Source organism: Nicotiana attenuata, unplaced genomic scaffold, assembly GCF_001879085.1.
Source record: "Nicotiana attenuata strain UT unplaced genomic scaffold, NIATTr2, whole genome shotgun sequence".
NCBI classification, from domain to species: domain Eukaryota; kingdom Viridiplantae; phylum Streptophyta; class Magnoliopsida; order Solanales; family Solanaceae; genus Nicotiana; species Nicotiana attenuata.
Window position 1 is genome coordinate 72,595 of NW_017670746.1, and position 114,651 is coordinate 187,245.

A 114,651-nucleotide genomic window follows, 5' to 3' on the forward strand; every position below is an offset into this window, starting at 1 on the left:
ATCTTGCATATAATTTTGACCATAACCATAATGGTATGACTTTCTCTTTAAAAGAGATATTCACCATATGGATGTTGATGAATATGTGGTAGTACAAAATTAATTGAGAGCTCTAGAAGAGCTAATTAATTATACTTAGTTTGGAAGTAAAATTAATTATCAATAAGACGTTGTGTTGTAGCAAGTCTACAATAGTAAACTTATTGTAGTTTACTAAAGTATTCGACGAAAGTCGGTTGGTTATACTGAGATTATAAATAAAGGAAAGATTTAATATCTTCTATTACTACAACTTGTAGCGGGGTAATATGTATGTGAAAAGCTACTCGCTTTATTCTCCAGTTTGTACTACACAAACAAAAGAATGCCACAATAAAGAGAAGTTTATTGATATAAAAACCCATATCATAATAAACTTGGAGTTTATTGATAATTGCACACGTCGTGGTGTAAATCTGAAGTTTATCAATATTGATAATTTATTCAGTTGGCATAATTGGTTTACCCATATCATTTAAGTATGATGTGCAAAAAATTAAAAGAGAATTCACATGGATAAATATTAAAGAACTAGAAAGTTATTTATGAATCCTTTTATATTACTTGTTCTCATTAATTCATATACCAACTAAAGTTGGGATTGAATCCCATGAATGCTAAAAATATCAAAGGTTAATATGAGCCCATTCACCTGCCATGTATACCACATAAGATGCATTTATGAGATGATTACATGTGCGATTATTAATAACCCGCAACATGGTGTTTTGCGAGGTAACTTGCTCAATAATTTAATTTCGAGCATAATTTCCAGATTTTCTATTCAAGAAGTTCATCTTGATAAGTTGGTTTACATCATAGTTGGTTTAGCAAAATGATTTATTAAGTGCCTCTACTTAGTAGCTAAACAATTGCTTATGAGAACAAAGTTATCTATATCAGTTTGATATACGTTATATACCAAAGTATATTATTTTCTCCCCTCACAAGTGGTTCAGGGTTAGGAACCAAATAATTCCATCTTATTATTATTGATGTGCGGTGTATATTTTGATTAACACCATAACGCACAAAGGTGGATTCTCAAAGTTGAGGTAACAAGTTAGTTTTTCTAACATGAGGGGGAGACATGATAAACAATTGAGAAAAAGTTATATGAAATGAATTGTCATTTATACATCTAGATCCTCGAATAAAATAATATGAACTTGAAGTTCATAAAAGGATAATTCATTTGCAATATATTGCAAAGCATGCCAGTCGCATTTGCTGACCCAAAGAAAGTAACTATATTCTCACTGCAAATGCTCCTATTAGAATAAGTACTAGAAGGACAAAGTCTATGGTACGCTTAAAGCGTATAAACAAATCGGTTCAAATAAATTTCTTGATAAAGAAGATGAGCAAATGATCAAAATTATCATAATAAAGGAGGCAAGTGATCTAGAAGATTACATGACATAATACTTCATAAAATCTCAGGAGAGGCTTAGGTACCTGAATATATGAATGAAGAGATCTCTATGTTATGTCTTTATGAAAAATAAGAAGGTTGGAACCGATATAAAATGTTTGTCGACGACATCTATGATAGCGCTAAATATATATGAGGACTTAAGTCTGGAGAAACAATTTCGGATAGAATTGGTTTCATATGAAAGACACGTAGTTCAAACACTTGAAAGTATAAAGCCAATGGTACGTGCAATCAGTTTTCGATATCTTATATGTCTAGCATGACATGAAAACTTGATATGCATCTAACGTCTATTATATGGCTTATATGACTTAACTTATATGACAATCCATGAAGGATTTAAGTTGCTTGAAGCATATACAATTCTTGATCTTGAAGTACCACTTTCTTAGTGTAATTTGTGCACATATGTATCTTGCTATAACTATAAGCATGATAATGTGATAGCGAAAATACCTCTATGGAGATATTGAAAAGGCCATTCCACGGCAGTTTATGAAGACATTACATCTTTATCAAGAATGATGATTTCAAGGTGCAATATATTCATTCAAGTTAATATGGCTGATTTGTTCATCAAATCTCTACCAACGATCTTTTGAAGATGGTGCACAAGATTGGAATGCAAATGCTTAAGGATGTGAATTGATACTCTCATCAGGGGGAGTTAATGCGTGTTGCACTCTTTTTTCCTTACAAGGTTTTGTCCCACTGGGTTTTCCTTGCAAGGTTTTTAACGAGGCCACCAAAAGGCGTATTGTTAGATATGTGTACTCTTTTTCCTTCTCTAGAATTTTTTCCCACTGGGTTTTATTTTAGTTAAGGATTTAACGAGGCACATTATCTGGTAGATAGACATTCAAGGGGGAGCGTTATAAATAGAATTGTATTTATGGTGAATGTCTATATTTAGAGAGATTCTAGGGTTCATTGCTTGGTGGCTAAGTCACTTTTCCCCTATAAATAGAAGGGTCCTATTCTATTGTAATTCATCCCATATCAATAAGAATTCTCTCTTCTTATCTTTCTTTGCAATATTCTTCTTTTATTATTTCATAACAAAAGTAAAATTTTAATTTCAGACCCTAATTGATGTACGATGAAGTTACAATTACTAATCAAGAACTCTTCTCACGATTCTATTGTTTCCCACAAAATAAAAAAAGAATTAAAACAAATAAAAAAGACTCGAAAATACCATTTGTCAGGTTAAAATGAGATATCAATTCAATAGAAGCAAAAATTAAAGAGTTTATGTTGTGTGTATTGACGATATATAATAGAGAGCCTAAGAATATGTTATTTTGGGTTCAATTTTAATTTCAAAAAGCAAATCTAATTATCCTCAAAGATGGAATAAAATGGAAAAATAAGGAGTATATTACTATACCATATTTGCTACTTGCTTGTGCCGTAAAACTGATGGTAAATCAGGAATTGAGTAATAACTGGAAATAAAAAGGAAACGGAAAATGAAAGAATAAAACAAAATAACTGCCTGAATAAGTGCCCCCAAATGATGCAATTCTTGGACAGAGCTAACAGTCAGTCAGCCATAAATAACGCAAAATGGGGGAATGCCAGGTTGAGTAAAGAATCCGTAGGGGTATTTTAGTCTTTACGTTAAGTAATTTTTATTATGTGGGGCCACCACACTAGCAATCCAAATTGGACGGCGTTTGTGAGGATTGAACTGGTTGGCACTCCAATGCATCAATGTTTAATGACAGACAAATCATACTTAAGAAGAATAAAGAGAACAAAAAGAAAAACAGAATTATGAGTTTAATAATATATTATTTTCAAGATTATAAATTTATGTTTAAGAAAATTTACCAGTAAATATTAGTTGAGTAACTTGAACGTGCAAAAACAATTACACTAATAGTATAACTTAAATTCCAAAATTGTTTATAGTTTTTCGTTAGTTAAGACTATTAATATTTTGAGGATATCGTTAGTTAATTGATTGATTTCCGATAAGAGGTAATATTTTTATATGTTTTCAATTAATATGGAATAATTACAAGTGGATTTCTTTCTCTTTTTACTTCAAATAAATCTACTTGTCACAACACTAAACATTTGTCTATTTCCTTTTACGAAGTATATTCTTGTAAAAATATATAAATAAGATTATTAGGCAAAGATATTAATCTTTTATTCCCGACATTTCCCAATTAGATGCTCTAGCCAACTCCATGATGGCCTTTGGTAATATTGTTAGTTACGTTCCTTAAAAATGAGATAATGATAAACTAATTTTTCATAAAATAGAACATTGAAAAAATTACATTTAATTGCATAAATAGACGTATAAATTCATCAAATACTAATAGATTCATCTACTTACGTAAGATTCGTAAACTATGTAATCCTATTATAGGACTAGAACAAAATAGTAAAATCGAAAATCTAGAAATTCTAATTGTGCAAGCAACATTTGATTTGTTTTTCTAATCATCATTTGGTATCCAAAACTTATTGATTAGATTAGTTCGAGTAAATTCAGAAAGAGGAGTAAAACGTTTTCTATTAAAAATAATAATAATTAATCTCGAATTCTAAAACCTATGGATGGAAGGTCCCGATAATTAGAAAGTTTGTTGGTTTCAAGTGGTACACACGACAAGAGTGTTATTTAGTTCATTCAAAATGAACTTATTTCTTTCTTGCACAATATATATAGTTAATTACCGTATATGTATGAAATAGTGATCCAGAGTCAGCCCAATAATTTTAAAAGATTTTCTCATTTGATTCCATTATTCCATACTCGACTATGATTTTGAAAAAGAAATAGAAAAAATAACATTGTATAGCCGCTGTAGAAATAATAGTCGAAAATATGTGTATTTTTTTGTATATATATATATATACATTCCGTATGTTATATACAAAAAGTATACACTTTTTCGGCTACCGAATATAAATAATTTATGGCGCGGGCTAATAGTAATAATACCCAAAAAAAAAAATACTCATTTAATTCAACGTTAACTCTCTCTCTCTCTCTCTTTTCTCTCTCCCCCTATTAAATTTTTTATAAGAATAATAGTGGCTATCATTAGAAAAGGAAAATATGAAATAAAATAAAAGTCAGAGAAAGTTTTTTTTTTTTTTTTTTGGAGGCACTAGTGGGGTAGTAATATTATATCATCGTCGAGGCAATAGGCAATAGGCAATAGCTGGTGAGGTGTGTTTACACTGCTGGAGTGTCCAGTATATAAAGGGAGTCTCAGGCCCAAGCCTTATACCTCACAATTTCTCTCTACAAAGAGAATCTCCAAAAAAAAAAAAAAACACAGAGGCAGAAATCATAAACCTCTGTTTGTTGCCCTTCCGCCGTTCCATTTTCCTTAACCCCCAAATCTCATTTTGGGGTTTTTGAAAAAAAATTCTGCCGTTCAATGATTTATACCGAGTGAAATCAATTAATCAATCGTTTTCTTTTGTTGTTTCGTTGTTGGTTTGATTTTTCCGTGGAGCAGAGATGGCAAAAGCTATCAGCCTCGAAGAGATCAAAAATGAGACTGTTGATCTGGTAAATCCAATTATTTTCTTCTACTGTTTTTGTTTATTTTTCATCTTTGCTATACTGGTTTTTGTGAATAAGTTTTTTATTCAATTTGGTTATAAATATTGCTCTAGCGATCTCAATTTTCCATGGAAAATGAAAAAAGGAAGTAAAATAAAGGGAACGAATTTGAGGAAATCCTAATTTTAATTATCTTGCTTTGACCTTTTTCTTAGTAATTTCGTTGGACTATGATTAGACTGATCTTTTGTTTGTCTCCTTTGAATTATTTTCCCTTTTTTTCTATAGAAAAAAAAAAAGTCAAATTAAATGAGATGAGGAATTAGATACTTTGCTTTCGAGTATAGCATGCTTTTGTTTACTTTTACTTTACAATCAAATAAGTGTTTAACTGAAGTAACTGAGAGTCAATTTAACTAAAATTTGAAGCTAAATTAAATTTGTTCAATTTAGTATTTTAAAATTAAAATTTCGATGTATACAAATTATACGAAAAGTATTATAAGTTACAATTTTTCTCATGTCAATATGATAACAAAATATATTTTATAATATTGGTCAAACTTCACGCAATTTGACTATCGATAAACGAAATGATCATCTAAATAAACGGAGGTAGTATTATATTGCCTTGCTAAAATTCTTAACTTTGTTTTACTCGAGAAAAAAAAAAACTCTTTATTCCACTGATTTTATTTCTTCTCTAAATTTTCAGTACATAGATGCATAGTAAGTGTCTGTCTTTTGTGTGTGAATGTATAGAATTTGTCATATGCGTAGACACACTTTCACATGTGTGTATATGGATCTGTGTGTGTATATATATAGATCATGTCTGTGTACATGTGCTTATGTAATACTGTATTTTAATAACGGTGGTGGTGGTCGAACCAAATAATGTTAATTATGGAATATTATGATTTATTTCAAACAAAGTTGGACTTCACAGACTAGAAGTTATAATTCTTGCTTTACTTATTTTTGAATATATTATTTGCATCTTGTTGTATATTGACAGAATTTTTTAATTATTTTATAAGATAAAATTTGTTTCGTTCTGAATTTTCCTGGATATATAGTTGAATTAAGAAGTCAAATTTGAAATTGAGGTAGCATAAATTATTTTATTTTGGTATATATGTAGGTTATACGAGATCCATGATCATCATTTTTTCTTAAGTTATGACATATATGTTCACATGCTCATACATATATAAAGTTAAAAGAAAAAGCCAAAAAAAGATTGTGTAAAATTTTAAGGCTATATGTGAAGATTGTTAAAGTTTTGCCTTTTTCCTTCTTTATTAATTATGTTCACAAAAAAAAAAAAAAAGATAACTTATTCCTTCAATCTTCTTTCACGTGTTTGTTAGTTAGCATGATCTGTCACAGCACGATAAATACAGAAATATAAACAAGAAATAATAAATTCAAATTACCTTTATATCCTCAATAATAGAAATCAGATTCGTTTTATGCCCACACAAAAAAGTGAAATAAATTTGAGCATCTGATTCTACGGCTCCGTTTTCCTCGCATTATCCTGACCAATCATTATCATTTCTGATAGTGGAACACTTTTGCAAGTAAGAGGAGAAAATGAAATTTAAAACCCTTTTCCCAATAAAAAAAATCCTCAATTCTTGACTCTGATGCTTAGATCAATTCACTGAAAGCATAAGAAGAGAACCACGAATAATACACCTCATTTTTTGCACTATAAGTATAATTGAAAAATATTATGTATTACAAAGGAATATTGTAATAAACCTGGTTAATAAAATTGAATAGACTGTGGGAGTTCACGGTGAAAATTCTAGTTGACACAAATAAAGTCTTAGATAATTTCTTTTATTTGTCTCAATAAGTTAGATGTGTATTCGATTTGTGCTACTAAAAAAAGTAATAAGTGCATGATGAATTAATTGATATGTGTACAAATATTTTAAGATACTATCACCTTTAAGAAAATAAGATACATATTGTTATTATTTCTAAATGTGGTTTATAGGTTAAACCATGTCTTTTAGTGAAAGTTTCTGTCTGATTTATATTCGAGGGAATTTTCTATTGTACTTTTTCCGTGGTACCCTGCACTTGGTGTGGATAGTTGTGATTTGGGAATTTCAACCTTATTAACGGCTCTGACTTATTCTGATTTCTTTTTCACATTTTTCCATTTTTTCTTCCACTTTTTCCTTAAATAATGGTTCTGACTATTGACTACTGACAGCTTTTCTTGGATTCCGCAATTATTTCTATTAAATAAAACAAACTTAATATGTTTACTCCTCAACTTGGCCTTAATTTCAAAGATGCCCCATTAGAGTAGGCGGAGACAATGGGCTGTGGGCCCAGATTCTAGCGCGTGAATCCCACGCGAAGGTGCCCCATGTGGAAAGCGCGTGGACCATTATCCCTTCATGTTGTGCTTCTGTGATTGGTTGGCAATCCAAGGCCATTGTCTGAGGGTTGGGAGCTCCACTTTTTGGGGTCCACTTAATTATGGGACCCACATAGTGGAAAGTCAACTTAAATGACTCACACATCCGTATGACCTTTTGAATTATTCATGTGAATTACAGGTATAGAAAGGGATACTTATCAATTAAAAATAAATAAAATAAGAATCAAGATAGTTAGGCAAAAAAAAAATAGAAAATAGCAATACATTGAAACCACTATAATAATATTATATCAGTACCTACTTAACTAATGACATAGTTGTTTTTTGGTATTAATTATGATATAGTGTTGCTTTATGTATTTAGGAGCAGGGACATATATCTATTGAAAGTGATTAGCCCTGGGACTTTTTGTTTCCCTTTTTCAGTTCTTTTTCCTACATGATAAAGATGGAACCTTGGACTTATTATTTTCTTATTTCATTTTGGAACATCAAATACTAAAATCTGGATGGAATAGGAATACACAAAATTTATTTAACTTCTGTGCAAAAGGAAATGTCAGTTTTTTCCTCTGTATGCTTTTTATGCTCTTAACTATCAAAATTGGGTAATATCACATCATCAGATGACCTAGTTTATGGAGTTGATCACTTCAAGTACATGAGTTTCAATAGTAATTTTCTTGGATGTGTTTTAGCCACTACACTTGGTTCAGCTTAAACTTTCAAAGCTAACCTACATATGAAATTATCTAGTTAAAGTTTGTACACAGTGAAATAGTTATAATATATGGCCTTTTTCAATTTATGGATTGAACAAGAAATGTGACTAGGTTTTTATTAATTGTGGTGTAAAAAACAATTTGAAGATGAACGAGTAGGCTAATTTTGCTAATCGGCTGATTTATCTTCTTGAAATTGCAGGAGAAAATCCCCATTGAAGAAGTGTTTGAACAGCTGAAATGTACCCGGGAGGGTCTGAGTGCCGACGAAGGAGCCAACAGGCTTCAAATCTTTGGACCCAACAAGTTGGAAGAGAAAAACGAAAGCAAATTACTCAAGTTCCTTGGGTTTATGTGGAATCCTCTTTCATGGGTCATGGAAGCTGCTGCTGTCATGGCAATTGCACTGGCTAATGGAAATGGAAAGCCCCCGGATTGGCAAGACTTTATTGGTATCATTTGTTTGCTGGTGATCAATTCAACTATCAGTTTTATTGAAGAAAACAATGCTGGAAATGCTGCTGCAGCTCTTATGGCTGGACTTGCTCCCAAAACGAAGGTATCATCAAACTATCAAATCTGATTGAATATGCACAGGCTTTTTAAAAAAGAAAATGAAATACTAATGCTTCCCATTCTAAATTATCTGTTTGACCACAGGTGCTTAGAGATGGGCGTTGGAGTGAACAGGAAGCCGCTATTCTGGTTCCAGGGGATATTATTAGTGTCAAATTGGGAGACATCATTCCTGCTGATGCTCGTCTTCTTGAAGGCGATCCTTTAAAGGTTGATCAATCTGCTCTTACTGGAGAATCTCTTCCTGTGACCAAGAATCCTGGGGATGAAGTTTTCTCTGGCTCAACTTGCAAACAAGGTGAACTTGAAGCTGTAGTTATTGCTACTGGAGTTCACACTTTCTTCGGGAAGGCAGCACATCTTGTTGACAGCACCAACAATGTTGGGCATTTCCAGAAAGTGCTAACTTCCATCGGAAACTTTTGTATCTGTTCGATTGCTGTTGGTATGCTCGTTGAGATTATAGTCATGTACCCAATTCAGCACAGGAAGTACAGGGATGGAATTGACAATCTGTTGGTGCTCTTGATTGGAGGCATTCCCATTGCCATGCCAACTGTGTTGTCAGTCACTATGGCTATTGGATCACATAGGCTCTCCCAGCAAGGTGCCATCACCAAGAGAATGACTGCAATTGAAGAGATGGCTGGAATGGATGTGCTGTGCAGTGACAAGACTGGTACCTTGACTCTTAACAAGTTGAGTGTCGACAAAAACTTGGTCGAGGTGTTTGCAAAGGGAGTAGATAAAGAGTACGTGCTCCTCCTTGCCGCAAGGGCCTCTAGAGTAGAAAATCAGGATGCAATTGATGCTTGCATGGTTGGAATGCTTGCAGATCCAAAAGAGGTACATCTCTTTTCCGTTTGCATTTTCTCATATATGTGGACTATTTTTAAAATGTAAATTTTCATGCTTAAATTAACTTTACAATGAAATTTCATACTTAACCTATTTTGATTTCTAGGCACGAGCTGGTATCAGGGAGGTGCATTTCTTGCCCTTCAATCCAGTGGACAAGAGAACTGCTTTAACATATATTGACAACAATAACAACTGGCATCGTGCCAGCAAGGGAGCTCCTGAGCAGGTAGGTTTTCAGTTTCAATTACATTTTCTTTTGGTTTCCTGTATAAGTTTGAGTAATACACTTGTTACTGATATTACAACTTTGTTCTATTGCATCAGATTTTGGACCTTTGTAACGCTAAGGAAGATGTCAGGAGAAAGGTTCACGCAATGATGGATAAATACGCCGAGCGTGGGTTGAGATCATTGGCTGTCGCTAGACAGGTTTGTACTACTACATTTGGATTATTTTGAGTTTGAGGTATAGGCCCGAATATATGCTCTCTCCCTGCAGCTGTCTTATCGTTGTTTAACTTGTTTGTTTGCAGGAAGTACCAGAGAAATCAAAAGAGAGCCCTGGTGGCCGATGGGAATTTGTAGGATTGCTACCCCTCTTTGATCCTCCCAGGCATGATAGTGCTGAGACCATCCGTAGAGCTCTCAACCTTGGTGTAAATGTTAAGATGATCACTGGTAATACACTCAGAATCACACTCTTCCTCCAAGGCAATACTAGTTCGTGTATATGTAACTTACGGTTTTTGATTTCTAGGGGATCAATTGGCTATTGCTAAGGAGACTGGCCGTAGGCTTGGAATGGGAACAAACATGTACCCATCAGCATCTTTACTTGGTCAAGACAAGGATTCAGCCATTGCTTCACTTCCAGTAGAAGAATTAATCGAGAAGGCAGATGGATTTGCTGGAGTATTTCCTGGTGAGTGATTTTCTTTTTCGATTTTATCTTCTGTTTAATGGAAGTATTTACAACTACCAAACCTTAAATATGGATGATGAAAAGAGACTGATCATTTTCTTTTCTTGTTGCACAGAGCACAAGTATGAAATTGTGAAAAAGTTGCAAGAGAGAAAGCACATTGTGGGAATGACTGGTGATGGTGTCAACGATGCTCCTGCTTTGAAGAAGGCAGATATCGGAATTGCTGTTGCAGATGCTACTGATGCAGCACGAGGCGCTTCCGACATCGTGCTCACTGAACCAGGTCTAAGTGTTATCATTAGTGCTGTGTTGACCAGTAGAGCTATTTTCCAGAGGATGAAGAATTACACAGTTAGTCAATCTTTTCTCCTTAATATTTTATTCCAGTTGACACGTCTTAATTTTTCTTATAAAAAGCCCCATTAATTTCGTTCAACTTTTGTTTTGGCAGATATATGCAGTTTCCATCACAATCCGTATTGTGGTATGTCCTAAGTTGAAATTAAATGTGATAAAGACATTAACTCATTGGTTTTTTGAGGTTTGAGTTTCTTTGCTCTTGTTTTTCCTGTGTGCAGTTTGGTTTCATGTTTATTGCTCTGATATGGAAGTACGACTTCTCTGCATTTATGGTTTTGATCATTGCCATCCTAAACGACGGTAATGTCATTTCTACAGAGATCCTTTTGTCAACAAAATCATGCATTCACGTTCTACCTCGTTTGCCAGGACTGACATACTTTTCTTGGTCCAGGAACCATTATGACAATCTCAAAGGATAGAGTGAAACCATCTCCAATGCCCGATAGCTGGAAATTGAAAGAAATCTTTGCAACTGGTGTTGTTCTTGGAGGTTACCAGGCACTGATGACTGTTGTTTTCTTTTGGGCCATGCATGACACTGATTTCTTCTCGGTAAGGACTAAACATATTATGATTCTTTTACTCCAAATATTTTGTAGTTCCTTTTCTAATAACCATTTCTACCGGTGTCTTCCATTTTTTGCCACAGGACAAATTTGGTGTTAAGTCACTTAGGAATAGTGATGAAGAAATGATGTCTGCTTTGTACCTGCAAGTGAGTATTATCAGCCAGGCTTTGATTTTTGTGACCCGTTCACGCAGCTGGTCCTTCCTTGAACGCCCGGGAATGCTGTTAGTTATTGCTTTCATGATTGCCCAGCTGGTAAGTGTTGGACTTCTTCGACTAATATTAAAATCTTCTGATATCTGTTTTCTAGTTCTTCCGGATGTATGAAGTTGTTTTCTCGTGAGGTCCGAAAGCTAGTAGTACTAAACTTATTTATGCTTCAGGTTGCCACTTTAATTGCTGTATATGCCAACTGGGCTTTTGCAAGAGTCAAAGGATGTGGCTGGGGATGGGCTGGTGTCATCTGGCTTTACAGCATTGTTTTCTACTTCCCACTTGACATAATGAAATTTGCCATCCGCTACATCTTAAGTGGAAAGGCTTGGAATAACTTGCTCGATAACAAGGTATACTTTACTCTTCGCATGACCAACTGACATCCTCTTTAAATTCAATCGTTTCCGTGACTTGATGATCACTAACCATTTCTGACATTCGGCCTAAAAACAGACTGCTTTCACCACCAAGAAAGACTATGGCAAAGAAGAGAGGGAAGCTCAATGGGCACTTGCTCAGAGAACACTACACGGGCTTCAACCACCAGAAGCCACAAATCTCTTCAATGAAAAGAACAGCTACAGGGAACTGTCTGAAATCGCTGAACAAGCAAAGAGGAGAGCAGAGATGGCCAGGTATTTACTAACTTGTTCATTCTACAAACTTTCTAGTCCGTCTGAGTTTGGTAAACAGAATTTAATGTAACATTCTCTGTGTTGTAGGCTTCGCGAGCTGCATACTCTCAAGGGTCACGTTGAGTCAGTGGTGAAGCTGAAAGGTCTGGATATCGAAACGATCCAGCAGCATTATACAGTTTGAGAAAGCTAATGAATCTTATACAAGAAAGGGAGAGGCAGGATGAGAAATCCAATGTTAATTAGAGAACAAAGAGAAGCTTTTGGCCTTGACCAGATAAAAACAAATTTGTCAAGATAAAGGGGGAAAAACTTTTATCTTCTGTGATCTTCCCCCCCTCTATTTTTACTTAACTTCGTTATGTATTTTGATTTTGAAGCGCGGCCCATTGAAAGGGATTGTGTCCAAGTTTTTTCCAACATTTTAATGGTGAAATGACATCTCCTTGTAACAACACTACTTCTCTTCCAATTTCACCTCCTCTTTCTTTTTTCATTTGATGAGAGTGTCTCTCTCAGCTTTTTGCACATTCACTGGTGTATGTTACCCTTCATGAAAATGATATGAGTGAATAATGGGATTTCTTTTCTTGTTAACGCATCCAACTCTCTTCTAACTTGTTGCTTGTTAAAAAGGCAAACCTGCTTGGAAATTTGTTTGAAACGACTATCATCAGGCTTAGAAAAGTTAAGATTTCACTCTACCCTAAATTTCAACCCTTTGTATCGTTATTTTATTTTATGTGATATTATTTTTTGATTAGTCTGTTTAAAAAAGAATGACACTTTTCTATATTTGAAATAATTCAACATTAAATTTTTTATTTACCTTTAATGACATAATTTTATCACCACAAGTTTCAATAAACCCTTTTCCTTATTAAACTTCATGCACATTTGACTTATACCATATAATTGAAAGGGAGGGAATAATATTCAATGGACTTGCAATTGGCTCTTGGAATTTGGAAAAATCACTCTTGGTCAGATTAGGTGTTGCCAACTTTCAAATACAAGAAATTAAGATTTCACCATCACAACTTTAGGCCTACAATGACATGAGCATTAACCAAATTGACTCCCAGATTTGTACAAAGAGGCAATTGCTTTTTAACCGTAAAATACCTGCACAAAACTTTATCAAACATAAATTAATTGTCTTTATATGCTTTAGAATGAAATCATAAACGAAGTAGATCAGAAAGAATCCAACAAAATAATTTAAATAATTCTAAAGTCTCTTTCCTATTAGTATTTATCTTTGTATGTTTGTCATATCAGTGTCAATCTATTCTAAGATCCCAAAAACCAGTGGAATTCTGCCAGCCTATTGAAAACTAATGAGTGCGTGCTTAATGATCAATGGAGTATCATCTTTAAGAAATTCTCATATTTCTTAAACTTCGATTACCTAAAAATACACGTCAGTATGATTATTGTTTCATTTTTATAAATTGACACTATATATCAAAATTATTTTGAAATTAGATAAACATCAAATAACAAATAGCTGGAAAACTTGGTACAATCGTAATATTCGCATGTAGTTATATATGATATTAAAAGTTTATAAGAATAATTAAGATTTCTCATAGGATCATTAAAAAAAAAAGTGATTATACTGGACATTTGATTAGAAATAAATGTAGTAACTATAACGTTTAGGTTCGAGCCGTGGAAACAACCTCTTGCAGAAATGCAAAGTAAGGCTGCATACAACAGACCCTTGTGGTCCGGCTCTTTCCCGAACCCGCACATAACGGGAGCTTAGTGCACCAAACTGCCCGTAGTAACTATAACTCTTAAAAGGCATCTAGAGCCATTAGTAACACCACAATCTTTCAAGACTAATAGAGGCATCATGATAGATGGGGATGATGACATTATGCAAAAACGTTGAAAACTTTAATACAACGTGCCAATACCACTAAATTAAAGCCAATGTTATTGTTGGTTTATTGCCAAGGCGTTGAAAGATATAATCCCTCTGATAACGATGGATGATTTTTATCATTTCAAAATGAAGACATAATAATATATATTAAAAGTTCTAGTAAGAGGTCACTTTCTCTTTTAGCATTTTCTTACTCTTATAAGGAGGAAGTATATAACCATAATTCTTATCTTTGAGCATAACAATGAGCGATGTGAATTGTTCTCAATTCTGATCTTCATGTTGATGGGATGGTCTAGCCTATTTGGCCAAGCTTCTATAATCAGCTTATTTTGAGAAGTGTTTTTCTCAAAAGTAATTTTAAAAAAAGTGTTTTTGGTGAGAAGCGGTTTGTGTTTGGCTAATTAATTTGAAAAGCACTTTTGAGCAGTAACTAGTGTTTAGCCAAGCTTTTGAAAACTGCTTCTAAGTGTATTTTTCTCAAAAGTGCTTCTCAGAAAAGTGCTTTTGGAGAGAAGATACTTTTTTTTGCTTCTCAAAAACTGCTTCTGCTTCTCCTCAAAAGCACTTTTTTTCCTTCCAAAAGCTTGGCCAAACACCTCAATTTTTTGCCAAAAGTGCTTTTGGCCGAAAAAAACCACTTTTGGCCCAAAAAAAACTTGGCCAAACAGGCTATTCGTCAAATATAGGAATTAGTGGTATATAAAGTCTTTCAGTGAAAGTCTCCTATCTTCATAATATCCATACATTAGGCGTGACTTCAGTTGTCGTTGCCCTTTCCCCTGCTATTGTCCCCAATGTTAGGGATATACTGAGGAAACCGATAAACCGCACCAAATCGATAATTTGGAAAAAAGAAATTTAATTATGATTGGTTTGATTTGGTTTGGTGTTGGAAAAAAAAAATTCGGCGATAATTGATTTGGTTTGGTTTTAACTAAAAAATCAAACCGAAACCAAACTAATCCGACATTACATGTATACAAGTTTTTAATATATTTAATACATAAAATATTTATTGCAGCTTTAGTTTAAAAATATTTTTTAAAAACTTTTTCATAGTTTTTAACGTATTATTTCAAGCTGAACTTATAATTTTTGAATGCTCCAATAAGTTTTGTAGTCCATAAATGTTAGTAACTCAAATAAATTCTAAACCAAAATCAAAACAATAGTAATGCTATTAAAAGACATTGGATATCTATTTTTTAGTTTTTCATGGTTCAAATAAAATGTATAACTTATTTTTGTAGTGTTTAGTTATGTAAATAATAGTACTTATTATGTCCATTTTTATTATGGCTTATTTATAAGATTAATTTTATGCGATTTTATTAACTTTATTGTTGAATATTCTGCCTTACTAGGATTAAATAAATATTTGGAGCACAAAACCCTATGTTTTGTGCTATGAAAATTTTATGAAGAAAAAAAAATCAAAAAAGCCCAAAAATCCGAAAAACTCGAGAAAAATGAGATTTAAAAACTCAACTTTTATTGATTTGGTTTGGTCTTTAGATTTACTAATCCAACATAATTAGTTTGGTTTGGTAATCGAAAAACCCGAACCAACCCGACCTGGTACACTCCTACCCTATCTATTTGAAAAATAAACTAATACTATAAGAATTATGCATCATTTTCACTTTTACTAAACAAGACTCTTAGATCAAATTTATATTAAATGCCTCCAAACCCATCAAATATAACGGGCAACTGCATATTCAATTGTTTTAGTGCATCTTCAATGGTGCACTATTTTTTGCATCAAATTTAAATTTGGTATAAAATTTGGTTCTTTTTTTTTTTGCTCCAATGCAACACCAAATTTAGCACCATTTTAGTGTGTGAATAGTGTCACAGTGTCACACCAAATTTGGTGTGACACCATTTATCAACACCAAATTTGATTTATTATTATTTTATTCATCTTTTTATTTTTTTTGGACTTTTAATTTATCATATATTGTGTATAATTAATTTTTATATTAAGATCTTTATAATTTTAATTTTATATCCTATTTTTTTGATATATTATTTTTTGTATATATTATATTTATATAATATTATAAGTTAATTAATTGTTAGTATAATTGCATAAAAGAAATATAACCATTATTTAAAAAAGAAAAATGCAAATGTAAGATATCTAATGTTGCTAATATTGAAAAGTGAAAACTAAAATTTAAAAAAAAAATTAACAATACATAGAATAAAAATATATTAAAATTAAAAGTACATCAAAGGAGGATACATTAAAATTGAAATTACATTAAAAACATAAAACATAAGTTTAGTAATCCGGTATGTCATTTCCAGGTGCACCAAAATTACTAAAAAACTGAGAGAACGGGGTAGAAGATTGTTGTGCTTGTGGTTGTTGAAATTGTTGACTTCTTTTATCGAGTATTTGTTTTTGTTCTTGTCGCAAAAATTCACGAAGATGCATGTGAATGTCCAACTCCTATGGTAGAAATGGCGGTAGATGAAGATCACTGATTTGAACAATTTTTAGCTCGACAAACAAAAATTAAGGATAAAGATGCGCATTTCGCACTTCGTAATGCATTAATCGAGCATTTATGGGAGAATAGACGCGAAAGTTAAATATTTATGTGGTACTTAAATTAAATTTGACTATGATGTAATATTTATTTAATTATCTTTTATCAATGATTTTACTTTTAGTTGATTTAACCTTTAAAATAATTTTATAATAAATGATTATATAAGTGGTGAATCATGAATGTGATGAATATGGAAAAAAGAAAAAAAGATAGAATTTGTTTGAAGGAAATAAAAAAAAAATTAAATAGAAGATAATAATATTATATAGAAGAGAGAGAAGAATATAAAAAGAAATAAATTTTTTTGGTGTAAAAAATGATATAATGGTTGAAGTAAATTTGATATTACACCATTTTGGTATGAAATTTGATGTTAGCTGCATCTTCAAATTTCAGATAGTTGGATATGAAGTTTGAACATCAAGAGCTCAAGGTCAACTTCGTGCCTTCAGTTCTAAAGTTGTCCTCTAACATAGAATAACTTGAGGCCCGACGGTCTAACTTTGAAGTATTCCGTGTTAACTTTAGGACTTCAAAATTCAGACCTTTGGGTATGAAGATTGTCTTTGGGAGATCCTAACTTTAGGCTCAATAATTTGAAGTTTTTCGTGTTAAATTTTTGTCCAAATTTTACTTATTATTAAATAGTGGCTGATTTTTTAAATAATTTTTGAAAAATCAGCTATATCAAAACGATTCCATCACAACGGACTACCTGGTGCCATTCTTCCAAAATATTAAGGGTGAACCACATTGGTTTTTCATGCAGGACATGGTTAGAAGGTGGATAAAAAAGTCTGTTTGATTTTTAATTATCATTCATTGATAATACCCCAAAGAAATTTGACTTTACTGTTTTGTTTTCGAAGTAACTCTCATCAACTAGCACTAGTTTGAGGTGAACTAGCACTAGTTTGATGTCAACCTTTAGGAGTAATTCATCAATTGGTTAAATTTAAAATAATAACATACTCTTTATTTAATACGATCCCACTATACATATCGATATACATAGAGATTCACCTTCAAGCATCCAGCGATCCTGATCTATTTGAAAAATTAAAATAAAATTGCTTTAATATTTTCTAAACGGAGAAGGGTCAAATATATCCCTGTACTATCGAAAAAAGTTTAAAGATACCCTCCGTTATACTATTTGGTCATATCAGCCCCTGCCGTTATACTATCATTCAAATATACCCCTCAATTGGGTGGACTGTCACGTGGCACCTCAGGATTAAAGAGACCCTTCCCAAATTAAAATACCCGGTTTAATACTAACCTGCCCCTAATTAGATCCGTAACCGACCACTTAAGAGATACCCCTATCCAATTAAACCCCTCATTTCACTATAATGATTTTCTGTAGCAACCAAACCAACAACCTTTTTTCATGAAATACTTTGAATAAGACACTAAGGGTGTGTTTGGTACGAAGGAAAATGCTTTTCGGAAAATGTTTTCCAATTTTCCCATGTTTGGTTGGCTTAAATGTTTTGGAAAATATTTTCCTTATCAATTCATTTTCCTCCAATTGGAGGAAAATGTTTTCCTTATCAAGAGAAGGGAAAACATTTTCCAAAGCTCCCTTCTCAACCTTCCCCACCCTCACCAACCCACCCCACACCCTCTTCAAAAAAAGGTTTTTTTTTTTTTAAATTTCAGTTTTTCCGTTACCAGTCACCCTACTACCCCGCAAAAAAATATTTTTTATCTTAATTTTATTTTTTGCAAATTTTAAATTTCTGTTTTTTTTCACTTTTCTGCACCCACCACCCACCCCACCCCCACCCCCCGCACAAAAAAAATTTACTTTTTCTTTGTAATTTAAATTTCTGTTTTTTTTTCGTTTTACTGCAGCCAAGCCCCCTCCCCCAAAAAAAATTTTAAATATATTTTTCAGTTTTAATTTTATTATTTATCAGTTTAAAGGCTCAAAATTTTTCAAGTTCCAAAATTATGAGTTTGGAGGTTTATGTGTTTGGAAGTTTACGAGTTTAGAAATTATAAAGTTTACGGGTTTGAAATTCCGCGGTTTTGAAAGTTTAGCTGTTCGAAAGTTTATGAAATTTGTGGGTCCGGAAGGTTGTTGGTTTGAAAGTTTATGGCTTCATGTTTATTATATCTAAATTATTTATGAATACTCTTGAGAAGTCATTTCCCTTAATTTGCGTACCAAACACCGAAAAATAAATAAGATTACTACTTGTTTTCCAAGAAAACATTTTCTTGAAAAATATTTTCCACGGAAAACATTTTCCGTTATACCAAACACACCCTAAGTTCATGTAAAAATAAGCATTAATCTTTGGCCCCGTTTGGCCATGAGTTTTGCCAAAATAAATTTGAGATTTATTTTCAAAACTCATGTTTGGCCATAAATTTTGCCCATATTTTGACCAAATCCCAAATCTCAAATCTCAAATCCCAAAATCAGCCATTGAGCTGATTTTGGGCCAAAATCAGCCATTGAGCTGATTTTGGACCAAAATCCCAAAACTTGGGAATTATGTACATGTTTTTCCAAAATAAAGTTGAAAAATATGTTTTGAAAACGTATGTCCAAACACATTTTCATCTTCAAACCAAACTTCACCCAAATCAGATTTTTCGAAATAAATTTGGGATTTATGGCCAAACGCTAGCTTTATATGTTTTCGATCCGATATCGACAGCTTCAACATAAACTTGTCTCTGTGTGTCTGTTTTTGGCACGTTGCATTTTTCTCTTTTTGAGTAATAGAGCCAGTGATAATTTTCAACTTCTATGCTGTCAAAGTTGGGTTTTGAGACAATTCACAAGTTATTTTGCATCCATGACATGGTTACCTTCTATTTGTCCGATAAAAATGTAGACCCGAGCCTTAAAATTCTGGAAATCGAACCGGAGTCCTCTTGTTCTTGGAAATTTATTTATGTTTAGTTCAAATTTTAGCTCAAGCTTCATGCCAAAAGAATGAGGTGTCAGAGAAGATAGGTGTCTTTTCTTCTTCGGTAAGACCATGATTTCAAAACCAAAACATTTTGCTCTCATTGGTTGTGGTTGATAGATATATGGATAGAAAAATTCTGATTCCATGTGAACCCAAAATCAATCTATGGGGCACAACTGTTTGTATTATAACAGGCAATGAGGAAGAAAAAATAAAAGAAACCAAAGTAAAACGAAATGGAAAAGAAAAGAGAAAATGGAAGTTGATTCCACTCGTTTAGGGGTTTTTTAAGAGAAGAGCTGACTTGGGTCGAGTTATGGGTAGAGGAAAATATGAATCGGGTAAAAAAAGGGGATGGGTCTCTTTAATCCTGATGTGCCACATGGAAGTCCGTTCAATTAAGAGGTATATTTGAATGATAGTATAACGGTAGGGGCTGATATGACCAAATAGTATAACAGAGGGTATCTTTAAATATTTTTCGATAGTACATGCATATATTTGACCCTTCTCTGTTTTCTAAAACTACTTGTTTATACCTTCTTAGAATTATTTACATGTAACTTATAATATTATATATGGACCCATTGCTTATAAATAGTTTCTGGCACAGCCTAGAAGTGATAATACCCCGAAGAACTTCGAAACACAACATTAATTGTGAAAAGAATTGCTCTTCAAAAATATAATATTTACATAGAAAGTAGGAAAAAGTAAACGTAAGAGTAACTGCAGCTTCAAAAGAAAATGAGGCCATCAAAATCCCTACATAGGAGATGCTGTATTCACTAATTTATATACCCTTTCAGGAATTTGAAGAAAAGCTTCATACCCCAAATTTTCTTTTACAGAGTTCTAATTCATGGCTTGATAATTGTCGCCAATACATAAATTTATATACTATGGCTGCATGACACTGCTGAGTATATCAGTAGCCTCTTGTACAAGACTAATTCCATTAATTTGGACGAACGTATCTTGTAAATGCTAGTATTCATCTTCGTCTCTTGACCGAAGGACCCTCCGAATAACAGAAGCAACAGCACCAAGAACCAAGAACAGCACCAGCGTATCGAATCCACCTCCGACACCAACGGCAACACCAGGACCGGGTGCGAAGAACGAGAAAGGCGACCAGCCCCATCCACCATAGAATGGCACACCATACCCATATCCACCAACTAGAGGAGGAGCAACTGGTGGATTGACATATATATTTGTTCTGAAAAGGCAAAGCAAGAACAATGTCATGGTCTCATAAAGCAGGATGATGTGAACTAGTCTATTTAAGGGATTTCAACATCTGCATGTCAAATACAAGTGATGGATCATGTAACTAGAAAATCTAGTTGAACCAGGATAGCCTTCACTAGATGAAATATCATAATTCAGTCTGGAATTATAGTTTAATATAAGTCTAGCATATTCAACACAATGACTTCTCTACCATGGAGGAAAAGTTGCAGTAAGAGATTTTGTTGCATAATTTGGTCGCTAGGCTCCTCTAATCCCTTGTATTTATCCATTGCTTTTCCTCTTTCCAGACAACAATATTTCCTTAACTTCAGAGGTAGACAAACTTTTTTACTACATTAGGAAAGAACTCCACTAGAGAAACACAATTTGATGTCATATCACTTACATCTGATATCTAAGTTTTGTCTTGATTAATCATCTTTTTCTGAACATAAAAAAGATGATAGATGACTAATCAAAACCAGCTTTGAGAAAGAAGGGTAGCAACAAATACCTTGTTGGATAAAGAGAAACTTCTCCACCAATGTATAAAATAACCAAATTGCACTTTAGAAACTAGAAAGTAGGATGTGCTATGTCATATATATTGAGATTTGTTTACTCCCTAGATTTCAGATCCACAAAAAAGAAAAATAAACAAACAAATAAACAAAATGAAAGGAGCAAGAGTGCTGAATGGATACATGCTCTATCACAAATTTACAGTACAATCACAATCCAAAAAGCTGCCCACATCGACTTATCATCTTTCATACACACATGCACAACAATACAGAGATATTGGCTACAAGAAACTTTTCCAATCCTACAGGACTAAGAGAAAAGGGGGATGGAGCAAACAAGCTAGATGGTTTGACTCATACTCTTTGCAGTTAAGGTTGGTCTACTTCAACAAAAGCGGCACAAATCTACTACCTGAAGAATTTCAGAGCTTCTGGTACTATACTTATGATTTCAGTAAGATAGAAAAAACAAATTAGAAACTCGTGATCGGTGGTAAGTGGAGATTGAAAAGAAGAGTTGTAACTACCAAAAATTCTCAATAGGGGGTAAACAGCCTTCTATTCAGCGAAAAAGACCAGAGAAAGCACTAGCAAGTGCAATATCCTATCCCCCCAACCCATAGCAAGTGTTCCGGGGAAGGGGAGTCTTTAAGACCCAGGCTTTTGTTACTTCCAGAAGGCAGCTTGGTGTACTAAATTTTGTTGTCCTTCAGTCAACTTAATCTAGAAAGGGCCACTAATGTGTACAAGCACTTAGAAGGCAGAAAGCAATCCCAAAATCTCTGCTATAGCAAGTGGCGGAGCCAACAATTTACCCAAAGGGATTCCGAAAAACACTAGAATGTTACACTTGGGATTTGAACCTATGATCTAAAGCAATTTCTGAACCCCCTTTGTCACTTTACTAGAATTTTTTCCCTTATGAAAAAGGGGATTCAACGGTTTAATATAACCACAGAAAAGTTCATTTTTGGCCTATTTATTCTTCAATGAAGGTGATTCAATTAAACCCCCTTTCTTCGCTTAGCTCTGCCTCTGGGTATAGCCATTCTTCAGACTACTGTGGTGAAACATTAGGAAATGGTCAAGTTGATACAATACAAGGTATGATTGAAAAAGAAGTATACGATACAAGGCACAATAACTAGTTGGGATGCATGACCCTTGATAGCTCACATGCAGGACTGACTAATGTCAGTGGAATACACTTGAGGAATAATCTGACACACACATTTCTGATTCGTGCAAGACCAGAAATGGAGACAGATAGATTCCTACAGTTATACTAGCTCATTGATCATGTTTAATTAAGCAAGTTTATGATCATGACAAGAAGAAGTTTTAAATCATCTACAAACATGAGCAGAGAAGATGACCTGAAACAAAAAAAGAAAAGCTCTACCAAGGTTCTGCTATTATATTCACCTTAGAAATGAGAGAACTTTCTACAAGATTCGAGTTTAGACTAGATAGTAAATGGCTGGGAAAGTTTCGTAGCTTAATATTTGGTGTAAGAGAACCTCTTAAATATATTGTGGACACCATGTACAAAATTAGCTAACGCAAAATTAACCAACCTGAGATGATAAATTGAGCCTAACATGAACTAGCCATGGGATCTCAAAAGCTCACGAGAGCTTGTCCAGCAAAGACGCCATCCCACGTAAGTCTAACAAGTCTAGTTCAAATGGTTTTGTGGCCAAAAGTTACAAGACAATCGAAGGCATGAAATTTAATTATAGCACGATTCTCCCAATCCTACATCAAATTAGATCCATATGTCAGTACTTTTTCCCGGAGATACTAGAGTGTAAGAATTATTTTCCTCAAAACAAAAGTTGAGTTGAGAACACTACATGCATAATAGAATCCACTAATAGCATTTGGCCATGATCCATTGGCATATGTAACAGTAGTTGGATCTTCTCATCCACATAACTGCAAACCTTTGCCTATCCTTTGAGCAGAAAAAATACAATGCGTATGTTAGCTGAGAATGCTACACATACAGTTTTGTAACAGTTCATCATATATTGGGGAAATAAGTCCGCATTCCCATGAATTGTGATATTAACCGCTAGTCTTAGTAAACCTAGCTAAAAGCTTTTGTTTTTCCAATAGATAGTGAGAATAACATCTAATAAAAGTTACACAATTATAACCACGTTTCATTCATTAACAATGAGACCTTGACCTAGAAGCTATATTCATGCACTTGACCCATACACTTATGTCCCCATAGTTGACTGTATTCCATTTGTGTATTACACTTTTTGACATGTCTAGAATGTTGTCATACTATTTCTATGAAAAGCAAGACCACGGCCATAAAGATTCTTGTGTTGTACCTTTATAGCCAATATCAAGGACAATAGAATCACACCCAGTAGGGAATTTAACTATTTCTCGAGCTTTTAGGTTCAACATGCACATTTGCTTTAGCATTGTTTTCACTATGTACTGAAGTAACGCATCTGCAACCAATTACTAACAGTTCTCTTTTTATTTACTTCCCCATCCACGCCATATTCATGAGAGCTTACTGCATTTTCTAAGTTATTAGCGGAAGGAATCAAGGAACTTGAAAGCCTAGAGAAGAAATCATACTAAAGATGGTGGGATTGTTTCTATTAGAACATGAGATCTTTCCATAATAATATAAAACACAAAGTTATACACTTATGTAACTCAAAAGTAACATATGCTCTTCCCGGGCATTTTCTTAACCTTTACTACTGAAAAGTTTTACGAATAAAAGATGTACCTTGCTCCACTAACATCTTGTTTATATAGGAAGGAAAAAAAGGTCGCTAAAAGGGAATACTTAACAAATAAATATTCAATGCTGGTATCTGAACATGAAGAGAAGCTTAGATATGAGATTAACTTGTTTAGAACAAGAATAAAGAAAAGGAAAGGAAGATTCTGGTGCTTTCCTCTTCCAACCAAGGTGACTTCTCGTATGACTGACTCCACTCAAAATTCCAAGTAACACATAATACAAGTTAATATGCTCAGATGACAGAATTTTATATGACAGTAGAAGGAAAGTTTCAAGGTGATCTCCTCACCTCATGCTTCATTTGAGTGTCAAGAGAGTCATGCAGAGAAACCATGAGGTAAAGAAAAACATGACAACTTGTACTACTTTATCCAATTGGAAAAAAAAAGGACATGGAGAATCAGACAAAAACCACCACTGACATATGGGTTAGCAAGGTAAGAACCGAAAATGTTAGTTCGCCATATAAATGAATAACTCCCAGAGGTTACAAATAGATGCCACTATAAAGTTAGAGTTCAGCTCAAAGAAGCACAGCACACCTATGTTCTGTCAAATGGTTCAAAACAGAACTTCTCGCATCAAAATTGTCTTGATCCCAGTGACTGAAATCTCTAGCACATCTTTCGCGGCTGCTGTGTTATCCTCAATATGTGGAAAACATCACATTTGTGACAGATCTAACACTTCCTTCTCCTTTTACTCCTGCCAAGTTATCACTTCTTTCCCTTTTCACTTCTATCCAAACTATGCCAAATTGAAACCCTCCTATCGAGTCTAAATTTCAATTCTAGAAGCATTTCACCTATCCGGATTCGACAAAAGTCCAAGGCAAATACAACTATAGGTGTTGTACCGTTTGGCACCGAGAGTACTATACTTTTAGAAGAGGAAACAACTATTACATTGATATCTCTACACACTACCAAGTTCAAATTTTTATCATATATTGTATATCTTAGACAATCGAATTATTCTCTATTGCAATAATAAGATAGATTTAACAATACAGCTATTCATCATTTTCAAATGAGTTATATTTGCAATTATAAACATTTTGTATAATTTTAATTATTACAAGTCCAGTTTAACTTCAATAATGAGTCAAATTAATCCTCAGTAAGTAAAGTAGGACCTACATTTGAAACGAGGTACATTTTATGTGAGACTATTAGATTAGACAAAGTGTTTAAGAAAGAGAAAGATTTTCGAAACTTGTAGTACTAAACATGTTGTAAAGCCCCAAGGGCTTTGGTCTAGCCGTCTAGTGGTGAGAGCGCAATAATGATGTGTGCGTTCGACACATATCACAGGTTCGAATATTACTGCAGATGAAAACCTGATATTCAAATGGGGAAGGGTAGAGAGGAGGTCCATTATCCACCGAATTTGAAACCATAAATAGAGACCCTGAGGATTTATTGATTATCAAAAAAAGCAAGCCATCACATTTTTGTAGTATAAATTAACCTATGTCATTAAGGTTAAAATGGAAAATTTAAAATTAAATTGCTCCATATAATTTTTTGGAACAGCTAAAAAGTAAATAGTGTCACATAAAATAGAATAGAAGGCAACAAACAGCAAGCAGTAAACAGATTGTTTAAGGAAAAAAGAACTATTCGGGTTGAAATACCTAGAGTTATTGATCCTAGGTGAAGAAGAGCGAGGAGCTGAAGATCGAAAAGCCTGACCACCAACTCGACCACCAGTCTTAGCAGCTGAAGCTGGATCCACTGAACCCATTGTTAATACCCCAGCTGCCACTGCTACTAATGCCAACTTACCCCATTTATTTTCACTTTTCCTGAAAAAAAGAAAAACAACATACTTACTTCATTAAGAACCCACAAAATGATGAAAACTTTTTTCTTTTTACCTAAAAAATGAGTCTTGTGGTTCCTCATCTGGGGTGTGTTTGCACAAGATTTTAGTGCTATTTTTTCTGGTTGAAGAAAGAGGAGGACTAATTAGGAAACTTTGCTGTAGAAATGCTACAGACATTTTTCTTTCCTTTGGAACTTCAAGTGATTAGCTGAGAATTGAAGTGGATTCTAGTTTGAGTCAATGCTGTTCTGATATTTGTTCATCCATTTGATGACTGTCAAGTGTCCACGTGGGGGTGATGGACATATGTTACCATTTGATTGGAACAAACATAAAGTTAATCAACAATACCATTGGAGTGTATGGACTCCCATTGCAGCTCCCTAATGTGTTACAAATGTTTTATTTTTATATCAAACTTAACTAATATTATCATTTTTTTAATAAATATTATGGAGCAGTTAGAAACTGGGGTGATTGAAATATATTAAGAATTCTTAAACAAATCTTAATTTAAAAAAAATCTAAAGTAATACTTGTACATGAATACTTTCTCCAGTCCACTTTAATTAATTTTTTGGCATTTTTCTTGTGCTCTATAATATTTGCTTTTTTCAAAAATCAAGAAATAATTAATTTCTTTTTTCTAAAGTTGCCCTTGAAATAAAGAGCCTAAGAGTATTTGTAATGATCAAATTAAGGTTAATATGATCATTTTTATTGTTAATCAATGTTAAAAGAAGAATTTCTTAATATGTGTGAAAATAACCAAAAAATCAATGAAAGTGGACCGTGGGAAGTACTAATTGGCATTATCATTGATGTAAATCCGTAATAACAATTGCTGCATTAATACTATAACATTAGTTGCATAGTAATCCAATCTGTATTATTCCCTCAATCCCAAATTAATAGTAACTTTATCTCAAAAAATTATCCCAAATAGCTTTCATGGTACGAATTCAAAACTAAATTTGTTAATGGTTTCCAATCGTATCCTTAATATTAAAGAAGTACTAGTTGTATTGGTCTAAATTTGGACGGCTTGATAAGTGCAGATAAACAGGGTCGAGGGCGAGGTCGACTACGGCATAATAACGAGGAGTCGTCTTCAGAAGGATTATCGCTAAGGACGAGCAGATGAAGTAAAGAAGTAACGGTAGGATAGATTTAGAAATAGCTATAAAAAATATTCCTTTGGATATTCCTTATGTTGTACTTTCTAGGGTTTCTTGGGGAGATCCCCTATAAATAGGATGAGATAGAGAACAAAAAAGGGGATCTTCACTTCTTGATAAGAGCACATTGTAAAGAGTTGACTTGAGAGAATATACAAGCATTGTCTTGTTCACTGGTTCTATAGCCTTTACTTACATTACTCATTCCTTGTTCACAAGATCCAGAGATTCCTTATCTATCTACATTATCTTAGTTCCACGTTGCTGTCAGGAAGGAGAGTCACCCAAACCATCTAACATTTGGGTAATAAATTCCTCTTTCTTATATTTATTGCCATTGTCTACATTTATTGCATGTTCTTATTACAATAATCATTGATAAACGGTTAACACAAGCTTGTTCTTGTTATTCTTAAAAGTGGTCTGACTCCACGGATCAGTCCAAGCTTTTTATCTAGATCTGATTATATTTAACTAGGATTCATCCTCTATCTTATCATTAATTAGTTTAACAAAGAGTTTATCACTTTTTGGTCAGACAATTTGATACCGTCTGTGGGGCGTTTCTAGTAAAAATTTTAGTTCTTTCTAGATAAAAAAAAATAACAACAACATCATTCATCTCTTCCTAGTTTGCGCGAACTAACAATGGCAGGAGACGAAAGACTGAAAGCGGTAGTAGACGTCACTGCCAACCTCTTGAACACCATCAACGAGGTTGACAGAGATGGCGAAGAGAACACGACGCCCAGTGCTACGCCCAGGCGGAGCGACTCACCCCCCTCATTAAAGTGTAACTGCTTCACGTGAAAGGGGAGCCTCTACATCCACAGTTGAGGAAGCACCACCAGCAATAAAAAAAACTACTGGAGACGTGGCTAACGAGCACTCTAAGTGACATACTCGACAAACCTGCTCAACGGGCAAATAGAAATGTCATACAGACAGATATCACAGCAATCGCCGACAAGCAACCCGCTCCCCCAACAGGTAACACTCACACCGCTGTTGACGCGGGTAATGATGCACTTGAAGCCATTCTAAAGAAAATGGAAGAAATGGAAAAGGAGAACAAAAAACTCCGCGACCAGATGAAGGAACATCAAGAAAGGGTCGATAAGATACCGGGCGCCCCAAAACTGCTACCAAAACGGGATGTCGGCCGATTTGTCGAACAATCATACAACGAGGAGGCAGCCCCACATGTCATACCCAAAACCTTCAAGATGCCACCATATTTGAAGTTATATGACGGCACGACAGACCCCGAAGATCACATCATTCATTACGTTATAGCAGTAAAGGGAAACAACCTCTCAAAGGAACAAGTACCATCAGTGTTATTAAAGAAGTTCGGCGAGACCTTGACCGGGGGAGCCTTAACCTGGTACTCACAATTACCAGTGCGATCTATAACAACGTTTGAAGAAATGGCCGACAAGTTCGTCACCGCCCACGCCGGGGCTAAGAAGACGAAAGCCAGGGTAAATGATATATTTGCCGTTAGGCAATTGCCTGGCGACCGGGCCCTCGTTAGATTCCTCATTCGAGCAGGTTATTATTGGCCCACAATGAATAAGGAAGCCGCCGACTACGTCAAGAAATGCGAACAGTGCTAGAAATACGCTCCTACGATACACCAAGCGGGCGAACACCTCCACTCTGTTACATCGCCCTGGACGTTTATTAAATGGGGAATGGACATCGTCGGACCCCTCCCAGCAGGGCGAGGTAATGTATGATTTCTTTTGGTTTTAACTGACTATTTTTCCAAATGGGTAACAGCAGGTGCATTCGCCCAAATACGCGAACAGGAAGTTATCACATTCATATGGAGAAATATCATATGCTACTTCGGCATCCCCAAAGAAATCAGCAGTGACAACGGACCCCAATTCACCGGAAAGAAGACCACCGAATTCTTCGAAAAATGGCACATCAAGCGAATACTCTCCACGCCATATCACCCTGCCGGTAACGACCAGTCCGAATCCTCCAACAAAACAATACTAAATATCTTGAAGAAAAAGCTTGAGGACGTCAAGGGACTATGGCCGGAATTACTACTAGAAGTACTGTGGGCATACTTCACCACGCCGAAAACAAGCATAGGAGGAACGCATATTCACTAGTCTATGGGACTGACGCCATGATACCAGTCGAGGTCGGGGAACCCAGTTTGAGATACTCCAATAAAAGCGGACCAAGCAATGACAAGAACAAGAAACAAGACCTCGACGAAGTTGAGGAATGAAGAGACATGGCTTACATAAGAATGATAGCCCAAAAATAACAAGCAGAACCGTACTACGACAAAAAAGCCAAAGTACGACCACTCAAAGTCGGAGACTATGTACTCAAGGCCAAAACACAGGTGAGCAAAGATTCAAGAGAAGGCAAACTAGTAATTAATTGGGACGGGCCATATAAAATCACGGCAGCAGCAAACAAAGGATCATTCCAACTAGAAACAATAGAGGGAAAGCTACTACAAAACAATTGGAACGTCGCCCACCTCAAATACTTCAACTTCTAAAAACAGACGCCCTCAAGTCGTACTCTTTTTCCCTCACCCGGGTTTTGTCCTAATTGGGTTTTCTCGGGGAGGTTTTTAATGAGGCGACGAGGGGACGTCTCGGAGTTCAAGTATAATTCATCACCCCGCCTGCCGACTACTTCTCCTGGCCGAACGATGAAGGGACGAGGTACACGGGAACTTCTCCAATATATGTATGAAACAAATAAAAACATTTAATATTCTCCAATGAATGAAATAAAGCAGCATCTTTACTCTCCACCAAGCCTTTTTACACTTTACATTTGACCTCGCTCGAATTATTCGACATTCGACCTCATTCGAATTATTCGACATTCGACCTTGCTCGAATTAATTTACATTCGACCTCGCTCGAATTACTTTACATTCAACTTCGCTTGAATTACTTTACATTCGACCTCGCTCGAATTACTTTACATTCGACTTCGCTCAAATTACTTTATATTCAACCTCATTCGAATTACTTTACATTCGTCCCCATATAGCAAAAAGAAAAGAGAACAGAAATCAAGAAATACATAGCAAAAAGGGAATTTTTCCATTTCAACTGTCGAATTACAATACGTTTTACAAAGGGCTCAAAGACGCCCTCACAAAAATAGCAAAGCAAAACAAAAACTAAGTACAACAACTTCACGCCACATCATCCCCATCGGCGTACTCATCAACATACCAAGGATTAGAGGCGAGCCTATCTGCATCGCCGTCATCCTCATCCCCACCAGGCGTACCAGGGGCGTAACCACAAGCTTCGCGGGCCGCACGTGCCTTAACACGGACGCCCTCAAGTTCTGCTTTGGAAACTTTCCCAACAGCCTTCAAAGACTTATACACGTCAACCTGAGCCTCGATGTGAACCCACATCTCATACAACTCCCACGGCACACCGGGATCAGCAGAAGTATGAGACATAGACGGCTGTGACTGCCGTCGTACCTCTTCGGCCCTCAAGAAAATGGCCTGCTCGTTCAACCCAGACAACTCCGCCTCCAAACCCTGGATTCGTGCTTCTAACCTCGCCACCTTAAGCGCCGATGTCTCCACCTCATTATCCCGCTCGGACCTACAAACGCGGAGGGCATCTTCTAAGGCCGCCACTTCAGCTATAGCGGCCAGTCTGCCTTTCTCGGCACGACTCAATTCTTCAACCTTGGCACTCAGCTCGTCCTTAGATTGACAACCTTTGCCTCCCTCTGCCCGAGTTCATCCGTTAAGGATGCCACTTGCGTTTGAAGGTCGACATTCTCAGCCATCACCGCCTTGCTCACCTCGAGCTCGTCCTCCTTGGCCTTTAGAGTTGCCTCAAGCTCGCTGCACCTACCAATGGCCCTCATTAGCTCATCATCCCTCTCTCTTAGCTCTTCATTTTTCTTCGCCAGCTCATCATCTTTCTGTTTAAGCCCATCGCGAAGCAACTAAAATTCGCCATCCTAGCTAAGGAAGTCGGCCAGCGTTCAGTTCTTGGTGCGGTACTCCTTGTACTTGGAGGTCATCTTCTTAAAAATGGTCGTCCTTCGCTCCTCCCGCCTGTTATGCTTGATCCCTATGATAAGAGTCTGACATGCAAAAAGAGAGGAGTCAGTGCGAAGCGAATTACACATGCGAAACAAATCCTAACATAAAAAAAAACACTTACCCGCAGAGCAATGCCGGATATACCCAACGACAGATCCGCATCGTTCATCGCCTGTAGCGCCGTGTTCTCAGAAGCCGCGCACAGGGGAGCAAAGGCCGGCACCGTCTGTCCTGAGTTGGCCAAGAGGTCGTAGTCCACGGGAATGACTATGTGCCGGTTAGGACCCTCCGTCCTTATCTCCACACGAGTATTCCTCTCCAGAAAGGCCCGTACCTCCTCAGGATCAACGTCCGAGCCAGCATCGTTGTCCCCCGAAGAGACCGCCCTACTTCCCCCGATGGCCGATGATGCGCCACCTTCTGCGGCCCATGTAAGCTCTCCGCTACCACGAACCACCTCAACCCTAGAGGGCCTCCTCTCTATGACGGCACCTACCGTGAAAATAGTCTCTACGTCCGGTGCAAGCGCAGATTCCGCTTCCAAAATAATAAATTTTTTCGGCTCGACGTTAGCGACGACGGCCTTCCCGATTTCTACCCTTCGCCTTTTCCTCGACGGTGACTCCTCACTGTTAGATGGCTCATCTACAAGCTGATAGATGGGCTGGGAAGAGATCTCATCCCGCAAAGCAACAGTTTGAGGGGCGGAGTCCCTCCTTGGCGTAGCCTGAGTCTGACCTCCTTGAGCAGACTCGGCTAAAGCAAATTGCATCCCGGCCGACGCGATAGCTTGGCGAAATGCAGGCACTGGAGCTTTCTTCTCGGAAACTCGCTGAACTGGCACCAAAAGGAGGTCGCATCAAAGAGCAATGGTGGACAACAATAAGCTAAGGTATAAGTGACACTTACTGGATGGAACCTTGGGTCCAAAAAGCTTGTGAAAGGACGCCTAATCGCGAATCCCAACGGTGTGGGGTAACACGCGAGCCACCCAATCTTTAATGTCAAAAACAGGAGAAGGTGCACGCCTCTCAGCCAAAAACAAGAAGGCCGCTAATGAGTCGATAACAAAAGAAAGAAAATAATAAGTGTACGGCAAGATACTTACGATTATAATTCCATTATTCGGTAAACCCAATTAGATTCGCCACCACGTGCTCGGTCTTTATGAAGAAATACTTATGCCAGAACTGCGGGTTCGCTTTATCTTCCATCCCGACTACCAACCCTTTTATCCTACATTGACGCAAGTGTATCAATGTACCTCTATAAAAACTAGGCGAAGATAGATGCAGCAGGTGACGAACGTTGACCTCGCAGTCGGCCAATTCTGCGTACTTCGTCAGCATCAGAAATACTTTATACAAATAAGGGGAATGCTGTGCCGGGCAGACGTTATAGAATCGGCAAAACTCTTCCGCTAATGGGGGGAGAGGAAGAGAATAACCAATTAAGAATGGGTAAACATAAAAAGCACAGTAGCCGGGTCGGTGAACCTCTACGATGTCGCCCCCGGCCAGAACAATTTCGACGTGAGGAGGAATGCGATGTTTAGACCAGAGGTCATTTATTTGAGGCGGCCCCGTCTCAGAAAGTCTCTGGGCAGGAGCAGGAGCAGGTTCCTTTGAGAAGTCATGTCTGACCAAAGGGTTTTTGGGTACTATCTCCTCCACAGTGGGGAACCTTTCATCATCTTCAATCATGAATTCCTCGCCACCGGAAGGAAGAGCCACCGATAAAGGAGTGGCATCGGAGACCTCGTCATGAATGTGAGGAGATTCTGACATATCTCTGTAGAAAACGTACGCAACAAAATCTGGAGAAGGTATGGATTGGGTGAGAAGTCAAAGATTAAAATTGAAGAAGCTGCAAGGAATTGAAAGCGGAGATCGGAGAAAAGACCAATGCACAGGCGAAATGAGAAATGATGAAAATTTTCAAAAATGAAGCCCCCCGTCTATTTATAGGGTTGGGTGGCACCATAATCGAAGCAGTAGACCGTCAATGGCACCAAAATCGAAACAACAGAAGCACAGGCACTGCATCGGGAAGACGCGTAATGATGACGCGCGTGTCCACGATGTCACCCCACGTTAGCCACACAAACTGCAGCCACACTGGCCACACTGCTTTTTTTGACCTCGGTCGATTTTATTTAATCAACATGACCAAATTTCTTCTAAACGGACGCAGACCAGGTCCGCTTATCGAGGACGTGTAAGATCACGACCTCAACAAGCGGAGGGACTAACTGTATTGGTCTAAATTTGGACGGCTTGATAACTGCAGAAAAACAGGATCGAGGGCGAGGTCGACTATGGTATAATAGTGAGGAGTCGTCTTCAGAAGGATTATCGCTAAGGACAAGCAGATGAAGTAAAGAAGTAACGGTAGGATAGATTAAGAAATAGCTATAAGGAGTATTCCTTTGGATATTTCTTATGTTGTACTTTCTAGGGTTTCTTGGGGAGATCCCTTATAAATAGGAAGAGATAGAGAACAAAAAGGGAGATCTTCACTTCTTGATAAGAGCACTTTGTAAAGAGTTGACTTGAGAGAATATACAAACATGTCTTGGTCACTGATTTTATAGCATTTACTTACATTATTCATTCCTTGTTCACAAGATCCAGAGATTCCTTATCCATCTACATTTATCTTAGTTCCACGTTGTTGTCAGGAAGGAGAGTCACCCAAACCGTCTAACATTTGGGTGATAAATTCCTCTTTATTATATTTATTGCCATTGTCTACATTTATTGCATGTTCTTATTACAATAATCATTAATAAACGTTGAACTCGTGCCTGTTCTTGTTATTCTTAAAAGTGGTCTGACTCCACGGATCAGCCCAAGCTTTTTATCTAGACCTGATTATATTTAACTAGGATTCATCATCTATCTTATTATTAATTAGTTTAACAAAGAGTTTAGCACTTTTTGGTCAAACACTAGTATTTCTTTTTAATACAACTCAGTTCTCAAAAATTATTTAACATAGGTAACTTAATAAACTTTACCTTGTATTTATTTTTTTCTTAATGAGCATAAAAAGAGGCGGTATTTAAAATAGGATAAAGAAATCCGTGAACTTAATGCCTCAATACCCACAATGAAAAAAAAGTTAAGACATCACTAATATTTAATGCAACTGCATATAAGACATTACAAATTCAAAAATTGTTTATAGGATAGTGTAGACTTGATGCTTCAATGCCCACAATGAAGAAAATAAGAAACTCAACTGCAAATAAAGCAAGAAATTATATTTTTGGGATAGTGTTAGAATGATATGCCTTCTCAAATGGTCGTGATGTACCATCTTTACTTATCATTTGGAACACTAATAAATACGATATAATAGGTAGGTATATAGGATCAGACATGCTAAACGAAAGCTTATAACTGACTGAGCCTCTATAAGGAAAGCCACAAGTTGTAATCAATTAAAATGATTCTTTCAAAATAAAACAAGTTAAAACAAGGGAAAAGGTCCGGATTTGTCCCTCTACTATGGTATATAATTTATATTTGTCCCTCGTTATCTTTTTGTCCAGATCCACCCCGACCGTTAATAAACTATTCAGAATTGCCCTTAGCCCTAACTTCCCCCTCACGACCCAAAATCTTACCTTAGAAATCGTGATGGCACCTAGTCCCTAGAACTAGGTAAGCCTAGCACATAATGAGAATGTGCCGAGATAACCAACTTAATTCAAAACATTAACTGATAGCTGAAATGACATAGTTGAACCGAACAACAGTCATACAACCCCAAAACCGGTAGTACAGAGTCATAAGCTCTACCGAGTTCACTAGAAATCTCTAAATACAATATTGTTCTGGAATAAAAATAAACAGTAGTATGAAAGACAATAGAAGGTGACTCCGAGGCTTGTGAACGCCATGGTAGGTATACCTTGAAGTCTCCGCAGCGAATTCCAAGCGGCTAACTAATGTCCGGCACGCTCCAAAGCACCTGAATCTGCACAGAAATGTGCAGAAGTATAGCATGAGTACACCACAATCGGCACCCAGTAAGAATCAAGACTAACCTCGGTGGGTTAGTGACAAGGTACATGTCAAGACACCTACTAGCCATAATAACATGTGCAAAGTATTCATATAAAGCTAACAGAGGAACGATGCCAATATAAAGCTAAACATGGAAAGAATAACAATATAAAACTAACAAAGGAAAGTAGAAGCAATAAATAGCAACAAGGAGTAAACAGGTGATAACGCAATAAAGTAATCAGAACACACTTAAAGTACCAGTGAAATCAATTAAAGAAAACAAATGACAACCAAATAATCAAAACATTATATTACAAGATTTATAATAAGAATCACCCCAAGGTACCACACCTCATACTCACAAATCACGAGTCCCAATTCAACAAATCATACACACAAGGCACCTTGTGACCATATTATTCATCACAACCGCACGGACAACTCACGTGCCAATATCAAACCGCCCGGCGGGGTCACAAGCTCAATATCACAATCTGTCCGGCGTGGTCACAGAATCAATATCACAACCCGCTCGACGGGGTCATAAGCTAAATATCACAAATTACTCGGCGTGGTCATAGGGTACCAGTCCGGCTATATCGCAGAGAAAGCAAATATACAAGAATGCATGTACATGGTCAATGATCATCAAGTATCATGCTCCTAGACTGGTATAAATGGCATGTTACGGTTTATGCATGTTCAAGTATACTATCACAGCTCAAGTCAACAAATAATATCAGTGACACCGAATAGTACATTGGAAACAACATAACAAATCACCTAATATGCATGGGGCACAAACAAGGAAGTCACACCAGCAAACGAATATCATCAATAACATGCCCCCAGGCCATTACACATCATTCCTGATATAGCCCCCTGTCTCGTCGCGTGCGCAACCATATAGGAAACGCCCATCTTGTCTCGCCACATATGCAAATCCAACATATGTAAATAGCACGCGTTGTCTCGCTGCATGTGCAAGATCAATAATAACAATAGCACGGCAAAAACCTAGTGCAAACACCCCGACAATCCGCCCAACAGGCCCACATGTGCCAAAAATACAACAACACAACATTAGAACTCGCACCACACGTGCCCATATACCACAACGTTGCCATAACAACAATACCAATACCACCACCATATGTAGCCCACAACTCAACAACAATGAGTACCAACAACGATAACAATAACACAAGAGTACGAAAAATAAATCAACACAAGAATTGCAACAACACTCGTCACCTGATGTACACACCTTCAACATAATTCAAATAGTGCAACTAACCCAAATCCGAAGGGGTAGTTCCCTCACAAAAAGTTAGGCAAGATACTTACCTCACAAAAGCTAAATCAATACTCTAAGAAGCCCTTCCCATGTGAAACAACCTCCGGATAGCTTGAATCTAGCCAAAATAACTTAATATCATAAATAAAAGTCATAGGACGATTCTGGATAATAAAGATTCGATCTTTAATGAAAATCAAAAAGTCAACTCAAAAAGATAACTCCTGGCCTGCACTTTGGAACCCGACAACACTCACAAATTTCGAACACCCATTCTGATATGAATCCAACAATACAAAAATCATCCAATTCCGACCTCATATCGGCCTTCAAATCATCAAATTATTTTTTAGAAACGTTTTTGACTAAAATCCTTAATTTCTCTAATTCAAATCATCAATTAAATGCTAAAAACAAGGATGAAATCATGAAATATAACCAAATATGGGTCAAGAATACTTACCTCAATCCAAATCGTAAAAATTTCCTCTAAAATCACCCAAAACCGAGCTCTTTAACTCAAAAAGTGATAAAATAACAAAAGCTCTCGAAAAAGAGTACTATATAGGTCTGTCTAGGGGTCCTCTTTGCGACCGCAGGACCTGCTTCGCGTTCGTGTAGAACAAATCATAAGCAGCCAACATTCCTTCTTCGCGAACGAGGTCTGAAGCCCGCGAACATGACCCCTCAGCTCAACTAGCCTACGCGAACGCGACCTCACTACAAGAACGCTAATTCACCTGCGCCCCTCCAGCTCTACCTGTACGCGATCGCGACACAAGGGACGTGAACGCAATAACCATCTCCTCTCCAGGCCCCGCGAACATGAGAAACAACTCGTGAACTTGGTGAGTAAATCCTCAGCCGCCCATAATACATTTCGCGATCGTGTACGTCCTTATGCAAACGCGATGAACTACAGAACATCAGAAAACCAGTAACTCCAAAATATGAAGAAATGGCCCGTAGCCCATCCGCAACACACCTAGGCCCCCAGGACCCCGTCTAATCACACCAACCAATCCTAAAACTACGAATCACACTTTAATTCGAGCCTAATGAACTAATGAACTTTCAACTTTCAAAACTCATGCTGAACCATATCAAACCAACTCGGAATTACCTCAAATTTTGCATGCAAGTCCCAAATGGAACAACGGTCCTATTCCATATTCCGGAGCCAAAATCTGAACCTGATATCAATAAAGTCAGCTCTTGGTCAAACCTCTCAATCTTCCAAACCTTCAACTTTCCTACTTCGGCTAAAAGGCACCAATTCAACCTACGGACCTCCAAATCCAAATCCGGACATACGCCTAAGTCTAAAAGCACCATACGATGCTATTGGAACCATCAAAAATCCATTTCGGAGTCATCTACATAAAAGTCAAACTCGTCAACTCATACAACCTAAGCTTCAAAATGAAAATCATTCTTGAACCGCTTGGAAATCGGAACCAATCATACATGCAAGTCAGAATACATCATATGAAGCTACTCAAGACTTAAACTACCAAACGGAATGCCAAAACTCAAAACGACTGGATGGGTCGTTAAAGTTTCCCTCACTTAAACATATGCTCATCCTCGAATGTGTCAAGAACCATTCCAAAGTCATCAAATCACTGAATAAATTTACCATACACGTACTCACGGGTGATCCCACGTCACCCCAATCCACATAAGCCTGACAATACCATCTCGACCGAAGATTAACACTTCAACCTTAACCAATAAGCCTAAGAACCAAAATTCTACATCCAAGCATTCCCAAAATCCCAATTTCCACACATACCCCCTGTATAAACCTCAACCACCTGCAACAAATCATAAGTATGCTCAAACAGTATAACCACACGACGCAACACATCACCCATATGCCCATAGCAATAACTCTGACCACAATAGCTACCCATTACTAAACTCGGTACCGGTAAATAGTCTCATAACGACTAGAACCTCATTCTAGACCTTCACAACACTACTAATGATATAAGAAACATGTGAAACTCATAACTACTCACCCAACCAAAACGCCACCTGGGAACATACATCGTAACCCAAACCCAACAAGCACAACTCGACTATGACTTAATATAAAAAGAGAAACACATAAGAAAACTATCAAATAAGTCCAACAGGTATAACTCCCCATCGGTACCATACTACAAATCCATTCCACCCGGGAGAAGTAATGCGTACGAACTAATCACAAAAAAAATCTCACCCTAACTTAACTCCACCGTGGCACGTAGCCCGATTCAAACATACCTATCCACAAAGAACACGAGGTTTCCATCCTCCACTCGGAATCACAAGTAAGATAAGCATCCCGAAAACTAAAATCCTTCTACTAACTCAATCTCGTAGAAAAAAATCATAGCACATAACCAACTCCCTATACCTGTAAAGCACCTAAATCACAAGTAGTGGCCAAACTACCCAGAAATCACATCAAAACCTACTGCATTAAGTAACAGAAAACCCAACCTAGTCTCATAACCTTCCATGATGACCAAACAAGAACGATAAACACGGGCTATCACAATAATATTCCCCAACTGATGCAGACACTCAAACAGAGTACAAGAACTACGAAAAATAATCATATATGGAGCAAGGTAGGATGACTCCTACCAATAAATAGGACCGGATAAAAATAAGACTGATGTATCTCTATAAAATCGAAACCATACTTGTAACGACATCATCTGGTACAGCAGCCTCCGGCCTACCAAGGAAAGCATAACAACGGGGCTGGCCTCCCCTTCTAGGATGCCCCCTACTCGCATGTCCCCCATCTCTAGCTAGCTGCGTAGGTGTAGTAGAAACTAGAGTGGAACCCATAGCTTGAGTGCTCCGATGTGGCACCCTCATCTGGAGTCTGGTACATTCTCTAACCATATGCCTGGTATCCCACACTCAAAGCAACCTCTCTGCTAATGTGGCTCTGGAAACTGTCCGGAACGGGTACTCTGGGACCCATGGATAACTGGAGCACCATGTGAAGCCTGAAGTGCAGACTGAACTAGCTGACCAACAAGACCTCTACTGTTACGCGCTCTACCTCCAAAATAGGGATCAGTGGATCCTCCCGATCCACGAAGCTTCTTGGCCTCCCTATCCTCCCTCTCTAGAACACGGATGCACTCAATCCTCCTAGTGATCTCCACAACCTGCTAAAATGAAGTATCGGTCTCCAACTCCCGTTCCATATTGAATCTAAGACCATAACTGAGCCCCCCGATGACTCTACGGACTCGCTCTTTGACTGTAGAAACCAAAGCAGGTGTAGGACAAGACAACTCATTGAACCTGATGGCATACTCCAACACCATCATTGTGCCCTGACAGAGCTGCTCAAACTCTATGCGCCACGTATCTCGGAGGGTCTAAGGAACAAACTCCCTCAAAATTATATCTGAAAATTGAGTGCAAGTGAGTGGCGCTGCATCAACTGCCTACCCTCCTCATAAGCATGCCACCACCTATATGTCGCCCATCTGCTCACCTCCATAATGCCCATGGTGTAGAGAATACACTGGCACTTATCCAGGAAACCCTGCATATCCTCAGTTACTATGCCACTGAAAGTAGGAGGATCATACTTCTTGAACCTCTCAAGCATCTTCTGCTCCTCTTTTGATACCTCTAGCCTTACCTCAGGTTGAACCAGAATAAGGGGTTGTACCTATATAATACCCAGAACCTGACCAACATCAGTACGCTGCTCTGGAGTTCGGGCGTAGGCGTTTGAGCTCCTCCCCTAGTCTACGAAGTAGCTGTTGAAACTGGGATCAATCCCGCCCGAGAAAATATACCAAACATGCTCAGAAATTTGCGCTAAAGTCTCCTGAAGTCTAGGGGTTGCAACAGACACTCCGGTGCCTGCCTCCAACCAGAGCTACTGGTGGCTCCTCAGCTGCTACTCTGGCAAGTGCTCTAGCTGCGGCATATGCTCCTCTCCGGTCTCTGCCACTGCCCCAGCCCCTAGCAACACCAGCTCTAGGTGTAGCATTATCAATAACTATAGCTTGTGTTCTCGCCAGAATAGAAGATTCAAGGCTCAAACTCCAAAATCAATAAACCCCCACGATAGGAATAAAAGAAATGAAGTTTCCAAATAGTTCTGTAGCCTCTTGAAGATAAATACAGACGTCTTTGTACTGATCCGCAAGATACTAAACTTGCTTATGATTCATAGCACCTATAAACCTGGCTTTGATACCAGCTTGTCACAACCCCAAAATCCTACCTTAGGAATCGTGATGGCACCTAGTCCCTAGGACTAGGTAAGCCTAACATATGCTGAGAATGTACAAAGATAACCAACTTAATTCAAAATATTAACTGATAACTGAAATAACATAGTTGAATAGAATAACAGTCATACAACCCCAAACCGGTTTTCACTAGAAATCTCTAAATACAATAATGTTCTGGAATGAAAATAAATAGTAGTAATGAAAGACAATAGAAAGTGACTCTGTTGCTTGCGATCGCCATGGTAGGTATACCTTGAAGTCTCCGTAATGAATCCCAACCGGCTAACTATCGTCCGACACGCTTCGAAGTACCTGGATCTACGCAACAATATGCAAAAGCGTAGCATGAGTACACCATAATCGGTACCCAGTAAGTATCAAGACTAATCTCGATGGGGTAGTGATGAGGTACAAGTCAAGACACCTACTAGACATAATTACCTGTGCAACGTATTAATATAAAGCTAAGAGAGGAACGATGTCAATATAAAGCTAAACATGGAAAAAATAACAAAGCAAGGGAAAGAATAAGCAACAAGTAGCAACAAGGAGTAAACAGGTGATAACGCAAAAAAGTAACCAGAACATAGTTAAAGTAAAACCAATTAAGGAAAAATAAATGACAACCAAATAATCAAACTGTTCTATTACAAGGTTTACAATGAAAATCACCCCGAGGTACCACACTTCATACTCACAAATCACGAGTCCTAATTCAAAAAAATCATACACACATGGCACCTCGTGCTCACATTACTTGTCACAACCGCACAGACAACTCATGTGCCAATATCAAATCGCCCGGCGAGGTCACAGGCTCAATATCACAATTCACCCGGCATAGTCACAGGCTCAATATCACAAATCACCCGGCGGCGTCACATGCTTAATATGATAAACCGCCCAGCATGGTCACAAACTACCAATCTAGCTATATCGCACAGAAAGCAAATTTACAAGAATGCATGTACATGGCCAATGATTGTCAAGTGTCATACTCCTGGACAGGTATAAATGGCATGTTAAAGTGTACGCACCTGCAAGTGTACTATCATAGCTTAAGTCAACAAGTAATATCAGTGACACCAAGTCGCACATTAGAAACAACACAACAAATCACATAACATGCATGACACACACAAGAAAGCCACACCACCAAACAAATATCTTTAATAATATGCCCCAAGGCCATCACATATCATCCCTGACATAGCCCCCTTGTCTCACCGCATGCGCAATAATAGTAAATGCCCGTCTTGTCTTTCCATACACACATTAACAATTATCCCACATTATCCCGCCACATGCGCAAACCCCACATATGTAAATAACCTGCCTTGTCTCACCGCATGTGTAATATCAATAATAACAATAGAACGGCAGAAGACTTTTGCAAATACCCCGACAATCCGCTTAACAGGCCCACATGCTCCCAAAACACAATAACATAGTATAACAACTCGTACCACATGTGCTCATATACCACAACATTGTCATAACAATTATAACGACCCAGCTGGTCATTTTGAGTATTTTAGTCCCATTCCCTAATTTATTGCCTTCTCTATGTTCAATTGGGGTTATGTGACTTGTCATGGTGGTTGGTTCAATTTTAGGCAAGTTTCAGAGTGAATTGGACACTTAGTCTGAAGGTTCAAAACTTAAGTTGGAAGAGTTGATCGGAGTTTGACTTTTGTGTAGAGGACTCCTAAATGAGGTTTTGATAGCTTTGTATGGTGATTTTTGACTTATGCGTATGTCCAGATATGATTTAGAGGTCAACAGGTTGGTTTGAGGCTTTTTGGCGAAAGTGGAAAGTCGAAGGTTTGGAAGGCTGATAGGTTTGACCGAGGGTTGACTTTATTGATATTGGGTTCAGATTGTGGTTTCGGGAGTTGGTATAGGTCCCTTGTGCCATTTGGGACTTGCCTACAAAATTTGAGGTCACACGGAGTTAGTTTGATATGATTAGGCATTAATTTTAGAAGTTAAATGTTCATTGATTCAATAGACTTGAATTGGGGTGCGATTCATAGATTTGATGTTGTTTGATGTGATTTAAGGACTCAAGTATGTGTTGTATTTTGAGACTTTATGGTATGTCTGAACAGGGTCTCGGGAGCCCCGGATGTCATTCGGATTGAATCCAGATTCATTTTGGACTTGGACGATTTTTATGCATGCTGAAGTATCGTACATTCGCACCTGCGCAATTTGGGCCGCAGGTGCGGCATAGAAAAAGCAACATCTGAGCTGTAGATCTGAGATTTGGGCTGGAAAGCTGGGTTCGCAGGTGCGGACGATCTTGCGCAAGTGCACAACCGCATATACGGATTTCATCCGTAGAAGCGGAGTTTGGTATGTTCATTGCAGAAGCGGAAGTTCTGGGCTTAAGTGAAAGCCGCATCTGCGATGAATATTCCGCAGATGTGGCATCGCTGATGCGACAAATTGTCCACAGAAGCGGACATCAGTTGGCAAAAAAAGGGTGGAATTGAGGGTTTATTCATTTTCCACTTTTTGAGTAAGAGAGCTCGATTTTGGGCGGTTTTGGGAATTTTCAAGGATTGGATCGGGGTAAGTGTTTTTGACTCGGTTTTGTTTATTAATCATGATTCCATCATTATTTTTATCATTTAATTAGTGGTTTAAGTTGAAAATTAGGTATTTTGTAAAAGGTTTCCTAAATCATAAATTGAGGATTTGGAGGTCGATTTGAGGTCAGAATTGGATAATTTTGGTATGGTTGGACTCGTATTGGAATAGGTTCGGATTTTGTAAGTTTAGTCGGATTTCGAGGTGCGGGCTTGGTGTTTACTTTTGATTTGATTATTTATTTTCTTTAAAGATTGAAACTTTATTATCCGGAATTGCTTCTTATGGCTTGTATTTATAGTATTGAGGTATTTTGGCTAAATTTGAGCCGTCGGGAGTTGGATTTTGAGGGAAAGGCTTATTACTGGATTGATTTAGCTAATTAAGGTAAGTATCTTGTCTAACTTTGGGGGGGGGGGGGGGGGGAATACCCCTTAGGGCTTGGGTTGATTTGTGTTATTTGAATTATGTGAAAGATGTGTACACGAGGCGACGAGTGTGTACATGTGCTTATGTGTGGTATTTTGACCGGATTAGACTCTTAGGATCTTTCATTTATTTAATTAGAAATTGTAATATCATGTTATATCTTCCACTATTAAATTACTCTTACATGCTTTACTTGATGATGTTATAACATGCTCTATCTTTTATTGTCAAACATGCTTTCATATGCCTTAATCGATGTTGTTATCTCTAGTATTATCATGTGCCTTTTTAATTGTGGAGTTATTTTTGTTTGAAGTTATTATTCCATGATGTCTTTTCATGTTGAATTATTCTCATGCATTTAGACGTAGTTGCTATTTCATACTATCTTTTTCGTTGTTAAGCTTATGTTATACAATTGAATTGGAAGTTGTCTTTTTGCGGGAATATTTTCATTTTGAGTTATTGAAGTTGAAGTTATGAAAGCAATTATCACATTGAGGTTGAAATTGTTGATTCTTGATATATCTCTCTTTGTTGGGTAATTCTCATTCATTTTTTTATTACTGAGATTCTTGTTCACTTTGTGGTTGATCCGTAAGCTATATGTCGTGGTAAGTTTGGTATTGTTAATTATGGCTAGTTGTGGCATATGGGAACTTGCAGTGCAAATTGTTATTGTATTGTGATATTGTGTGCATGCGGCCGTATAAGGATATGGGTTAATGTGCATTCGGCGACATAAGGTGGGATTTATGTGCACTTTGCTACTAAGGGAATTACTTGAATCCACACAGCGACATAAGGGGGCTAAAGTGCGTGTAGCTATTTCGGGAAAAATGTTTTAAAAAATCTAAATGTAAGGCTCACACAGTGATATAAGGAAAGATTGTGATTGTGATTTGTGAAATGACGTTATGAGGTGTGGCACCTCGGTTGTGATTCTTGTTGTGCATTCTATGTTAAAAAGTCTTGTTGATTGAACAGTTCTTGTTGTTTTCCTCCTTTGCCTTATTTGTATTTGTTCGTACTTGATTGCTTGTTATTCTCATTATGTGTTCATTTCTTGCTGTCTTTATTGCCTTAAATCCCGTTGTTAGCTTACATTATTGTATTGCCTTATTCTCATCTATTTAACTCGCTTCCCATTATTAGACTGCACTATATTTTCTTTAGTTATTATTATCCTAGTAGGTGTCTTGACCTGGCCTCGTCACTACTCTACCGAACTTAGGCTTGATACGTGCTGGATACCGTTATGGTGTACTCATACTACGGTTCTGCATATTTTTGTGCAGATCCAGGCACATCTGCTCGTGCCGGACGCCACTGATCGTACAATTATTTTTGGAGATTTCATGGTATAGCTACTCGACGCTCGCAGGCCTCGGAGTCGCCTTCAGTAGTTTCTTTACTATTGTTTATCCTATTATCAAATAGTATTGTATTAGAGAATTTACAATATTCTGTAGAGCTTATGACTCAGTTCCACCTTTTTTGGGGAATGTATTGTTGTTGTTCCTCTTTGGAGTATTTATGAGCTTTATCGATTCATTTTATTATCTTAGTTCGTTATTTTTGTTAAGTTATTTATGAATATTAGGCCTACCTAGTCTTAGAGACTTTTGGTGTCATCACGACTATCTTAGGTGGGATTTGGGGTTGTGACAACAACAATACCAATACCACCACCATATATAGCCCACAGCTCAACTACAATGAGTACCAATAATGACAACAATAACACACGAGTACGGATGGTGAGGACACACGCAATTGGATTTGATGATCAGACACCCGTGACCCCTGCTAGAGCCGAGCGAGGCTGGGGATGGGGATGAGGCCAAGGAGGGGCACATGCTACAGCCAGAGCACTTGCCTGAGCAGCGACTGAGGAGCCACCAATAACTCCGGTTAAGGGACAAGCACCCGAGGCGCCTGTTGTTGCCCTCAGACCTTAGCACAGTTCTTGAGCATGTTCGGCACTCTAGCTCAGGCGGGATTGATTCCCCTTGCACCAGCTACATCTTAGGCTGGGGGAGGAGCTCAAACTCCTACGGCCCGTACTCTAGAGCATCGGGTCGATGTTGATTAGGTTCCGGGCATCATGCCAACATAGCCAGCTATTTTGGTTCAGCCTGAGGTCAGGCCAGAGACTTCTGAAGAGGAGTAGAGGAGACTTGAGAGGTTCAAGAAGTATGATCCTCCTACTTTCAGCGGCACAGTTACCGAGGATGTGCATGGATTTGTAAAGAACTGCCACTGTATTCTCTGTACCATGGATATTTTGGAGGTGACCGGAGTTGCTTTTACTACATTTCGGCTGTCAGAAGTTGCACATCAGTGGTGGCAGGCTTACGAGGAGGGTAAGACAACTGATGCAGCCCCACGATATGTGTTCACGCCTATGGGAGATTCTATAATTGTACACTGTGCTTATTGGTCATGTTTAGTTACTCTTAGGGGGTATGAGACCAGAGTTGATCTATTTCTATTCAATATGGTAGACTTTGATGTGATCTTGGTCATGGACTTGTTGTCGCCCTATCATGCTATTTTGGATTGTCACGCCAAGATTGGCTATGCCAGGTTTGCCGCGGTTGGAGTGGAGGGATACGTTGGATTATATTCCTAGCATGGTTGTCCTTCTAAAGGCACAACGAATGGTTGAGAAGAGGTATGATGCGTACCTAGCCTTTGTGAGAGATTCAGTGTTGATACTCCTATCGTTGATTCAGTTTCGATAGTGAGGGATTTCTCATATGTATTTCCAGTAGACCTACTGGGCATGCCGCCCGATAGGGATATTGATTTTAGAATTGACTTGGTGGCGGGCACTCAGCCCATTTTTATTCCACCATATCGTATGGCACATGTAGGGTTGAAGGAATTGAAGGAGCATTTCCAAGAGTTGCTTGATAAGGGTTTTATCCGGCCGAGTGCCTCGCCTTGGAGTGCTCCAGTTTTTTGTTTGTAAGAAGAAAGATGGCTCTATGCAGATGTGAATTGATTAGAAACAGTTGAAACAAGTTACAATCAAGAGAAAGTACCCATTACCGCGCATTGATGACTTATTTGACCAGCTTCAGGGTGCTAGAGCATTCTCCAAGATTCATTTAAGGTCAGGGTATCATCAGTTGAAGATTCAGGACTCGAATATCACGAAGACTACTTTCAGGACTCTGTATGGTCACTACGAGTTCCTAGTGATGTTATTTGGGCTAGACAACACCCTAGCAACATTTGTGCATTTGATGAGCAGTGTATTCCAGCCATATCATGACTCTTTCATCATTGTATTCATTGATGACATCTTTGTGTATTCCCGCAGGCGGGAGGATCATGATCAGCATTTGAGGATCGTGCTCTAGACATTGAGAGAAAATAAGTTATATGCAACTCAAAGTGTGAGCTCTGGCTCGATTCGGTGGCATTTTTGGGTCATGTGGTGTCGAGTGAGTGGATTAAAGTAGATCTGAGAAGATTGAAGCAATTCAGAGTTGGACCAGACTGTCTTCAGCTACTGAGATCTGGAGTTTTCTTGGTTTGGCCATGTATTATTACCGTTTCATAGAGGGTTTCTTGTCCATTGCTGCACCTTTGACTAGATTGACCCAGAATGGTGCTCCATTTAGGTGGTTCGACGATTGTGAGGAGAGCTTTCAGAAGCTCAAGACTGCCTTGACCACAGCTCCAATTCTAGTTTTTCCTTCAGCATCAGGTTCATATACAGTTTATTGTGATGCTTCGCGGATTGGTATTCGGTGTATCTTGATGCAGGAGGGTAGGGTGATTGCTTATGCTTCACGCCAGTCCATATGAGAAGAACTACCTCGTTCATCATCTAGAGTTGGCAGTAATAGTTCATGCATTGAGGATTTAGAGGCATTATCTAACGGCATGTCTTGCAAGGTATTCACAGATCATCGGAGTCTACAATACTTATTTAAGCAAAAGGATCTGAACTTGAGGTAGCGGAGGTGGTTGGAGCTGTTAAAAGACTATGATATCATTATTCTATATCATCCCGGGAAGGCTAATGTGGTGGCTGATGCCTTGAGTAGGAAGGCGGAGAGTATGAGTAGCCTTGCATATATTCTAGTTGGGGAGAGACTGTTAGAATTGGATGTTCAGGCATAGGCCAATCAGTTTGTGAGGTTGGATGTTTCAGAGCCTAGTCATGTTTTAGCTTGAGTGGTTTCTTGGTCTTCCTTGTATGAGTGCATCAGAGCGCGTCATATGATGACCCTCATTTGCTTGTCATTAAGGACAGAGTGTAACACGGCAATGCCAAGGAGGTTTCTATTGTAGATGATGGGGTGTTGAGGATGTATGGTCGGATTTGTATGCCCAATTTAGATGGTTTGCGTGAGTTAATTCTTGAGGAGGCCCATAGTTTGTAGTATTTATTCATCCGGGTGTCGCAAAGATGTATCAGGATTTGAGGCAAAACTATTGGGGGGAGAAGAATGAAGAAAGATCTAGTGGAGTATGTGGCTCGGTGCTTGAACTGTCAGCAGGTGCAGTACGAGCATCAAAGCTGGGCGGTTTGCTTCAGAGACTTGAGATTCCCGAGTAGAAATGGGAGCGTGTTACCATGGATTTTGTTGTTAAGCTCCCATGGACTTCGAAGAAGTTTGACGCAGTATGGGTTATTATGGACAGACTGACCAAGTCTGCACACTTCATTCTGGTTATGACTACCTACTCTTTAGAGCATCTGGCTCCGATCTATATCCGTGAGATTGGTCGTCTCCATGGTGTGCTGGTGTCCATTATCTCCGATCGAGGCACGGAGTTTACATCGCACTTCTGTAGGGTCATACAACGTGAGTTAGGCACACGGGTTGAGCTGAGTACAACATTTCACTCCAAGACGAATGGGCAATCCGAGCGCATCATTAAGATCTTAGAGGATATGCTACGTGTTTGTGTTATGGATTTCGTGGGTTCATAGGATCAATTCTTGCCGCTTGCAGAGTTTGCCTACAACAACAGTTACCAATCGAGCAATCAGATGGCTCCTTATAGGGTCCTATATGGGAGGCAGTGTCGTTCTTTAGTTGGTTGGTTTGAGCCGGGAGAGGCTATTTTGTTGAGCACTAATTTGGTTTGGGATGCCTTGGAGAAAGTCAAGTTAATTTAGGATCGGCTTCGTACGACACAGTCTAGGCAGAAGAGTTATGCTGATTGGAAGGTTCGTGATGTAGCATTTATGGTGGGAGAGATGGTTTTGCTTCAGGCTTCACCCATGAAGGGTGTGATGAGGTTCAAGAAGAAGGGCAAGTTAAGCCATACGTATATTGGTCCTTTTGAGATCCTTGAGAGAGTGGGGGAAGTGGCCTAGAAGTTTGCATTGCCACCTAGCTTATCGGTAGTTCACCTAGTGTTCCATATTTCCATGCTCCAGAAGTATTATGGTGATCTGTCCCATGTATTAGATTTCAGATCAGTCCAATTGGACAAGGATTTGACTTATGTTGAGGTGTCAGTGGCTATATTGGACAGGCAGATCCGGAAGTTGAGATTAAAGACATTGCTTTAGTGAAGGTTCAATGAAGGGGTCAACCAGTCGAGGATGCGACTTGGGAGAACGAACACAATATGCATAGCCGTTATCCTCACCTTTTCAGCACTTTAGGTATGTCTTTATACTCGTTCGAGGACGAAAATTTGTTTTAAGAGGGAGAGAATGTAACGACTCGGCCAGTCGTTTTGAGTATTTTAGCCTCGTTCCCCTATTAATTGCCTCCTCTAAGTTCAATTATGGTTATGTGACTTGCAGGGGTGGTTGGTTTGGTTTCAGGCAAGTTTCGAACTGAATTGGGACACTTAGTCCTAAGGTTGAAAGCTTAAGTTGGAAAACTTGACCGGAGTTTGACATTTGTGTAGATGACTCCAGAATGGAGTTTTGACGGTTCCGATGTTGCATTTTTATTAATGGTTGTGAATGGAAAATGCACCTCTTGGATTGCACCTCTTCATCTCACCCTTTCATTGCCTATAAATTTAGAGGCTTGATCTCATTTTTCACATATGGAAAATCTGAAAAAATTTCCCCTCTTTTCTATATTGTTGCATTATTTTCCAAATAAATAGAAGTGTCAAGTGTGATTTGCTCTATTTGTTGAGTTCGTTGAAGTTCTGATGATTTGTAGTGCCTCTATCACAGAATAGTTATTCCGTTCTATCCTGGGAGGAATTAATCCATAACCTTGGGCAACACTGAGGGGATTAAATTCTTTAATGTCACACTGTGCATTCAGTGGGCTCGGAATTATTTTACGATTTGTTTATTGAATTTGTTTGTTTCTCTGATTTTCTGATTTTGAACACAGTAATACCAACAATCTTAAGGAATTTATTAGAATTGCTTTTAAATGGATGATAGAAAGATAATTCAGAATGAAATTCTGAATGTTAGTCTGCTCGAAGAGAAGCGAAGAAATGAATTATTTCGGATGATCTTAGGCAATCTGTTGGATTCATATTCATCGGGAGGATCTTTTGTTAAGGTAAATTTGGAATTTTGTTTTTACAAGATGCCATTTGGATTACTTTTGTGACTGCTTGAACATCCCACTATGTGATGCCATTAGCACTGCCATCATGTTTTCTTATATCTAGATGAAGGAGGTATCACGAATAGGGAAACGAACAAAAAAAAACTTAATCTATTCCTTGCTTGTCCTTTCAATTGATTATTGTAATTAATAGTCAAAGAAGAAGTAAGAATAACCTAAATAGTGCACTGTTTGTGAGAAACAGTGTCTTACAAAATTTGTTGAATCTTTCACCAGAGTAAAGGAATGTTCTGTTACTTGCAGATACATGTCTTAAATAAAAAAAATTGTATCTCTTGTTGCGTTGTCAAGTCTGTATGTTGCAAATTTGAAATGTTGTCGCACTATAGTTGGAGAAGGAATTTCAAGGAAAATTTTTGAGTTTTTACCGTGACCTTGAAGTTCGAATATTACTACTTTTTTTTTGTGTGTGGCTGTCTTTAAACTCATACAAATTGACCAGCACATGGTGCATTAGTACAAAACTGGCCACGAAATGAGAAATTAATTGGCATGATGTGGAACAAATGGCCAAATGGGAGTTTGAAAAGACCTTCGCGATGCAAGTGGGTACGTATCTTTTCTAACAAGTTCCTAACTGTTGAGCAATTGAAAAGCTAAAGGGCCACTTCAGATTTGTTGTTCCTATAAAAGTTAAAAATGACTTCTTTTTCCTATAGCATATGCGTGGGTTCTCATGGGTATCTTTCTCATAGTGAATAAATTTCTTCTGTGATAATCTTTAAAAGAAAAAATGCATGCCATGGTAAGGAATGACTTGTGTTAAAGATTATATTTATTACTCCTTTTGCCAAATGAATTAACGTTGGTTGGCATATAATTTTGATTTACATGCATATATAAACTATGAGAAAGATTTTTTCAAGTGAAGTAAGAAATGATCTTAGGCTTACATTAAGACTTGAAAATTATTGTGAGATCATGAATATGATATTTCATGTGGATATGTGTTTGTTTGATAAGAAAATATATCAAACTATTGAAATGTTAAGGGTTTATAATAGTTTAGTTGGAAAGCCATTTGAAAAGAAAATTAAAAAATACTTTTTTCAACCCTTGTATTGGAGATTAAAATTCTCGTAATTTTCTACACCCATTATGGAGATTAAAATCTTCGTGATTTTCTACTCCTGCTTCGAGATAAATATCTGTGTGATTTTTTTTACTCGTTCGTTGAGATTAAGGTCTTCGTGACTTTCTACTCATTTTTCGGAAATTAAAGTCTAAGTGACTTTATACTCCCTTTGAAGATTAAATCTTAGTGATTTTTTACTCGAATTTATTATTCGATTTGAAGATTAAAAACTTCATCGTTTATTAAATTTCATTTTGTCACATATTACTCAGTTTGAAGATTAAAAACTTCACCGTTGATAAGATCTAGTTGTATCAGATATTACTCGGTTTGAAGATCAAAAACTTCGCCATTTATTGTTGATACCCAATTTTTCCCTATAATACTTTTTAAGTGCATATATACCTTCAAAACTATGCATTAAATTTTTTCATAAATTCTACATTTTTAAATTAATTTATCCTATTATTTTATTTATATAAATAATTACAAAATTGCATCACAAATGACTTTATAGCATTTCATGACTTAATATTGCTATTTATAGTCATATTTATTTCACAAATGGCCAGATTTACACTTTTTGGTTACAATTGCAATAACTTTGCAATTATAGCCCGTGCATACATGATTACATTATCTTGCCATAAAATGGCTCATTGTATTTAAAAAATGTTGAGTAATTATTTTAAAATATTTTTATGCATGAAAATTCTTTTTATAATCTGCTAATTATTTTATAAAATATTTTCATAAATTATTTGGGGTATTAAATAAATAGCCCTTTTCTTCCCAAACCTAACCCCTCTCTACCAGCCCAACCCCTTTAAATTTGGCCTAATCCCCTTAGGCCCAAGTCTGTATAACCCGACCCAATACCCCATCTCAATCCTGACCGTTGATCACTCAGATCAACGGTCCACATTTCCCAAACCTTAATTAAACCTAAATGATCCCCCCCCCCTAACCTCTCATTCTCTCCCTCACCAGCCGTCATCATCACCCTTTTCTCTCAAACTCTCTCGACCTAACCCTAATTCTAAGCACCGTCACCGGCATAAACCTCCACCTTATGAGGCTTCCATGGCTTCTCTGACCAGCCCTGGCCTTCTACACGCCATGGCTCTTTAATTTCTTGGTTCCTTGAGAAGATCTCAAAGAACCTAGCTGGTTCTAGTTTGAAACTTTGTTTATTAGCCTGTCTCAGGCCATTTTTCGATTGTGAGTAAGAACTTCTCTTTATTTTGTTACCAATCTATGGGTTCTTGACCTTTTCTCTCATCTCTACTACTTTTCTGAAAAATCCTAGTCCGTTACTATCGATCCTTCTATGATCTGTAAAGATCTAGGGTGATTCGAGCGCTATTATGTGTTTTCCCTTAAAATTTCTGGGTTAATTAATTATTCCGACTTTTATCGCTCTTCCTAAAGTAGGGTTCATCCCAAATTGTTTTTCAAAGGTCTTTCTGACTTCTAAGTGTTTAATCAATTATTCTTTCATCTTCTTGACTGATTTTTACAAGAGTATTCAAACCCTAGTTGATTTTGTGTAATATACTGATTTTTCCAACCTTTGCTTCGATTCTGGGTACTTTCTGTGTTACCTTGCTCTATTTCTTGGACTTAAACATTTTTTCATTGTCGAATCCATTATTCTGTGGTTTTTGCCCTAATTAATCTCTATTAGGGCTAGAATCTGTGTTTCCGACTAATTTCTATATTTCTGTGATGTTTTACTTAGTCTATTTTTCTATTTATGGAAGTTGATATCTTTTTCCAGAAATCAGTATTATTTTTGAAAGTTTGGTTGATTGATTTGCTCTGGTAGAGATTTGTGTGCATAATTCTTGTTGTTTCCTTGTTTACGACCTTAATTGGTCATCCCTGCCTTATTTGATTGCCTATATAATTGCAGATTCTTACCGATTCCTTTACATGGTATAATTGGGATTCTTTCCTTAATTAGTCCCCTGTTATTACCGTTTGATCAATTATCCTTGATTAAAGGAATCTATTCTGAACTCCTTTATGTGATTGGATTCCGTGACTTCCTTAATTGACTGAATGATGATTCTTTTGTTTCACTCCTATATTGCTATATAAACACTTTTATTCTGCCTCTCAACACACGAACTAAGTTCAGAATACACACACGCACACTCAAACTCTCTCTTCTTTCTCTGTTACTCCTGTTAACTGTTGGTCTAGCCAACTGAAAGCCAAGGCAAGACAGTGGGATTACACTGGCTTTACATTCTGCACTTTGCTTCTCTAACTGGTATGTCTCCAACTCAATTCAGAAACTCGAACTCTATGTGTTCCATGTTTTACACTAGTTCGATTTGCTATGTATTTACTTTATCTTCCTGTTTACTGCTTTACTCAGCATGTCTAAATTCTGTTCTCCTTTGTTCATATGTGCAATCAGTATGTCTGGGTCTCACTTGTATGTTTGATACCTGGCCAACATGTTTATTTAGTCTCTGTTTACTCTCTTTAATTGGTGTGATCATGTCGATAACTTAGTTGTCTAATGTACTTGGTTGATCCTAGTTAGTATGCATTTTGTCTTCAACATGACTATTTCACTACATTCTATGCCTATGTCTTAATTGCTTCTTATCATGACTAACTTGTTAAGTCTCTGAACTAGTAGATTCCTGTTTGTTCTGTACAGTTGTTGCTCCATATGCTCCCTAGACTCCGTTTATGTGTTTGAACTCTCTATGTTCCCAACCCCTTTGACCCCTGTTTGTAAAGATGATTGCTGAGTGATTGTGAGTCTAAGCAATCTAAGTTTGTGTGACTGTATGTCTGTACTTTTCAGAATTGATTTCAAGACTGTCTTCACCTCTAGCATCTTCCTGAAAATTGTTTCTATTCCTGAAAATCTTTTCACTTCAAAAACTATCTCTACACTATTTTACTAAGTCTTTCAAAACTATGTCAAGCACTCTCACTTTACTCTGAGACTATTAGGTTCTGCCCCTCCAGTGTGTGTACTGCTTAGGAATCCATGAAATTCCTCTGAACTCTGGCATACTGGGGCTGGCCCTTCCACACTACACATAACCAATCCTCTATTTGAGAAAAGGTCTTGGTGTGAGCACTCCCGGGATCCTTGAGGTCCTTAGGGAACTTTGACACACCAGGACACACTATTGGCTGTGAGACTCTTGGCATCTGAGACTGCTTTTGAAGGCCTGGCATCCCCAGGTTTACTTTGGGCCTAATTCAAGCTCCTTATATTATAATTTACATTTATTTATGTAATTCATTCGATCCTGGTCTGTAATAATATTCTTTGTAAATAAATATTGGGGTAATTAGTAAAAAGGGGAGGGTTCCTATACGATTTTGTAGGGAAACCGGGTAGAAATTATGCTTTTGGTTTATATATATGATGATTTGCAGTAGAAACCATGCTTTAGGTTTATATTATGTTGATTTGCAATAGAAATCATGCTTTAGGTTAATATTATGAAATAGATATCATGCCTCTAGGTTTGCTATGCCTATTTGTATTAAAAACCATGCCATAAATCTGTGCATTAGATATCATGCCTTAGGATAATCATGTTTACTGATTTTTTCTATTAGAAAACATGTTATAGGCTCATCATTCTATTATCACGAAAACTATGTTTCTGCACAAGTCATAATCACCCGAAAATCTGTTGTTAAAGTCACCGTTGTAATCATGCTTAATAAAGTGACCATCTCTCTCTGTGCATTAGAAATCTTGCCTTAGGACTCTGTTTGCATTTGCTTTAAATCGTATCTATATCGCTTAAATGAATAATTAGTCCATAAAGAGGTTTAAAGACAGCCCCAACACAATGATATCATGTCCTAGTATAAATATGCATGAAATCAGCTTTTTGTAACATTCAACACCTAGACCAGCATGCCTATAGGATTTAATAAACTCAAGCTATTTGACTAATTCCCAGAATTTTGTTTTAGGCAACATGTTAATAGGGGTATAACAGATTCACACCTAGGCAAGCCATAGGTAATTAAGGGTTTCATAAAAACTGCGAAATGGTGTTGTGTTTGTAAAATTGTCCAGGTTTAGCAGGTTCTAAAATCACTAGGCAAACTGATCAGGTTATATCACTTTGCTTTAAAACAATGCTGCATATTCTATGTTTGTGATGCTTACCTAGATATCCTATTCTAGGACCTTCTGAAATTCTTTAAAATCTGTTGTTTGAGACGTGCTACTTATTTGTTTATGTGTGGAGGTAAACATGAGCCCCTTAATTGCTTCCCTATTTGACAGTCCTATATGTTATTTGTTGTCGCTTAGATTTTACCTTTTAAACACCTTAGGAGGGTCTAGTACTGCCTAAATTTAGAGGTCCTAAACACCTCCAGGACCACAACAAAGGGACAGGTAAAACACGCTTAGAGTTCGTTAATTAAAATCGCTTATATAACAGCTAAGGGGGTAATGGGTAGTAAAAAGGATATGTTGACATGTGCGCTAATGCCACGTGTAACCCATCTATTTGAGGAAGGCTTACCGGGTATTGTACAGATGTGATCCTATAGGCTAACAAACCTAGGACTTCCCTCCTTTATTCACATATGTGTGTTTCGACTACCTAACTTCCTGTATTCACATATGTATGCTTAGACTGCCTAAACATCCTTTATTTCCATATGTGTGCTTAATTAGACTGCCTAAACTTCCTTTATTTGCAAATGTGTGCTTAGACTACCTATCTGTTAAATGACTAATTCACATAATTGAGTTCGGCCGGGACCCACCGTTGTGGACCGCGAGGGATGCCTAACACCTTCCCCTCAAGGTTATTTCGAGCCATTACCCTAATCTCTGATAATGCAACTAGTTATATGAGTTAATTTCTCTAGGTGCCCTAACGCACCTTAATCCGTTATGTGGTGACTCTTCAAATACCCAATTCCCAAAAGGAAACGAGTTGTTTCCAATGAATGTCGAAGCCCGAACTCCGTGAGGAAAAAGGGGGCGCGATAGCACGGCGACTCTGCTGGGGATATTTTAGGCTCTTACCATAACGAACTTATTTTTGTGAATTAGTCTCAAGCATGCTTTATTTTGTTGATACAACCTCTCCCTTCCCCCCCTTATTTGGATTTAATTGCTTATTTTCAAGCATTTATGATTTCTTTTATTTCCTGAAGCTGACTTGTCTCTTTGTTTTCTTTTTCTGTATTTCAATTATTTAAATACCGCATTTATCATTTTAAACGTGCAAATACTTGACAACAGGCTATTTATTGTTGCATAAATCATGCTCAACATCATATTCCACTCGTGCGTAATCAATCCTATAGCAATACTTGATGAGTGTTTGCGCTCTTCCTATATATCACCCTTTTAAATTTGCGGTAAAACTAGTCGATCAGCGGTGCGTCTGACGGTTCCGTGCCTTTCCCCCTCAAGCTGTCCGCTTGAGGGTCCCAGTCTAGACCTCTATATAGTAACCTTACTCTGGTTAATTGTGCATGCATCATGGTCAAACCTAGCCGGGTTAATATGTTGTCCGCATAATAACCCTTTAAGACAAGCCTCACCTAAAAGTCCATCGGCTTTTCCATAATCCCAACGGACGCAACCACGATTTTGTGCATTAATTTGGAGAAACAAGTGCCAATATGCTAATCATTATTGTATAAATAGACGAACCTGGAGGGGGAAAGGGCCTAACCATCTTTTGTTTTGCAGAAATGAGGCACGAAGTCCCCCGGTTTGGCATGGTCAGTAGCGTACCTTCACTTTTGCTAGATTGGTGGAGGGATCTTCCTTCAAGTGACCAGAATCAAGTGAAACGAATCCTAGGAAATTTGCCTTCTTTGTTGTACCTTCAGCCAAACAAAATGTTGATCGAGGTTGCCACCATGTTTTGGGACAAAGAAAGGGTTGTGTTTCGCTTCGGAAACATAGAAATGATGCCTCTTTTTGAAGAAATAGGGGGATTTGCTAGGCTACCTTGGGACAGCCCTGGTTTATTGGCACCAGAAAACCGCACCACTCGGGGATTTTTAAAGATGATGGGGTTAAAGAAGAATGATGACTTGGAGTGCCTGAAAAACTCTTATGTACCTTTCGATTTCCTCTATGAGCGATACGGTCACAGCAGGTCTTACTATATCTTTGATGATGAATTCTCTATCACCTCCTTGGGTTGGATTCATCGTAGGGTCTTTGTGTTCATTGTGTGTTTCTTGGGCATGCTAGTGTTCCCGATCTAAGGGGACAGAATCCACACCAGGTTAGCCATGGTGGCCAAAACTATGATGGACGGGATCGAGGGGCAGACATATACCATTGTCCCTATGATCATCGCAGATATGTACCGGGCCTTGGAACGTTGTCAGAAGGGGTTTAGATTCTTCGAGGGTTGCAATTTGCTGCTGCAAGTTTGGCTGCTAGAACATCTCCAAAGGGGTCAATACCGTCAAGAGTTTCCACGAAGACCGTGGAATGATCATATAGCTTTCCACCATCCCAAGAAAATGACATATATTCTGGACATGTTTGCTCAACCAAAAGACGCTATAGGATGGGTGCAGTTTTTCAACAACCTGACTGAGGAACAGGTTCAATGGATGTTCGAATGGTTCCCTATCGATGAGTTCATCATCAGATCCAGGGATGTTCCCCACTTGGTACTTATTGGGTTAAGGGGTATATACCCTTACGCTCCTCTCAGGGTTATGAGACAGGCAGGCAGGAGACAAGTCGTACCGCGAGTCGCTAAGATGAGTCACTTTATAGCCGATTTTCAAGGTGACGCCATCCCATATAAGATTAAAGCACAACACATGTGGAGCTTGAAGATTATCGTGGAAAAGGATATCATCGAGCCGGATCGATATCATGCGGGTCATACATACTTTTACCCCTCATGGTTGGATGATAACATAGCGGGGATCTTCGAGCCAAGGGTTGGTCCAGGAAATAGGGTTATAGACGAAGTTGCCGAAGCACAGGTAAAGTACAACAAATTGCGCAAGAGAATTCGTGAGTCTGAAGCTGAGCATATGGAGCAACATAAGTCCGACATGGAAATGATCAATAAGTGGAAAGAGGGGGCTGTTAAATCCAGCGAAAGGTTGGAGTATCTGGAGTACAGTTTAATGGAACTGGAGGGGAAAATGAGGAAGAGAGTCGTCAATTGCCAGAACGCTGAGGGAAACGAAGGAGGGCATTTGGCAAGGGCATTCTTACTGTTGAACCTGCGCGAACTGGGGGAATTGATCGATAAGAGCCTCCAGTCTGGAGAAGGTCCTTCCCGAACCAAATAGATTAGGTTTACTTGCTTTCCAAATGTAATAAGGCCAAGTGCCATTAGTGACATTATTTTATTTAGTATCGTTTTGGGTCATCTATTTTCGCATTAATGAAATGAGGCAATTATTGGAACTAAATTTCTCCAAATATATTTGTTGATAGGCCTACCTCGGGAACAACGGGGCTCCCAAATTTGGACGCGAATTCATATTCCCGCAATATGTGTTTAAATAACTGCAAACTTTTCAGAATCATTACTAACTTGGCTACCTATTGTTTTTCTTTCTTTCTCTTGATTATTCCCATTCCCTAAAGGTTGGTTCGTGCATACTGGCATCATCAGCTTATCACACAAGATCCAGGGGCCCTCCACCTTCTCCTCCTCCTAGTCCACCAAAAGGCAAGGGAAAAAAATGGAAGATTTGAACGGCGCCAGAAAGGAAAACAACACACAGGTTGAACATGCAAAAACTTTTGATGGTCAGGGTACTCAGGCCCCAAATGAAGCAGTTTCACGGCTCGAACAGAAAATACTGGAACTCCAGGGTGAGCTTGAGCATGTCCGGAATGTGGCAAACCTATCCTTCTCACTCAGCGTTCCAGACATCAGTCATCCAAACACTCAAAACCCCGCACCACCTCAAAACACACCCAACAAGCGCCCACAAAATCCACTCGTACCTCGCCATTATACAACTCCCCCTCAAAATCAAACTATCGCACCACAATACCAGCCAAACGCCTACCACACTCCACAAAATACTCCACCAGTCATTCCTAAACCCCTTAATTCCACCAATGATCACCACTATACTCAATTCTATGTCACCAAAACAACCCTATATATGTGGAGACCCTACCTCATTCCACTCAACCCATCTCCTATGCACCGGAATCTATTGAGAAGGACATGCTCATTAAGAACCTAGCCCAGGAGCTAAAGAAGTTGACCAGCCGAGTTCAAGGCGTAGAAGGAGGCAAGGGGATAGAAGGTCTGAACTATGAAGACTTATGCATACAGCCGGATGTAGAATTGCCAGAGGATTACAAACCTCCCAAGTTCGAGATGTTTGACGATACAGGTGATCCCAGGGTTCATTTAAGGACCTATTGTGACAAGCTTGTCGGGGTCGAAAAAGATGAAAAGATCCGGATGAAGCTTTTTATGAGGAGTCTTACGGGAGATGTCTTGTCTTGGTATATCAGCCAGGATCCTAAGAAATGGCCCAACTGGGTGAGTATGGCGTCTGATTTCATGGACCGGTTCAGGTTTAACACAGAGAATGCACCAGATGTCTTTTACATTCAAAACCTCAAGAAGAAGCCCACCGAAACTTTCCGCGAGTATGCTACTCGTTGGAGGTCAGAAGCGGCCAAAGTCAGGCCAGCATTGGATGAGGAACAGATGAACAAGTTCTTCATCAGAGCACAGGATCCGCAATATTATGAAAGATTGATGGTTATTGAAAACCATAAGTTCTCTGATATCATCAAACTTGGTGAAAGGATCGAAGAAGGCATCAAAAGCGGGATGGTAACAAATGTTGAGGCATTGCAGGCCACTAATAAAGCATTGCAATCAGGGGGTATATCTAAGAAGAAGGATGTGGGAGCAGTGATGGTCGCCCAAGGACCCAAAACTCTATTCGTATACCGAACCTCTCCACTTGCATATCAAGCACCTCCACCCACATATCAAGCACCTCCACCCACCTATCAACCGTCACCTTCACCTACATATCAATCCACGTCCCACAGATATTCCCAACCAGTCACCGCCTATCACACCTATAATTCCCAACCATCTCATTTTCAGTCACCCCAAACTCGTCAAAATTACCCAAGACTGCGACCTAATTTTGACCGCAGACCACCCAAACAATACACTGCCACTGCTGAACCCATCGACCAGCTATATGAAAGGTTGAAGGCTGCTAGTTACATCTCTCCCATCCCCGGTGTGGCCACGGAGAACTCATCCCAATGGGTTAACCCGAATAAGACTTGTGCATACCATTCCGGTATGAAAGGGCACACCATCGATGAATGTCGCACGTTGAAGGACAAAATCCAGACTTTGATTGATAACAAGATCATCCAGGCAAAGGAGGCCGCGCCTAATGTCTGCAATTACCCCCTCCAAGATCACAGGGGTGAAGGTGTCAATGTGATAGAGATGGATGAAGAATGAGATCCGGAGGCATCAATCGGACTTATCAAAGAGGGTGAAGATCCCAAGAAACCCGCAGTCACTCTCAACCCCATTATAGTGCAGGTACAGCCGCCAGTGGAGATCGAGGTAACTGCATCAATCCCATTTGAAGTTGAGGTAGCACCCCTACAGTCGCACCTATTCCATTTGAGGTAAAAGTAGCCATACCATTTACAGTGACAATGTCAACCACACCGCCTTATAGCACCGAGGTTGTACCATGGGATTATGTGGTCGAAGCTAGAATAAAAGGAAAAACCAAGATGGGGGAATCTGGTGCTGCACAAGGGATGACTAGGACTGGAAGGGTCTACACACTCGAGCATTTGGGAGAGTCCAGTAAAAAGGCCCCTAACAGACCTCCCATTATTGAAACAGGTCCAGATGACCTCTAGAGGAAAGTACAAGCAAGGGAGTATTCAGTCATCGATCATCTGAACAAGACTCCCACTCAAATATCTATCCGTCACCGCTGTAAAATTCAGAAGCACACAGGAATGCTCTGATGAAAGTATTGAACGAAGTATATGTGCCCAATAACATCACGAGCGGAGAGATGGCTAACATGGTGGGACGGGTATTGGAAAGTCACAAAATCACTTTCCATGAGGATGAGTTGCCGCCTGAGGGTCGAATCATAATAGGGCACTGCATATCACAGTGCAATGCGAAGACTACTTCATTACCAGGGTCCTGATTGATGGAGGATCCAGTCTCAATATTTGCCCGTTAACAACACTGAAGAGGTTGGGCAAAGGCCTATACGAGATACGAGAAGGGACCATGGACGTGAAAGCATTTGATGTGTCTTAGAGAGCTACCATGGGGGAAATTAATCTCTGTCTACAAACGGGGCCTACGTGGTTCGATGTCGAGTTTTAGGTGCTGGACATATCTATATCCTACAATTTGCTGTTGGAACGCCCATGGATACATGCCGCTGGGGCTGTGGCATCAACTTTGAATCAGGAAGTAATGTTTGAGTGGAACCATCAGGAGGTGATTATCCATGGAGACGGGAGCAACCCCATTTACACCCGTCAGACTATTTCGATGGTCGAGAATAGGAGAAAGGTAGGTGGAGAAACTTATCATCACATCCAGCGGGTCAATGCAATCAACAAAGATAAGTGGTGAGATGGCAAGATAGCAAGCAGGATGAACTGGGGACGGAATGAGCCTGGCAAGGGTCTTGGTAAAAATCTTCAAGGCATCACCAAGCTAATACAGTCAAAGTACCATGGTAGCACTTTTGGGCTAGGATACCAATACACCTGGCAAGAATACGATGACCGGTCACCACCATGGCGAGGTCCGTACTATCCATTGGAGCAGCCTATACCGCATTTGAGTCAGACTTTCCAATAGGCCGACATCATATGGGGATCAGAGGAGGAAGAAGCACTGGCAGCCTTAAGGAACCTGTTCTTAGAAGATGAGGACATGGACTGTTGTGTAATTGTAGATGAGGAGGAGGAAGGCCCTACCATCCAAGCTGTGGAGAGAGGATCATTCCTCAAGAATTGGACTATCAGACCATCCAGGGCCCGACGAGTCCCGAGGTAGCATGGCTGAACAACATTGTTTATTTTCTAAGAAAAATGATTTCCCTTTTGGCATTTTGTTTTAAATAATATTTCCAATATTCCAAAAACGTTGTTAAAAATTGCTTTTATGTTTCAATGAATCAATATTTATTATTACCATTTTTCTTTCATATGTTTATCTATACAGCATTTCTATTTCCTGTCTCGATGAACCAACAACTCTGACATGTAATGAGACAGCACAACAAAAGGATAGTGATTCGGAAGAAGAAGATGTCATACCCGAGGAAATCGTCACAGAAGTAGAAGACTTTGGGAACAAGCCTAAGTCCAATCTGGACGAAATAGAAATAATCAACTTGGGAGACTCTGAAACTGTCAAGGAAACCCTTATCAGCATCCACTTGTCGCCATCAGAAAAAGAAGAGTACACACAGTTCTTGAAAGGGTATGAGGACATCTTTGCATGGTCATACGATGATATGACCGGGTTAAGTACATCTATTGCGGCTCACAAGTTGCCCACAAACCTAGCATGTCCACCAGTAAAACAGAAACTCAGGAAGTTCAAGCCTGACATGAGTCTAAAAATCAAGGAGGAGGTTACTAAGCAAATCAAGGCCAAGGTCCTCAGGGTGGTTGAATACCCAACTTGGCTAGCCAATGTCGTGCCAGTCCCAAAGAAGGATGGGAAGGTCAGGGTCTGTGTTGATTATCAGGATCTCAACAGGGCCAGCCCAAAGGATGATTTACCGCTTCCAAACATACACATCCTAATCGACAATTGCGCCAAGCATGAACTCCAGTCATTTGTGGATTGTTTTGCCGATTACCATCAGATCTGGATGGACGAAGAGGACACTGAGAAAACGGCTTTCATTACACCATGGTGAGTATACTGTTATAAGATGATGCCATTCGGTCTGAAGAATGTTGGGGGCACCTACATGAGGGCTATGACTACCATTTTTCATGACATGATACATAAGGAGATCGAGGTATATGTGGATGACGTCATCATCAAATCCAAGAAAGCCACAGATCATATCGCCGATTTGAGGAAGTTTTTCGACAGACTACGGAGATACAACTTGAAACTAAACCCCACAAAATATGCATTCGGGGTTCTTGCCGGAAAGTTACTTGGGTTCATTGTCAGCCGCCGAGGGATAGAATTGGATCCGTCAAAAGCCAAAGCCATCCAGGAGCTACCACCGCCGAAGAGCAAGAAAGATGTAATGAGTTTTCTAGGACGGCTAAATTACATCAGCAATATGTAAGCCAATTTTCAAGATGTTGAAAAAAGATGTTGCAACTAGTTGGACCAAAGATTGTCAAAAGGCTTTCGACAAGATCAAGGAGTACTTATCAACACCACCAGTCTTGGTCCCGCCAGAGCCAGGTAGACCCTTGCTACTCTACCTTGTAGTGCTAGATGGAGCCTTCAGCTGCGTTCTGGGGAAGCACGACGAGACACGGAGAAAGGAACAAGCTATCTATTACCTGAGTAAGAAGTTCACTCCATATGAAGCGCGGTACACTCTATTGGAACGTACCTGCTGCACTCTGACTTGGATAGCTCAGGAGCTGAGGCATTACTTCTATGCCTACACAACCTACCTCATATCAAGGATGGATCCCTTGAAATATATCTTCCAGAATCCCATGCCCACTGGCAAGCTGGCTAAGTGGCAAATCTTGTTGAGCGAGTTCGACATTGTTTATCTGACTCAAAAAGCGGTCAAGGGTCAAGCATTGGAAGACCATCTTGCTGAAAATCCTGTGGGAGGAGAATACGAACCCTTGAAAATGTATTTTCCTGATGAAGAAGTGTCGTTTGTGGGAGAAGACATTACTGAAGCATATGACGGTTGGAGGATATTCTTTGACGGAGCTACAAATTTCAAAGGAGTGGGCATTGGATCGGTTTTGGTATCAGAAACAGGTCAACACTACCATGTATCCGCGAAGCTTAGGTTTCCATGCACCAATAACATGGCGGAATATGAGGCTTGCATCATGGGGCTCAATCTGGCCTTCGATATGAATATACAGGAGTTACTGGTAATCGGTGATTCAGATCTTCTTGTGCACCAGGTACATGGAGAATAGGCCAACAAGAATTCCAAGATATTTCCATATCTGCACCATGTACAGGAATTGAGAAAGAGGTTCACGAAGATAGAGTTTCGACATGTTCCCAGAATTCAAAACGAGTTTGCCAATGCATTGGCCACTTTGTCATCCATGATACAACATCCAGACAAAAATTTCATTGATCCCGTCCCAGTGAGAATTCATAATCAACCAGCTTACTGCGCTCATGTTGAGGAGGAGACAGATGGAAGACCTTGGTTCCACGACATCAGAGAGTACTTGGCAAAGGGAGAATACCCGGAGCATGCGAACCATACTCAGAAAGGCACACTTCGGAGGTTGTCCAATCACTTCTTCCATAGCGGAGGAAACTTGTACAGAAGAACTCCTGATTTGGGATTGCTAAGGTGTGTCGACGCAAAAGAGGCTTCTAAGCTACTTGAGGAGATACATGGTGGGACCTGCGGCCCGCGTATGAATGGCTTTGTCTTGGCCAAGAAGATACTTAGAGCCGGTTATTTCTGGATGACCATGGAGACAGACTGCGTCTAGTATGTCCGAAAATGCTACCAATGTCAAGTACATACCGATGATAAAAGTGCCGCCAAATGAACTCAATGCAACAAGCTCACCTTGGCCATTCGCCGCCTGGGGAATGGATGTCATTGGTCCAATCGAGCCCACCGCCTCAAATGGGCATCAGTTCATCTTGGTAGCTATAGATTACTTCACCAAATGGGTCAAAGCAGTAAGGCAGTAACTAAGAAGGTCGTAGCAGATTTTGTCCGCGATTGTTTTGTTTGTCGGTTCGGGGTCCTCGAATCAATCATCACTGACAATGCCTCCAATATCAACAGTGATCTGATGAAGACCATGTGTGAGACTTTTAAAATCAAGCACAAGAACTCCACAGCATACAAACCTCAGATGAATGGAGTCGTAGAAGCCGCCAACAAGAACATCAAGAAGATACTAAGGAAGATGGTAGAAAACCACAAACAATGGCACGAGAAGTTACCCTTTGCCCTGTTGGGATACCACACTACAGTCCGCACATCAACTGGGGCAACTCCCTACTTACTGGTTTATGGTACCGAAGCTGTCATCCCAGCCGAGGTAAAGATTCCTTCTTTAAGGATTATATAGGAAGTCGAACTCAGTGATGCAGAATGGATAAGGAGCTGCTATGAGCAATTGTCCCATATAGATGGAAAAAGAATGAATGAAGTATGTCACGGTCAGCTTTATCAGAACAGAATGTCCAGAGCCTTTTAACAAAAGGGTCAAACCAAGACAGTTTGCACCAGGACAGCTGGTGCTGAAGAAGATCTTCCCACATCAAGATGAAGCCAAAGGGAAATTCTCTCCCAACTGGCAAGGTCCCTACATGGTTCACAGGGTGCTAACAGGAGGAGCACTCATACTTGCAGAAATGGATGGAGAAGTTTGGCCAAAACCAATCAATTCAGACGCGGTCAAGAGATACTATGTTTAGACTAACATTTCTTCATATGATGTAATTGAACTACGCTTGACCTGATTCCCGTTTAAGAGGGGATACATAGGCAGCCTTGTGGGTTAGGTCATATCATATTAAAATTTTTATTTCCCCCAGAACCCGAAACTGGGGCAGAATTTTAAGGAGGACCCTCAAAATTCCAGAGCAAGTCCAGCCGACGCCATCGCATGCCAGAAAGCCAGAAATTAGTTAAGGAAACGGGGCAGAATTTTGAGAAGGATTCTCAAAATTCCGAAGAAGGTTCAACAAGTTTCGTCATTCGCAAATGGCCGAAGGATCATCTACCAAACTGGGGCAGAATTTTGAGGAGGACCCTCAAAATTCTAACACAAGAAAGCTGCAATGTCTCTGAAATATGTCATAGTCACTAGTTCATCTAGAATTACTTGATATTTCACTATGTTTTCTAAAATAACTCTATTTTCATCAATAATTGCATATTTTCGAAAACTCTATTTCTGTAACAGCCAGGTGTTACCCAGGGAAACTCAAACAAGGCCTCCAGAATGGAGGAGCAAAGCCAGCAGACGAAGACACGAACCAACCTCCCCTTACAAAACTTACAATTTTTCTTTGAGCGCAGGCACATCTGACGTAATAGTAGCATTCGCAAACATATACACGCAGCAAAATCACTATCAATTGGGCAACCAGACACCGAATATATCTCCAGCTAAGAAATATTCTCCTCTTATTTCCTACCTGTTCTTTGCATGGGACTAAGCTCCGTCCCACATCTTGCATGAGGCTAAGCCATGTCTCCATCTTGCATGAGGCTAAGCCCTACCTCCATATTTGCATAAGGCTAAGCACTGCCTTCTCTTTGCATGAGACTAAGCCCTATCTCCATCTCGCATAAGGCTAAGCCCTGCCTCCATATTTGCATAAGGCTAAGCTCTGCCTTCCATGGGACCAAGCCCTATCCCGCATCTTCATGAGCTAAGCTCTGTCTCCATCTGCATGAGGCTAGCCCNTATGGGACTAAGCTCTGTCTCCAATCTTGCATGAGGCTAAGCCCTGCCTCCATATTTGCATAAGGCTAAGCACTGCCTTCTCTTTGCATGAGACTAAGCCTTGTCCCGAATCTTGCATGAGGCTAAGCCCTGCCTCCATTTTTGCATAAGGCTAAGCACTGCTTTCCATTTGCATGGGACTAAGCCCTATCCTGAATCTTGTATGAGGCTAAGCCCTGCCTCCATTTTTGCATAAGGCTAAGCACTGCCTTCCATTTGCATGAGACTAAGCCTTGTCCCGAATCTTGCATAAGGCTAAGCCCTGCCTCCATTTTTGCATTAGGCTAAGCACTGCCTTCCATTTGTATGGGACTAAGCCCTGTCCCGAATCTTGCATGAGGCTAAGCCCTGCCTCCATATCTGCATAAGGCTAAGCTCTGCCTTCCATTTTCATGGGACTAAGCCCTGTCCCGAATCTTGCATGAGACTAAGCTTTGTCTCCATATGTATGAGGCTAAGCCCTGCCTCCATATCTGCATGAGGCTAAGCCTTGCCTCCATATTTGCATAAGGCTAAGCACTGCCTTCTCTTTGCATGAGACTAAGCCCTGTCTCCATCTTGCATGAGGCTAAGCCCTGCCTCCATATTTGCATAAGGCTAAGCTCTGCCTTCCATGGGACCAAGCCCTATCCCGCATCTTGCATGAGACTAAGCTCTGTCTCCAATCTTGCATGAGGCTAAGCCCTGCCTCCATATTTGCATAAGGCTAAGCACTGCCTTCCATTTGCATGAGACTAAGCCTTGTCCCGAATCTTGCATAAGGCTAAGCCCTGCCTCCATTTTTGCATTAGGCTAAGCACTGCCTTCCATTTGTATGGGACTAAGCCCTGTCCCGAATCTTGCATGAGGCTAAGCCCTGCCTCCATATCTGCATAAGGCTAAGCTCTGCCTTCCATTTTCATGGGACTAAGCCCTGTCCCGAATCTTGCATGAGACTAAGCTTTGTCTCCATATGTATGAGGCTAAGCCCTGCCTCCATATCTGCATGAGGCTAAGCCTTGCCTCCATATCTGCATAAGGCTAAGCTCTACCTTCCATCTGCGTGGGACTAAGCCCTGTCTCGAATCTTGCATGAGGCTAAGCCCTTCCTCCATTTTTGCATAAGGCTAAGAACTGCCTTCCATTTGCATGGGACTAAGCCCTGTCCCGAACCCTACATGAGGCTAAGCCCTGCCTCCATATCTGCATAAGGCTAAGCTCTGCCTTCCATTTGCATGAGACAAAGCCCTGTCCCGAATCTTGCATGAGACTAAGCTCTGTCTCCATTTGCATGAGGCTAAATTTGTGTTGATCACTCAGATCAACGGTCCACATTTCCCTTACCTTAATTAAACCTAAATGACCCCCCCCCCCAAGCCCTCTCATTCTCTCCCTCGCCGGCCTTCATCATCTCCCTTTTCTCTAAAACTCTCTCGACCTAACCCTAATCTAAGCGACGTCACCGGCATAAATGTCCACCTTATGAGGCTTCCATGGCTTCTCCAACCAGCCCTGGCCTTCTACACGCCATGGCTCTTTGATTTCTTGGATCCTTGAGAAGATCTCAAAGAACCTAGCTGGTTCTGGTTTGAAACTTTGTTTATTAGCCTGTCTAAGGCCATTTTTTGACCGTGAGTAAGAAATTCTCTTTATTTTGTTATGAATCTATGGGTTCTTGACCTATTCTCTCATCTCTACTACTTTTCTGAAAAACCCTACTCTGTTACTGTCGATCCTTCTCAGATCTGTATAGATCTGGGGTGATTCGAGCGCTTATGTGTTTTCCTTTAAAATTTCTGTGTAAATTAATTATTCTGACTTTTATCGCTCATCCTAAACTAGGGTTCATCCCAAATTATTTTTCAAAGGTCTTTCTGACTTCTAAGTGTTTAATTAATTATTCTTTCACCTTCTTGACTGATTTTTACAAGAGTATTCAAACCCTAGTTGATTCTGCGTAATATACTGATTTTTCCAATCTTTGCTTCGATTCTGGGTACTTTCTGTGTTACCTTGCTCTATTTCCTGGACTTAAATATTTTTTCGTTGTCGAATCCATTATTCTGTGGTTTTTGCCCTAATAAATCTCTATTAGGGCTAGAATCTGTGTTTCTAACTAATTTTTATGTTTCTGTGATGTTTTACTTAGTCCATTTTTCTATTTATGGAAGTTGATATCTCTTTCCAGAAATCAGTATTATTTTTGAAAGTTTGGTTGATTGATTTGCTCTGGTAGAGATCCGTGTGCATAATTCTTGTTGTTTCCTTGTTTACGACCTTAATTGGTCATCCCTGCCTTATCTGATTGCCTGTATAATTGCAGATTCTTACTGATTCCTTTACATGGTATATTTGAGATTCTTTCCTTAATTAGTCCCCTATTATTACCGTTTGATCAATTACCCTTAATTAAAGGAGTCTATTCTGAACTCCCTTATGTGATTGGATTCTGTGACTTCTTTAATTGACTGAATGATGATTCTTTTGTTCCACTCCTATATTGCTATATAAACACTTTTATTCTACCTCTCAACACACGAACTAAGTTCAGAATACACACACGCACACTCAAACTCTCTCTTTTTCTCTGTTACTTCTGCTAACTGTTGGTCTAGCCAGCTGAAAGCCAAGGCTAGACAGTGAGATTACACTTGCTTTACATTCTGCACTTTGCTTCTCTAACTGGTATGTCTCCAGTTCAATTCTGAAACTCGAACTCTATGTGTTCCATGTTTTGCACTAGTTCGATTTGCTATGTATTTACTTTATCTTCCTGTTTACTGCTTTACTCAGCATGTCTAAATTTTGTTCCCCTTTGTTCAAATATGCAATCGGTATGTCTAGGTCTCACTTGTATGTTTGATACCTGGCCAACATGTTTATTTAGTCTCTGTTTACTCTCTTTAATTGGTGTGTTCATGTCGATAACTTAGTTGTCTAATGTACTTGGTTGATCCTAGTTAGTATGCATTTTGTCTTCAACATGACTATTTCACTACATTCTATGCCTATGTCTTAATTGCTTCTTATCATGACTAACTTGTTAAGTCTCTGAACTAGTAGATTCCTATTTGTTATGTACAGTTGTTGCTCCATATGCTCCCTAGACTCCGTTTAGGTGTTTGAGCTCTCTATGTTCCCAACCCCCTTGACCCCTGTTTGTAAAGATGATTGCTGAGTGATTGTGAGTCTGAGCACTCTAAGTTTGTGCGACTGTATGTCTGTTCTTTTCAGAATTGATTTCAAGACTGTTTTGACCTCTAGCATCTTCCTGAAAACTGTTTCTATTCCTGAAAATCTTTTCACTTCAAAAATTGTCTCTATACTGTTTTACTAAGTCTTTCAAAACTATGTCAAGCACTCTCACTTTAATCTTAGACTATTATGTTCTGCCCCTCCAGTGTGTGTACTGCTTAGGAATCCATGAGATTCCTCTGAACTCTGGAACACTGGGGCTGGCCCTTCCACACTACACATAACCAATACTCTATTTGAGAAAAGGTCTTGGTGTGAGCACTGCCCGAGATCATTGAGGTCCTTAGGGAACTTTGACACACCAGGACACACTATTGGTTGTGAGACTCTTGGCATCTGAGACTGCTTTTGAAGGCCTGGCATCCCCAGGTTTACTTTGGGCATAATTCAGGCTCCAAATAGTATAGTTTACATTTATTTATGTAATTCATTCGATCCTGGTCTGTAAGAATATTCTTTGTAAACAGATATTGGGGTAATTAGTAAAAAGGGGAGGGTTCCTATACGATTTTGTGGGGAAACCGGGTAGAAATCATGCTTTAGGTTTATATATATGTTGATTTGCAGTAGAAACCATGCTTTAGGTTTATATTATGTTGATTTGCAATAGAAATCATGTTTTAGGTTTATATTATGCAATAGATATCATGCCTCTAGGTTTGCTATGCCTATTTGTATTAAAAACCATGCCATAAATCTGTGCATTAGATATCCTGCCTTAGGATAATCATGTTTACTGATTTTGCCTATTAGAAAACATGTTATAGGCTCATCATTCTATTATAACGAAAACTATGTTTCTGCACAAGTCATAATCACCCGGAAATCCGTTGTTAAAGTCACCGTTGTAATCATGCTTAATAAAGTGACCATTCCTCTCTTTGCATTAGAAATCCTGCCTTAGGACTCTATTTGCATTTGCTTTAATCGTATCTATGTCGCTTAAATGAATAATTATCTATAAAGAGGTTTAAAGACAGCCCCAACACAATGATATCATGTCCTAGTATAAACATGCATGAAATCAGCTTTTTGTAACATTTAGCACCTAGACCGGCATGCCTATAGGATTTAGTAAACTCAAGCTATTTGACTAATTCCCAGAATTCTGTTTTAGGCAGCATGTTTATAGGGGTATAATAGATTCACGCCTAGGCAAGCCTTAGGTAATTAAGGGTTTCACAAAAACTGCGAAATGGTGTTGTGTTTGTAAAATTGCCCAGGTTTAACAGGTTCTAAAATTAGTAGGCAAACTTATCACGCTATATCACTTCGCTTTAAAACAATGCTGCATATTCTATGTTTGTGATGCTTACCTAGATATCCTGTTCTAGGACCTTCTGAAATTCTTTAAAATCTGCTGTTTGAGACGTGCTACTTATTTGTTTATGTGTGGAGGTAAACATGATCCCCTTAATTGCTTCCCTATTTGACAGTCCTATATGTTATTTGTCGTCGCTTAGATTTTACCTTTTAAACACCTTAGGAGGGTCTAGTACTGCCTAAATTTAGAGGTCCTAAACACCTCCAGGACCACAACGAAGGGACAGGTAAAGCACGCTTAGAGTTCATTAATTAAACTCGCTTATATAACCGCTAAGGGGAGGGTAATGGGTAGTAAAAAGGATATGATGACATATGCGCTAATGCCACGTGTAACCCCTCTGTTTGGGGAAGGCTTGCCGGGTATTATACAGATGTGATCCTATAGGCTAACAAACCTAGGACTTCCCTCATTTATTCACATATGTGTGCTTAGACTGCCTAACTTCCTTTATTCACATATGTGTGCTTAGACTGCCTAAACTTTCTTTATTTGCATATGTGTGCTTAGACTGCCTAAACTTCCTTTATTTGCAAATGTGTGCTTAGACTGCCTATCTCTTAAATGACTAATTCACATAATTGAGTTCGGTTGGGACCCACCGTTGTGGACCGCGAGGGGTGCCTAAAACCTTCCCTTCAAGGTTATTTCGAGCCATTACCCTAATCTCTGGTAATGCAACTAGTTATATGAGTTAATTTCTCTAGGTTCCCTAACGCACCTTAATCCGTTAGGTGGCGACTCTTTAAATACCCAATTCCCAAAAGGAAACGAGTTGTTCCCAATGAATGTCGAAACCCGGACTCCGCGAGGAAAAAGGGGGCGCGGCATTTATTAATTCGAAATGTCATATTGGTTTGAAGATTAAAAACTTCACCATTTATTAATCTGGCTCTATCGTGACACAAACAAGAGTTCATGTGGTTGGCTCTACAAAATAATAGGGGCGGCAAATATGAATCTTCCTTTGAAGAAATATGTTTGGAAGATGGTGTTATTCATCAAACAACGACCACATACACTCCCCAATCGAATGAGATTGTGGAAAGAAAGAATCGATTAGTAAATAAAATGATGAATGCTTTGTTGGAAAGTTCTGGTTCACTCCAGAACTTGTGGGGGAAACTATTTACAGCTAACCGAATACTCATTCGCGTTCCCTAGCAAGACACAATCCATTCCATATGAAAAATAGAAAGGAAGAAAATCCAACTTGAAATATTTCCAAGTGTGGGGAAGTATTTGGGTAAAGTGTGAGTTCTTAAACCCAAAAGGATAAAAATCAGATCGAACACCGTTGATTCCGTTTTAATAAGATATGCAACAAATAGTAAGGCATATTGTTTTCTGATTCATAAATCAAAAAAATCCCGACATTCATATTAATACGGTAATAGAATCAGATAATGTTGAATTCTTTAAGAATATTTATCTGTATAAAAAGGAATGTGAGTCGTCTAATGAAATATCTAATCGTCTTCGGGAAGAAGCAAAGGAAAGTATACCTATAGAGGTGAATCCAAGATGTAGTAAACGTCAAAGGATAACTACTTTCATTGGATCAGATCTTCTGACATTCTTGTCGGAAAATGAGCTTCAAACTTTGAAATAAATTATGCCTTCCTCAAAAAGAAGCAGTTAATAATGAGATAGAATCCATATTAAATAACCTTACTTGGGAGTTAGTTGATCTTACTCTAGGGAACGCACCATTGCGTTCCAAATGGATTTTCAAGAGATGGTACTATTGACAAATATAAGGCAAGATTAATTAAGGATTAAAACAACAAGAAGGTCTTGATTACTTTGACACATGCTCACGGTGTAACGAGAATTACATCTATTCGGATGGTAATAGCGTTAGCCGTCGTGTATGGCTTTTAAATCCATCAGATGAACATAAAGTCAACCTTCTTAAATGGATATTTGGAGGAAGAAATTTATATGGAACAACCTAAAAAGTTCGTGGTTCCTGGAAAAGAAAAGAAAGTGAGTCGACTTGTTATGTCACTTTATGGACTAAAACAAGCACCCAAACAATGGCATGCGAAATTTGACTAGAAAATATTGTCAAATGGTTTCAGACTAGTGAATTTACATTAAGAATACTCTAAGTTATGTAGTCATTATTTGTTTATATATGGATCATATGTTGATAGAAAGGCACACGAAATATGTGAAATGTGGGGGCATTTAGCTTATGCATAACAAAAGCTAATGTTAGACGTGATGTATATATTATCTAGAAGAACTAGATGATATGATTCTTCGAACCCCACGAATCCTTAGGGATATTGATATGGTAGTCGGTGAATTCATTACTTGTTCAGTCTTAATGATGACTAGTGATGAAACTTCAAATTTGAAAGTTATTTACGTGCCTTTCCAGAAATGATTTGTTCTTTCCTGAACATTATAATGTTTAGCTCTTTTATGAAAGGGTGTTACCTGGAATTCTGCAACTTTTCATGAAAAGTGCATTTACATATTTGTATAAACATGACCGTTCATGAACAAATATATTAATATGTTGGTCTATAATGAGGTGAACCAACCAATGAACATGACCAAAATCCATTCCAAGTTGAAGTTATTTCATGAATGAAGGTGCTATAATTTGCATATCATATAGACGTATGAATAAATAGCATAAAAATACTTGAAAATGACGAAATGATTGCGAAATGTGTTATATATTAAAAGGTTATGGCCACAACAGATGCCAATCATTCCAATTATTGTTATAATATACTATTACTACATTAAGCGTAGTCAATAATCTGATATGCAATCGAAAGTCAAGACGTATTAGTCTACGACATAAGAAAGTTTGCATTGAACTTTCATGACAATGAAACGAGTTTTGAAGTATTTGAAATATACTCCAAATTATGCTTTACAATACAGTATCCCACGATAATAGAGGGGTATAGTGATGCAAATTAGATCACCGCGTAAACCGATTCTAAACAGTCGGTGGATGAGCGATGTCTTGGAAATCGTCTAAACAAATGTGCATTGACCGCTATATAGTGGAGGCTGAGTTTATAGCCTTAGACAAGGCCGGTGAAGAAGTTGAATGGCTCCGGAATTTCTCGAAAAATATTCCATATGTATACATTGTGATAGTCAAGCGGTAATAGGCAGGGCAGGGAGCGTTATGTATAACGGAAAATCTCGTCACATTCGAACGGAGACACAATTACATTAGACAACTATTCTCTAGTGATGTTATCACGATTGACTAAGTAAAGTCAAGAGATAAATGTTGGATCCACTTACAAAATGCCTATCTAGAGAGCCAATTGAAAATTCATCGAAGGGAATGGGGCTAAGGCCTAGGACAAGTCACCACGGCGGTAACTCTACCTAGCAGACTGGAGATCCCAAGAGCTAGAAAGAGATCAAACAAAGTTATGAATGACGGTTCAACATTGTCAAATAACTCAACCCATTCTCTTGATGAAGACAATGTTCAGAAATCAAGGTAAAGCATTAAGGCTTTTTGATGAGTCAATAAAGCTTAAAGCTTTTTAATGATTTGCTAAGTATGGCAGGATATGACCAGATAGTGTGTCTATAGGATTACACGTTTACAAATCACCTATGTGAGTGTGAAGTGTAAGCCGCTTTAAGGGGAATAAAAGTAAAGGCCCATTCTCTAAGCACTCATGAAACCAGGCGGTGTTCATGGCTGAAACGAACACAACCGTGAGAACCAAAGACGGTTAAGGATAGGTCGTGTGACTTTTGTTACTCTAGGTATACACCAAAGCTCGACGGTTTAAAGATATCAAATCTACCGATTGACCGAGTATATCCGGCATAAGTTCACTACAGAACATTCAAAGGGAAACCTACTTATCCAGATGCAATTAATCCTTACTTGCGAATCACACAGTATTTTCATGCATGTTTTTTTCATATATGTCCATTCCCCATTCATGTGGGGGATTGTTGCATTTTTATTAATGGGTTGAATGGGAAATGCACCTCTTGGATTGCCCCTCTTCATCTCACCCTTTCATTGTCTATAAAATTAGAGGCTTGGCCTCATTTTTCACATATGAAAAATCTGAAAACTTTTCCCCACTTATCTACATTGTCGCATTATTTTCCAAATAAACGTAAGTGTCAAGTGTGATTTGCTCCGTTTGTTGAGTTCGCTGAAGTTCTGTGATTTGTAGTGTCGCTATCACAGAATAGTTATTCCGTTCTATTCTGGGAGGAATTAATCCATAACCTTGGGCAACAATGAGGGGATTAAATTCATTAAGGACACATTGTGCATTCAGTGGGCTCGGAATTATTTTACCATTTGTTTATTGAATTTGTTTGTTTCTCTGATTTTTTTGATTTTGAATACAGTATTACTAACATCTGATAGCTTCGTATGGTGATTTTGGACTTAGGCATATGTCCGGATTGATTTGGAGGTCTGTAGGTTGGTTTGAGGCTTTTTGGCGAAAGTTGGAAGTTGAAGGTTTGGAAGGTTGTGAGGTTTGACCAAGGGTTAACTTTATTGATACGGGGTTCGGATTGTGGTTCCAGGAGTTGGTATAGGTCCGTTGTGCCATTTGGGACTTGCCTACAAAATTTGAGGTAACTCGGAGTTAGTTTGATATGATTAGGCATTAGTTTTAGAAGTTAAATGTTCATTTATTCAATAGACTTGAGTTGGGGTGTGATTCATAGATTTGATGTTGTTTGATGTGATTTAAGGCCTCGAGTAGGTTTGTGTTGTATTATAAAACTTTTTGGTATGTCCGGACGGGGTCTCGGGAGCCCCACGTGTGATACAGATTGAATCCGGATTCTTTTTGGACTTGGAGGATTTTTATGCGTGCTGAAGTCTGGTGCATTCGCACTTGCGCAATTTGGGTCGGAGGTGCAGCACTGCAGAAGAGCCATCTGAGCCGCATATGCGAGATTTGGGCTAGGAAGCTGGGTCCGCAGGTGCGGATGATCTTGCACAGGTGCGCAACCACAGATTCGGATTTCTTCCGCAGAAGCGGTGTTTGGTTTGTTGGCTTAGGATCGTAGGTGCGATCATTTTTGCGCAGAAGTGGACGCGCAGAAGCGCGTATGGGTTCGTAGAAGCGGAAGTTCTAGGCTTAAGTCGAAGCCGCATCTGTGATGAATTTTTCCTAGATGCAGAGTCGCAGATACGGCAATTTAACCGCAAAAGCGGACATCGTTGGGCAGAAAAATGGTGGAATTGAGGGTTTATTTTGTTTTCCATATTTTGCGTTAGAGAGCTCGATTTTTGGCGAATTTTGAGGGGATTTTCAAGGATTGGATTGGAGTAAGTGTTTTTGACTCAGTTTTGCTCATTAATCATGGTTCCATCATGATTTTTATCATTTAATTAGTGATTTAAGTTTGAAAAATTAGGGAGTTTTATAAAAACTTTCCGAAACCATAAATTGAGGATTTGAAGGTTGATTTGAGGTCGGAATTAGATAATTTTGGTATGATTAGACTCGTATCATAATGGGTGTTTGGATTTTAAAAGTTTGGTCTGGTTACGAGGTGCGAGCCCGGGATTTACTTTTGAGTTGACTTTTTGATTTTCTTTAAAGATTGAAACTTTATTATTCAAAATTGCTTCCTATGGCTTGTATTTATGGTACTGAGTTATTTTGGCTAAATTTCAGCAGTCCGAAGCTGGATATTTGCGGGAAAGACTTATTAGTGGATTGATTTAGTTTATTGAGGTAATTATCTTGTCTAACTTTGTAGGGGGATGGGAAAATACCCCTTAGGGCTTGGTTTGATCTGTGTTATTTGAATTATGTGAAAGACGTGTAAACGAGGTGATGAGTGTGTACATAGGCTTATGTGTTGTATTTTGCACGGATTAGACTCTTAGGCTCTTTCATGTATTGAATTAGAAATTATAATATCATGTTATATCTTCCATTGTTAAATTGCTCTTACATGCTTTCTTGATGATGTTATCACATGCTCTATCTTTTATTGTCAAACATGCTTTTATATGCCTTAATCGGTGTTGTTATCTCTCTTATTGCCATGTGCCTTTTTAATTGTGGAGTTTTTCTCATTTGAAGTTATTATTCGATTATGTCTCTTCGTGTTGAATTATTTTCATGCATTTAGACGTAGTTGCTATTTCATACTATCTTTTTCATTGTTAAACTTATGTTATACAATTGAATTGGAAGTTATCTTTTGTGCGAATATATTCATTTTGAGTTATTGAAGTTGAAGTTATAAAGCCTCTATCACATTGAGGTTGAAGTTGTTGATTATTGAGGTATCTCTCCTTGTTGAGTAATTCTCATTCAATTTGTTATTATTGAGATTCTTGTTTACATTGTGGTTGAGTCGTGAGCTATATGCCATGGTAACTTTAATATTGCTGATTTTGGAAAGTTATGGCATATGGGCACTTGTGATGTGAATTATTATTGTGTTGTGATATTGATACGCACGCGGCGGTATAAGGATACGGGTTTAATATGTATGAGGCGGCATAAGGTCGGATTTATGGATGTGTTGCTAGTAAGAAAATTACTTAAAGCCACGCGGCGACATAAGGGGGCTAAAGTGCGTGTAGCTATTTCGAAAAAAAATTCAAAAATCTAAATATAAGGATCACGCGGCGATATAAGGAAAGATTGTGATTATGATTTGTGAAACAAAATTATGAGGCGTGGTAGTTCAGCAGTGATTTTTCTTGTATATTCTATGTTGAAAAGGCTTGTTGATTGAACAGTTCTTGTTGTTTTCCTCATTTGCCTTATTTGTATTTGCCCGTTCTTGATTACTTGTTGTTCTCATCATGTGTTCATTTCTTATTGTCTTTATTACCTTAAATCCTGTTATTAGCTTACATAATTGTATTGCCTTATTGTCATCTATTTACCTCGCTTCCCATTATTAGACTACACTATATTTTGCTAAGTTATTCTTATCATAGTAGGTGTTTTGACCTGGCCTCATTACTAATCTACCGAGTTTAGGCTTGATACTTACTGGATATCGTTGTGGTATTTTCACACTACGCTTCTGCATATTTTTGTGCAGATCCAGGTACATCTGCTCGTGCCACACGCCAGTGATCGTACAGTTATTTCCGGAGACTTCAAGGTATACCTGTTCGACGCTCGCAAGCCTCGGAGTCGCCTTCATTCTTTTCTTTTACTATTGTTTATCCTATTATCACACAGTATTATATTAGATATTTTAGAACATTCTGTAGAGCTTATGATTCAGTTCCACCGGTTTTTTAGAATATGTTGTTGATGTTCCACTTTGGAGTATTTATGAGCTTTATCGGATTATTTTATTATCTTTCTTCGTTATTTCTGTTAAGTTATTGAATGTTAGGCTTACTTAGTGTTAGAGAGTAGGTGCCATCACGACTACCTTAGGTGGGATTTTGGGGTCGTGACAACAACAATACCAATACCACCACCATATATATCCCACAGCTCAACAACAATGAGTACCAATAACGACAACAATAACACAAGAGTACGGGAAAAAAAATCAACACAAGAATTGCAGCAACACATTGAAACGGATGAATAACCTCAATAATGAAAGATATAACATGAAACACCAACTTCGATTAATTGCATATGAGTGACCTACGAGCCTAAACCGGTCAATTTACACATATAAGCACGCGTACACACTCGTTACCTCATGCACACGCCTTCCACATAATTCAAATAATGCAACTAATCCAAATCCTACGGGGTAGTTTCCCCACACAAAGTTAGGCAAGATACTTACCTCAATGAAGCTAAATCAATACTTTAAGAAGCCCTTCCCATATGAAACAACCTCCGGACGGCTCGAATCTAGCCAAAATAACTTAATATCATAAATAAAAGCCATAGAAATTGATTCCGGATAATAAAGATTCGATCTTTAGTGAAAACCAAAAAGTCAACCTCGGGATCGCATCGCAGAACTCGAAAAACTCACAAATTCTTAATATCCATTATGATACGAGTCCAACCATACCAAAATGATCCGATTCCGGCCCTAAATCGGCCTTCAAATCATCAATTTATGTTTTAGAAAAGTTTTTCTAAAATACTCAATTTTCTCTAATTCAAATCATCAATTAAATAATAAAAACAAGGATGAAATCATGAAATATAACCAAATCAGGGTCATGAATATTTACCTCAATCTAAATCGATAAAATTCCTTCTCCACGAACGCAGTCTGAAGCCCGCGAATGCGACCCCTCAGCTCAACTAGCCTACGCGAACGTGAAGGCCAATCCACTGGCGCCCCTCCAACTCTACCTACACGATCGTGACACAAGGGACGCCAACGCGTTGAGCATCTCCCATCCAGTCGTGACACAAGGGACGCCAACACGTTGACCATCTCCCATCCAGGCTCCACGAGCACGACGACCAACTTGCGAACGCGATGAGTAAATCCTCAGCCACCCAAAATACACTTCGCGATCGCGTACGTCCTTACGCGAACATGATGAACTGTAGAACATCAGAAAACCAGCAACTCCAAATCATGAAGGAACGGCTCATAGCCCATCCGTAACACACCCGGGACCCCGGGGACCCCGTCCAATCACATCAACCAACTCCAATATATAACACGGATCTACTCGAGACCTTAAATCACACTAAACAATATCAAAACTACAAATCACACTCTAATTCAAGCCTAATGAACTTTCAACTTTCAAAACACATACCGAACCATATCAAACCAACGCGGAATGACCTCAAATTTTGCATGCAAGTACCAAATGGAACAACTCCTATTCCAACTTCCGGAACCAAAATCCGAACCCGATATCAACAAAGTCAACTCTCGATCAAACCTCTCAACCTTCCAAACCTTCAACTTTCGCCAAAAAGCACCAAACTAACCAACGGACCTCCAAATTCAAATCCGATCATACGCCTAAGTCCAAGATCACCATACGAAGCTATTGGAACCATCAAAACTCCATTCCAGAGTCGTTTACACAAAAGTCAAACTTTTGTCAACTCTTACAACTTAAGCTTCAAAAAGGAGAATCACTCTTCCAAATCAATCCCGAACCGCTCGAAAACCGAAACCAACCATTTGCGCAAGTTATAATACATCATATGAAGCTACTCAAGACATTAAACCATCGGCCTGGAGTCCTTCCACTGTGGCAGCCAACTCCTCTGTTAATTTGTCCATCTTAGCTGTCAGATCAGTATATCCCACTAGAATAATACTCCCTAGATTCTTAATAAGGAGTATTAACAACTCACCTCCAAGCTCTCTTTCCTAAACCGCGTTAACAGCTCACCTCTCAAACTCAGCACTAACATTGGATACATCGAATCAGTCATTCATATTCTTCAGCATCCACCAATAATATCCGTCTCATGAGTTTGCAAATGTATTCAATATCCTCAAAAATACCATAGCAGAATCTATTCGAGTTTGCTTCAAAACAAACTCCTACTCAACAAAAATATATAAAAAATATTATAGAACCCTAGCAATGTTGTCATAAAACTCGAACCCTCCACCTCAAAATCCATTGAAGAATCTGTGATTTTTTTTTGAAGATTCATACGAGTCGAATTTGGAAGCATGAATCGAATTCTTCTTCTCATTTGAAGAACTTATGGTGAAAATTTCGAAACCCTGTATGGTGTGTTTTTTGGGTGTCAGAAAATTGAAGGTGACAATTCAATTTGTTGATTATCTATGGAGGAAACTGACTAAATATTGTCACTTGGAACCTAAGATCGTGAATCAAACACTGACTTTTGGATTTGAGTGACGAACAAACTTTACCTCCATTTTTGGGTCGTCGACTTCGCAGCTTGAAAAGCACTCAAGAACCTGAAATTTCTATCTTGTTTCCTTCTGAAATCAAGTAAAAAATCAAAATGGAGTTTTAAAGTGGAAGAATAACACTAGTATTCACAAATTTGAAAAAATAAAAAAAATAAAAACCACCATTGAAAATTTTGTGAGAAAGCTTGAGAACATAAAATGGGTATTGATATATACTGATAATTGAGCCAAATTGTGCTCTTGAGTGCTGCCTCAGAGTCGTGTGTTCCATTGAGGCCTTGTTCTATTTTGCTTTTCTTCTCGAATGGGCTCCAAAGTTGTATTAGATGAATTTGGAGCTACTACCAATATGGGGGATTGGGTAACTAATATTTTAGGGGGAATTGCCGATTTAGCGGCTGACATGGACAAATTAATAGAGGGGTTGGGTGACACAGTAGAGGCACGTTAGGGCTAAGGGAAATTCTGAATAATTTCTTAATAGTAGGGGTGGATCTGGACGAAAAGTATAACGAGAGACAAATGTAAACTATATTCCATAGTAGAGGAGCAAATACGGACCTTTTCCCTTAAAATAAATACTTTTTCCGTTTGCTTTTACTGGTCCGCTATACTAAAAATAAATTTTCACTTTTACTTGTCCACCCAAATGAAGAGAAAGAAAATCTTTTTCTTCTATTTTACCCTTATCATTAACTACTCATTCCCCGTATCGTTTTTCAAGACTTTTGGAAATACTATCACTATTATGGATAAAATTGTAAAATACATACTTCATTCATTTCTTAAAAGGAATGCAAAGTAAAAAATGGACAACTGAAATTAAAGAGAACGAAGTAAAAATAACCTGATAATATAAGGACTTTTTACTTTGTCAATCAATGCAATCAATGATTAAGAATGGTTTCTAGCCACTTGATTTACCTTGGTTTTAAATTTATTGGTAATGTCGTAAAGGCACAATATATCGTAAGATGGGTAAGTTAGTGATACTCCCTTCGTCTCAAATTATATGTCGTGATTTTTATAAATAGTTGTCTCAAATTATTTGTTATTTTAGAAGTTCAATACAAAATAAATTATATTTTTCCTATTTTGCCCGTAATAGTAATTATTCTTGAAAATGGATATAGCACATAAATAGAGTAAATATTCAATGAAGAGAGATCATATCTTAAGACATAAATAAAGGTAAAATAGTCTAAAACCTCTCCTAATTAATGTTTCATAAAGGATATATAAAAGAGAAACACGATAAATAATTTAAAAGGGAGGGAGTAATAGATCATGCCATAGATATTTCAAAGTAAAAAATAATTGCTGAATTTATTAAGGGAAGCCCTAACCAATATCCCTGTCCATACCTCTATTATTTGACTTTGGTATTTATGTCATCCAGTTGTGTGTTGTGTGACAAAATTAACTCCACCTACATGACTCGTTACTCAAATTGCACAAATCACTACAAATATATGCCTTTCACCATGTTCGTAAAAGTTTTGCTTAAGGGACTTTGTGGTTTAATATGTGCTCCTCTTTTGCAATTTAGTGGCATTTTGCTAGGGATTAGGTTTTATCACTGACGTTATATAAATTAGGAAAAAGGACCAAAAATGTCCCTCAATTACGGAAAATAGAGCAAATTTGTCCTTATTTTAAATTTGGTCTTACACATGCCCTTATTAGTAGTTGATTCAGGTTTGCCTTTCAACTATGGGAAATAGAATAATTTACATCCGTTTAACTTCGGTCCGAAATATGTCCTTATCATAAGTGAACTGGTTCATATTTTCCTCTCAAAACTAACGGATTTTCAACTTCTTATTTTTTCACATATCCAAGATGGTTAAATGTAACGATCCGACCGGTCGTTTTGAGCTCTAGCGCGTCATACGGCGGTTTGAGGCCACGAGCAGCTTCACTTCAGGTATTATGACTTGTACGCGTGGCCGAGATTGAATTTTGGAAAGTTCGGAGTTGAATTAGAATGAAAATTCTTATTACGAAAGCTTTAAGTTGGAAGAATTGACTAAGATTGGATTTTAGAGTAAACGGCGGAATCGGGATGTCAAGGTTCCAGCAGGTTCTTATGATGATTTCGGACTTGGGCGTATGTTCGGATCGGGTTTTGGATGACCCGGGAACGTTTCGGCGCCTATTGTGGAAGTTAGCATTTTGGAAGAATTTCATAAATTTGGGTTGAAGTGCATTTCAATGTTATCAATGTCCGTTTGAAATTCCAAGTCTGAGAATAGCTCTGTATGATGATCCCGTTATTGGGAGCGCATCCGGAAGTGGATTTGAAGGTCCGTATGTCATTTTGGAGTCGTTTGGCGAAAGTTAGAAATTTGAAGGTTTTTTAGAAGTTTGACCGAAAGTGAACTTTTTGATATCGGGGTCGGATTCTAACTCCGGAAGTTGGAGTAGGTCCGTAATGTCAAATGTGACTTGTGTGTAAAATTTGAGGTCAATCTGACGTGATTTGATAGGTTCCGGCATCGAATGTAAAAGTTTGAAGTTCTAAAGTTCATTAAGCTTGAATTGGAGTGCGATTAATGGTTTTAGCGTTTGATGTGATTTGAAGCCTCGAGCAGGTCTGCAATATGTTTTGGAACTGGTCGGTGTGATTGGATGGGGTCCTGGGGGGCCTCGGGTGGATTCCGGGTGGTTAATGGATTGAATTCAGCCTTATGAAGATTTCTAAGCCTGCTGTCATATGGTGTAACCGCACCTGCGAGGTTTTGGCCGTAGGTCCCGCAGGTGCGGAGCCGCAGAAGCGACCAAAGGGGCGCATATGCGGTTTGGTGGGGAAGTGCTGAGACGGCAGATGCAGTCATCTCGCCGCAGAAGCGAGACTGTGCCTGCGGAAAGGAAGTCGCAGAAGCGGAAATGGACAGCATGGGGATAGATCGCAAAAGCGGTAATTGGGCCGCACCTGCAGAATCGCAGAAGCGGTAAAGTGATCGCAAGTGCGAAAATCGGGGCTGGCAGTGTTTTCTTTAAAAACGAGGGTTTGACTCTATTTCATTTTCGCTCATGGGAGCCGATTTTGGAGCACATTGGAGTGCCATCTCCATCAATCATATTGGGGTAAGTTCTTTCTTTACAATTTTGAGTTAAATACATGAGTTTACGTAGATTTAAACATGAAAATTAGTGGAAATTTGGGGTTTTGACGAAAAACCTAGAAATTGGTAATTAGATTTTGACCACGAAATTGGACATGGAATTAGGAATAAATTATATATTTGAGTTCGTGATGTCATGGACAAAGTTTTTCTTCGAAATTTTTTGGAATCCGGGCACGTGGGCCCGAGGGTGATTTTATCAACCTTTCAAGCGAAGTTGAGAATTTTTGTAAATAGGATTTTAATGAGTATTTGAGTATATATTAATGAGTTTGCATCATTATTGACTAATTTTGGAGCATTGGGCGTCGGTTTGAGTTGTCGGAAGGGCTTGGAAGCCGGTTATGGAACTTCGGAGCAAGGTAAGTCTCCTTTCTAACCTTGTAAGAGGGAATTAACCCCAAAGGTGAACTAAATTATTATGTGCTTCTATTTGTGGGGGCTACGTACGCACAAGGTGACGAGAGTCCGTACGTAGCTACTAGCTGTGCCTATGTCCGGGTATTTTTAGACTTACATCATGCCTTGTTGATATTGTTGTTACATTATGTTTATTGCTTGTCTTGAGAAGAAGCGATATTGAGTTAACTTATTAAATGTTTTGAAAGGAGGTGAAATTGAGGAAAGGTTGGGGACTTAAAAGCTTTCATTTGAGATTCGTAATTTAAAGAGAATCGTGGAATACCTTAATAACTTAAGAAATATATGTGTAATCGCGTCGCACGTATGATCCGCGAGTGGGGTAATTCTTTAAACCTATATTCGACCGTGTCGCATGTATGATTCGCGAGCGGGGTAACTCCTTAATTTTTATTTGACCGCGTTGCACGTATGATTCGCGAGCGGGGTATTTTCTTCTACAACTCTCATGGGAGCGGGCCGATCGCCTCGGCAGGTTAATAGATGCATCTATGGTTCACGCCGTTCAACCCTCGGCAGTGCACAGTTTACTTTTATGTTGGATCGGTCCATACGCCTCGGAATTTTCTATATATATATATATATATATATATATGCTTCGGTTACGGAGGGAACTTGCTAGTTGAGAGCTTGAGTAAAATTTTAAAGAGGGGAATTGTACCACGTATTTTATACATGTTTATTTCATATATTTACTCTGTTTCATATTATTTACTTCCTTACTGTACCTGATGTTATTGGACCACTAGTAAGTGTCGAAGCCAACCTCTCGTCACTACTTCTTCGAGGTTAGACTGGATACTAACTGGGTACGCATTATTTTCGTACTCATACTACACTTGCTGTGCATTTTTATTGCACAGGCACATGCATGTCTAGTGGCCTAGTGGGCACAACGGCATGGTTGAAAGGGAGACTAGGGTGAGATGCATCTCTCGAGAAGACCCGCAACCAGCAGAGTCTCCTTTAGAGTATTGTATTTTCTTCCTGTCCAAATTTGTATTTCGGACAGTTATTGTACTTCATCTTATTTCCTAGTGATTGCTCATGCACTTGTGACACCGGGTTCTAGGGTGATTATGGAATTGTCATTGTTGAAATCGGAAAGACATTATTATTTATTTTATAAAGTTCATCTGTTACTAGTGCAATTGAAGAAAACTTTATGATTTCAAAAATATAAAAAGAGAATTTAATTGACTATTTAGTGTTGGCTAGTCTGACAGTGGTATCCAACGCCATCACGACCTTTAACGGAGTTTGGGTCGTGACACTAAAAGACCTGAAATATGTCCAATTATTTCATCTTCATGTCTTTCCCCTATTTAAAAAATCGTTACTCTCCTGAAATTTTCACAATAACTAAATAGAGCACCTATTATACCTCACTATAATATATATATATATATATATATATATATATATATATATATATATATATATATATATATATATATATATATATAACAACAAGTTTTGATCTTGCCAACTTTTTTTACAATTGTTCTCATGCTGGAAAGAACAAAATTTCATAAGCTATCAATTTTATTTTATTCATATAATTGCAATTGCAAAGACAAAAAGTATTGATGGTCACAAAGACAGAAACTGAAGAGATAAGAGCTACTCCCTCTGTTCCAATTTATGTGAACTAATTTCCTTTTTAATCCGTGCTAAATAGAAATATTTCCTTATTTGGAAAAAATTTATTATGCAATGATTTATAGCCACATAAAATATGTGCCTCATTTTACACCACAAGTTCAAAAGCCTTCTCTCTTTTCTTAAACTCCGTTCCCAATCAAATGGGTTCACATAAATTGAAACGGAGGGAGTATTAGTTATGGTCGAGCAAAACAACATATATTATGAAATTTGCTTTTACCGTGCATTTTTTAAAAGAAAATTCTACACGTTCTTTCTCTTATCTTTTCTTTTCTTCTTTTTGTTCTTCCTCTTGTTATTTTAGAAACGGAAAAGGGCCAAAACTATCCCTATCGTTTGCTAAATGGTTTATAAATACGCTCCGTCCATCTATTCGTTCAAAAAAATACACTCCGTTTATCTATCCGTTCAAAAAAACACATGAAGTTAATTCTATTAACAAAAATACCCCCGCGACTAACGGCAGAACTGATGGAGTGTATTTTTTTTTGAACGGATAGATGGACGGAGGGTATTTATAGACCATTTAGCAAACGATAGGGATAGTTGGGCCACGTGGCAATCTTTGACTGGAACAAAAAATTGATATTATTTCAACCCATTTACCTTATCCGACCCATTTACAAAAATGGGTAGTATCTATCACACCCATTCCCACTCATCTGATCTCCCCCTTTCTTCTTCTCCAATTGGGACATTGCATACACACAATAACACATTAATTAAAGAATAGATAAAACCCAAAATCAAATAACCCGAAATTCAAACCAGATTATGAAATTTCTCCAATCAAACTCAGGATAAGTATTGAAACTCTTAAATGAAAAATCAACAGATACATTTGGGTTGTTAAGTAGGAAGACAAGGATCAAAACAAACCAAAAATTTGAAACAAAAAATTGAGCCCAAATGCTAAAATTGTCCAAATATATCAATCAAATCTAGGAGAAATATGAAACTTTGAAAGGGACAAGTAATGGAAATCTTTGGATTGTTCATAAGAAGACAAAAGAGCCACGAAATAACAGAGAAAAAATAACTACATATAACTGATACAAGCACGCAAGAAAATTGAAACCAAGGTGCTAAAAAGCTTGAAATTACACATTCTAGGATAAAGATTGAATCTATAAAAGGTAAAAAAGAGAGTGAAGGGTTACCTTTGGGATGCTCATAAGAAGAAGAACAGGAGGACAAAGAGCCATGAATTGCAGATGAAGTAAAGCCAAAGCCATATTTTCAAACACAAAAAAATATTTGTTTCAACAAAGAAACGCTAAAAATTCTTTGTGAGATGAGAGTGGGTGTGCTGGGTGATAAGGAAAAAGAGAGGAAAAAAAAGCAAAGAAAAAGAAAGAAAATAATTAGGCGGGTCAAATAAATAGGGTCGGACCAGGTAAATGGGTAAAAATAAGACCCATATTTGATTCTTGGTCAATAATCCCTATCGTTTGCTAAATGGTTTATAAATACTCTCCGTCTATCTATTTGTCCAAAATAACACACTCCGTCAGTTCTGCCGTTAGTCGCGGGGGTATTTTTGTTAATAAAATTAACTTCGTGTGTTTTTTGGAATGGATAGATGGACGGAGTGTATTTTTTTGAACGAATAGATGGACGAAGCGTATTTATAAACCATTTAGCAAATGATAGGGATAGTTTTGGCCCTTTTTCGTTTTAAAAATAGCAGTCGAATAAACTTTTGATTCTAAAATAAAGGGTTGATAAAAAAAAAATTGTTATTTTTGAGGGCACATATGAGCCACTTCATTCATATTTAGAACCAAATTCAAGCTGAAGGTAAATTTATTTTATTTTTCGTAGTTAAGGGACAAATCTGAACCAATCCACGGATGATAAGAACATGTGTAATACTAAATTTAAAATAAAGGCAAATTACTTTATTTTCCATAATTGAGGGGCATTTTATTTTAATCCTTTCCCTATAAATTATCTACACAAATAGATTACTTATATAATTAATTTAAGTATTCATCAATAACCTGATTAAAATGATAATTAACCTACTAGTACAAGTTAAACAACATTGTATAAATCGGTTTTCATAAAGAGTCTATCTTCCATCATCATTTTGTTTCTTTAATTAGTAACAATCATCCTGACCGTTCATATTCATGAAGAGGCATAACAAGGAATTAATTAGTTCCATATACGGATGAAATATGATTGCAGCATTGTATTCTACTGTAACTATACTTCTTTGTAATTGATAATGATAAATATGTGCATAGATCATCACCTGCTTGTAGATGTGGAGCCCTTTTCGAAACTACTTGACGAATTAATTAATGCCATATATGTTGTGAAGTTTGGAACTTGAGCAAATTAAATTAATTCATCCTAAATATTCTTACACAGATGAGAAGAAGATACTACGAGTGTAGTTGATCCTAATTAATTAAATATTCGTAGAAGAGTTTGCACGTCTAGTTGACCCAATCACAAGCTACGGCCACGCACGTAGAAATCAACAAGATGATTACTCTTGGTCAACTTCTTCATTTTCTATTTTAATTTCTGGTACCATTTATATACAGTTTTAAAATGTATTTTAATCTACTGTACTAATCCAAAATTTATGAATGCCTATAGTTATAGTGTACAAATTCTTTCACACTATCATGTTGAAGTTTTCGAACTTTTCACATTGAGTTTTACTCCACTAAAACTTTATTTTTGACCATTAAACTCCGTGATATATCTTTTGTTATTTTTTAATTTAAACTCCGTTGATATATCTTTTTTCTAATTTTAGATCTTCTATGACATGTGTTTTTAATTTGTGCAGTGAATTGAGGAGATCGACGACAGTAGAGGTGATGAGTGAAAAAGTAAGTGATAATTACACTTTTAAATTGCAGGGTACCTGTTGTACCAATGATCTGTTCTTTTAACTTGTTCCACTTTTGATCAAAGACAAGTTTGCACAGTAACATCTATGATCAAAGAGAAGTTTGCACACTTTTAACTTTCTATTTCTACCACTTTAGATTTTTTACTATGGACATAATCATAGAGGCGGAGTCAGGATCGTAATTTTATGGATTCTAGATTTTAGAACAACTATTTCAAGTGCAAATAACTGGGTTTTAAATTTAACATTTATACATATTTAAATGATTTATTAACATAAATATACTATTTGAGACAACTTTTTTTTTTCATTTTTCTTTAGACGAAATTGAGAGGGTTGGTGGAGCCGTGGAGGTCTAGATCTATGTTGCTCGAACCTTCAGCATTCAAATCCTCCAAAAGTTTTTTTTTTAATGGATCAAACACGAGTGCAACAATATTTGTTTTAGAATTCGAGCAACATAGATCTAGATTAAAGAAAAAGACAAAGGAAAGCATTAAGTTCTATTATTGATCTACCATTCAGCATCCTCCCTCATGACCAAGAGGGCTCAAACAAAAGACATGTTTTTTTTGTTTTTAATACCTTTTAAATCTAGCCTTGTTATGAATATTAATAATATGCCAACAAATTCCAGCAAATACAATTAACCTGATCACGAATTAGTTACTAAAGCTAAATAAGAGGTATTTTAAGGGGCAAGTATTGGTAATAATATTATGCAGATTTCAAAGAGATTTGCTTCCATATTCTGCAAAACCCAACTCTTTCCGTAGTTCATGTCTCTAATCATCTTGTCCAAATCGTGCCTTGTGCACTCATATATGCTAAGTATTTAATTTGCTGATTAATTAGTAGATATGACATCTAACATTTCTTATTCATCAAGCTCTTTTATGTGTTTGACTTACTCCAAATCAATGCCCATTCCCCTCATAAATCTTTTTTTAAGCCTGCCATATTTGAGTGCAGATCTCTTTTAATTCAAGATACAATAAGGGGCCATTTTATTTTTGGCCTGACCAAAGCTGAAACGCCACTACATCTATTGATTAGTCATAGCAATTACTATTGAAGGATCCAATTCTTCTTCTATGGCTCCTTCAACAAAGAACTCTGTCATCCTCGGGGAAGCTCTTGCATCTGAAGATGTTAATCTCGTCTTTCCAACTGAAGATTTCTCTCGACAGGCTCATGTTTCTTCTATACAAAAGGTTCCCTTTCTTCATCTTTTTCTCCATTTATTTGATCTAATATCAGTCGTTGTGAGTTCCGAGTTGATGATTCTATCAATATTTGACTACTGAAATCATTGTTGAATTTGCCACAATTAGTACATTTTACTTGCTTTTTGATGTTTTGGGATTGACATATCATAATTTTGTGACAGTATGGTGAGAAATATGGTAGGTCAGTTGAGGATCCAGCCGGATTCTGGTCCGACATTGCGTCGGGGTTCTACTGGAAACAGAAATGGGGTCAACCTGTTTACGCTGACAATCTTGACATTCGTAAGGGGAAAATAAATATTGAGGTATGTCACTACTCCACATTTTAATCCCTACTTCTACATTATCAAATTGTTCATAATAGATGAAATTAGTTACTTAAAAACATATAATTAAATATGTTAAATTATACTCTCTCCGGTCCAAAATAAGTGATTTTTTGGCCTTTTTCTTGTGGTCCAAAATAAGTGATTTTTTCAGATTTCAAGAATGAATTAATTATTTTTTTCCTACATTGTTCTTGAAGTAAATAGTGTTGGAATATGTGTTAGGAGTGTTTATGTGAGATAGTAAAGGTTAATATGGTCAATTTCATTGCTAATTAATGCTAAAAGGTGAATTTCTTAATTTGTGTGAAAACATCAAAAAAATCACTTATTTTGGACCGGAGGGAGTACTGATAATAGTGTAAAAGTTTTTGAAAGTATTAGTGTATATACATTGATACATATGTCATAAACACCTCGGTAATCTACTAGTTAGAACCTCAAAATCTCCCAACCTCCCATATTCATAAGACTAGCTAAAGGGTTAAATTGGTCTTTTTATTATGCCCCTACTTTTTGACATTTCACCATTACTCTTATTTTTATTTCTTATTTTCTTGAAATTTTTACTATATTTGTTTCTTTGGAATAAAAATATACAATTAAATAGTCTCTAAAGATATAGACGGGGCTTATGACAAAAATAAAATAAAATATGATTTTCAAATAGTGATAGAGTACTTGCTATAATAAGCTATTAAATTATTACGTCGGTGTCTATTTACGATCATCCACTTCATCCATAAATAACTCATTGCACAACCCTCACGCAATAATGACATAGAACCTAATTTTAGACATTGAAATTAGTTCCCAAGAAAATAGGGTGAAAATCATTTACATCCCCCAAGTTTACTCTAAAAATCAAACTCATTCACCAACTTTGAAGAATTGTTATTTTCATCCTTTCATTCTACGTAATATCCATTTTACCCTTGACACTTTCAACTCTCCATATATGTAATACCTTTTTATATTATTTAGATATATTTTAATGCATGTATTTATACATAAGTTAAAAATATTGTATCTTATTATATAATTTAATCTAAGTTCACTAACATTATACATAAGATAATTATATTATGAATTTATTATAAAATGTTTTGCTACTTTATTATTATTATTATTTTAATATATAATATTAAAATGCATATAATGTATATTGGTGTGTGTATGTGTGATTTTAAGTTTCACTATTTTTATTATTCCCTATGTGTATAGAAATTTTTGAGTTTTCATTGTTATTACTAGATTTTTTCTAAATTATAATTAAAATTCATGTAAAGTGTAAATAGATAATTTTTGTAAACTTATTAGTATAAAATTTACCTCTACTTTACACCCATTATTTTTTTTATTACCTGCATTATATAATTTCTAAAAAATTTATTCTCCTTTATTTTCAAATTTGTAAATTATTGAGTTTCGATTGCTACTAATAAAATTATTGATGCGAGTAAATTATTTATAGTAATTTTTTATTTTTCTCATTTATTTCACTATTGAACATCATTAACTTATATGCTTGACTACGGCTTCTCACTTTTGTTGGTTTCAAAAATGTTTTTTAGTTTGTCTATAGGTAAGCCGATAACATAAATTAAAATAAAAAATATCATTATACTAAAAAATAAAATAAGAGACAAAAATTATAGAGGGTAAAATAGGTATTTTAAGAAGTCACCTTTGATATGAGGAGTAGAATGGTAATTGTTCAAAGTTGGAGGATGAGTTTGGTTTCTAAAGCAAACTTGGGGAATGTAAACAATTTTCACCCCAAGAAAATGTCATGTTTATTACTTACCCTAAATATTTTTGAAGTCTTCTTTTTTGCCTTATTGATTTCTCAAATTGTTATTGTCTGATTTCATTTTTGGGAAGATCTCATTGTATTTCTATAGAACTTTGATAAGATAATGGACCAGACGTTTCAAAATAAATTAGTATGCTATTAATTAGCCTTCTATAAATGTTGTGCAGGAAATATTTTGTATTATTATTATTATTAAGTAAAATATCTCATGTGGTTGACAACAGTGGTTCAAAGGTGGTAAAACAAACATATGCTACAACTGCTTGGATAGAAACATAAAAAGTGGAAATGGTGACAAAATTGCAATTTACTGGGAAGGAAATGAACCTGGTCATGATGCCACTCTCACATACAACCAATTATTGGCCAGAGTTTGTCAGGTTTCTCTTTTCATCTTTCTTTCACTCTTAATTTCTCTTTTCATTTACTTCTCTTTTCATTTTCTTCAAACTAATTAATGTAATTTGAGTTTAACTTCTATTCATTGATTAATGAATTTTTTTACCATCTCAAATATACAAATATGACCTGCAATGGCAGGTTATCTATTGCAAAATTTGTTTGTTAACATTGTAGATATAATTAAACCTGTCATATTTAGTGTCAAAATGCTACATCGGGTAGTCCAGTGCACAAAATATCCCATGTTTATGCAGGGTCCGAGGAATAGTCGCACCCCAATGGGGTGTGATGTAGGCATCTTACCCTGATGCAAACATCAGTGGCTGATTCCACGGCTCGAATCCATGACCTATAGGTCACATTGAGGGATAGTGATTTTCCAAACCCGTGATAGGTGGCTTGTCTATAAAAAAGATCTAGAAAATGTATAAACACAATGATGAGAAAACCAATGAAACGTTGAGTTATTGTCTTAACAAACTTGTCCTGATAGAAAATTTTATTTTCTTTTCTTTTGCAACAGCTAGCAAATTACTTGAAAGATATTGGAGTTGGAAAGGGTGATGCAGTTATCATTTACTTGCCAATGCTTATGGAGCTTCCTATTGCTATGCTTGCTTGTGCTCGAATTGGTGCTATTCACTCGGTAATGTATAATTCCTTTTTATTTTTTCTGTTAAAAAGTAATAGTTGGGTAATTTATAGCTATTTTTCTTCTAATTTATCGATAATAAAAACAATTTATTTAGAAAGAATTACACAAAAGCATCGGAATATTTATAATTTATTTAGAACAGAATATCAGTTAAAATAGTTACTTATCTATTCTTCAAGGACAAAAAGGGTCAGTTGGCTACTTCATGTTTGATTTATATAATAGCCAAACAGCTCAGATCCACCGCAGCATATAAGTTTAGTAGGCTTGATTGTGACTACTAAACATTTTTCGTAATATAAATGATCAAACAGGACGAATAAATAAATCCAAACGAAACAAGTTTTAGAAAAATCATTTGTTTCTTAACATGGTAGGTCTTTTATTTTGGTATCCGTGCAATTTTTGTCCCACTTTCCTCAATTTGTTTTCCAAATTCTTACGAAGTTTATAAATTTGTGATTTAACATGTCCTATTAACTTTTTCTTAATTGAAAGGTTGGACTTTTTTTATCTTCTATTTTATGTCCAAACAAATAAAATTGGTTGAATGATTCTTTTACATTTCTTTTTATGTTGGTGGGTAAATTTTAATTCAAGGAAAATATTTATTAAAAGATACTTTTCTCTGTGAGGTTAATAATCAAAAGCTACTTTTTAACATAGTGCGATATCCCAAAAATGGAAGGAGGTCTCTCTTATTTCTTATGCCGTTGAAATAAGATGGAACATCAATACAAAATAGTAAAGCTAGAGGGATGGTAATGGCGCATTGTAATATCCATAAACGGGGAAAATTAGCTGTAATTTACACAACCAACTTCTCATACAACAAATACACTTTTGAACTTGTGGGGTAAAATGAAGCACATATATTTTGTGTGGCTATAAATCATTGTTTGTTTTCAAATAGGGAAAGAGGTCATTCTTTTTGGCACGGACTAAAAAGGAAATAGGTTCACATAAATTGAAACGGAGGGAGTAATACTTAACGGATTTAATTTCTTACATTAAAAGTGTAAAAACCATTTTACATTATACTGTCATCCTAATGGCAATTAAATATGATTGCCCATAATATATAAAACTATGGTAAACTTGAAAATAAAGCAAGTAATTTTCTACGACAAGTTAAATTGCATTGATAGTGTAAAACTATATCAGTGAGTAACTGAGTATAAAAGAAATTGAAGAAATTACAACTAATCCAAGTTGTATGTTTACTACAGGTAGTGTTTGCGGGGTTCTCAGCAGAATCTATTGCTCAGAGGATTATGGATTGCAAACCTAAGGTTGTCATAACATGCAATGCAGTTAGGAGAGGACCCAAGACTATTTTTCTCAAAGATATTGTTGATGCAGCCTTAACTGAATCTGCCCAAAATGGCATCAATATAGGTCAGTAAATAAACATAATAAATACTTATTACGGGTTAGTTCAGTATATATGTGAAAAACATAAAAAATTTAGCTAACGCAAAACTTTTAAAACAAAATCCATCAAGTCCAAATTTTGAACAGAGTCCTCACGAAGTCTCTACTCTTTTTTTTTTTGGTAAACAATACTTTTATTTACCAAGTAAAAATATGTACGAGAAAAAAACTAGAATCTCATAGCAACTACAACTAGACCACTCTTAACAATACAGGCTCATGGATAAACATTAAGACTTTGAAGATCCTTGCCAGTCTCTACTCTTTTTACTTTCCCTCCATCTATTTTTCTAATTTCAGTTTTTCTTTTTCTCCCTTGTAGATGTGTGTTTGACTTTTGAGAATGAATCAGCATTAAAGAAGGAAGTGACTAAATGGGTTGAAGGAAGAGATATTTGGTGGCAGGTTTGTACAAACCAACTCAACCTTTTATATAGGTTTTTTTTTTTTTTTTTTTTTTTTTTTGAGATGGAGTATAGGTTATCAGGTTTTAAATAGTTAGTATATGTTCTATATTGGGAATATTTAGTAAGGAATTAATGCTAATATTTTCTGGTGGATCTTACTTTTGTTTTGTGTAGGTATATATAGTTTAGGTGTATCTCGTCACAAAATTTAGCTAAGATAATTATGTGTAATAAATCATTAGTTCGGGTATCACCCATGGATGGAATTTACACTATTACTATTAGAACTTATGACTCCTAAACGATTGAAAAAAAAAAAAAGAATATAAAACATGAACCAAAATGCAATTTTTGCTGATTCTTATTAATCATTTAAAATCCGACTTAATTGTATTATTCCAGGATGTAGTTCCAAAATATCCAGTTACATGTGAGGTGGAATGGGTTGATGCAGAAGATCCACTTTTCTTGCTATACACTAGTGGCAGTACTGGAAAGCCTAAGGTGAATTCAATTTCTTGGAGTAATTGTTCTCTTATATATTTCAGTATTTTGATGAGTTTAAGTTGATGTTAAGGGTGTTCTTCATACAACCGGGGGATATATGGTATACACTGCGACAACGTTCAAGTATGCATTTGACTACAAATCGAAAGACATTTATTGGTATGTTCAAGCCAATTCTTCCTTCAATACCTTTAACAACTGGATAATTTGAGTTACGTATATAGATGTAAAGTAGAAAAAATAATTCCCAAATTTTTTTTTTACAACCTTCCTCACCNCATAGCTTTCACTGGCGAAGTGCACAAATAACTATTCTTAGGAATGCTATGCAAGGATTAGCCAATACTTATTTTGTCTTGAAATTTTGAACTGAAAATTTTAATTTCAGGACAATTTACAATATTTGTGTCCCGAAAAATTGAATTGACAAACTGAAATTTATAATACATTAGTTAATTCCTAAATAGCAGCCTGTTAGAGTTGTTACCTGATTTCACTTTTACGCTTTTCATGTGATCAACGGCTGATTTTTCGATGTAGAATTGGAAATAAAAATTGCATCTTATTTTATTTTGCAATAGATCCAAAAAGACAAGACACGAGTGATCTGTGTTCACGAATACTAACGTTCAAGTATGCATTTGACTACAAATCGAAAGACATTTATTGGTATGTTCAAGCCAATTCTTCCTTCAATACCTTTAACAACTGGATAATTTGAGTTACGTATATAGATGTAAAGTAGAAAAAATAATTCCCAAATTTTTTTTTCAACCTTCCTCACCCACCCCACCCCTCAGGCCCATCAATCACTCAGGTCCCTAGACCACCGACCCTACCCCCCCCCCCCCCCCCAAACCCCCAATCTATTTCGTCTCGTATAGTACTTGCCTAAGTTATATATTTTTCAAAAATAATTTCTTGCTGCCTAACCAAACATTAGAATAAGTAAGCAAACCACTTATTTTTTTAAAAATATATTTTACCGTTGCAATCTTCTCACTTAAAAATGACTTAGAACTCCTTTTACGTTTCAATAAGTAAAAGCCATTTGCTTTGCATAGAGTCACCAGCAAGAATTCATCTAATAGGGCCAAAAAGCAGTAGAGATTTACCAAAATCAAATTCCTATTTCCTGCTTTGGTTATTAGGCCACATCAATTTCCAATTCTTTTCTTCCTTATTGATATATTTTAGGTAATTATTTTTTGATGTGTTTTGTAGGTGTACAGCTGACTGTGGTTGGATTACTGGACATAGCTACGTTACCTATGGACCTTTGTTAAATGGAGCAACTAATGTGGTTTTTGAAGGGGTAAATTATTTTTCTTCATTCTTTAATAATTCTGTTGCCAAAGTTGTAGAAGTAGGTATTTGTTGCTAGTAAAATAAAACAACTCTAGCAGATAGACCCTAACTAAGTGAACAAATAACCTTGACCTTTATTGCAGAAAGACTTGAGATAATTTTTCAGGAAAATATTGTCCATGAGAAAATCATTTTTTTTAATTGAAAATTGTTCATAATTGCAGGCTCCAAACTATCCAGATGCTGGACGTTGTTGGGATATTGTTGATAAGTACAAGGTTTCAATTTTTTATACTGCTCCCACATTAGTAAGGTCTCTCATGCGCGAGGGAGATGAGGTAAGGGTGTACAGCCCAACAATTTTATACTTGTATTTCATTTTATTGGTCAATAGTTCAAGTAATATACAACTTGTTGGTTGTACATAGTGGTAGAATAAAATAATTAATACCACCACGTGATGTGGTGGGATGGATTGTATCCTTCCATCCTTAACCAACGGTCTTAGGTTCGAGCCCTGAAACCGAAAATTTTATGGTAGGGAGCGCTTCCCCCTTAAATAAGTTTACGGCGAATCTGAATTAGTTAGGATAGTGGATTCCGAATACCATATGGTTAAACTTAAAAGAAATGACCATCACCATTGATGCTATTAAAGTCTCCTAGAATTTCAAAGAACTTATTGAATACTTTTACAGAATGTGTTAAGATTGTGTAATTCCCAAATCATTTGAGAATTATATAGCTACAGCCTACAGGTAGGTTTATCAATTGTATATATTGAAAAGGAAAGGGAACAGATCTTGAGCTAAGAAAAAGGGGAAATCTCAGTTAGAAGAGAAAGGAGGAAGTAAGTTCTAGAAGAGTGAAAATGAGAAAATATCTTCAATAGTCTTTTCACGTGTAGACCTTTCTGTTTATATACAAAGACTAATAAGCTGAAATAATTAACTGCTAATGACCAAACTACTTCAGCTAACCTCCAAACCAGTGTTAAAAATAGCGTGAAGCGAGGAAAAGCGACAACCCCCATTTCACGAAAAGCGAGAAGCGGGAAGCGAAACGCCCACTTTTTTGAAGTGAAGCGGAATTTTTTAAAAACAAATTAAAATAAATACGGATAGACAACACATGTAATTGTAAGCAGAATCTGGGCAGAATTTGGGCAGAAACGGGGCAGAAATTTTCTGGAAAAAATTCACCAGCATTTCGGCGCTTTTTGGACGTTTAGAAAGAAAAAGAAAAAGAAAAAGAAGAAGAAGAAGAACAAGATTAGAAGAAGAAGAAGAAGAATGAAAATAAAAACATACCTGTTGAAACTTGAAAGCTGTTGTTGACTTGTTGTAATGTTGAAGAAGAAGAAGAAGAACCCTAGTTTGCTTGAACAAATCGTTGCTTCATGTGAGGAAGAAATCGTTGGTTTTTTGAGGAAGAAAGGGCTGGTTTAAAACCCTAGGTTGCTGCTGAAGAATGACTAAAACAGAGACTCACTCGATTTTGGGTCTTTTAATTGAAAAAGACACGTTTGGGCTTTTATTTCAAGAAGCGATCGCTTCTTCCGCTTCTTCCGCTTCTCGATTTTTTGGTAGAAGCGACCGCTTTTAGGTACCTGAGTCGCTTTTGGTACAGGTAGCGACAGACCCGGCGCTCCGCTTCGCTTCTCGCTTAAAGCGAGGAAGCGGTCGCTTTTTTGAACACTGCTCCAAACTAACTTTGCTTAACTAACTAATCCCTTAATTCAGTTATAATGCATCACTACAGCTACATGTATTTCAACACTCCCCTCAAGCTGGGTGATGGAAAATGTACCATCCCCAAACTTGGACACTAACTCAATATGTAGTTGCTTCCCTAATTTCTTAAGTCAAAAATGTCTGCAACCTGCTCTTTGCTTGTCACATAGATTGTTTTGATCAATCCTTGTTGCAATCTTTCTCTAATAAAGTGACAATCAATTTTTATATGGTTTATGCGCTCATGAAACATTGAATTCGAAGCAATTTGTTAGGCTGCCTTATTATCATAATGAACTCCATTGGCAGTCCGCAGTTCAACTTTCAGTCCTGACTCCTTCACCTGACCATGGATTCATACCAATTCAACTCAGCTGTTGTTGCTACCAAGCTTCTATATTCAGCTTTTGCTGAACTTCTAGAGGCTGTATTTTGTTTTTTAGACTTCCCAGATATCAAGGAATCTCCCATTTTAACAGAATAGCCTGTCACTGGCCTCACATGAAGCCCACTCTGCATCACAATATGCACATATCTGAACACCTGCTACTCATTAAGAATACCAAACTTGGTCATCCTTTAACATATCTCGCCACAAGCAATGTAATTCTTTTGGAGCATGCATAAACTGGCTTAAGCTCCGTACTGCAAAAGAAATATCTGGTCTTGTTAACTTTCATAGACGTTTCCTGTAACTTTTTTGATTTGCTAAATCCTTGTCATCTTCTATACCTATGTGCTTATCAAACTCAATACTTGTAAATTTCTGATTCTGTTCCGAGGGTGTAGAAGCTAGCTGTGCTCTCCCTAAGCCACATTCTGAGATAAGCCTCCAGGCATATCTCCTTGCTTCATAAGAATACTAATTCTCCCAAGTCAGTCAATTTGAAGTTATGATTCAGTATGTCTTTTGCTTTCTGAATCAGTTTCATGCTACTGCCTGTGATCAAACGATCATCCACATACATGACACACCAATACAATCACAATGTCATTTTCACATTCTTGGTAAACAGTGAGTAGTCAAGCTTGCTTAGTAAAAAATCAGACTGTATTAATGCAGAGGTAAGCTTCAAATTCCATTGTCTGCTTGCCTGCTTCAATTCATATAAGGCTTTGAGTAGCCTACACACCTTGTGCTCCCCCTGGCTACCAAAACCTTGTGGTAATAACCATGGAAACTTCCTCTACTAAGTCACCTTAAAGGAATGCATTGTGGACATCCATATGGAAAAGGGGCCAAGAAAATTTAGCAGCTAAAGAGATGACACATCTTGCTGTGACCATTTTCACAACAGGTGAGAAGGACTCGTGATAATGTAAACATTCCGGCTGTGTAGACCCTTAGCTACAAGTCTTGCTTTGAATCTTGCTACGCTACCATTACACCCACTTTCATCTAATACGAGTTCTATCTGCAAGTAAATCAACTATTTCCAAGTATGATTGTCAATTAGTGCTTGAATTTCGTGTTTCATAGCTTGAACCTAGTACTGCCAGTACCTGGCTGTTCATAGGAAGTAGGCTCAGGAACTGAAGAAGGTTTAGATAAAAGAGCTCTATAAGTAGGGAAAATATAAGAATAGTTGATATGCGCTGAACCTGTGAGCCAGATTGTGGATTTAGAAGGCCTATTCGACCTTCTCAAGGGTTGGATAGGAATCGGCAATGTATCCATAGAGTCATGATGAGAAATAGATGTATCTGTAGATGTATGCAGGGCGAAGCCAAAGTGTTGGTTGCGGGTTCGACCGAACCCAGTAACTTTTATTTTAACCCTGTATTTGTATTAAAAAATCCAAAAAATATGTACAAATTATTAATTTAGAACCCAGTAACTTAAAAGGATTATAATCCTGAACCCATAAGGTTCAATCCTAGCTCCGTCTCTGGGAAGCATTATCTGAATTAAGTGCATTGCTAATATCTTGGTCGCTAGAAGAAGGTGCAAGAGATAGAATAGGAGAAATAGAAGGGAAAGTATCATCAACAACAATAGTAGGTATGGATGAAGAAGGGGGAAAATATGGAGATGTACCAGACTGCATTGGTTGTAAAAACGTGCATGGGAAACTTTAAAGGGAAGACTGATTCTCTGGAGGACACATCTCTAATCACAAAGAAGCATCCTGTAGAGATATTAAACAACTTATATGAATATCCCATCATAACAACAAGGATTACTTTGGAAGAGAACTTATTAGAATAGCTTGATTTGGTTGCATAGCAAAGACAACCAAACACTTTGATATGATTTAGGGTGTGTTTGGTATAAAGGAAAATATTTTTTAGAAAATGTTTTTCAATTTTTCCATGTTTGGTTGGTTTAAATGGTTTGGAAAATATTTTCCTCATGAACTCATTTTCCTCCAATTGGAGGAAAATATTGGGAAAATATTTTCCAAAACTATTTTTCAAACTTCCCCACCCTATTCCCCATCCCCACCAACCCACCCCCGCCCCTGCCCTTACCCCCGCCCCCACCTTAAATAGAAATAGTATTGATAATACTTTATTTTCATGCTATCGATAAAGTACTTTTTTTTTATTTCAACAAATGAGTATTTTCTTTTCATGATATAAAAAAGTATTTTCTTTTCATTTTAACAAAAAAAGTACTTTCTTTTTATGATGTAGAAAAATTATTTTCTTTCTTTCATTTCAACAAAATGATGAAGCAAAAAGTATTTTCTTTTATTTCAACAAAATGATATAGCTAGTAAAAAATATTTTCTTTTATTTCAACAAAATGATGTCGTGAAAAGTATTTTCTTTTATTTAAACAAAATGATATAGCTAGTAAAAATATTTTAACAAAAAGGCTAGCCTTTTCTCTCAAGCGTCTTGGTATTGGATCCGCTCTTCTGAGTCTCTATTGAACCTAGCCTTACTAAATATCGTAAGAAAAAAAGCCAGCCGCTGCAAGTGCTTAAGAATGAGTTCAAGGCGATGAAGGCCCACATATTTCAAATCTCGGCTCATCTTTCCCCAAATTCCGACTAGCGCGGTTCTTTTTCTCGACCTGGGACCGAAGTAAAGTACTTTCGAGTTGCTCTTTTCCCAAAGCCCTCCTTCGCTTAGCTCTACTTCTCAGTCAATCCCCTTTGTTCATGGCTTTGAATTTATTGTAATGCTTATATTTTACGTAAAGATCTCGATGGCTCTTACAATGTTCGTTCAATCAAGCAGCATTGATTTTTTTTTTCATGTTGTAGAAAGAGTACTTTCTTTTTCAATCAAAAAAGAGTATTTCTTTTTAGTTATGGAGCACAAATTTCAACGTTGTTTTTGCGTAAAAAAAGTAAAGCAACAGATTAGTTCCTTTGGGTTTGTGTGGATTTTAAAGGAAAAATTAAATTCTTGAAGAAATAGAGTCCTAAAAACATTGGGTATTTGGGGGGAGGGGGAGTAGCATAAAAAGTTATTTTCTACTCTCTATAACCGAACACTAGAAAATATTTTTCGGAAAAAGTTTTTCACTCACCAACCAAACAAGGGAAAATAAGCGATAAAACCACTCATTTTTCATGTAAACATTTTCTAGGAAAATATTTTCCTTCGTACCCAACACACCTTTAGAGATGGAAAGTGAACATGGAAGCCTTCACAAGGCGATATACCAGATTAAACAGTAGATTGTAATCTTTAAGTAGAAAAACTGTTGTAAGAACACATTTACCTCAAAATATTTAGGGTGCATGAGCTTGATATCTAAGGGTTCTTGCCAACTCAAGCAAATGTCTATACTAGTGTATAAATGATCTTTTTTGTTTCACTTTTTTACTTCATGAAATGTATTTGTGATATGTCTCTCTGTATTCATGAAAACATTTGTCATAAATGTATTTGCAGTATGTCACTCGGTATTCAAGAAAATCTTTGCGGGTGCTGGGAAGTGTTGGTGAGCCAATCAATCCGAGCGCATGGAGGTTTCTATCTTTTCCTATATACAGATCTTTTATTTTGTATTAATTTTCTTTGAATATGAGAACTTTTAAGAAATAGTTAACTACAACATTTATTTATGTTGTGGGGCAGGTGGTTTTTCAATGTCGTAGGAGACGGAAGATGTCCTATATCCGACACATGGTGGCAAACAGAAACTGGAGGCTTCATGGTATTTCAATTTACTTTTTATCTTTGTATCATATTCTTTCTTCCTATATACCTGTCTAATTACCCAATCGTAAGAAAAAGAAACATGTTAGAAAATGGCTTTTTATAACCTAACATCCAATCATTTCTGGTCCATATAATCTATCATTTTAGGTTTTTTCACACATTAATCGCCTAATTAGGATCTTAATCGTTGCCTTGCAGATTACACCATTACCAGGAGCTTGGCCGCAGAAACCTGGCTCTGCTACATTACCATTTTTTGGTGTCCAGGTACTATAACAGGACCTATTAAAGATTACCACTATGTTTAGAATCATATAAATTTTCTTATTCCGAAATGATTGTCTTGCTTTTTTTCCCCCCTGAATTTCCCAAAAAATGAAAAGACCACTATTAAATCAATGGTCATTTCCCTTTCCTCCATGATATTATGATGTTGATGCTTGTAATATTATGATTGCAGCCGGTAATAGTGGACGAGAAGGGTGTTGAGCTAGAAGGTGAGTGCAGTGGATATTTATGTGTGAAAAGCTCATGGCCTTCGGCATTCAGAACACTCTATGGGGATCATGAAAGATATCAGACCACATACTTTAGTGCTTTCCCTGGATATTATTTTACTGGTGATGGCTGCAATAGGTAATTTTCTGCCTGCTATAGTCCTGCTCGTGTCAATATTTTGAACATTTAGAACTTTACAGTAAAATTTAATTCCATGTTTGCTGTATAACTTGGAATTTCAGTGATCATATTCATGTATAAACTCTTGATTTAGGGACAAAGATGGTTACTATTGGCTCACTGGCAGAGTAGATGATGTTATTAACGTCAGGTATTATTCTCCTTCACCTTATATATATGTATGTACTTTTCATATTTTATTTCTTGCCTTCTAATTCCTTATCCAATTTATTTGTTTCAATGTTACCCAGTAGGAGAACTAAGAGTACTGAAGATAACATTATACTATAGAGAATTAGATCCAACCTAGGGAAGTTTGGAACGGAGCACAAAAAAGAAAGACAATCTTTTTGTAGGAGAAAAGGGGTAATAAAAAAATTACTTAATTTTTTTCACTTTGCCCATTAATTGTACATTCAAATGCATTGCAACAGTGGACACAGAATTGGCACAGCTGAAGTAGAATCAGCTCTAGTTTCACATCCTCAGTGTGTTGAAGCTGCTGTAGTTGGTGTGGAACATGAGGTACCCTCATTCTTTGTGTGCTACATAAGGATTGATTATCGCAATTTTTTCAGAAGTCTAATCCTGTTTTTGAAAATGTTATGTCAGGTTAAAGGACAGGGGATATACGCATTTGTTACCTTGACCGAAGGTGTTCCATATAGCGAGGAACTAAGAAAAAGCCTTATAAAGGTTGTGAGAGAAAAGGTATGATTTTGTCTTGTTAAATATGTTGATGCAGATTCAATCTTTTGAGTTGCTCTTAATGGGACTGAACCCTTAGCTTCATATACTAATGAGTTGAAGCTCAATGCACCAACATTGAGCTTAAATCATGTAACTCAGGAGATAATTACAAGTAAGTTTCTATAATATACCTGCATTGGTAACTCAATCAAAATGATAACCGACCTGCTATAAAAGGTTAAACTTCACTGATCGTGTAACAAGACTAACCTCACAAGATTGGATAATGATGTTTACAATAACTTTTGCAAATCACTCAAGACTGCATGAATAATTAATAGAGCTTAAATATCATATGTCAGATTGGAGCTTTTGCTGCGCCGGACAAGATCCATTGGGCACCGGGACTTCCAAAGACAAGAAGTGGGAAAATAATGAGAAGAATATTGAGGAAAATTGCTTCCAAGAGCTTAGATGAGCTTGGGGATACAAGTACATTAGCAGATCCTAGTGTGGTTGATCAGCTTATTGCACTTGCTGACTGCTGAATGTTAGAAATTGCCTAAGTGCAGGCAGGGAAGTTGCGAGTTTGATTATATCCTTATTCTTTCCACTAAAAGAGAATGGTTGTTTTTTCTCCCTATGGGACGTCAACATCTATGTATCAAAGTCACCCTTGCAAAATCAATGTTGCTATACAATTGTTAGAACTCACCTAGTCATCTTCTGATGACATAAGAGAATCAAGAAAGAGAATTAATATACAAATTGACACTTCATCCCAGCCTTGAGGCCAAGGTCGATTCAAAGGGGTTGGTGTTGTAGAATATTGAAAATAATCCAATGACGAAATCAAGCAAGATAATTCAACGGAAAATATGATACAAGTAGGCAATGAGTTAATTTCCCAAATGGTTATTCAACTTAGCGAAATTACTATTTATCTTTTTTTTTTTTAATCCCAAAAGAGTCTCAAGTTCATACATATATTATTTTATAGATAAATAATGGCCGGAAAGCCACTTAAAAAGTGAGTTGAAATTGTTTTAAATATAAAATCATTTATACAAAGAGACCAAAAGGAAAGAATACCATACAATAGGGATTTTTGCGCATTATTAGAGTGCACCGTCTTCGATTCTATCTCAAATCAATTTAGATCCACAGAATTATTTGTTGCTTGCCTGATCAAACGTAATCAGAGTCACTGGACCAATGGCAGATCCAATTATAAAAATATTTTTCTTTGTCTTTGCAATGGAAAAAAAATAGAAGCACGATCATATATAACATTAGAAATCAAACTTTTGCGCTCCAAATATTATATAGACACAATTATAGAGAATATCAACATGCATCAAAATAATTAGAAGTAAAAGATGTCTAATTGAAATATGATATTAAACTGATAGTTACATTAACTATGACTACATATCGATTTCTACGGTAGACAAAGATTTTCGGGATATGAAACCTCATATGCTCCTTTCCTGTAACTCGTTTTTTCACATGCTACATGCATGTGTGTGATGGCCATTGCTTAAAGGCTCAAAGAGTCCCACGAACATTATCCTCTTCCCTTTTACCCTCTTGATCAGAAAATTCAGTCCTTCAGATCTGTTAGAGAAGTCAAAGACAAAAGGGAAAAAGAAATTCTAAGAGGATGTTAGTGCAATTAAAATACCATAAGATATACGTAAAAATTGATGCTAAGCACTTGAGCAATTCACATACAGCAAGCTTCCATTTGTACTTGAGATAAAGTTTATCTGGGCGAACATTTCCTTGGCAACCGAATATTTCTTTCACAAACAGAAAGGAGATATGAATTGTATTAGGAAAATAAATAATTATAGATCTAACTATCATGTAAAAAAATCACAGGAGGTTGCTCGGAATCCCCTTGAGTGACTTAAATGCTTTAGCTGTAGTTTTGTAATGTACAATGAATACAGTAATAGAATTAGTATTAAGTTATATTAGTCGTAAAAAAATTTGTTTTAAGAAATTGATGAGGCGTTAAAGATTGTAAGGAAAATGTTTCTCTAATTACTCGTTTCTATAGTAGTTGCGACTTTTCGCATTGTCTAAACCCAACTTTTACAGAGGTGGCTTTTGGATTTTTCAAAATATCATATAAAATAAATTAAAATAAAGGGAAAAAAGTAAAAACTTGAGGTAAAAAATAAATAGGATAGTTAGGTTAAAACATATATTACATTTTTGCATAAAAATATTATAAGAGTAGTGTTTAAGTGGAGGGCATTTTAGTAATTCGACTTTTAACTTAAGAGTTTCTCACTTTTAATATAGTATATATATATATATATATATATATATATATATATATATATATATATATATAAAATAACAGAGTAGGGGCCCAGTTACTAAACAAGTATGTAAATTTTCTACAATTTGAGCACAATAAGAGACCATCCCATAAACCTGAATACAACACTAAAACGTCCACAATGTCAAATAAGCTTTGTTACAATTAGAAGGGATTAGAACACTTGTTTTGATTAGAAGGTATATCTATCTATATAGAATAACAAAAGCAAAACTATGATAGGTTGCCAAGTGGAATAACCACAATTCAACACATGTCAAATTTTAGGACAAATGTCCAAGAATGTTGGAGTTTAAAATTGATTTAAACTACAAATCAGGAAATTAACTTGCAATCTGCAAATCTCAAAATAATTTTATACTTCCTCCAACATTTTGACAGTTATTCTATTTATTTATTTATTACACAGCTTTATTAAAAATAAAAAAAATTCCTCCCACTTTTTTTTGGCTGTTTTAAAATAAAAAAACTACACACTCAAATTTGCAATTATTTTTATAAATAAAAATTAAAAAAAAAAAGCCGTCGGAGGATGAACCACGACCGATCGTGCTTCCAAACGTGGGCTTCCAACCGAAAATTCCTATTTTATCTACACCTCCATAACTGATTGGTTTATGCTCTTTATATCTTCAAATCCCTATTTTTTCTACTCACTATACCAGTGTGCTTACAACTGCTTTGCAAATATGGCTAGGCAATTTCATGAAATCAGAGAAATCTCAAGCAACTCAATGCAATGGAATCCCAAAGTTAGAGTCGTTTGAATGTGGGTAATTTCGGATTGATTTAAGCCTGAATTACTTTATTCAGTGGAATTGGTTTTAAAGGATTCGAAGGTAACATATTCAACTTTCACTTAGTTTTAAAGTTCCGTTTCTCTGCAGTATTTCTGTTTCTGTTTTTGAAAGTATGATTAACAATTCATGTCATGACAACAGTATATATCGAATATCACACTTCAAAAAGTCGAATCAATTTCAGTAAAATTTTTAATTATGAAATATCTTAGAATTGTAAAAAGGGCAATTTTGAACTGAAAGAGAGAGGAATATTTCATACCATATTTATGTGGTCTGCCATATTATGACTACCCTATGAAGATGATTTGCAGTGACGCAGATTAATAGTTTTCTAGAGAACTTTCAGGTGCTCGAATATGTGTTCTAAAATCATGTCCTGTTGATCGGCCTAATGTACCTAAGCATAATCCTGTTAATCTTATTTTGTTGCCAAAAATATTTCGTAAACATACGTACGTAACCTAAATTATTGTTAATCATTCTGTTAATATTTTGTAATGCAAGACATTAGTTATTTCAACTAATCGTCGTTGAATGAATGTGCTGCTGAATCTTGATTTCTGAACAATTTAATCCATACAGTTTGAACCAGCTTACACACATGACATCAAAAGAGTTATTTAGTCATCCTCACTACTGATTTTGCCTTCTTTTATGCCTAACCTTTGCTTGTGGAAATATTTAAGAGCACATTTTTCTTCGTGTGATACCTAAATTTTCTGCAATTCTATTATTCATTCAGTCTTTCTTTAATTGCCAGAGACTTTTTTTATGAATAAACGAGAGGAAGACCATGAAAAGGGATAACATGCATCTTAGAAGTTATAAGTCCAGTTACATTTAGGACAGTTTATGAGGATTAAGATGAAATTTTGCTAAAGTCAGTTTTCAGACTTCTTTAGCCTATTTATATATTTTTTTTACATCTCATTTCTTTGAATTTAGAGGAGTTTCTGAAAGTAACTGCAGGTTGAAGGGTGAGAACTGAAGCTAATCTCTATTTATTTAGTCTTTAATAGGTTATCCTCCGAGGAATGCATTTTAAAATATGTCTTATATTAAATAGAGTATGATTGTGGTTGAATTACTAATTCTCGAGTTTCATATATTTCTGGTCATTTAGAATTGTGATATTGTCTTTGCTCGTGATATTTTTGGCTTCCGGTGTAGTTTTACTTTTTAATAGAAGAAGTAAATTCACTATATAGCAACAAGAAGTTACTATAAATGTACAAGTTCTATAGCTGCCAACATTATTCTCAATAAAACAGGAAATGACAAATGGGAGAAGTGCTCTGCTTCTGAAAGAGTATAACTAAACTGTGACATATTGCTGCCTTTATCTGCTGATACAATTCAACAACATTGAGCAGAGATTTAAATTTGTGCGTTAGCTACAATCCACTTTCTCCAATCACCCAATTCATCTTTCAAGTTTGTTGCTCCACTTTGACAATAACTCTTGCAACGTTTCCTCTTTTAATTTCTGATAGAAGTGTGCGTTTGGCATCATGATATGGACAATTTATGTCTCTATAGTGCTTCACAGTTGTACTATTTTCAAATGCAGCCTCACTCATAGACTCAACAACTGACCATACATTTTGAATTTAACGACTTCCTAAGATATGTGTCAATCAGTTTGATTGGAGTTAGCGCCCAATTTTGACATTTCGAAATCTAAACTCTGCTTTTTTATTGGCGGCCGTGAAGAGAACCATCTTGAGGTTGGTCCATTAACTGTTTCTATTAAATTCTACTGTTTGGGAGAAAACATTGGATTAACTTTTACTGTTTCTATTGATGAATGACAAAAACACATCATTTCTGTGATTGCACACGTGAAATAGGATTATTTTCCTAGGTGCGAAACTCTCACTATAAGCATCAATATTATTTAAAATGCTACGGTAGTATATGACAACTAAGAGTCTGCTATAATCTTTTTCTTTCTTTTAAGCTAAGATGCTCCGGCTCATTTATCGTCTCCTTTTTTTCTCTAAAATGAGCAGATTAGTTCAATTATTGAAAATGTTTTTACAAGTAAAACTCTATGGTGAAAAGTGAAAATACAAAGGTAGTTAATCACTTCTACCCTTTTTGCTCTTTAAGATAAAGTTCTGCTTTAGTTTTAATTTTTCGAAAATATATTGAAAAAATTGTTTGTGGGAGATTTAATAAATTAAAAATAATACTTCATTAAAGACGATATAAAATATAAAGTAGAAATATAAGGAAAAAGAGGCGTGTCAGATATGCCCAGTTACCGTTAACTGCTCTCTCCTTAAGCTTTTCTTGAAGAGTGAAGACTCTTCAACTTCTCACACCAAAATTCAGTTTCTCACCCCAAATTTTCGGGCCTAATTCCTATCACAACGACTGTCAATTTTTTTAATGTGTATCCAGCACTTTCAATGCTTCTAGGTTTGTCTACAGTAGTTTTTTTCTTCTAAAATAGTGTTGTACTCGAGCCTGTCGTGTTTGCTTTAGAAATTCTCGAGATATTGAATTAGACGATATCACAAGAAAATAGAGTTTGTTTTGCTTCAGAATCAGCAGACTGATGGGTTGCCAAGTAGCCGTACAAAATTTTACTTTACTTTTCTAAAAGACTCTACAAACTTCTCGCAAACAATTTTGTTTTTACGCACTTTGACATGGAAGAACAGAAAAAACTCGAAAAAATTGAATATGCAATATAAAGCAAAAACAGCCTAAAATTTCCATCGGACAATAGAACTTTTAACACTATATACATCAATGAGCAATTCACAGTCTTTCAACAATTGGACGTAACTTCGGTCTCTTACTAAATCGTTTTTGTTCTCTCTTTGTTTACTTTCGTAGCTGCATTAAATGGTCTAATTTAAGTTTAATTTTAAAAAATATGTGCTATATATGTATATATTATTTATATATTTTCTCAATCCTTACAAACCATATGTAGTATCTTATGCGTTCTGTATTCTATTGTGTATGGTCTTTCTTTCAAAGATGCATTATCTGCTATATCAATGATATAAATTTAAAACATATATCAAGTCATAATATATGCTGAAAGTCAACTTACTCATGACAGCATATTTGCCGTATACTTGCCCCCAAAGGGGAGATCAACTCCATGAAATTAAGTAATTTGTGAAGACCAACTTTTTTTTTTATTCTCCGTGGTATGAAAGAAATCATCGATAACAGTCGCGATAAGGTTCATATCATATCTTAATGCATTTTTAGCCATTAGGAACAAGTTATATGAGCAGGTCCACTGCTTCATTTTGCTCATGTTTATTATAACATATATCCAGTAATTGAGTTGTTCATATTCTTTTAATAGAACTTATGTGCTTTCCATGTAATTTGCTAAATTTGTATAGGTTTTGTGCTGTATTCATGCCAGTATATATATGATTTTAGTTCTGTTTTTTTGTTCTCATTGTGATTTACATTGGCAGATGCTAAGCGGCGTACTGGAGAAGGTTTAGTGATGCATCTGTACAGGGTGACATGAAATTGTGGCCTATGAACGTTTTTCTTGAACCTGATGATAAGTCGATGATTGTTGCAAACTACAAGAGTGAATAAAAGCAGTTTGCTGCTGTAGAAATAATCTCTTTTGTGGTGCTGACAAAAGATGAAAGAAAATTGCTGAGACCTACCTTGGATCAACTGTCAAGAATGCCGTGGTGAATGTGACTGCATACTTCAATGATTCGCAGCATCAAGCTACTAAGGATGCTGGTATTATTTCTAGGCTGAATGTTATGCCGTATTATTACTTAAGCTTATAGGTGTTGCCATTGCCTATGGTCTGGACAAGAAAGGTTCTAGGTCCTTTAATTTTCTCACTACATGTATTTTATAAAGGATTAAGTCTATTTCCATATGACTTTGAATTTTATTAATATCCATGCATTTATATGTTCATAATATAATACTCCCTCCGTTTCAATTTATGTGAATTCATTTGACTGAGCACGGAGTTTAAGAAAGAGAGAAGGCTTTTTGAACTTGTGGTGTTAAAGAGGCACATATATTTTGTGTGGCTACAAAATATTAACATAAAAGTAAATTGTTTCCAATAGCGAAAGGGATCATTCTTTTTGGCATGAACTAAAAATGAAATAGATTCACATAAATTGAAACGGAGGGAGTAGCATTTATATGTTCCTTTCCGTCTATCATATTTTCTTTTCAAATGTTATATTTTATATTTTCCGCGCAACGCGCGGGTACGAATACTAGTAGAAGAGGAAAAGGATGCAAGTATGCGTTATAACTGTTATTCAGTCAAAAAACTATAAACAGGGGAAATAAAGATTCTGATCAACCTCCCAATGTAAGTACGAATTCTATTGCGATTGGAATTTAGGACTATAAAATTCGGACCACATATTCAGGGAAGTAAAAAGAAAACTATAAAAGAACACAGAAGAAAATTGTTACTATGATTTTTCGAGCAATAAAGATATGATTGTTTTCAAATTTATATTTTGTATATGAGAGATTTTATGTTCCAACTTGCTTTAATGTCACATTGTTGCATAAATGCTTAGAACAATAAACTTTAAAAATAGAAAGGATATATAAATCATTCACCTAATTTAACTTTGAAAAGCAACTATATGAGTTATTAGTTGAGGATAGGAAAATGGAATATTATTGTACATTCGAATTTTGCAAAAGGTGCTTTGTTGATTTAGCGGTTTGAAATAGGTAGATAATTCCTCAACAGCAGAGCATACGGTGAGATAGGAATATTCTTTATTTCTCTTGTAAATTATACACAGCCAGATTGAAATTCTTTCTGGTTTATTTCTATTCTAGGTTATACAAGTGCCCTGGAAAGTCTATGGAAATTTTACAGCTAAATAGCTGAAGAAATCTGTATTAAAGAAATAGCAAGGCGTAAGTACATAATAACCATCTCATTAGTTAGTGTGAACTACTATACAGTTTGAGCTGATTGTAGTTAGTGTTAATCGTAGTTAGTCTGTATATTAGCTTAGTTAGCCAGCAGATTAGTTAGTCGGTTATATGTGGGGCCCAGTAGTTGAGTGGGTAAATTAATACATATATATAATGTGTATCTTTTCATTTTACAAAATGAGATTTCATTTCTCTCAACTGCCAATATCTTCTTCTCTCTCGAGTTCATCTTCCACCTCAGATCAATTACAATTACTTGGTGAATTTGGAGATTGAGCTCAGATTCACCAAGCTCACATGGTATCAGAGCAGTGAAGAGTTATAATCCACAAATTTTAGTTCAATTCAGCTGAAATCTCATCGTCGTCTTCCTCGCGAAGCTGCAACAGACGATCGTCAATGGGGCTGAAAAAATTGATCACACGCATCCTTGTTTGTTCATCCTTCGGACACTCCTAGCTCAATTCGATTCCTGTAAAGCTCACAGGTTCAGAACTATGGATTGTGGCGTTGTTCAATGAGAATTGCGTTACAAGCTAAAAGGAAGCTAGGATTTGTGGCTTGGGACATACAAGAAGGATTCGTTTTCGATCTGAGTTACATGAGACTGGGAAACCGTTGTAATGCGATAGTGCTTTCCTGGATCACGAACACTGTGTCTCCGAATCTACTTAGTGGTATTGTCTATGCATCCTAAATGCATACCTAGTGTGGGAAGATCTGAGAGAGAGGTTTGACAAGGTGCATCGTGTGTTGAATATTTCAAGTTACATAGAGAAATTGCTACTATTACGCAGGGAACAGATTCAGTTTCTGCATATTTCACTAGGTTGAAGGAACTGTGGGCTGAGTATGATGCCATGGTGCTATACCTAATTTGAAAGGATATGTTGAACACCTTACATCAACAGAGGTTGATGCAGTTTCTGAGTGGCCTCAATGAGACATATGACCAAGCAAGGCGTCAGATCTTAATGAAGACTGTAGAGCCAACACTAAATCAAGCTTATGCATTGATTATAGAAGATGGAGAGTCAGAGTTCTAGCACTCATCCAATCCTGCCAAATTAGAGGAGATCCAGTTGCTATGCAAACAGGTAGAGGACAAATGCCAATGCAGAATAACAGGGGACAGTACAAGGGAAAGAAAGCCATTTTTGAAATGTGATTACTGGCAACAAGCTGGGCATTCCAAGAAAACTGCTACAAGTTAGTTGCTATCCAACTGATTTCAAAGCTAAAGCGACCATATGCAGCCAATATGACAACTGGTGGTTAGGAGAATGAAAAGCAGGGACATCAGGAGGAAGAAGGAAGTAGCTGTGATGGATTGAAAGTAGAGACATACTTCACTGAAGACCAATACAGACAGATTTTGAGCATGTTGAACAGGGAAACCCAGAGCACCAAGCTAACATGGCAGGTATTGCAACTCCTTAATGACAAGCTTTACTTGTAAGGAATGGGTAATTGATTCTGGAGCACAACATCACATAGCTGGTGAACTAGAACGTATTAAACACTAAGAACAAAGTAAACAGATGTGATATGATCAAGTACATTTACCTACAGGAGAAAAGTCT

The 114,651-nt window shown here is 37.2% G+C and overlaps 3 protein-coding genes and 1 long non-coding RNA gene across 7 annotated transcripts; 2 read left to right on the plus strand and 2 right to left on the minus strand.

Annotated features, from left to right (window-relative positions):
- The first annotated feature begins 4,675 nt into the window (after positions 1 to 4,675).
- Positions 4,676 to 12,786, plus strand: LOC109242940 (plasma membrane ATPase 4). The gene is made up of 15 exons (XM_019409832.1): positions 4,676 to 5,021; positions 8,347 to 8,703; positions 8,805 to 9,566; positions 9,685 to 9,807; positions 9,906 to 10,010; positions 10,115 to 10,259; positions 10,339 to 10,503; positions 10,619 to 10,857; positions 10,958 to 10,990; positions 11,085 to 11,166; positions 11,261 to 11,421; positions 11,519 to 11,692; positions 11,821 to 12,003; positions 12,107 to 12,288; positions 12,376 to 12,786. The coding sequence occupies exons 1-15, from the start codon at positions 4,971 to 4,973 to the stop codon at positions 12,470 to 12,472; spliced, it is 2,859 nt and encodes a 952-aa protein (XP_019265377.1). The 5' UTR covers positions 4,676 to 4,970; the 3' UTR covers positions 12,473 to 12,786.
- Positions 12,787 to 20,340: 7,554 nt separating this feature from the next.
- LOC109242941 lies at positions 20,341 to 26,299 on the minus strand. The gene is made up of 3 exons (XM_019409834.1): positions 26,104 to 26,299; positions 25,861 to 26,031; positions 20,341 to 20,904 (listed from the first exon to the last, which is right to left on the minus strand). The coding sequence occupies exons 1-3, from the start codon at positions 26,226 to 26,228 to the stop codon at positions 20,670 to 20,672; spliced, it is 531 nt and encodes a 176-aa protein (XP_019265379.1). The 5' UTR covers positions 26,229 to 26,299; the 3' UTR covers positions 20,341 to 20,669.
- A 14,678-nt stretch (positions 26,300 to 40,977) lies between these two features.
- LOC109242938 lies at positions 40,978 to 80,592 on the minus strand. 3 transcript variants are annotated; one of them, XR_002070466.1, is made up of 3 exons: positions 79,958 to 80,592; positions 79,558 to 79,625; positions 40,978 to 41,197 (listed from the first exon to the last, which is right to left on the minus strand). It is a non-coding gene; the product is annotated as an uncharacterized LOC109242938 (long non-coding RNA). The 3 variants fall into 3 exon arrangements; XR_002070465.1 differs by lacking the exon at positions 40,978 to 41,197 and adding an exon at positions 41,546 to 41,916; XR_002070464.1 differs by lacking the exon at positions 40,978 to 41,197 and having other exon boundaries at positions 79,342 to 79,625.
- A 9,006-nt stretch (positions 80,593 to 89,598) lies between these two features.
- On the plus strand, positions 89,599 to 105,754 carry LOC109242942 (acetyl-coenzyme A synthetase, chloroplastic/glyoxysomal-like). Of its 2 annotated transcripts, none has more exons than XM_019409836.1 (19): positions 89,599 to 89,656; positions 90,652 to 90,893; positions 91,070 to 91,213; positions 93,275 to 93,430; positions 93,976 to 94,098; positions 95,337 to 95,505; positions 95,864 to 95,946; positions 96,351 to 96,452; positions 96,526 to 96,614; positions 97,680 to 97,770; positions 97,988 to 98,101; positions 103,349 to 103,425; positions 103,535 to 103,613; positions 103,817 to 103,885; positions 104,079 to 104,254; positions 104,391 to 104,447; positions 104,731 to 104,821; positions 104,909 to 105,007; positions 105,349 to 105,754. In XM_019409836.1, exons 2-19 carry the CDS (start codon positions 90,774 to 90,776, stop codon positions 105,532 to 105,534), a joined length of 2,025 nt encoding a protein of 674 aa, XP_019265381.1. In that variant the 5' UTR covers positions 89,599 to 89,656; positions 90,652 to 90,773; the 3' UTR covers positions 105,535 to 105,754. The 2 variants fall into 2 exon arrangements, with proteins under 2 accessions (XP_019265381.1, XP_019265380.1); XM_019409835.1 differs by lacking the exon at positions 89,599 to 89,656 and adding an exon at positions 90,278 to 90,365.
- The last annotated feature ends 8,897 nt before the right edge of the window (positions 105,755 to 114,651 follow it).

What these genes read in the sequence shown, in the direction of transcription:
- LOC109242940 (XM_019409832.1), top strand. Translation starts at nt 4,971, where the DNA reads ATGGCAAAAGCTATCAGCCTCGAAGAGATCAAAAATGAGACTGTTGAT. An exon ending in TGCTTGCAGATCCAAAAGAG is followed by an intron (nt 9,567 to 9,684) that starts GTACATCTCTTT and finishes TTTGATTTCTAG; the next exon opens with GCACGAGCTGGTATCAGGGA. An exon ending in CCATCACAATCCGTATTGTG is followed by an intron (nt 10,991 to 11,084) that starts GTATGTCCTAAG and finishes TCCTGTGTGCAG; the next exon opens with TTTGGTTTCATGTTTATTGC.
- LOC109242941 (XM_019409834.1), bottom strand. Translation starts at nt 26,228, where the DNA reads ATGTCTGTAGCATTTCTACAGCAAAGTTTCCTAATTAGTCCTCCTCTT. An exon ending in CCACAAGACTCATTTTTTAG is followed by an intron (nt 26,032 to 26,103) that starts GTAAAAAGAAAA and finishes TCTTTTTTTCAG; the next exon opens with GAAAAGTGAAAATAAATGGG. An exon ending in CCTAGGATCAATAACTCTAG is followed by an intron (nt 20,905 to 25,860) that starts GTATTTCAACCC and finishes TTGCCTTTTCAG; the next exon opens with AACAAATATATATGTCAATC.
- LOC109242942 (XM_019409836.1), top strand. Translation starts at nt 90,774, where the DNA reads ATGGCTCCTTCAACAAAGAACTCTGTCATCCTCGGGGAAGCTCTTGCA. An exon ending in ACTGGTGATGGCTGCAATAG is followed by an intron (nt 104,255 to 104,390) that starts GTAATTTTCTGC and finishes CTCTTGATTTAG; the next exon opens with GGACAAAGATGGTTACTATT. An exon ending in TAGTTGGTGTGGAACATGAG is followed by an intron (nt 104,822 to 104,908) that starts GTACCCTCATTC and finishes ATGTTATGTCAG; the next exon opens with GTTAAAGGACAGGGGATATA.